The sequence below is a fragment of the Panthera leo genome, chromosome A3 (assembly GCF_018350215.1).
Source record: "Panthera leo isolate Ple1 chromosome A3, P.leo_Ple1_pat1.1, whole genome shotgun sequence".
In the NCBI taxonomy this organism is placed as follows: Eukaryota; Metazoa; Chordata; class Mammalia; order Carnivora; family Felidae; genus Panthera; species Panthera leo.
In genome coordinates, this window is record NC_056681.1 from 124,981,365 (window position 1) to 125,125,543 (window position 144,179).

The window sequence follows — 144,179 nt, forward strand, 5'->3', positions numbered from 1 at the left end:
GAGCCCCAATTGTCCACAAAGTAGTTACGGAAAAGATTGCATTGGAAGCAAAAACTCCGAAAGTGCTAAGTAAATTCCATGTTTAAAAAATGAGGTCATTTTTGTGTGGCTGGGGAGTAGGGAGAAGTGGGGTTGATTTTTTTTTTTTTATCAAAAACACCTCAAAGCGATAGAGGCCATGTTCTAGTTAATTTTCTGGAAGCTGTTCAGTTTTCACTCGGAAGACAGGCTGGGGCTCTTTCCTTCCCAGTAAGCAGATGTTCCCAGAGGAGCTGGGGTTGGGGCAGGGAGACCAGCAGGGGCTGTCACAACCCCTCAATGTGCCCACAGAACGTGGCGGCGAGGGCTCGCTGGGGGACTGGGAGCAAGGCGGTGGGATGTCTCGGCAGGCAGCCGGGTGTATTGATCCCTGCCGGACCCCACCTGCGGGGTGGGGTGTAACCGGGACCTGGAAGCCCGGGAGCTAGTTTGGGGACCTTTTCCCAAGGGTGCTCCGTTCCAGACAACACAGGGACTCCTTGGGCGCGGGCGGTTCCGCCCTGCAGGCGGTGGGTGAGAAAGAGAGCCAGAAGGAGCGGTGGCAAGAGTTTGCGCGGGTCTAGTCTCCGGCGGGAGCCGACAGTGAGCAGAGGCTGCAGCCGCGGGTGGCGGGGTGCTCTGGACGCCCTGGAACGGGATGCGAGGCCACACAAAAGTTTCTGTCACCTGCGATGTGCTTTTGGGCCATAGGACGGTTGGGTTCTGGCTACTGAGGAAGTTTACTAAATTCGAAAAGTGATGTCCTTGCGAGTCCTAAATGAATCTGACTTCGCTAAAAAGTCACCTGGAAGCCCTTAGACGTCCTGGGTCCTTCCTTCCGCAATTCATTCAAGCTGGAATCCAGGCGCAGCACTGCGACTATGCTTTGGGCTGATCAGTTTCTCTTAAGTAGGTGGGGGAGGGGATGCGCCCCTGTTCCCCCTGGAAGGAGGGCAGTGGGGTTCCTAGCTTCCTGGGCTGCTTCTGCCTGCGGTGCTGAAAGGGAACCTGAACTTGGTTGGCTTGCAGTGCAGACCGAGGCCATAGCTTGTGGGTCACCCCCTTGGGAGCTCAGATTGGGGTGGAGGACTCTTGAGCCATTAACAAATCGTTAATTTCATTCCTGGGGTTTCTGGGGTTGTTCCTTGTCAAGTGAGACCTAGCAGGATCATCTTCCAAGGCGGGAATTTGAAACAGGCCCATCTTTGCCCCAGCTGTGCCAGGGTCCCACATCTCTCACCTTGTCTCATTCTGCCTTGCAGACTAGCTCCAGGAGACCCAGCCAGAGTTTGGGAGGCAAAGCCTGGGATGCTGGGCCATGAGGGGCTAGCTCCAACCTTACATCCTCATCTTGCCCTACACCCGCTAGATTCCAGGATTTGGCCTGAGTCCAAATCAGTTTTCCAGATAACCTGGAAAAAGTGGCGTTAAACAACCCAGTTTCATGGTCCTTTCTTTGGCATTCCTAAAGACTCTCCATGAGCTCTTTAGGGATCCTACTATCTAGAGATTTCTACAAGTCCTTGAAGCATGTTAGCCAAGGGCCCTGATTCATAAGAAATAGGGAAGTGGAAAGAGGGAGGAAACATAGTCATGCTGTGTGGAGTTCTAAGCAGGAGATGGGGTTGCACACCCCAGGAGGCTCCATCCCACCTGAATGTCCTTTTCTGAGAGGACATTTCCTAAGCAATCTGGACAGCCAGAGGGCCAAGTGTGGAGACCTCTCTTGGATTCTTTCATTGCTGCTAATGGAGGTTCTTGAGTTTTGTCTCCTAGGAGAGCCCGAGACTAGCACAAGGAAATTCCTTGACCCAGGTAGGAGCAAGCACAATCCAGGAATACCCTGCTGGACTCTCCTTCCAGGCCTTCCCCTGCTCTTGGTATTGCTGCCTTGGAATCTCAGGGAAGGGAGTGATCTCAGCTCCTTTCTTCTCCCAAGGATCCTCTCCCTGGCCAGAATATCACCCCATGCTGGCAGCTGCTAAGATTCCAACTGCAAACTTACGTGGGTCCCTTACTCCAGCACTAATCTGTGGCAGGGGATGAGTGCAATCCCTTGGGGCAAAAACTGCACCTCCCCCCCCCTTCTTCTTCCCCACCCAAGTCAAAGTTACCTAGGGGCTGGAGGCCAGGTTCTGTCCTAAAGCCCTGTGGATAAGACAAGGGTCTTCTTCAACTATGTCTTTTGGGGGGACATTTCCACTATCATTTCCCTGGGTCAGGGATTGACACCCTAAAAAGCAATAAGATCTTCAGAGGAAAGCTGGACTTGGCAGCATTCCCTTCCCAGAGACACAGTACCGATATGCTAGAGACCCACTGAGTCCAGGATCCAGCTCCCAGGGCTGGGTGAGTCACTCAGCAGCGACCTTGGTGCAAACACTGGGAGTGCAGTGGTGTCAGTCTGGACCCACCCAGGTCCTGGGAAACCATTGCCTCCTCCTGAACCCAGGGCCCAGTGTTCCAGAGAGGTGGCAGGGAGAGGTCAGGGCTGGGGTCAGCTGGAGGGCAGCTCCCGGAGCCCATTAGTCAGTAAGGTAGGGATGCTGCCTTAAGGCGGAAGGAGTGAAGGCAGAATTTTTCGAAGCCAGAATCCTGACCCCTTGTAGGTCCCAAATGCCACCTGAACCAGTTCCTTTAGCTTAGAGGTCCTGGAGCTGACGATCTTTGCAGCTTGCTCTCCAAACTCCCCAAACCAATGAGTACCTGATTGGAGGGGTAGACTGTAAGTAAGAGTGGAATCCCAGAGGGTTTGGGACTCCAATAACTTTCTTGCCCTCCACCTCTGATCTCTCCACCGAACTCCACAAGCCAGAGTCTGGGGTCAGCCATAGGCATTCAGGTCTGGTTTACTGCCCTGGCGATGAGCGCTCTTGGACGTCCAGAAGCTGTTGGATACCCAGGGCCAGCCGCCTCTGGGAAAGGATTCTGGAAGAAAGGGCGGCTCTGCCAGGGTCCGAAGGGCACTGGAGTCCAAGCCTCGGCGCAGGTATCCCGGGCGACCTCCCACCACCCCTGCACAGGCTTGTGTCCCAGGTGAGCAGGAATAGGACCGCGAAGAGTGCAGTTTCAGCCTGCTCTCCTCTGCTTGAGGTTGTTTCCTTTAGCACTCCAGGGATGCCACCGTGAGCCTAACAATGCAAAAGGGGTCGCACAGGACCGAAAAGCAGGGGACGCAGGTCCGGGGAGGCCGTGGCAAAGCGACGCAGCTGCCAAAGCCGGCTGCCCGGGTCAGCAAAACTTTGTCTCTCAGTGCGCAGGCGCAGGGCAGGGTTGGGGGACAGGCAAGGGAGGGGAGGAATCCTGAAGCAAGGGGAGGCGGGAGGGAGAAGGAGGGAGGGAGGGAGGAGGGTGGTGGATTAAAATAAGTAGGCGGCTCGGTGCTAAGGGATGAGTGAGTCGGAGCTCGGTCTCTCCCCAGCAAGTTCTCAGCCGCTCCCGGTTCAGACCCAACCAGGGAGCTGCGAGCGGGGCTCACTGTCCTCCGGGGGGCAGGGCTCCGGGCCAGTGGAGCGCTCCCGCGCGTCGGGCGCTCGGAGTCCCCGCAGCCGGAGAGGGGCCAGGACTCAAGAGCTCCGGGGGTGCCTGTGGAATCCAGCGCCTCTGGCTTCCCGGGTCCCCCGCAGCGGAGCCCCAGAGACTCCCTCAGCCCGGGACCGCCGCGGAACAAGGTAACTGCAGCCCTGGGCGCCCCTGCTCGGCGAGGGGAATGCGGGCAGCGCTCCCGGGTCCCCTGTCACAGCGCGGCGGGTGTCTTCTCTCTCTGTGTCCCAGAAGGAAGCTCCTCCTGCCAAACGGAGGCTGCAGGACCTTAGTGAAAGTGAGAGCAGCTGCAGCCCAGGGTGGTTGGGGGTGCTGGCTCAGGGACTTCCCGAGCGGGGTCTTTCGGCCTCTGACCTCCGGGGAAGGAGGGGGCGGGCCTCCAGCACTGGCCCTCGCGCTGCCAGGCTCCTAGGAATCCGCGGCGAGATGCCCGCGGACTTCGGGAGTCAGCCTGTGGGCCCCCCTCTAAGAAACCGAAGAAACTTCAGCGGGCAGAAACTTTCCCGAAACGCGCGCCTAGCGCAGTTTGACCTACTTTAGCTGACGAAGAAGGAAGAGAGAATGGATGGATGGCCACGGCCGCAGCCGACGGCGCCAGGGACAGGTGCATGCCCCAGCCGGGTCGCGCTTTTCGTGCAAGTTTGTTATTTTGCGTAGTTGCGCTCGGGTATCGGGCCGGCTGGACCCGGAGCGCAGGGCCGCGTGCCTGACCCCGCCTCGCACTTCTGCTCTGACTTCGGGGTGTTCTCAATAGGATGATTGCTCTGTGTAGTCAGGGCCTGGGGAGTTAACCTGCGACTGTCTCGGTTCAGGGAAGAGTGCAGGGGGTCGCGAGCACTCTTTCCCAATTGGAGACTCGCACGCCCAAGTAGCAGAAACGCTGTGGGTGCCGTGAATGTCTCCGGCTTGGGACTTATAAGGCGAGGATTCGTTTCCTCCCCCTGACTGTCCCCTAACTCAGCCTTCAGGAGAGAAGGGGGAAGCCCGAGGAGAGAGGGAAAGAGGTGAGGGGCTGCCTGCGGAACTACTTTCTTTCCGGACATGTCTAGGTTCAGAAGAACGAAAACCCACATCCAGTCCTTTTTCAACAGCTCGAGCAGTAGCGGGATGGGCTCTCAGAGGGTAAAGTAGCTGCGAGGGTTTCTTTGTTGCCACAATTTGGTAAATTTCAACCGGGCTGGCTTTTGGGAACAGAAACCACGTGCAAAGCAAGTTGGTCTCCCAGGCTCATGGCCTCCTAGAGAAGACAAGGGCTGACAGGGACAGGGGGGGACCAGTGGGTGGATGTTTTATCCGAGGCTCCTCGAAGTAATTGCGGTTTCATTAAGACTGGGGAACAGACCGCTAAGGACTCAGCGGGCGTTTAAATGCCGCGGGACGGCCGCCTAGCCGAAGGGTTCGTTCGCTCTCGTTCGTTGGGAGAATTCAACAGAAGTATCCGGTGGTGGTTAGTCCTCCCACCAGGGGCCTGGACGCCTGTCACCACGCGTGTTGGGGATTCGATGTCAAGGATGATTTTCTGGGGCTGCTGCTGGGCTCCTTCAGGCGAAAGCTCGTGGAGCTCGCTCCGTCCTCATTAATGCAAGCAGTTAACTCGCTCACGCTCAATTAGCCCCGAATAAACCACTTTAATAGACTCTGCACACTTCATTAATGCCCGGCATAGGGCTGGCTGCAGACCTGGAATTGGCGCTCGACCGCGCGAGGGAAGGAGCGCCTGCACTGCGCGGGGGACCCAGGATTGGAAGCGCGAATTGCTTTTGCTGCCTGTAGTCGGGATCTTTACCCGCACCTCCCAGATCTCGAGGCTCAAGCTCCTTGCCAAGCGGATGCCTGGCCCGGGGAGAGGTGTTTGCCCTCGCGTTTAAAAATCTAAAACGTTCACACAAGGGCCCCCCGGGTCAGGGCAACGGGACTCCGAGGGGCTGGGAGTTCGTTCATCCTCTCCGGCTGGAGAGGCGAGTGTGAGACTGTGTTTTTCTCTTAGTTGACCGCCTGAAACCGGATCGTGCATTTGGCCCATTCTTGGTACTAGTGTAAGGAGCCACGTTTCGAACGAATTTCGTCCCCGGGAAAGTCGTTGGCGAGAGCTTGGGGAGCCCTGGCCTCGGATTGCGGCAGAAAATAAGAAACTGGCCGTGATGCTGAAGAAAATAAATTGAGTGTTGGGGGACACAAGATCGGGCAGATAGCCCGGAAAGGTTGGCTCCCAAGAGCAGTGATGGCTGCAAAAGCCCCCTCCCCCTATGGAGCCCCAGGTCTTCTCGGCTCCTGAGGGTAGGCAGGGTAGGCGAGGAGAGGCCAGGTTAGTACCCGACGTTGGTGGGTTCCCCACCGGGGCACAGGCAGGGCTCGGGTCCTTTTGCAGTCCAGAGTCTCACCGTCACCGCCGCTCTCTTGGCCGGCGATAGGCCGAGCACCTAGAGAAGCAAGTGGGGGTGCTGGTGGCCCCGGCGGCCCCAGGGAGCCGGAAATAAGGATCTGATTTCCAGCGCCAGGAGGGGAAAAAGAAGTGACAGCAAATCAAAGAGCGCTCACCTCACCTAATCACCTAAGTCTGGGCCAACATTTTAAGTTGGCGAGAGCCCTCTTTCTCCCTCCTCTCTCCTTCCCAACCCTAATCCGCCCCTGCTTTCTCTCTGCCCCAATTCGTATTTTGCTTCGCGGGGTGTTAGCGCTCTAGGATGATCTCGGTGCTCTGGGATCACCGGACCACCAGTGATCAAGCCGCAGGGAAAACTGGTAGGGAGGCCCTCTGCTACTGAGGCGCGGGTCCTCAGGCGCCGGGCTGAATTAATTGCTGCCTTAACACTGCGTTTTTGCTGGGTTGCTAATGTAACCTGCAGTGGGAACATCTCTGCAGGCTTTCAGTGTTTTGCACCTTCCACCCCCTGCAGAACCTCTTTCTCCGCGGGCCTACTATTCAGCCAGTGACTTCTCTGACAGCTTCCAAGGGAAAGGGTTTCTGCATCGAGATTGTCCATACTCCTTCCTGAAAGGGCAGGGCTATCTCCCGTGAGAAGCTTTGCTGCAGTGAAATGCTGCCGAGTCCGACTGGGCCTTGTGGCCTTGGGCTGAGGGTAAGCCAGCCTAGGGGAACTGTCTGGGTGGTGTCCGCGTCCAGCAGTGGGAAGGAGCGGTACCGTGGCCTGCACAACCCAGGAAGGGGGGCTTACTGAAGGTTAGAGGAGCAATCTGAGGAAGAGAAGAGGGGAAATGGGGGTAAGGGAAAAGTGGGCAGCAGGGGATTGAGACAGGCAAAGAACCAAGCACCCTGTTCCCTCAGTGACTTCTCGAGTAGCCCTCAGCTCAGAGCTGAGAGAGTTCAGCACTTGAGCCTCACAAGCCACCCCCCCCCCCACCATGTACTTTCTACTTTTCCTTCTCCATGTTTTTGCCTCCACTGGACAGACTGACTTAAGAGTGTCTGGGAGGCTTGGAGATGAAAGGTCTCTCTGCAGAACCCAGACTTGTCCACGGAGGCTGGAGATCCTGACCAAGGAGGCCAGGAGATGCTAGACTGCTGGTCACTTCAGCTTCCTGGCCTTGCAGTTGGAGGGCACAGAAAGCATAGAAGCTGATTGTATTGGCCTCAATACTGTAGCCCATAGGCATACCCACCTGCCCAGGTGTCACTGCGCACAGAAATATCGGAGACCCAGAGACACTGCACCCTGTTTGATGGAGTAGGGAGGGAACCGAAGCCCCCTTGTATGTACCTGCAGATATTTGACTGAATTCGTAAATGAAGGCGGGTATCATCACCTTCAAAGGCAATTAATTCCCAGGGGCTCAGGTAAGAAGTCAGCCCAAAAGCAGCCGCAGAGGGTGGTGTCAAGAGGGCTCATTAATAGTGAGGCAGAGAAGCAAATTTGAGGTCAAAGTTGAGAGCTTTGAGGAGAAAGATGACATGGTTTCTAGAAGCCAGACTGAAGATCAGCTAAGTAGAGCTAAATGCAGAGGAGCTGGGAGATGTACAGATCTGTGTGTGTTTGTATGTGTGCTGTTTCCCTGGAGGCCCTGCGTGGGTTCCATGCAATCCCACGTGTGCGTGTGTGTGCGCGCGCACGCACATGTGAACATGTTCACGCCAGCATTTTGTTTAGCAGCACAACACTGATCATCTCAGTTTATCTTGCCACCTTGTTGTCATCTCTGCTTCAGAACATGTGAATCTGTGTTTATCTGTCATTGTGCATTTCTGTTTATCTGCACATGAACATGTAAATGTGCTTCCAAGTTCCTGTTCTCTTCACCGGAGAGTGAAATTCTGTGTTGACTCAGGCTTGCGTGGATGTAAATTTCCACACATCAGTCTCCCCCAGCTTCTGCCTCCACCGTAGGCCCTCATTTAAGTTGGTTGCATTGCATAGGATTTGTTTCCTGCTGGTTTCTGTAGCAAGTTGTGTGTCTCTGCCATGGCCATTTGGAGGGAGCCCTTGCATCAGAGAAGTTTCCATTTTCTCTCTGAGGGCAGTGGGTTCCCTCAGTGGGGTCTCAGACTCCCAGCGTCTGCCCTGGGGCACAGAGAGGGTGTGGCTGAGCTGGAATTCCTCTGAACTTCTCTTTTTCTCTCCCTTCTTTTCTCTTCTTTTTTTTTGCAGATTGCGATTGAGAACCCACTGCAGCTACCGCAATGGGCAGCAAAACCTTGCCAGCGCCAGTGCCCATTCATCCATCCCTGCAGCTCACCAACTACTCCTTCCTTCAGGCGGTGAATGGCCTGCCCACGGTGCCCTCGGACCACCTGCCTAATCTGTATGGTTTCAGCGCACTGCACGCTGTGCACCTGCACCAGTGGACGCTGGGCTACCCTGCCATGCACTTGCCACGCTCCTCGTTCTCCAAAGTCCCGGGCGCCGTGTCCAGCCTCGTGGACACACGCTTCCAACTGCCCGCCTTTCCCTGGTTTCCTCATGTAATCCAGCCTAAGCCTGAGATCACCGTTGGAGGCAGTGGCCCCTCTGTGCTCAAGACCAAGCCACGCTTTGATTTTGCCAACCTGGCCTTAGCTGCCACACAAGAAGATCCATCCAAGCTTGGCCGGGGGGAAGGTCCTGGCTCCCCCACTGGTGGGCTGGGTGCCCTCCTGGATGTAACCAAGCTGTCCCCCGAAAAGAAGCCCACGAGGGGACGCCTGCCTTCCAAGACCAAGAAGGAGTTCGTCTGCAAGTTCTGTGGCCGCCACTTCACTAAGTCCTACAACCTCCTTATCCATGAGCGGACGCACACCGATGAGCGGCCCTACACGTGTGACATCTGCCACAAAGCCTTCCGGAGGCAAGACCACCTACGGGACCACAGGTACGGCGTGTGACCCCCCTCCCCCAAAGCTGTCTGTCACTGTCCTCACCATCCTCCTCCCTAATGAGGTGGTTCTTGAGCCCCACTTCGGCTCTCCAGGCCTCCCAGTTTCTGGGAATTCTCTAACATCGCAAAGGAAGCCATACAAGGCTTAGGCATAGGTTCTTGGAGGATGGGTGGAGAGAGCTTGGGGAGAATAAGTCAGGTCTCCATGAGCATCAGACAGGCATGCCAGCCTTCTCATCCCTTCCTTCACCTGTGCATCTGCAAGTGCTGTTCAGTCCAAGTTTCTGCGGTGACGGGCAGGGGGACCCGTGACGCATGTGACCGCCCAGCACTTGAAATGTGCAACTAGTGTGACTGCGAAATTAACTTTTTAGTTTTACTTACTTTTCATGTTAATAACCACATGTGGCTAGTGGCTGCCCACTTGGACAGCACAGCTCCAGCAAATTGTCCTCCCTGCCCCTGGGTCCCCTCATTCACCTTTATTGTTAACCCAGACCTTATAAGGAGACAGTGCTTGCCCCTCCTGGGGAAGGCAGGGGTGGGCCTAGCTGGACCCATTGACGTATCAGATGGGTCAGATATTGCCTGCCAGTTTCCTTCACCTCCCTACTCTATTCACAAACTTAGAATTTTGCCCACTCCACGTTAGGTCCCCCCCCCCCCCACTCTCTTTTGAGGGCAAGAGCCTGGTTGCAGTGGGAGGGGATCTTAGATAACTGTTTATAACATTACATCATTTTGCAAAGATTAATTCTGTTTTTGCTTCCAGATACATTCACTCCAAAGAGAAGCCTTTCAAGTGTCAAGAGTGTGGGAAAGGATTCTGCCAGTCCAGGACTCTCGCTGTCCACAAGACGCTACACTCACAGGTGAAGGAGCTCAAAACCTCCAAGATCAAATGCTAAAAGAGCCTCCAGGTCACCAGGACCCTGGGTTACGATACCCCCTCCTCCAGAGGGACCAGAAGCCGAAGGCGACTCTGGCGGGCAGCGGGAGGGGCTCCCGGGACCTTCCCCTATCCCAGACTTGTCCCTTGGGTCCCGGGCGCACGCGGAACTCGAGAGCCCCGCCCGGAGCCGTGACCCCAGCCGCCAGGGCGGCTCCCCCAGGACGCGGCTAAAGTCTTGGCCAAAAGGCGGTACTCACGTGGCGGAAGGGAAACTGCATTTAAAAAAAGAACGAAAGCTCCGCGGAGCCGCAGCGGCGCCTCTCCCAGAAGTATTACTTTTTCTATTGTTATTTTATACGTTTACTTTATTATTTTTTTCTTTGACCATATAAGCTTGTAACTCTGCCTGCGGAGAGAGAGGGGAGAGGGAAGGAAGTTCTGTGCGTTTGCAGAGTCCACCCCCTCCTCCCGTCCCCATCCCCACCCCGGGAGCCTGCAAAAGTGTAATCCGTGTATCTGCTTCTGCCGCCGGGCCCTGGGACCGCGGGGCCAAGGAGCGCCCCCTCCCTGCTCCGCAGCCGGTCGGCCGTGGGCCCTCGGACTCGGATGGCGGGGCGGGGGCCTTGAGCCCTGCGGCTGCAGCGGGCCCGGCCTCCGGCTCCCCTGTTCCGCCGTCCCGTCACCACGAGAGAGCAGCCGGCTAGGAGCAGGGCATTGTATTGCGATTGGCACTTTATGCTGACCATCGGTAACGGACATTTATCACTGGAGTTTTTTAAAATATGAAATAAACGGTTATTTTACAGGCATTGCAGGATGGGTATTCTCCCTCCCAAACAGGACACTGGGAGGCTTCTTTCCTTCAGAGGAGCAGGATTCCCTGCCCGCTCCAACCTGTCCCGCTTCCGGAAACCCGGCCTTCTTGGAGTGATAGGGTTGAGATGGGTGGAGAAGCCTCCTCTCTCCCTGTGTTGGTCTACCCCGGCCCCATGTTTATTTTCGTACTTTACTCCTCCACTTCGGTCTTTAGGGTCTCATTGTCCCCACCCCTCACCTCCACGGGGCTGGTAGTTTACAAGGAAACCCAGCCTGCAGCCACTACTTCGGCCTTAAAAAAAATCACAACGTCTCCGGGTGCCAGGGTCGCTTAAGATCCACTAAGGGAACAGAATGTCACCCACCTCTCCAACCAAAGGCTTTCCTACTGGCCTCCAGCATCTGCTTTGGTGGTGGTGGTGGTGGTGGTGGTGGTGGTGGTGGTGGTGGTGGTGGGGTGCCTTCACGTATAGCCTCAGGACCAGTACTGTCCCCAGGGCCCCAATACCCCGTTGCAAATGCACAATCATCGCTGCTTCCCCAAAGCCCCAAACCTACAACCCTCCCTCCGTTAGGATCCCCCCGACACAATTCTCTGGCTGGGTCTCATCCCCTGCCCGGAGTACGGCTCCACGCCCAAAGATTCCCTACAGTTTTTAAAGCCTCGTCAGGAATGGCGGGGGCGGGCGCCCTGGGAGGCCCGGGAAGTTTAGGAGGGGAAATCTGAGTCCTCCCTCCACAAGTTGAACCTTCCCCGGGGCGTCTAGTTTTCCCACAATTAGAGGCCAGGCCGCCGGGGGTTCTCCTTCTTGGGGCGGGGCGGGGCTCCCCCTGCTCCAGTGTCCTGACCGCAGGGCGGCGCAGGCGGTAGCGCCCGAGGCCTTTCCCAAGCCGAGCGCTCGGCCTCTCGGGCTTCTGAGCCTGGAGCTCAGCGGCCGCGAAGAACGATGGGCCGAGCTTCCCTGCAACGGGGACCCAAAGTCCCAGCCTCCGGCAGAGCCCTGCGGCCTGAAAAAGGAAGCCCAGGCCATAAGAGTTAAAACGCTCTAGACTTTCACTGAACCATCGTCACCTCCTCTGGGCATACCCGCCCCCGCCCCCGCCCCCCTTGCGGGCTTGAACTCCGCGGTTCCGGGGCCCAACGTGTCCCGGTGGCCTTGGCTGGGCCTGCGCTGAGAGCTCTGCCCTCCGCGTTCGGAGCCACGCTGCCCCCTGCTGGACAGGCCTGGAGGGGCGGATCAGGACTGGGGCACCTCAGTGCGTCCTGCTGAGGACTCGGCAGAACTTTCTGCCGCAGCCCCTGTCCACCACCCCTGTGGATATCTGGTCTTGCGGTCAAAAACTTCTTGATCGGTTCCACGGCCCACTGCGAATGAGGACCGTGGGCTGCCTGGTCTTGACCGGACTGAGGGATCTCCACTAGTCCGGCAAGATCACAGCCCTTCTTCTGCAGCTTCATAAGGATGCGACCCAGGACAGGCCAGAATCTGGATCCCAGAGAACTGTGATCTCTGGGCGCAGAGAGGGAGAGAGAGTTAATCAGTGGGTTTTGGACTTGGCTTTAGCCCAGCCAGTGCAGTCGGTAGTATGGTCTGCACTTGGCCATGGCTTACGTGAGGGTCCATGGCAGGCCCACATCGTTTCTGTCATTAGCCCCAGGAGGTCGGGAGACGTGGTTGTTCCAAGACGACAGTGCCTGAGTACATACACCTGTCACAGAGAGCTTTGAGCACCCCTGAGGATCTGACGGAGCGCCTCGTTCAGTTCCTCTGCTCTTTCTGGGGTCCCATCTTTCCGGAGGATTTACTACTGCTGCGCCCCGCTCCGCCCCGCCCAACGCACTCCACCCCAATTTAGCCACCTCCCACTCCTCCAGAACAACAAGAGCTTCTGCAGTTAGCCCCTCCCCAAAGACCTCCTGAAAGCTGTGAAATGGGGGAGGTTCGCAGGCGAGTTTTTCCATTCTGGCCCGTGCCACCTCTGGTAACCTGAATCCCCGTCCTTCCATCCTAGACCCTGCAACTGACTTTCGATAATATCAAGTGTAGAAGAATGGATTCCCAGCACAGGGTTTATAGAGGGGGGCTGGGAGTGGGGCAGGGTACTGCCCAAAGACCTTCACCACTCACAATGCCATTGCCTTGCCTTGCTCTACCATGGTTCTATCATCCTGATGGACCCAGAAGCCACTTCTCAGCATAGCTCGCTGTCTATACTGTGACAGTGATTGTTCATACGCTATGTAGTAACAGCACAGCAAATGGAAGGGCAAGTGGGAGGGCAATCTGGGGATTCTGGCCACAAGACATCACACAGGCCACCTTTCCTAGCAACGTGGTTGGGGGACAGTTTCCAGCTCCTACTCTGTGGGACGCAAGAAAAGGCAATGAGAATGCCGGAAATGCTTGGGTGGGTTTTATTGCCTACCCACTCTGCAAAGGGGACACTCCCCCATTCCCGCTACACGCCTAGAAGATCCCATCCTTATCCGACCCCAGTCTTCAGACATTAAGCTTTTGTGGTCTCAGGTGCCCAGCTTTCGGGAGTGAAGGAGGCGAGAGGAGAGTTCAGCGGGAGTCCTTCCCTAAGCTGCTAGGCCATCTGTTTCTCTGAGGGGCAAGGGAGCGGGGCTACTCGGCTGGATCTCTTTGCTGAACAGGTAGAAGGCGCGAGAAACCCTTAAGGCAGCCTGGAGCTTCCAGGTGCTCTGGGAGGAGATCGGCACACCGTGGAGAAAGAAAAGCTCGCAGGGGTTTCTTCCCAAGAAGAGGTTCAGGTTCCACCCCCTTCTTCTGAAATGTAGCCAGGGGTCTGGGGCGTACAATGGGCCGTTTTTTCCTCAGACCTCTTGGCCGCGGGAGTCAGAGCTAGCATAGGGTTGTGGGGGAAAGAGATGCGGTGGGCTGGTCTAGGGCTCCTAGATACAACCTCAGTTCCAAGAATGTGGGACCTGTGATAACATACCCCACCCCTGGAATCTTGGTGTCTCGAGAGCTGGCTCAAAGGAATCCCATCCCACCTTCCAAGGCACTAAGGCGCTGTAACGTCACATTTGCCTCTGGCAAGATACGCCCGGGCTCCGCCAGGTCTACCTATCTCATTTATGCAGTGTTATGACGTCACATGTGGGCTGTGATACTACGGCTCCCACATTTTTCGGCCCCGCCCTGCAAACCCTTCCAGAAACGCGCCGAGAATTCGTTCATCTCCATCAACAGGATCCACAGACCCCAAGAGTTGGTCTGGGGTCCAACGCCCCGCAGCGTCCCCCTCTGGAATCTGGTGGCTTCGGATAAACCTCTCCGCTGGTAGCTTTCCAGTGCACCAGCTGCTGCGAGATATCCGCCCCGCCCACGTTACCCGGTCCTACCCCCCGCCTCCATCACTGCGCACGCTCTGCGCGCAGGCGCAGAGTGAACTCATCCCGCGGAACATTAGGCGCTGGAGCTCACGGTCCCGCGGCTGTGGCGGGCGGTGGCGGGCGGTGGCGGGCGGTGGCGGGCGGTGGCGGGCGGTGGCGGGCGGTGGCGGGCGGTCGCTGCCGACTTCCGTGTCCCGCTTTCAGGCTTAACGAACGTGGGGTACTACTGGCATAGCGGGCGCTTCCCGCTATGGGCGTTTGTGAGCACTAGAGATGCTGAAGCCGAAGAGGGCAGCTCTGGGTTCATGCGAGCTGGAGGCCCTTGGAGTCCCTGTGGCACCCCGAATCCAGCACTGCCATGGTCCGACGGAGGTCCCTGGGATTGGAGCCGGCAGGGGTGGTGCGGCCAGGCCCTGCACTAGATCCGGTGTGGCCTTAGTCCTTTCAAGCTGGGTCTTTGAGACAGAGGTCTTGGCTTCCAGACCAGCGGAGCTCTTGGAGGCACAGACTTGGCCACCCACCCTACCCATTCCGCCTGGCTTTCTAGAGGGCCACTTCAAGAGCCAGACTGATGGCTGGGTCCAGTTTGCTCATGTTTCAGATGAAAAAATTCACTATGGACTGAGATAGGAGGAAGGGGGCAAACCTCATGTCAGTGGCAGAGGAAGAATTAGAAGCTGTGTTTCCTTTGAGGCAAGGGGCCTGAAGACCCAGTCGTTAACTTTTCCTGCCACTTACAAGCTTTGGCCAAGTCCCTGAATTTCTCTGAGCCTGGCCTTTCTTCCTTTAATGGGGATAATACTCTTCCCACCTACCTCATTCAGTTGGTGTAGAGGTCAAAGTCATACATCTTTTCTCAATCATTTATTCACTACTCAAACCAAAACCGGGCCCTAATGTGTTGCAGAACAACTTTGGCATTTATGAAGCACCATGCAAAGCATTCGAAATGATTCCCTCAGCATCCTGAAGCTCCCAAGCTGCCTTATTCCTAAGAGAATCTTCCCATCCTCACTTTCTCATCACCCAAAGATTCTGAAAAGGGATGGAGGAAGGATATCACCTGGACTGGTGGTCATGAAACTTCTAGAAAACTTGGATGAAGCCTTCTTTAAACTGCATGGAGATGGATAAATCAGTTCACAGATTATTGTTGTATTTGGTTGAGAGAGGAAGGTGGGTGACAAAATGTAAGTGCCCTACCTACCATTCCTTTGTGGCATATACGTAGGAAGAAAGAGACAACTTGAGGCAGACTGAGGTGTGGGGCAGGGCAGGGGGCTGTATATATGGTAGGTGTGACTGAATAGGTGGGAGGGGGTCTCTGACTTTACAAACACACCCAACTACAATATTCTTTGGATTTTTGCTTTCTCTGATAGTTATACAATGCTATTACATGGACATATCTTCAAGAATGTTCCTTTTACCCAGTCATCTGAGCCCTGGCCCTCTGCTACCAACCACTCTTGGCCATTTTTCTTAGCCAGTGCTAGTTCTAGCCCCAGCTATCAGAAAACAGAAGGGCTCAGAAAACTGGGATGGATGGGTGAATGGACTAGGTTTTGTTTCTTATTTCTAAACATGGAGATGGCTCTTAGCAGTTCAGCCATCTCTGGGGAGGTATAGGCATAATTTATTTTCAATGTTTGGTTTGATTGGACTCTTGCTCGTGGGATAAGATAAGGAGTTTTGTCATAACAAGGCAGGGATGGGTTGCTTTTTGTCACTGGTAGGAGTGGGTAACACTGGAGACTGTAGGTAGATGGAACTTTACAGGGGCCATGGAAGAAAGCTACAGGAGATGGGGCAGGAATGTCTAGATTCTTCACTTCTCAAAGAACCAGAGAGGGAAAACAAGCCTCCAGAGAATTTAGGCCTTGCTTTAAATAATGAGATTTACTTGGGGGGTTGGTTCACTTCTTATTAACCCGTGTCAAGAGCTGAACATTTTGTGCAGAATTCAGAATATTCTTAATATCTCAAAGCTTATATAACTAAGAACCAGAGCAGGTGTGGTGCTACGGCTGTCCAGAACAGTCTCTATTATGGTGTTGTTATCAGGAAGACCAGCCAAGGCTGAACTATTTGAGCAGACCCATTCTAAGGTGGGTGGCATGGCTCAAAGAGTTCTTGTTAACTGTTACATAGATCTGGGCACCATAGATGTAGCTTCTAAATCTTTTATCTTCTATATTCCTTTTTATTTTCCAGTTTCTTTGTCTATTAATTCCTAACTTGGGTACTTTAGTGTGTTAAAAACTCCCACCACAATGGTAGAATGTTGTTGTTTTTTTTTTTTAGTGTATGTATATATATATATATATATATATATATATATATATATATATATATATATACCATATTCAGATTTGTCTCTCCTTGACAATTAGCAGGACCCATGGGAGCCGCCTCAGTGTGGCTGTGGGGACCGTGGCATTGGCTGGGACCACTACGGGAAAAGTGGGAGGCATTGCTAGGGCTTCTCCAGGCAGGAAGCCAGGCAAGGTTTTGTCCCTGGCAAATGATGTTTTATTTTAATTATCATAAGTATGTATTTAACTGGGCTGGGGAGTATAGGGAGTGCTTGAGGAGGGTGCTGGGCTTTGATATGTTTCCTCAGCTTTCTCTCCCCCCATATATTAATTTAAACACTTCAGGCCTATGGCACAATAGAAATTTATAGGGAACACTCAATTATCCACCACCTAAATTCCACAGTTAACATTTTACTATGCTTTATCACATATCCTTCCACTCCGCCCCTCCAACTTTTTTAAAATGAAAATTTTATAAACATACAGAATAATTGTAAGAATGGACAGAGAACACTTTCATACTTTCTTTATAGAGTCAACAGCTGATAATGTTTTATTATATTTCTCTCTTGCTGTCTTTCTCCCTGAACCATTTGCAAGTTAGTTTCAGACTTCATTATATGTTAACCTTAAATAATTCAGCACACATATTTTAGGAATAAGGGCGTTAACTCTTTTACCATAACATTATTATCAATAATAATTTTGCCTGGTGTCATCAAATGTCCCATCTACATTATAGTTTCCCCAAATTTTCCCACCTTTTGATTTTTTTAAGGTTATTTAATTATTTTGAAAGAGAGTGAGAGCAGGGGAGGGGCAGAGAAAGAGGGGGACTGAGAGAATCCCAAGCAGGCTCTGTGCTGTCAGCACAGATACTGACTCGGGACTTGATCCCATGAACTGTGAGATCAAATCCTGAGCCAAAATTAAGAGTCAGTCTCTTAACCTCCTTAGCGACCCAGGCACCCCCCATTTTTTGAATTTTTAAAAATCAAAATCCAAAGTTTTTCACATTGCGTTTATGTCTTGTCCTCTTTTAACCTAGAACAGTTCTGGGTTTTTGTGTTTTTTTTCAATTTTTTAAAAAAAAATTTTATTTTTAGGTTTATTTATTTTTAGAGAGAGAGAGAGAGCGCACATGAGAGAGGAGAGGCAGAGAGAGAGAGGGAGAGAGAGAATCCCAAGCAGGCTCTGCACTGTCAGCACAGAGCCCAATGTGGGCCTTGAACCCACAAACTGTGAGATCATGACCTGAGCTGAAATCAAGACTTGGATGCTTAACTGACTGATCCACCCAGGCACTCTGAGTTCTGTTTTTTTTTTTTATTTAACTTCTTAATTTGAATTACTTATAGATTTATAGGAAATTGCAATGATAGTACAGAGAAGGTCCATGTGTCCTTCACCATTTTCTTCCACAGTTACACCTTGCATGATGGTAATACAATATCATAACCAGAAAATTGATATTGGTACAATGTTTGCATTTAGTTTGATGCTATTTTCCCACAAAAATAGGAATAGGTAGATTCTTGTAACTACCACCATAATGAAGATACAGAACTGTATAATTACCACATTGATACCTACTGATATCAATGTTTTAGCAGTTTGAGTGAAACCTTAACTCCTCTTGTGGACTGAATGTAACCCCCCAAAATCCCTGTGGTGAAATCCTAATCCCCAATGTGATGGTATTAGGAAATGGGGCTTTGGGGAGGTAATTAATTAGGTCTTGAAGGTGGAGCTATCATGAATGGTATTAGTGTCCTTATAAGAAGCGTCTTGAGGAAACTTGCTTCCTCTCTCTCTGCTTCACACCATGTGGGGACACAGCAAGAAGCTGGCCATCTATAAACCAGAAAGATGACCTTCACCAGACACTAGATCTGTTGGCACCTTGGTCTTGGACTCACAGAGAAAGAAATGCCTGTCCTTTAAGTCAGTGAGTCTGTGGTGTTCTGTTATAGCAGCTTGAACTAAGATACCAGCTTGTAAGCCCCTTTGTCCTCCTCCCTGTGTATGACATGATAGTCATAAATATTGCCTTTACATGCATTGAGATCCAAGTTAGACAATGCATTACTTTTTGCTTTGACCATCAAACAATTTAGACAACTCAAGAGGGAAAGTCTGTTGTATTTAGCTGTGTCTGTGCTTTTTCAATTTTTTTTTCTTCTTATATTTTTGGTTTCCATCTTTTACCATTTCTTTTCTTTTTGGAGAACTTTTTTAGCCATTATTTTAAGGTAGGTCTGGTGGTGAAAAATTCTATTAATTTTCCTTCATCTGAGAATGTCTTTATTTCTCCTTCATTTCTGAAGGATAATTTCACCAGGTACAGAATTCTGGGTTAACAGTCCTTTCTTTTCAGCACTTGAAAAATGTGCTGCTTCCTTCTGGCTTTCATGGTTTCTGATGAGAAATCTGTTGTCATTTGAATTGTTTTTCCTTTGCATGTAAGGTGTCATTTCTCTCTTGCTGCTTCCAAGGTACTTTCTATGTCTTAAAGTTTTTTAGTTTTTTTAAAGTTTTTAATTTTCAGAAATTGATTATGATGGTTCTTGGCATGGATTTCTTTGGGTTTATCCATTTTGGGGTTTTCTCAGATTTTTAATTCTATAGGTTTGTATCTTTTTCCATGTTTGAAAAGGTTTTCAGCCATTATTTCTTTTCCATATTTGAAAAATGTTGAGCTGTAACTTCTCCAAATACTTTTTTCATCTCTACTCTTTTTCTCTATTTCGTAGACTGCAATGACAGATGTTATAGTTCCCCAGGTTTTTGAGGTTCTCTTCACATTTTTCACTCTGTTTTCTGTCTGTTGGTGAATTTGGGTCAATTCTACTGTTCTGTCTTCCAGTTCAGTGATTCTTTCCTGGGTCCCCTCCATTCTGATATTGAGGGTTTAAAAAATTCCAATGATTTTTTTTTTTAATTCTAAAATTTACATATGGGTTTTTTAAAGTTTATTTTTGAGAGAGAGAGAGAGTGAGAGAGAAAGAGAGAGGGAAATGAGAATGAACCAGTGGGGTGGGGGGCAGAGAGAGGGAGAGAGAGAATCCTAAGCAGGCTCCTTGCTGTCAGTGCAAAGCCCCACAAGGGCTCAGTCTCATAAACCGTGATATCATGACCTGAGCCAAAATCAAGAGTTGGATTCTTAACCCACTGAGCCACCCATAAAATTTACAAATGGTTTTTAAAAATATATATTCTGTTTCTTTCCTGAGACTTTTTAAGTTGTTGCAAGGGTTCGTAACTGCTCATTGAAGTATTTTTATGATGGCTGCTTTAAAATTCTCGTTGATAATTTCAACATCTGTGTGATCTTGATGTTGATGTGTGTTGATTATCTTTTCTCTTTCAGGTTGAGATTTTCCTGGTTCTTGGTCTGACATGTAATTTCTGATCATACCCTTGAAATTTTTGGTATTATGTTGTGAAACTCTTATTGAAATCTGTTTTGGTAAGTTTCCTCTGACTTGCCATACTGGTAGGGAAGGGGTGTCACTTTGTTACTACCATGTGGGGATGAATGTCCAGGACACCCACTTGGCCTCTCTTACCACCTTAGGAGGAGGGGGTGCCGTATTGCAACTTGGTAGAGGTGAGATTTCAGGCTCCCCACTGGCATTTACGCCAGGAGGGGAGAGGTCCTTTTTGTTGTTCCCACATAGCTTCTTCTGGGGGTACACAGAAAGCTTTTTACATCTGGGTGGTGGTGCAAGTTTGGCTGCCCACTCAGTCTTCTCAGACACACCTGGATGGGATGTGGAGGAGCTTCCCTTTGCACGCAGGCAGACAGAAGTCCAGACTTCTCACCCAGTCTTTCCTGACTGGTAATCTGTGGCCTTCTGAATATCTTGTTGCAAAAGTGAACTGGTATTAGCCTTATGGAACTGTCCACCACGTGACAAATTTCTGCACAAATTCCCATTTCCTGGGATCATTTCATGTATTGTTCCAAGGTGATCCGATCCAGGGTTGCCACTCTAATATATTGTGGTGTTTTTAATTTTGTAATACAAAACTCTCACTTTAGGTTTTGACATAACATGCTCTGGGGTGGTATTTTGTTGTAAAGTTACAAAACTTTTGTCTACTCTCAAATGTTGGTATGTAGGGTCCCTGTGGATACAAAAAAAAAAAAAGAACAATCAATATTTTTAGATTAGCTATAACCTCTTGAATTTTGGCTCAGTAAAATTGAGTCTGTTGTTATTTTGTTTATGAAAACAAAAAAAAATCTAATGTATCTAGTGGCTGGGAGCATGGATTTCTTTTTTGCCCTACTCTCATGTCTGGTTTTCACGTTGTAATTTTTAATATAAATATGTCCATAGAATTGTAAGCTTTGTTAAATTTTTGACAATGGAATTTCAAGAATCTGTCCAAATTTTCTAAAATATTAGATTAGTTTCCTTCATTGTCAGAATATTTCCTAACAGGATAGGATTTTTTCCCTTCTCTTCTATAATTGTGCCTTACAGACTTCTTAGTGTTGAGTTGGTCAGGGAGAGGAATAATAATTATTATTATTTTTAAATGTTTATTTATTTTGAGAGAGAGAGAGAGAGAGGAAGAACAAGCAGGGGAGGGGCAGAGAGAGAGAGAGAGAGAGAGAGAGAGAGAGAGAGAGAGAATCCCAAGAATTTGTGCTGACAGAGCAGAACCTGATTCAGGGCTTGATCTCACAAACCTTGAGATTATGACCTGAGCCAAAATCCAGAGTCGGATGCTTAATGGACTGAGCCACCCAGGTACCCCAGGGAGAGAAATAATTATTTTCTTTATTTTTTTTTAACTTTTACTTATTATCGAGAGACAGAGAGACACAGCATGAGCATGGGAGGGGCAGAGAGAGGTGGAGACACAAAATCTGAAGCAGGCTCCAGGCTCTGAGCTGTCAGCACAGAGCCCGACATGGGGCTCGAACTCAAAAACTGCAAGATAATGACCTGAGCCAAGGTTGGATGCTTAACTGACTGAGCCACCCAAGCACCCTGAGAAATAATTATTAAAGCAAAACCTTCTCTTCAGTTAATATTACTTATTAAGACCTGTAACTAGTTCCTGAGCACAGGCTAAGTGTGGACATCATGCAAACTGAGGGAAATATGTGTTGTTACAGCATAATGTTTACTTCAGTAAGTCAGGGCAACTTAAATAGATAACCCAGATGAAAGGAACTGGGAAGCAGGAAATGTGTGTCTCAGCACACATTTTATTGCTGAACTTTGTTGGGTCGCCTTAGTCAAATCCTGTAACCTCTGAGGGCCTCAATTTCCTTACCTGTCAATGAGGATAAAAGTACTTATCTTTTCTGACTTGTACAGTTTTGGTTAGAGAAAATTTACATTTGTGCCATAAATATAGATAACATTGCTAAAGACTATCTACTTCTTTCTACTGAGCCTTAAAAAAAGTACCTGTACCTCCCAGCTTTTCAGTTTCTTTTGGTGTTTCAAAAATGTCTTTGAGCAAAGAGAATTTAAACAGTGCTTGGGGGGAAAAGTGCTTGGGATAACTATAAAAATGTTTACAGACTTCATTGACAGGGTTGACTATGTCCCATGTTTGCTATGAGTGAGAAATCAAATTTATTTTTCTCTCCTGGATACTCTGATTCTTCTTTAGTTGCCAGACAGCTAGTTATGTCGCCCATGCAGATTCAGGTAGAAGCTTTGCATATGGGTTACAGAACTGTGTAGCAGACATATACAGATCAAAATAGCTGTAATTAGAAAATCAGCTTCACGTTTATGAAATATGAAGAAGCATGTGGATATTCTGACTTGCCCCAGAAGCACAATAAAAGTAAACCAACTGCCCTCGAAAGCAAGAACAATTACAAAAACACACATTTTGAAAAAAATGAACACAAAGATTTGAATAATAAATAGTTATCTCTAGAGAAACAAGGAAAACTCACTTCAAATTTCAGAGTGAAGTGTTCATAGTAGTTAGACCACACCAAGCATACTGCTGTGTTAAAATGGGAATCTCTGCATAAGGCCCATCTGTAGGAGACCAGCAGCCCACAGGATCTCTCCTATCTTTGGACAGGTTTTCAGATGTGGCAAGAAACTAAAAAAGAATCCCTGTAAATTTTATCTACTCTTTGTAATCTTCAGAATCTGAAATTAGGGAGTGAGCCAAAGCTAGGTATTACATGAACTTTATCTGTGGATATTAAGGTCACTTTACAACTGGCTGCAAAGCACATTTTTGGCAGAAAAAAGGTAAAGCAATGTTTAGAGTTTTCTTTGTGTGTGTTTACTATTGGCTTATTTCCCTGTCATATAAATCACTCTGAGCTGTACAGTAGGCATGGGCCAGAAGGGCATGGAGCATGAGTAGGGATCTGTTAGTGCAGCCTGACGAGGCCAGGTGAAATCCATTCTGACTTTTCCAGCTTGTTGGTTTCATTGTTTTTACAATGGGTGATTGTCTTCAGCCTGCTTGGCTGGCTCCAGGTCCTTTGAGGTTCCCAGAAAATCCCCATGTATATGCAGCCAGAAAGTTGGGGGCACAGTGGGCTTAATGTTTGGAGTGATCCTTGGTGCACACTTCCCCTGTCTGGCCTGGGGGGCATGCCTCTAAGTGATGAACAGAAATTGCCTTAATTGAACGTACTTTTGTTGGCAGGATGATTTCAGAGACATCTATGAGAGTCTACCTCCCTTTGAAAACAAACCTTGGACTGCTCCCCAGGGGTCTGGAATCCCTCATTTTCTCATGAGATCCCTTCCTTCCTCCTTCGTTAGTGAGAGCTGATATTTAGATGCAGACCTAGGAGATATTCTAGGAGAAAATATTTTATAGAGCTACCATTTATTGAGCCCTTACCATATGCAAAACACTGTTCTGAGAGATTGACATCCACAGATACTATTCTCATATTTTCAGATGAGGAGATGGAGGCCAAAAGAATACATTTGCACAAGGTAACAGAGTATGTCATAGAACATAATCAATTCCAGGTTCTTCAGACTCCAAAATTCATGCACTCACAAGACCCTTTACTGCTTCCCTGTATACAGCTGAGATTCACTGAGATCTCCAAAATTCTGATTGCCCTGCCCAGAAGGACAAAGAGTGCTAGGCTTTAACCTCTCTGGGAATGGAGAGAGTAGGGAAGAGGGGTGGGCTGAGAAAGCTCTGGGCCTCCCAGGGGGGTGCTGCGCACAGGCCAAGGAATGAGGAAGGCCTGGGTCCCAGCCTCCACCTCCAGGTACAAGGAAGAAGCCTGGCTCCTGCTCCATAGAGCGACCTGCCAAGGGTCTCATTTAGGATGGAGCCCCTTCTGGGAGAAAGAGGAGCAGGAGCGGTGGCTGAACTTTGCCTGCATGAGAGCTATTGTGCTTATTTTCCATCAGGAGAGGGTGTGGCTTGTTGGAGACGGTAGGGCGGTGTGTGTGGTGTTCCTCTGCATTTCTGTTCATTTCACTGCAAGTTTGTGAGCCTGAATAATGTTGGAACATCTATGCTGGGCGTGTCAAGGACTGATGGCAGAGTGGAGGGTGAGGCCTCAGTGGGGGATTTCTGGTCACTGTCCTGATGGGACTTGGTGAAGACTTTCAGCTAACCTTCAGAGGTCTATCTCACAGTAGAAGCACCAATGATCAGTGTGGCTTAAATACAGCTGGAGAAGAGGCACCTGGGTGGCTCAGTTGGTTAAGCGTCCAACTTCAACTCAGGTCACGATCTCACGGTTTGTGAGTTGCAGCCCCGCATCCAGGTCTGTGCTAACAGCTCAGAGCCTGGAGCCCGCTTCGGATTCTGTGTCTCCCTCTCCCTTTTCCCCTCTCCAGATCACTCTCAGTCTTTCTCTCTTAAAAGTAAACATTAAAGAAAATTAAAAAAAAAATACAGCTGGAGAAGGTGGTGAGCGTACCTTGCCTCCACAGTCTGGTCTGGCAGTCTCTCCCAGGTGCTTGTATGGAACCTCACTCTTGTACAGAAACCTCACTCATAGCACTTCTAACACTGGGTCACTATTGGTCATCTCTTCTAGATGGTAGGCTCCTTGAGGCCCCCAGCCGGTTCTGCTTGTCTCAGTACTCTCTATGCCTTTTGCGGCTCCTGAGCCCGAGGACATATTCCCAGATGAGCGGGAAGCTGAAGAGCCTTGGCCTGATTACAGGAGTGAGGAACACTTCATGACAAAAGGAGGTAACTAAGTTAACTGTTTCTGGGAAAAGTCTCCTTCTCATCATTTGAGAACCAAGTGTGTAAACTGAGGTAGAAAGAACTGTCCACTTCCAGAGTGATGGGGGCTGGCTGGAAGGGACTTTTGCAGAAGAAGGAATAGGAACTTTGCTCTGGACAAATCCTATGTTACTTTTTCAAAGAATAATCTGCTAGTGTGAAGACTGTGCCTTTTATTTCTATTTTGCCTTGTATTTAAATGAAACATTTAAAATGGAATCCCTGAAAATTTAGAAGGCAAATAAAATGATCCTGCTAATTTAATGAAGCCCAAGCTGTAAATGTAGGTTTTATGGAGTGTCAACCACTCACTGAGGAACCTGGTAACCAGAGGGGAAGGAGGGGGCAGAGCTGTGTTCCGACTCATCCCGAGAGGCTGGAACTTTTACTAGTTTTCTAGAGCACACAGGGTCTCTGCAGAGGAGGGGGCTCTGCTATTAAGGAATGATCCAGAAACCTGTGAATTTTTCCTTCCAATTGCCTTGTTTCTTTCTCCATGATGAGGCTGGAGGATGGCGTGACTGTCAGAAAACACTCATTCCCTTGGGTTGGTGAACGTCTCCCTCTGGTACTCTGTGCCAAGAGGTCTGTATTGAAGATGAGTCTGATTGCCTTTGTGGTATGCGGCCTATCTACAAAGCTAGTCAGAGTGCAGCGGAGGGAGGGCCAGTCTGTCCTCCTGGGCGTCCTTTCTGTAATCCGCTTGTCACAGCCACCTCCAAAGGCTGCTCGCCCTGACAGAGGGGATGTGATGGGCAGCCTGTCAAATAGATTGTGAGTGCATTAGCAGGATTAGCAGAGAAGGCTAATGTTGCAGCATTCCCCAAGTTCATTCACAGCATCTGCGACTGCGGAGGCACAGGCTTCAGAATTAATGTCACATTGGGGACTGTCCCTGAAGCGGTCAGAGACAACAGTCTCATTGTGTTTGCCTGTGTTCGTGTATTACTATTTCACAACAGAGCTTAATTTCAAATATTAGTATAAAGATACTATAAAGATTCTTTCTTCCATCTTATTGATAAACTAGCTGAAATACTTTAGTAGCCTCTCAAAACCAGAAGCTTTGTTCTTGGCAGTTGTTGAAGTATTGCTGATTTTATTTCTGCTTGTTAAAATAATATACCCTCATTTAGGAAAAATTGGATCAGAAAAATAGAAGGGAAAAATTTAAAATACTTAGTTCTTTCACCAGATATAACCTCTCATGCCATTTTGATGCATTTTTATGCAGTGTTTTTTGGTTTGTTTGCTTTTTAAGTTTATTAATTTTAAGAGAGAGAGAGAGAGAGATCACAGGAGGGGCAGAGAGAGAGGGAGAGAGAATCCCAAGTAGGCTCTGTACTGTCAGCACAGAGCCCAACATGGGGCTCAATCTCACTAACCAGGAGATCATGACCTGAATCGATATCAAGAGTTGGACACTTAACCGACTGAGCCACCCAGGCATCCCCCTTCTATACCTATCAATTAAAATTGTGCTTATATTGTATATTTAGTTTTGATTCCTTTATTTTATATTAAAAATTTTTTTAACTGTTTATTTAATTTTGAGAGAGAGAGATAGAGCACAAGTTGGGGAGGGGCAGAGAGAGAGGGAGACGCAGAATCCGAAGCAGGCTCCAGGCTCTGAGCTGTCAGCATAGAGCCAATGCAGGGCTCGAACCCACAAATCATGAGATCATGACCTGAACTTAAGTCAGATGCTTACCAACTAAGCCACCCAGGTGCCCCTTGATTCCTTTAGAAAAAAATCCAAATACTATATCATAAACATTTGCCAGTTTTCTTGTACTTTTAGTGAAAATACCAATCAGATACTTGAAATACTTTGTGTGAATATATTTGCACTAGTTTTCTATTGATGTGTAACAAATTACCACAAACTCAGCAATTTAAAATAATACCCATGGGCATGTAGGTCAAGCATAAGACTCTTGATTTTGGCTCAGGTCATGATCCCACAGTTCGTGAGATCAAGTCCCAAGTCAGGCTCTGCGCTGATGGCCTGGAGCCTGCTTGGGATTCTCTCTCTCCCTCTCTTCTCTGCCCCTTTCCCACTCTGTGCACGTGTGCTCTCTCTCTCAAAATAAATAAATAAACATTTAAAAAGTAAATAAATAAAATAATACCCATGTATTAGCTCACAGTTCCATAGGTCAGAAGTCTGGCATGGCATGGTTAAGGTCTCTGGTCACATGTCAAAAGGCCAAAATCAAAGTATCAGCTGGGCTAAGTTCTCTGAAGACTCTCGGAAGACTTGTTCCAAGCTCATTTTTGTTGGCAGAATTCAGTTCCTCAAGGTCATAGGGCTGAAGTCCTCTTGTATTTGCTGGTTGTTAGCTGAGGACTGCTCTTAGCAGCTGGAGGCCACCTGTTTTCCTTGACATGCAAGCAAGGCCCCCTTGATCTGCAGGCAAGTAGTGGTGCATTGAATCCTTACTGTATTTGTACTTTTTGGCTTCTGTGACCAGAGAAAACTCTTCCCTTTTAAAGGGCTCATAAGATTAGGCCATGCCTACCAGAAAAATCTCCTCATTTTAAGGATAACTATGTCATATAACATGATCTAATCAGGGTAGTAAACCATCATATTGATAGTCAGCAGGATTCTACAAGGCATGTGTACCAGGGTGGAGAAATCCTGGGGCCATCTTAGACTTCTACTTACCATAATATTGTAATTTATTTAACAGTTTCTTTGTTTTAAAAAGGGCTGGGTTTATGTCTAATTTTTTATTATTAGAAGAGATGCTTTTGGATGAGCATCTAACCTCTGTTAATTTGATAGGTGAAGAATGATATTTTGTAATTTGCATCTTTATTTCTAATGAAATTCAACACCCAGCTTCTTGTGTTTATTAGTTAATTGTCTTCCTTTGTGACTTGTTTCTTTTCTTTTTGGGGTTTACTTTCTAATTGATATATAATGTTCTTTAATAGTAAGGACATTATAGGGGCACCTGGGTGGCTCAGTTGGTTAAGCGTCTGACTTTGGCTCAGGTCCTGTTCTTGCGGTTTGTGAGTTCTAGCCCTGGGATGAGCTCTGTGCTGACAGCTCAGAGCCTGGAGTCTCCTTTTCTCTCTGCCCCTCCCCTGTTCATGCTCTCTCTCTGTCTCAAAAATAAATAAACGTTAAAAAAAAAATTAATAGTAAGGACATTATAACTCTTTCCTGATTTTGTTACAACCGTTTTATCTTTCTTTGTGTACTTTTTGATGTACAAAGGTTTTAACTTCATATGTACATAATTCCATTTTTATCTTCTGTTCCTGCCTTTGATGTCATATTTAGAAAATTTTTGCACCTCAAGATTTTAGAAATGTGTTGATTACATTTCTCTATTACTTTTATAGATGCATTATGTGTATTTAAACTTTAATGTACATGGGATTTATTTTGATATATAGTATGAGGCATGTTACGTATTTAAAAATTTCCCCCCAAATTTATTAACCAGTAGCCTAATATTTGATAAGTAACTCATCCTAACTGATTTCAAATGCCATTAACTTGACCTTTTTTGATGCCTTTTCATTCTGTTCAATTATTCAAGTATTTTGCAGGCTGGTGCCATAGTGTGCCATTTTGATTACTGCATTTTGAAGTAAATTTAAATATATTGAAATGTAAATTACTCCTTGTTTTCTTTAGTTTCCAATATTTTATTGGCTCTTTTACCCTAATACTTTCACAAATTTCTGATGGAATTTTAATTTGAAGTGTATTGATTTCATAAAATTTACGTGGAAGAAATGATGGTTTTGAAATATATAACCTTCCCATTCTAGAAATACAGAATGTCTCTTCACTTATTAGAATTTTCCTTCCTGTTCCTCAGTAAAGTTTTATTTTTATATTTTAATAAAATTTCATATTTACAGAAAATTTGCCGGAATATTACAAATAACAGTTTTCCTGAGCCATTGGAAAGTAAGTTGCTGGAAGACTTCAGTATGTAATTCTTCCACAGAAGGACTTTCTGTGCTACCATCAAAATAAAAATCAGGCCATTAACATCTGTCTATTACTGTCATGTCATCCAGAGATCTCACTCATGTTCCCCCAGGGTGCCCAGCTGTGGTTTTTAAAGAAAAAGGGTCCGATCCAGAGTTGCTGGTTGTATTTGGTTGTCTTGCATCTTTTGTCTCTTTCACACTCAGTTTCTCAGTCTTTCCAGGACTTTCATGACTTTGCCACTTTTTAAGGTCATAGGCCAGTTACGTGGTAAAACTTCCCCCATTTTGGGTTTGCCTAACGTATCCCCATGATTTGATTTGGAGAATGCATTCTTGGCAGGAGCATTACAAAAGGAATGCCGTTAATGCATCCTATGAGGAGGCACATTGACTTGTCCATTACTGGTGACTCAACTTTTGATCATTTGATGGGCTTGTGTCTGCCTAGCTTCACCACCGTAAACTTGCCCTTTATCAGTTTGTAATTAATAAGTATTTTGTGGGGAGATACTTTGAGACCATACTGTTGTTAAAGTATTTTAAATCTTGTTAGGTGCTACTGGAATTAGTGTTTATATCAGAGCCAATTTTGTCCCATGGCTGAGGGAAAAAAACCTTTCTTAGTGCTCTGCCTGACGCTCCATGAATTATGAGGTTTTCTGCTCTGCTGTGGCAACAGGAATTGTTTCCAGGTGTGTGTGAACTCTGGGGCTTGTGCTTGCTGATCCTTTCTGGTGGTTCTTTCCCCAGTCTTGGGTAGTTTCCGGACACCATGAGGATGTGAGGGAGACTCCCTAGATCTCTGGAGGAGTGCTCCTTCTGCAGCTCTTTCCTCGCTGGCACAGTTCCCTGGAAGCTCACTGGAGTTTCCCTCCGTTCCCCCACTCAGGAGAGCCTGGGCCCTGCTGGACCCTCCCCCCCAGTTCCAAAGCCTGCACGCGCTCTTGGGCAATAGTAGGGCTCACCTCATTTGCTTCCCATCTCTGAGGAATCACTGTCCCTCGTTGCCTGGTATCCTATGTCCCTGAACACCATTGTTTCATATATTTTGTCTGGCTTTTTAGTCTTTTCGGGCAGGGGCGTAAAAATGGTCCGTGTTACTCCAACTGACTGGAGAAAAACCACTTATACATTTTGGATGAATCAAACTCATCATTTTTTCCCAAGCATTTATTAAAATGTAGACATGTTTCCCTCTGCTCTAAATGGCCCCAGGATGCCGAGAGTTTTTTAAATGTCACCTGTAAGTTTGTCTTCTCCATCCTCAGCTACTGCTCGCCTCTGCTATCAGCTCTATACCTACTCTCCAGTAGTTTATGCGTCAATTCTGCTGTAGGGCAGTTTCTCAGATAAGGGTCAGTAGGTTCTAAATGAGTCTTCAAAAATCTCTTCTAGGAATTAACAATGTGAACTATGTCATAGGTATTTGACTGGGGCACTTTATTGCCTCCTTTCTGGTCCTTGGCCACAGTTACATAGTTGAGTCTCCTAAAGCATTGCTTTCTGGATAAATGAGACATAACGCTACTTTGAACCTTTGTTTGGGAGTTCTTCTTGTTGATGAGTCCGGTGGGGGTAGCGCTATTGCACTTTCGCTGGATTGTAGACTAAGCTGTATTAGTTTTTTAGGGTTGCTATGACAAAGTACCATGAACCGAGTGGCTTAAAATAATAGAAATGCATTGTTTCCCAGTTCTGGAGGCTACAAGTCTGCGGTGAAGGTGTCAGCAGAGCCATGCTCCCTCTGAAACCTGTAGGAGAATTCTTGGCTGCCTCTTCTTAGCCTCTGGAGTTTGCCATCAATCCTTGGGGTTCCTTGGTTATAGCTGCATAACTTCATTGTCTGCCTTTGTCATCACGTGGCCTTGTGCCTGTGTGTCTCTGTGTCTTCACATGGACATCTACTTCTGCGGACACCAGTCATATTGGATTAGGGACCAACCTTACTCGAATATAATCTCATTTGAATTCAACTAATTACATATCTAATAGCCCTATTTTCAAATAAGGACAAATTCTGAGGCATCTTGGGGATTAGGACTCTCGTATTTTTTTTTAGGGGATGCAATTTAACATTTAACAATTGCTATAGAATATTAGGTGACTTTCTTAGTGGAAACTGAATGAGCAGCCAGAGTGGTAGGCCTTGAACCAAAAGCAGATGACACAGGTGTAATGATTTCAGCGAAGATGAGGAAAGCTGGCTGGGCTACGGGTAGCATGCTAGCAGGAAGTCCTGTGCCAGGTTTGACTCCTAACTCCTGCAGATAGGAATGCAGCGACATCAGGATCCTGGTGTTAAGCCCATGTCTGGAATTTCCTGAGGTAAAATCCTTCACCCAAGCTTTGGCTAGTGGCCCCAAGTGTCAATGAGTGCTATAGACAAAGGGCAGATCTTATAACTGAAGCTTCTCTGACAGGTGGTCGTGGTAGCAATGACCATGTATAATGATGGGAAATGTGCTTCCCTGTTTCTCAGTCTTTCTTAATTGTGAAGATAATTGCTTCTTCTGTGGATTTACATTTGCACAGATCTTTTTAGTTTGAAGAGTGATTTCACAGTTTACAGTCTCCCTTAATTTTCATATTAACTCTGTGCAGTTAAAGTTACTACTTCCTTTTAGGTATGGTGAAGTTAATATTATTATGCAATAACTGCCAACACAATGAAAAGTCGATATTATTTTTATTTTACAGATGAGGAAATTGAAGCTAAGGAAAGCTAAGTGACTTGTCTAATGGCCTATGGTAAACTGTGGGACCGGGACCAGGACCCAGCTCTGTCCTTCCTAGTCTCATGCATTGTCCTCGACACTATGCTACCGAGCTGACCTCTAATTTGGATGTGCCTAGAGAATGTCAGCATTGGCATAGCACAGGAATGTGGGAAGTCCTACTTTACACAGTATTCTCTAGACTCGATGCTTACTAGCTGTGTGATCTTGGAACAACTCTGTTAACCTTCATTCATTTATATACTCAAATATTCCTTTTTTTTCCTTATAATTTCTTCCCCCTCCTCCCCAGGCTTAATGAGCTATGATTGACATCTTAGCCCCACCTAAGTTAAGGTGTACAAAGTGATTATTAGATACATGTGTATGTTGTAAAATGATTATCAGAAAAAGGTTAGTTAACACCTCCATCACCTCACATAATTACCATTTTTCCCCCCGTGGTGAGAACATTTAAGGTTTACTCACTTAGCAATATTCAAGTGTACAATACAGTATTGTTAACTATAGTCACCATGCTGTTATTAGCTCCCCAGAACTTACTCATCTTACAGCTAAAAGTTTGTACATTTAACCAACATCTCCCCATTTCTCCCACCCCCAGCTCCCAGGAGCTACCATTGTATTCTCTGTTTCTGTGAGTTTAGTTTTGGATTACATATGAAGTGATATCATACAGTATTTCTTTCTTATGCTTTATTTATTTATTTCACTTAGCATAATACTCTCAAATTTCACCTATGTTGTTGCAAGTGGCAAGATTTCCTTTTTTTAATGGCTAAATTATATATAATTCACATTTTCTTTGTCTATTTATCATCTGCTGATTATCATGTGGGTTGTTTCCATGTCTTGGCTATTGTGAACGATGCTGCAGCAAACATTAGAATGCAGCTATCTCTTCAAGATAATTTCATTTCTTTCAGATATGAGTCCAGAGTGGGATTGCAGGATCATATGGCATTTCTATTTTTTAATTTTTTGAGGAAACTTCAATCTGTTTTCCATAATGGTTGTACCAATTTACATTCCCACCAACAGTGTCCATATCTCTCCCCAGTTTTAGGATTTTCTCAGCCATTCTTTCCTTCAAAAAGCTTTTGCCCTTTTCTCCCTATTTTCTCCTTCTGGGACTCCAGTAATCCATGGTCATTTCTTTTAATGGTATCCCATAGTCCATATGGCTTTCTTTTATCCTTTTCCTTCTTTTTGACTTGTTCTCCTCTTATTGGACAAGTTAAAAAGATCTGTCTTCTACTTCACAGATTCTTTCTTCTATTTGATCCAGTTTGATACTGACACTTTCTCCTGAAATTTTTAAAAGTTTTTTTAAATGTTTATTTTTGAGAGAGAGAGAGAGAGAGAGAGAGACAGACAGACAGACAGACTGTGAGTGGAGAAGGGGCAGAGAGAGAGGGAGACACAGAATCTGAAGCAGGCTCCAGGCTCTGAGCTGTCAGCACAGAGCCTGATGCGGGGCATGAACTCATGAACTGGGAGATCATGACTTGAGCCAAAGCCAAATGCTTAACCAGCTGAGCCACCCAGGTGCCCCTTTCTCCTGAATTTTTAATTCCATTCATTGCATTCTTCAGTTCCAGAACTTGTTTTTAAAAATGATTTATATATCTGTAATAGACTCTTCATTTTATTATTGTTTTGCTGATTTTGGCGAACTGCCTTTCTGTGTTTTCTTGAAGTTCAATGAGTTTCTTTAAAATGACTATTTGTATTTTTCATTAGAGAAATCTCATTTTTTAAGGTTGGTTATTAGAAAATATTATTTCTTTGATGGTTTTGTGATTAATAATTTTTAAATTTTCCTTGAAGTTTGTGTTGCTGCATTCGCATTTAAAGAGACACTCACCTCCTCTAGTCTTTACTGACTGGCTTCAGGAAACACCTTCCATCATCCATGTTAGGGATTCTGAGCCTTTTTCAGATATTTTCTATTGTATTTCTTCTCCACAGTTCTTGTCCCCTCTTACAAGGTGAATTCTTAAGATTGCATGCCTTCTTTTGATCCTGCAAAACCAGACTTGGGGCTGTCAGACTCCCATTTGCTTTCTCGAGGGCAGTGTTGAATGCTCAGACTGTGTGCTTTTTCACAGTGCTGCAGAGTTGGGCTGGCTTTCCACATGTGCTCACTAACTTTCTGCAAAGACTCAGTTTTGTTGTCATAGGGATTGTGCTCAGGGAGCTGGCCACAGAGTGGTAGGGTAGAGTATGGGAGAGGTTGTGATGCATTTGGGGTGCCTGTGGACCAGTGGGAGGATGTGTAGGTGAGATAGTCCCACTGGCTCATTGGTGGACTTCCTGATGGGGTGTGCAACACGTTTAGTAGGATGTATGTCTTTTCAGTGCCCTCCAAGAGCCCTGACTGCTGTTCTCCCAGACATTTCCTGCTCTGCATTCAGGCAGCACATCTCAGGATTCTAGGTGAAGTGGGAAGGAATTGGGTCTCTTTGATGGTGTTCCACACAGCTGGGGAAGCTGGGCACTCACTCAGATACTCTCACTTTCCCTTGTTGGAGAAATCACAGGCACTCAGATGTGCCACTTTGAGAGAAGGATGATGTGAGTATAATGAAACTGTTGCTTTTATCCTCTTCAATGCATCTGATTTCACTTTTTTTTTTTTTTTTGCTCCATCTGTATGCTAGAACTTTCCACTGGACTCCCAGACTTCCACAAAGGCATTCTACTTCATGGGTAATTAAATGAGTATTTTTGGACAGAAAGATGGTAGAAAACTATTAATTCCACCATGTTGATGATATCACTCTTCTCAGCCATTATTTCTTGAGTACTTATATGCTAGGCCCTATTCTAGGCCATGGAATTGTTGCAACATACGATAAAGTCCTCATAGAATTTGTCTTTTGGAATTGCATCAATTTCATTATTTGTAAAGTGGAGGTAAAAAGTGAATATCCTCAATTAAGTTGTGAAGAGTAAATGCAGTCATTTGTATAATGAGCTTAGCTCAGTGCCAGGCATAACAGAATTTTCAATAAGTATCAGTTGATTATATGGAGATCAGACACAGTGGAAAGTGGGCTTAACTCTTGTCTGTTTTGGAACTGCAGTGCTCTGACATGGGGAGGGCATGCTGAATAATCTGGGTGGCAGGGGAAGATAGAAGTTTGGAGTCTTGGATGTCTTTTCAAGATACAGGATGGAAAAAAAAAGATTTAGGATGGAAACACAAAGCTGGACTAGAGTGGTGTCGTGAGGACAGTGGTAGGGCCCCCCAAAGGGCAAGGCCTGGAGGACATGTACTAAGTTCATCTACTTGGCCAACATATGCTTCTCTGCTCTTCCCACAACTGCAGTCAGAGGTAAAGAATTTCATACTGCAAAGCAAAGGATCAGTGAGGACCAAAAGCAATGTAACACAAGTTACATTGTGCAGAGCATATTGTTGTTTGAAATTTGGGTTTGCCTAAAATGGCTCACTGTATTAGAAGCCTGTCTTAAGTTCCTATACCTCAATATGTGGTATTAACTCTGGTAGAAAATATGCAACTGACCCAAAGACAACATAGTTTAAGAAATGTAATATTTTATTTGCATCACATTTTAGAAAGCTGTTTTTGTTGAGGAATGTGGTAATCGCTACTGGGCATTTTACTTTGCCTTGGGGACACAACTCCGAGAGCTGGAGTTTATACCGTAATTTGGCTAATCAGCTCAGAGTCAGCATCTGTACTCCTGTAAGTGGCATTTCATATTATGACAGGAAATCTTTACTGTTTTTCTATCATAAAGAAACATTACTAAACTGTATTGTATTATGTGCTCAAATTGGCTCACCATCTCTGATGAGCTGTAGAAGAAGTGGAAACGGATAGTGAGTGAGTGGAGCAGGGATGCCTACATGATCAATCTTGCCTCCCACAAGGGTTACAGGTCTGAAGCATGCATTCCAGGACTGCAGATCAGGGCTCAGATATTTCTAGAGCTCCCTGAGATGGATAAAATGATTTCCCTGTTTCGGGTTGGTTGTGATACTTAAATGAGGTAATATGTGCAATAAACCTGACACACGAGAGGTATTCAGTAAAAACAGTTTACTCTCCTTTTTTATATCCTGTTTTATGAATTCGGTTTTCTTCCATATTTTTAAAAAGCAATTAAAAATAGACCAGTTAGTTTCTTATTCCTAGCTGGAGGGTCTGGCACATAAAAGGTGATCAGTGGGAGTGTGTGGAGTGAGTTGTTTGTGGTGCTCAGTATAAAGGTGTTTCCTGTCCAAGTCCCTTGGTGGGTTGGAGATTCAGCACTATCTCCCAGCTCTTGAGTAGCACATACAGACAGGTTAGACTTAGCTGGCTAGGCTCTTTCTGAGTATGGCTTATGCCAGAGTTATTCACATTTCAATATTTGAGCCATTTCAATCCACCTTTTGAATACCTGGCCACATTCTATGTGGAACAGTATCAGAGTTTAGAAATTCAGAGAAGAATTAGACATATCCCCTAATCTTAGGAAGTCAGTAATTCAGTAGCAGAGAAAGTACTACACACACACACACACACACACACACACACACACACGTATGCACTCAGTCATGCATACATATACATATATGCTTGTGTCTCTGTGTGTGCACCTGTGTGTATTTTGGGAGGTAGTGTCCTAAGGTAAAGGGCAACACTCAATGTGGGAGATACAAAGTTGTGAAAGTGTTGACCCTGTTTTATGTGTAAAACTTAGGATCCATGGATAAGAACATGATAAGAGCTTAACTCTATGGAGTTATGATAAGAACATAACTCCATAGAAAGTCAAAGGAATGACACTTAAAATTGGGGTAGTTCCAGGATCAAGTCTGCCTCCTTAAGAGGTAATTCTTGAATAAGTTTACAGTCTAGTTAGAGAGTCATGGGCATATCCACAAGACAGGAGATGGTTCATAGAGGCAAGAGGAGGACCCAAAGAGAGATATGTCTGCTCAGAGCTATGGAAGATGAAGAAGGGGAGGGAGGGAGTTTGATGTCAGTGAGTAGCAAAGGATCTGGGAGAAGGGGGAATGCTGAGTCTGGAAAGATGCTGGAAAAAGGCCTGGCCGCAATCTTGTCTAAGTAGGGAGATCAAAGAGCCTTTCCTAGATTTAAGACAATGAGGCACACATCATTGGGGAGCCAGGTGCTTCTGTGGCCAAGGACTTTGCAGCTTGTCTGGCTGGCCCTCAGAAACATGGTTGAGAACAGACATGCGGGATTGATTAGAAAACTGCTATGCTTGGGAAAAAACTGTAGATTTCAGAAACATGAAAATGAAAGCATGCAAGCATTTGTAAATGGAATGTGCCTATCGTTGTGGTTTATGTGCCCAGAGACCTTTGTGAGTAACCTGTAGATATGGCTGGGGAAAACATGTCTTCAGAGCCCCTTTCCTTCTCCCTTGCACAATGGTGACTTTCCTTGGGTGACACCTGATGGTTGCTATATTTTCCTTTCTGATATAGGACCTTCTTCTCACTGATTATTATCAGGAAGTGACCTGGTGGCCCACTAAACTGGGGCTTCATTGGGCTGTTGAGAGGAAACATTATTATGTGTGTATTTGGGGGTGGCGATGGTATTGCAAGTAGATCAAGGGCCCACTCTGAAGACTTATTAGTTGTTGACATTTGCAGTTACTCGATCTCTCTGGACCTGAGATTCTTCATCCATGAGTGGAGATAATCTTGTAGGGTTCTTGAGAGGAATAAACATAATAACAAATAAAATAGATTAGCACAGTGCTTGGCACACATTAGGTATTCAATTAATCTCACCTGTTATTGCTATTTTTTCGAGGAGGTGGTGTGATATGGGTACACATTCTGAGTATAGTTAGAACATAAAATCTCTTGGGGGGGGTGGTGCACATAAGCATACACATTGCTGTCCATAGTGCTGAACTATCATTGCATGAGGCATGGCTGTAGCTCCTAATGCTAGACCACACTTGATGGCTACTCAGTCTCTCCCAGAAATTCTGAGCCAGAAGTGTAGAATGAAGAGGTCAAGATGGTAGAGAGGCAGACTAATAGTGGCATTTGGATAAGTCACTGAGAAATTCTTATGGAGAGAAAGAAACATTTTTGTTTCTCTTAGATATTTATATTACCAAAGGAAAAACTCCAAACTGACAGGGCTGAAAATGCGGCTACAGGATGTGTTATGTGATCGAGGGCTGTGCATGTGTTAATGTAAATAATGAGTTTGGATAGTCAGCAGAACTCTGGGGTGGGGGGCGGGTAGAGCTTGTTTAAGAGTGGTATCATTGTCAGTTGGGTTAAGATAACATTTTAATAGATACTTAAACATTTTGGGTCAATAAAATATTTGTAATTTGTACAATGTCACAGAAAAAATGAAAGTATTACTTATAATGTGTGTGGTCAATTTCATATACTATTGAAAATCAAAACACACTTCTCAGTGTAGTAAGTATTTCTTGAGAATTGGAAGTTTTAAGGACAGATGTCTCTCACACATTCCTTTCATTGGGTATTCTGGTGATGATTCTGGGTATATTGTTGTCTGTGAGCCCTCATTCAGGCTCACAAAAGCACTATCTTACAAAGGCCCAAGCTGTTGGAGCAGCTTGGCTAGCCTACCTCCTAATGTCTACCCATCAGTGAATTCATCCTTCCTTCCTTCCATCATCTATCCATTCATCCACCAGCTAACCAACTGTCAAACATGTAATTATTGAGCATCTACTGCACTTTATATACTCTGGTGCTCTGTTGTGCATTTTGCACCAGTAGATTAGGTTGCCTGATCTACCTGTTATCATGACAAACCCTGACCTTGGACTCAGCCCCTCCAGGATCTGCTGGTGCTATATTTATTTCTTGTTCAACAACACTCATTAGGCACTTTCTGTAAGCCAGATACTGCTCAAGTTAGTGGGGATACAGCAATGAATAGTGCTATCTAGTGTCTGGATTGCTAAGGTAGGCTTCTGATTGGTTCTTTATGTGCCAAAGATCTCCTGCGGTTCATTGTCAATACAGCCAGAAGTCCTTTTAAACCTAGGTCATATCATGTTATTTCTCTGCTCATAGTCTCCCGACAGCTTCCAGTCTCACTTAGTGGAGGGTAGTAGTGAAGACAATCACAGTTTGTATTCTCTTTTTATATTTTGAAGGCATTGGCCACAGGACTCACTGACAGATCAGACATTTGAGTATGACCAAAAGAAAGGAATCAGTAATATCTCCAAGGAATTTTTCCTTGGCAATTGGAAAGATAGAGTTACCAATTACTAAGTTGGAGGAGACTGACAGGAGCAGATTTGGATATGAAAAATTCTAAATCTTGTTTTGGATGTGACAATATTGATGTGCTTATTTGGCATTTAAATGAAGATACTGAACATGTAGTTGGATATAGAGTTCTGGAGTTCAGGATGGAGATATAAAGGACATTTAAAGCCACAAGTTTATATGAGATCGCCAGTGTAGAGAAAAGGGAAGTTCTTGGGACTGAGTTCTGGAGCACTCATCATTTAGAATGTGGGAAGATGAGGAGAGCCTTGGGAAGAAGACTGAATAGGAAAGGATGAAGAATTTGGAAGTGAGCCAAGTGAGCTGTGTCAAGGGGAAAATATATTTCAGTAAGGAAGGTGGGATGAGGGCTGAAAATTGATTTCTGGAAATCATAGGAGGTCTTGGTAAGAGCTATTTTGGTGGAATAATAGAATCAAAAGCCTGACTAAATCGTGTTCAAAAGAGAATAAGAAGAGAGGAAATGAGACAGAATAATGACAACTCTTTCAAGGTAACTTGAAATATTTCAAGGAATCTCATGATTTTCAAAGGGCTACACATGAATAAACCATGAATGGCTTTGTTACTGCTGTGCTGTTTTAACATTTCCAAATACTGCATTGGCCTAAAAGAGAAATCAACATCCAGTTGTGAGTATCCGGCAAAACTAGTTGGGAAGGTGTTGAGTCAGCCAAAGGCTACATCACCTATAGCTTCCCTAGAAGTAACTCAAGGCTTGTCATGCAGAGTCTCTTAATAACAGAACAGCCACAATAGTAGCAACAACTAATAATAGTATATTAGAGTTCTTACTGTGAAGCATTATACTGAATGTGTGTCATGGATTATCTTATTTAATGCTCACAACTCAGTGAAGTTGGTATCTCTGTTATTCCTATCTTACAGACTTAGTGGTTTATAGGCAGAGGTGTAGTCCTTTGAAATATTAGTGAGACTCTGATTTTTACTACTTTTTTGCATATAGGCATTATTTCAGGACCCTGCCAAAGAACAATGACGTGACACAACTTTTCAGAAGTGATGTAGGGAATAAGTAAAGGCTGTTTTCCCCAAGGGCTACTATGTGGATTGAGACCTCACTCTTCCTTCCTCCTTCACTTCTTACTCAGAGCTCTTGGGAATACAGATGTCATTTGTAATGGATGGTGCTAGGCAATTAATAGACAAAGCGTGCTATCATCAGGGGCTTTGTGTGGTTGTGGAAGAAGTCCACCCTTCTTACTGTGGTTCATCTTCTCTTTGACTCCCCTCCCTGACGGCCATGGCTCTCCTTGCCCCTTGTGGAGTGGAGGGCTTGCTTCATTCAGAAGGAAGAAAAGTGCAAAGTGAGGTCACTGGTTCCTGCTAACTCTTAAGACCTTAACTTTCAGAAACATTTCAGAAATGTTTCCTAAACATTTACAAGAAACAAGAGGTATTTTGATAGGCTTATAAACTTTATTTAGTTTTAACAAATACTGAAGTTACTGGTTTACTATACCAATAGGAATTACATGTTGTGCTATAAAGTCAAAGGCAAAAATAGTTCAGATAGCTACGGCTCTAATTAAGACTCCAGTGCATGGTGGAGTGTGGGGAAAGTAACACTGCACAGTCTATGGTCTATTGTTTTCAAAACAGTTTAGCTACTCAAGTTCCATTTATTTAAAAGAACCGTTTATGGAAAAACTTAGAGAACATTGGATTCATTAACAACAATTGTAGGTTTCCGTGAGTAGCAGATTGATCCATTGAAAGGGCCGGATGAACAAATATGAATTGAGCATGACCTCCAGCAATTAGGGGTCTGTTTGAAACCTGTTAGTGTTTTGTACAGTAGCTTTAATCTTTTTCTTCTTGGGTGGAATTAAGTGCTCATTTTTTCCTTTCTCTTCCTTACTACCCTTTTCTCTTTAGTTTATATGTACAAACACATACACACTCGTGCCATTTCATGTTGTATTACCACGGTATAATTTTCCCTTTGCTTGTATTTCCATGCATGTTTTAGTTTGCTTGTTTTTTCCAGAATTGATGATGATGATGGAGAATGGAAATATGTCTATAAGGTATTGTGTGTTTTTTCAACTTTGCTGAAGTATCATTGACAAATAAAAGTGAATATATCTAAGGTGTACAATGTGATGATTTGATATACATACATACACACACACACATTGTGAAATGATTACCCTCAAGCTCATTAACACACCCATGACCTCACTTAGTTATCTTTTTTGTTGTTGTAAGGACACTTACAATTTACTCTCCTAGCAAATTTCAAGTATGCAGTAGCTATAGCTTCTATGCTATATCCCCAGAACTTATTTAACTTCTTTGTTTAAAATTTTTTGTTTATTTATTTTTGAGTGAGAGAGAAAGACAGAGTACAAGCAGGGGAGGGCAGGGAGAGAGGGAGATACAGAATCTGAAGCAGGCTTCAGGCTCTGAGCTGTCAGCACAGAGCGCTATGTGGGGCTCAAACTCCTGAACCATGAGATCATGGCCTGAGCTGAAGTCAGATGCTTAACCAACTGAGCCTCCCAGGTGCCCCGAACTTACTCAACTTCTAACCGAGGTTTGTATGCTTTGACCAACACGTCTCTATTTTCCCTATCCCCCAGCCCTGGCAACAACTATTCTCTGGTTCTGAGTTTGACTTTTTAAAAATGTCACATATAAATGAGATCATACAGTATTTTCTTTCTGTGTTTGGTTTCTTTCACTTAGCACATTATCCTCTAGATTCAAACATGTTGTCACAAGTGGCAAGATTTCCTTATTTTTTATGCCTGAATAATATTCTATGTATGTATAATATATATGTATATGTATTGTGTTTCTTTTAAACATATTTCCAAATGACTCAGACTTTACATCCCCTGCTAATCAGTAGGAACAATACCAGAATATAGCTAATATATTTAAGGAGAGTTTTCTATACTTACTTTCACTCTGAAAAGTGATTTTTGGAGATCAAAACAATTAAAAGTATCAAGGAAATAAATAAGCTCTGTGTGATGCTGGTTTTCCATTATGTAATTCTTGAGGAATTTTTCAGGAATTGTTAGGTGATTATGAAAATTATGAAATAAATATTATTTTAGTACCATGTTTCCTCTTTCTTTCTCATCTTTTTCCTTCTCCTCCCCCTCCTTATTATTATTATTATTATTATTATTATTATTATTACAACTTATTGTAGACACAGCTATCCCATCCTTTTAGGTTATTTAGTGACCCCTGACTGTAAAGGGTCTAAGATGAAAGCCTCTTCAGACTTGTAAACATCTTTGCTCTTTGAGCACAGAGTGTCACAAGTCTTTTTTGGCCCTTCATATTGGTCAAGCACATTTTGCAGTGCACTTCACAATGCTCTGAAGCTCCTTCAAGTAAGGCTTGACATTTTTTTGCGTGTATATCTACTCCCCCCAACTCCCATCGAGAACCTGGATTTGAATCTCATCTCTGCCTCTTATTAGGTATCTGACCTTGGGCAAATCACTTAATCTTTCTGAGAATCTGTTTCCTTATCTATAAAAACAGACATCATGACTAGCTCATACATTCGTGCTGATTAAATTGAATAAGTTTGATGTAAGAAATGCTCACTATAAATTGTAAAGTTCTACTAAATATATGCATTATTATAGTATCAGTAATAATAACTTAATTGGAAAAATATCCTCCTGTTGGGGACCAGAGTGTTCATGTGTCATAGCCTATTTTAAGTGATATGGTATAATTAGACCACAATTTATGTAACCATCTTCTAAATTGGGCAATTAAATTGTTTCAGACTACTTGGGCCTATAAATAACACTGCAGTTATTATACTTATGCATAAATTCTTTGTCTGCATTTCTGAATATCTCTTTGGAGTTTGGCTTCAGGAGGCCACTTTCTCATAGGGCTGTCATTGCTCTGGGCTTCTGTCTTGTCAGCACTGCTGCTCTGCTCTTTGGAGAGCTCTTTCCCCTTGCATTCTCTTTGGACCACAGAAGGACCTCCAGAAAGGCCCGAGTTTGAGTGGGGTTGCAAGAGGATAGGCTTTGGGGTTGTTGGGTGGATGGTGAAGCTAGACTGATAATGCCCCACTGCTCTGGGGCATCTTGGTGTAGGGAAAGGGTAGTCTCTGTTTGGGGACGGATGGGCAGAGAACAAGGAGAGGGAGGGCGCATCAGGTCTCTGAGTGCATGTTCCTGCTTAGAGTCCCCATTGGGTCTCCAGGGCTCTCCCAACTGGGCTTTATAAGATTACAATCAAATTCATGGCTCAGTCTTTGCCAGAGAGAGCAATTCTGTCTGCACTGTCCCGCTCAGTGTTGTATCCAAAGTGAAGAGTGGGGGCAGCAACCCTCCAGGCTGTTAGCAGCTCTCCCTTTGAGTGAATGGCCTGTGAAATGTTAGAGAAGACCTGAAACCCTCCTCCCTGGGCGGATATCACCTTCTTCTTTTGGATTTTATAAAGAACCTGATCCTCTTTGCCTGAATGGAGCCAAATAAATGGGAGTCTCAGAGGAGGTTGATGGCTCCGCCATAGAAGTCCCACAGCGACGTCTGGTTTTGATGTATTACTGATGGATACGATCATGCTTAGAGAGCGAGATCACTTTTGCCAGTTTGAAAGAAAGGTCATGTTTTTAATTTAACTTAATTTCCTACACCAAAGAGAATTTTCAATAGGATATTCGACTTTTGCACCTTTAATGAGACCAGATGCTCTGGGGCCTGCAGCAATGAAGAGAAAACAGATTTTCTAGTTTACACTTCTACTTTGTACATTTTCTAAATTGGGCATGTGCAGTTTCTTTAAGGATGCCATTCCTCATTGGTATTTCTCTCTTTCCTTCTCAGTTTTTCCTTTCTCCCTTTCTTTTACCCTTCCTTCCTTCCTTCCTTCCTTCCTTCCCTCATTCTTAGGATTATCTTTGAGCACATAACATGGGCTAAGCACTGTGCTTAGAGCTTTACAAACTTATATTTAATTTCCATTTTACAGATTAACAGAGACTCAGCAAGGTTAAGTAAGGAGTGTAGTATATATCCTGTAGTGGGATGGTAGGCTGAATAACATAGTCATTACAAGCTTGGATGCTGAAACTATATCATCTGGGTACAAGTCCAGATTTAGTGATTTGTTTGTGGAGTGACCTGGGAAAATTACTTAACCTTTGACTACTGGTCTGTATTGATTGTATTAAAGTTACAAGTTTAATTTTGTTTCTAATGATGACAATTACATATATAAAAGAGCATATGTATTGTTTATAGACTAATAAAACAAATGCCTGGGTACCTTTCAGGCAGATTAGGAAGTAGAACATTTCCCATACTTTTGAAGCCTTCCATATGTCCCTCCCCTATTGACAATGCCATCCTCACTAAACCCCAGAGCTAACCATCATTTTGGATTTTGATTTTTTTTAATTTTCTTATTTTTCTATACATGCACTATATATGTATACACACACAAATACCACATTCCTAAACAACATGTTGATTAGTGTTGATTGTTTTTGTACTTTATTAAACTGAGAAACACTGTGTGGTATTTTTCTTTGACTGGCTTTGTATACTTTTAACTTGTATTTGTGAAATTCAGCTATATAGTTATAGTTCACCTCTTTTCAGTGCTAAATGGAATGCTACTTATTTTATTAGTTTTTAAATGATTGTTTATCTTTGAGAGAGCGGGAGCAGGGGTGGGGGAGAGAGAGAGGGAGACAGAGGATCTGAAGTGGGTTTGCACTGACAGCAGAGAGCCCTACATGGGGCTCAAACTCACAAACCATGAGATCATGAGCTGAGCCAAAGTCAGACGCTTAACTGACTGAGCCACCCAGGTGCCCCTGGAATGCTACTTTAACTCAGTTTATTTAGTCATTCTTTTCTCAGTGGACATTTGGGTCATTGAAGCTTTTGTTTTTTTTTTTAATTTTTTTTTTAAGTTTATTTATTTTTGAGACAGAGAGAAACAGAGCATGAACGGGGGAGGGTCAGAGAGAGAGGGAGACACAGAATCGGAAGCAGGCTCCAGGCTCTGAGCCATCAGCCCAGAGCCCGACGCGGGGCTCGAACTCACGGACCGCGAGATTGTGACCCGGGCTAAAGTCGGACGCTTAACCGACTGAGCCACCCAGGTGCCCCTGGGTCATTGAAGCTTTTGATATTACAGATAAGTCTTTCATGCACGTTATTAGTCTTTCTCCTGGGGCCCATCTGCTGAATTTTCTCTAGGGTGTATACACCCAAGAATGGGAGGGTCATAGTTATGTGTGTTCAACTTTATGCCCAACTGCTTTCTAAATTTGTTGTAACCTATTTACTGCCTGATTCATAGAGTAGAGAGTTTCCATATTTTTACATCTTCACCAATACTTGGTATTGTCAAATTTTAAGTGTTTTGCCAGTATGGTGAATGTTAAATATATCTTATTATTGTTTTAACTGGCAACTTTGATTTCTAGTGAAATTGAACAACTTTATATATATTTATAGTTATTTGAGTCCCCTCTTAGGTAAAGTTCCTGTTTGGTCCTCCCTGCCATCCCCCCCCCCCCCCCCCCCCCCCCCGCCTTTTAGGTCCATTTCTCCTCTTATAGTTTCATCTTCCCCCATGTATTAAATGGGAGCCTATTCTGGAAGCCCTCTAATGGGCTTTATAGTTGTATGCTCTGTGACTCAAAGTCTGATATTTTTATGTTGCTCTCTGCTTTCACATGTTGGATTTCTTTCTTTAAAACATGCTTGGATGTCTTACGGATTGATGTCAGTTCATGGCCTTCTTAGGTCAAGGACCATACAGAAAAAGTCTTCCATAGAATAGTACAAGAGAATTTTGACTTTCATTGATTATTTTTAAATTCCTGTTGACAGTTAAAAGTAAGATCTCCTTTCTCCTCACTTCTATTCCTCAAATATTTGTAATTCAGACACATATTTTTGACTGGCCAGAATCTGTAGTTTTCTGTCAAAGATACAATAGGAGTGCCTCTCTCTTCTCTTTTTCTGCTATTCCATCCTGGTGGTAGAATCAAGAAAAAAATTTAAAGCCTAGGAGATATAAATTCTTCCTGTTTTTACAAAGATCATAGTTTATTTTTAGGATAATTTCTTACATGCTGCTTCATTACTCTGTTTCTAACTCATGTTTTCCTTCAGGTCGATGGTTTCAAAAGCAACAACAAATCAAAACAAAATAAAATTCCCCCAAACCAATGAACCAACTAACCAATGGAAACCTAAACCTAAACCACCACAAAAGAACGCCAACACATATTATCAAATCTAATATTACCCTTTGATTTAGAGCAGGAACTACACAGGGGCAATTAAAATTTCTTGCACAGTTGTCAACAGTTCCTACCTCACCTTATCTTTTATCAGATTAGGGATCTCTGAACCAAACAGAAAAATGGGATGCCAGTAAGGTGGTGTAACAGGAGAGTACCCACTCATATTCTCCAAAAGCAACAATAATTTGGCAGCCATCAATGGGCAAAAGTGCCTTCGTGGGAACTTTGGGGTGTAGGTAGTATGTTGTGAAACCCCAGTAGAGCCTAAGACCAAAGAAGGCCATTCAGAGAGGGCAGATACACACTCATGATGAAGGCTTGCCAACCCTGGTCCTAGTTATAGTCATAGAAACAGCTCCATCCTTCTGTGGACTTAGTGACAGCCCTGTTTGTCCTTCATCCTGCTAAGGCCATCTGCTAGCACTATCTGCCAAGGGACCTGGGAAGATCCATACACCTGTATACCTTGGTAGCGGACCAGATGACCTGTCTTGGCTGTGGAACTTGAAGCAGCCCATGATCTGGCTCCAGACCCTCTCAGCCATGGTCTCAGATTGGTCTTGCCTACCCAGAGACCCAGCAAGAGATGTATTCCTGTATCCCTAGAGGCAGATCTGCAGACCTTGATTCTGACTATAGACCCTGAAGCAGCTCTGTGACTTGGTTTGAGCCACACCCTCCTGTGGTCTGGGGCCAGTCCTACCCCAGAGGATCTGTCCAGTGATGCAGCAGGAACCCTCTCAGGGACGTGGTAGGAACCATACCTTTCTTCATACCTGGCAACAGCCCCTGTCTGTGGACCCAACTGTAGATCCTGAAGTAGACCCTTGTCCCAGTGCCAACCCTACTGACAAAGGTCCTGGAGGCAGTCCTGTCTTCTTAGGGACCAGGCAGGATCCACACCCCCCTGAGCTCCTGGTAACAGGTCTTTTAGCTGTAGACTCAGCAGCAGCCATGTGATCTGGCTTCATACCCATTCAGCTGCAAACCAGAGATAATCCCATCATCAAGAGATCTAACAGGAGATATTTACCTGCCAAAACCAGTCTGTAAAGACTGGAAGAGGTGTTCCCTTCTTCAAATGCCAAAGACACAATACAAGGCTATATAGATAATGAAAAATCAGGTAAACATGACACCATAAAAGGAAATGAATAAAGCTTCAGTAACCTATCACAATGAAATAGAAATTTACAAATTGCCTGACAATTCAAAGTAATCATCTTTTAAAAAATGTTTTATTTTACATTTGAGAGATAGAGAAAGCAGGGGAGGAGCAGAGAGACAGAGACAGAATCTGAAGCAGGCTCAAGCCTCTGAAGCTGTCAGGTGCGGGGCTCGAACTCATGGAGCAGTGAGATTATGACCTGAGCCGAAGTTGGACGCAAATGCAAGAGAACACAGATGACCAAACACAATCAAGAAAAAAATATATGAGTAACATAAGAAATTTGATAAATATAAACCATAAAAAAGAACCATACAGAAATCCTGAAACTGAAGAATATATGATTGAACTGAAAAATTCAATATAGAACTTCAATAACAGACTTGATCATACAGAAGAATTAGCTAACTTGAAGATAGGTCATTTAAAATTAGCATGATGACTATAGTCAATATGATACTGCTATTTGAGATTTCCTGAGAGTAGATCTTAAGTGTTCTCACCACCAAAAAAAAACATGGCTAACTATGTGAAGTGAGGGATGTGTTAATTAGCCTATTTGTGGTAATCATTTCACAGTGTATACATATGTAAAACATCACATTGGGGGCACCTGGGTGGCTCAGTCAGTTAAGCATCCGAGTTCGGCTCAGGTCACAATCTCACATTTCGTGGGTTCGAGCCCTGTGTTGGGCTCTGCGCTGACAGCTTGGAGCCTGGAGCCTGCATCACATTCAGTGTCTCCCTCTCTCTGCTCCTTTCCTGCTTGTGCTCTCTCTCTCTCTCTCAAAAATAAATAGACATTAAAAAAAACCAACATCACTTTGTACATCTTAAATATATACATTTTTTATTTGTCAGTTGTACCTTAATAAAGCAGGGGTAGGGGAGGAAAAATGTGTTGTAATGGGAAATCAGAAGGTCTAAGTTTTGGCCACTTATTTAAGCATCCAACTTTGTCCTAATGTCAGAGGTTCAACTCAATATAAAATTGCCATGTGGCTATGATAAGAACTTTTGCATCATAGGTGGTGAGTAATGCCTGAGTAAGAGTGGCAGCGGTGGTTGTAGAAGACTCTTGAAAGCACATTGCCTTTGTGTAGTTTCTTCCCTGCATCACAGAGGTGTCTTGACTCTGCCTTCTACAGGCTTCAGAAAGAGCTCAGGATCAGGTAAGAAAATTGAGCCCAGTCTTCACAAGATTGGATTATTGAACTCTACCAAGGAGGCACATGAATATACTGAAAGTAGCAGCACTTGGCTTTAATAGGGAGGTTATAAGAGATGGTTTAAATGGTTTTGGAACTGGTAGCCTTCATTTACACAGGATTGACCAGGATAGACCTGGGATGGGTAGGGAGTATGTGTCAGCTTGTGGAAGACCATAAACTAGAATGAAGAGCACACACGTTTCTTTAACTTAATGGTTTAAAATCCCTGGGAATTCTGTAGAATCCTCTCAAGGCCCAATACACTTCTCAACTAGAAAAGCTGGCTTACCTGTCTCCTGTGCATTTTGATCTCAGGTAAAATATTATTTTAACAAAGGTTATTAGTCTCCAGAGAAACAGACACAATAGAAAAACATATATATATATATATATATATATATATATATATATATATACATATATATATATATATGTGTATATATATATATATATACACATAAACATATGTATATATATATATAGATAGATAGATACATACACAGATAAGTATGTACATATGTATATGTATGTATATATGCATATGTGTTTATATGTATATATATTTGTACATAAATAGATTTATTATAAGGAATTGGCTCAAGTGATTATGGAGACTAAGAAGTCCCAAGGTCTTCAGTCAGTAAGTTGAATACCCAGGAGTCTGAGTCTGAAAGCATCAGAAGACACTGATATCTCAGCTCAAGGACAGGCAGAGAGAGAATTCTCTTACGCTGACATATTGTTCTGTTCAGGCCCTCAACTGATTGGATTAGACCCATCCATGTCAGTGAGGTCAATCTGCTTTACTATGTCTACCAATTCACATGTTCATCTCCTCCAGAAATATCCTTGTGGATATGCCGTGAATGATGTTTAACCAAATACCTGGGCACCCTGTGGCCTAGTCAAGTAGACATATAAAGTTAACCGTCATATGGGTTACAATATTTAAAACTCGGAAAAAGTGAAGATCCTTGGTTCATAGTATAGAAAGTGGTAGTGATGGTTGTGGGGGTGTTGTATAAATTGTGACAGAGGCCTTGGCCAATTTTCCCAACTGTGCACAGTCCTACCCTCTAGTTGTTTATCCTCTAATTGTTGAGAGGTCTTTGCATGACATCGTATATTAGCAATGTCTAAGTGTTTTAAGAAAATATCCTCATGCAATCTCTGTAATTTTCCAAGACTTTGTTGATTCCTCCCTTGGCTAGCTGTTGCTACTAGTCCCATGAATCCTTATCCATTTTCACCATTGAGTGCTGTGACCCTTTGCTACACTGCACTAGGCAGTCTGTCCTTCTTGCCTGTTTCCCCTGGTCCCCTGGAAAAGCCAAGTTGGATTGTTTTGGGTAATTTATTTGCTTAGAATTTGTTTTTGGTTTTGTCTGTATTCTAGATCATTGCTTCTGAAGGCTAATCCAGGATCACCTGCAGAACTTTTTAATACAGATTCCTGGGCCCTGTTCCCAGATAGTGGGTCTGGGGAGGGGATCATAGACTTTACATTTCTAACAAGATACCAAGTGATGCTATTGTTGCTTATTTGAGGACTTTAGTGCTGTTCTATATGGTACTCTCAAATATGTTCACATTTAGTATAGCTTTTTTATTTTCATCTTGTTTCAGCATAAATATTATTTGAATTATTTTTAACCATTGGTTATTTCTCACTAAGTTATTGGTTCTTTGAGGACCATCTCTTACGCAGATTTGGATCCATCATAAGGTCAGTTCACCTCATGCTCAGGAAGTATATGTTGATTGAATAGAAAGGAAGAAAGAAATGCTCAGTTGGTGGAGGTCCACAGCCCTCAGGGCCCCGGGATCACCCCTCACACCCTTATGCCACATTTCATCCAAACACTGGAAATTGTGATCTTTCTCACTTCCTGCAGCAACTCACTGGCAGCCTTGAGACCACCCTGCCTCAGGCTGAGAAGTGAGAAATTCTGAAAGCAATCGAACACTGTAAATTTTCACAGCAGTTCAGCTGAAAGCTGTTGGGCACAGATGTTTCTGTAATTGTGATATGCTGGGAACATTCTCTGGGCTCCAAGCACAAGGGCCTCAGCCTCATTCTTCCACCTGGGTGCCTCAGTGGGCAAGTCTCCCTGTCTCGAGGCAGTAATGGGAACCAGGTGGCAGCATGTGTCTGTCTTAAAAGAGCTGAGCAAGATTCATGTCCCAGTTCCAGTTGCTCCTTCCCTCTTGCCCCAGCTCATGCCTCAGGGAGTTGGCTTTGGTGATGGTGGACCCAGTTCATTCCAAAGTGGGGTGATCCTCAGCCGCTCATTCAGGATGGGAATGGGATCTCATGTTTGCTGTTGGGTGGAGCCCTGGAGGCTTTCCAGCTGCTCCTAGATAGGCTGTAAGTAAAGAATCAGGAAAAGGTTTGGGTGGTGTGAAATAATGTGACTATTCCAAATGACCACCATGTGATCAAGATTACTACCATCATTTCAAAGTCCACAGAAGGATTTTGGAACTTTTGACGTATTCCTTCCAAACTGAATTTGCTTTCAGTGCATAGTATTCCTGCCTTTAGCGAGAGATAGCTCTCATTTGCTTGAGGGTTCTTCCTGCTTGTGGAAACATGAAGAAGGCTATGAATAGCACAGGGGAAACATCTGTTGCTGTTTGAAAACTGACAAAAGTTCAATGAACTGGGAACATTTTTCATAAATGTTTCCAGTCAGGATAAATTTAACCTGTATGTACCGTAGCCAAAGGGGTAAGGAGGACAGAGGATGAAAGATATGGAACTATGGACATAGGAAGAAGAAAGAGTGTGTCATCAGACATTTTCTGGGAGTAGTTAGCACCCTTCCCTGGTGACTTAGTCTGAGTGACTGTCCTTGTGCGTACAACTGTCAGTGTTACTGCATAAGGAGTGTAACTGCATCATTTTTCCACAGGACATTTTCCTGACACGAGCTGTTGAAAGACCTATGCTTATAAACCCTGGTATAAACTTTATGTCTTAATTTTGTCACTGAATTGTAACATCATCTCTACAACTGTTAAACAAAAGTTTACCCTAAACAGTATTCACAGGTTTTCCAAGAGCCAGGAGAGTATCTACTTCCAGTTTTAGCTTCTATGAAGGACATGTTCCCTGTTAAAATACAGTTGTATCTTTCTTCTTGGTTCCAGTTATTCACCATGTAGTTATTTTTTAAAACATGATTTATTCAGCTTTTTGAATGTATAATCTTCATATGGGAAGTAGGAAAAAAAAAAGATTCCAAGAAAGAATATTTGCTGTAACTCAGTGAGGTAGTTGTTAAGATAACAACAAAAACAACAAAATTAAAAGAAGCTTTCATTTAAAGAAAGTAGGAAAAAAAACCCCACAAAACAAATGCTTATAAGTACTAAGAAAAGTTTCCTGGATCCCAAATCAGCCTAAGTATATTTAACATGGTTTTTCATCAGCAATAATCAACTATCACTTAAAAACATAAGAAGGTAACATTCATAAATCAATAAAAACTAAAGTATGCAGGCATTAGCTTACTCAAGAGTATACAAGATTTCTATAGAAAAACGTAAAGTTCTATTAGAGTACATAGAAGATGATTTATTTAAATGGAGACACAATCCTTATTCTTGTATGGAATGAGTTAATATTATCAAGCTGTTTTCTGCCCCAATTAAATTACAGATCCAATGCAATTTCATTGAAAATTCCAATGGGATATTTTGAAGAACTTGATAAACATGTTTTTAAAAATAGAAGAAATAATGGAAGAAATATGGAAGAAATAAGGTCCATGAATAGCTAAGTGAACTTTAAAAAAATAGAGAAAAGTGTATACTTATTTTACCAGATATTAAGACATGTTACAAAGACTGATATTTGTGTAAAAGAAACAAATAATCCAATGAAATAGATTAGAGAACTCAGAGACAGACATATATCTATATATTTATGTATCTATATTTATCTGAAACATCTGTATTTGAACATCTATATCATCTCTCTCTATATATGCATATCTATATCATGTATATTTATATGTATTGTATATGTATTCACCTATACATGTATTTATTACATCTAGAAACTTAATATTCCATAAAACAGTCACAACACGTGAAGGACAGGGGTGGGGACAGGAAGATAAATAGTTTAATAGTTGGATTTGGGAAAAAGGCCTCACAATTTTAAGAGAAATAAACGTGATAACATATAAAGGTGAAGTTCAGATGAATTAAAGACTTCAGCATGGAAGGAAATACTGTATGTTAATTGAAGAAAATATAAGATAATACTTTTAAGGCCTAGGAGGGAGGAAGAACTTCTTAAATGAAACCATTAAAACATAGTGCACAAGGCAGAAAAGTTGATGGATTTGATCATGTAAAATTTAAGGACAACATGAATAAAGTTGATAACAGCTTAATAACCAAGATAGCATTCTTATTATATAGACAAGATATTAATATCCAGGACATAAAAAGGACTCTTAAAAATCAATATGTAAAAGAGGGAATCTCAGTGGAAAAATGGGCCAAGGATATGAATCACCAATTTAACAGAGAAAAGACCTCAAAGGCTAACAAGTAAATGAAGAAATTCAAATTAAATGAAAATGAAACAGTAATGAGATATAAATTTATACTTGTTATTTTGGCTAAAATTATAAAATGTGATAATGCCAAGTGTTGGGGAGTGTAGGAATATGAAGTAACACTCATGTTCTGCGAGAGACATTGAGAAGAGCAGTCTGGCAGTGGTTGGCTAAGTTATATACACACATACTCTAATCTGGCACAGAAATGTGCATACAGGTCTCTAGGTGACTACATGAGGAATAGGCATTGCAGTGTTGCTTATGGGGGAAGATGTTGAAGGCAACCTAGTGTCTGTCACTGGGGGAATGGAGAGTTAAAATGTGGGGTTGCGTATGATGCAGTAGTATGCTGTAAGTTAGAAACGATGGACTAAATATTGGTGGACCTTAAAATGTAGTAGAGAGTTAAAATGTAGAAAACAGAGCAAGATCCATAGCATGATACCGTGTGTATATAAAACAATGCATATTTTACAAGAAAATATAAACAAGGGGATGTGCATTAAACACATGAGAATGATCCTCATGTGGGGGAAGGGTTAGGGTGAAGGTTAGCATTAGGGGTTAGGAGGTCAATGAGTCAGAAATGGGCATTAGGGGGGAAAATAATTAAAGGAGAACATGTGCACGCTAACGATGATAATGTGCCCTAGACTGGGAGGCATGGTTAATTTAAAACTTCAGATCTTAAAAAATGAAGGAAAAAGTAAAGTAGTCTCCATTGAAAAGTCACCAACTCCTCTGCTTTTCTTTCTCAGTGGAATCAGGAAAACATTTTGGAGCAAATTTTGTTCCTTTCAGAAATAGGAAATAAATATTCCTTGTCACTTGAGTGACAACTCTAACATCTAACAACTCTTACATGTAAATGTAAGGTCAACTCTTGTGGCTTCACCTAGTCAGTCCCTCCTAGCATCGGTAGATAGGGTTGCTATGGGGTAATTTGTATAGGGGCAAAAATCCTCCTTCGGGAGGAAAGGATTGAAACTCTTAAGTTTTCTTTTTGGGGACAAGATTGGATTGAGGGTGTTTTGACTAAGCTTCCTCAAAACCATGTGATCCCAGGGAGAACTCAGTAGAGTCTGGTCTGTTGACCCAGGCTCAATGCCAGGGCGAGGAGACTGCCAGGTGCTACAGGGAGGAGAGGGGCAGGGCTGGATCTGGCATAGAGCTAGGCTAAGGCTAGGAGCTCCTCCCTTTATCTAGCCCCTTCTGTCACAGGGAACAATAGTTGAGCATGTGAGGGTCAAGCAAAGACCTCGGGAAGCCAAGCTCGGGACATCTTTGGCCAAGCCCAACTCTGGAGTAGGTGGGATGGTGCCTTTTGAAGAAACTACTGTTTGCATAGGGACCAGACAGGGTGTTATCACTGCTGTGCAGCAGGATGTATCTATTTTTTTGAAAGAAATCAGTGTGGCAAAGACAAAAGCCATGGCAGTCAAAGTCTGGGCTTTTAGTTGTGGTCAAGTCTGATTCTCTGGTTCTCCATTTAGTTTGAAAGTTGAAGTAGCCCCTTTGGTCTGAATAAACATTGGACTCATTGACAATTCTAGGCAAAGGAAATCCAAAGAAAAAGAAACTGGATATGCTGATAGTTTGGATAGGATAGAGACTCAAATGGTCAATTTGAATGTTAAGAAGAAAAATGACAGTGTCTTAGTGAAATTGGTAATAATACCAGTTGCACAAGAAAATTCTGGTATCCATTATATACTAGGCATAATGCTAGAAAATGGGATGGATTCAAGATGACTAAGACATAACTTCTAGAAATCACAGCGAGATGATTTCATATAATCAATGGAGATTTCTTTGCTTTTTCCTTCTTCAGTTTTTAATATCTAAAGTTTTAAATTAACCATGCTTCCACAGTTTAGAGCAGATTATCTTTGTCAGTGTATACACATTCTCCTTTAATTATTTCCCACACTAATGCCCATTTCTGACTCATTGATCTCCTAACCCCTAAAGCTAACCTTATAATAATGAACTGCTTGGAGGTTCATTCTGATCTTATTTATAAAGTGAGGATAAAGAATGGAGTGCACCAGTTGTTGACCTGGAGTGCACCCTCTATAAAGGTTAGCATGACCTTGAAGTCCTCTGTAAGATATCCTCTAGGCAAATCAAGTACGCTTCAGATAGAGTGCAACCGTAATACCACAGTCAGTCATTTAATCGTATCTGTTGTGGAGCTCTGTGGTTGGTGTTCAGAGATGTCTGGGAAGGAGGTGTGACCTTGCATCGTTTAGGTGTTGGTGTAGCACTGGGCCAAGGCACCTGTTGGAAGAGCATCTCTGACAGAATTATCTTAAACTTCTGGGAAAGAAAGGCTTCACCTTACAGGGACCTCTGTGGTTCTCTTTCTTTCTGGTCTGTTTGTTCTTCCTTGCTTGTCATAACCATGTTTACATACCACCCAACCCTTCCCATTAAAAATGACAGAGATGATGGGTCCCTAATGAATCACTCGGTAGGCATCCAACTCACAATAATCAATTATAGCTCTGTGTCACTAGAACAATGATCTCTGAGATCTTTACATAAGCTTGTTAAGAGATCCATTAGGAGGGAGAATGGACTCTATCCTTCAGTATATTGTTCCAACAAGAAGCCACATGTCTACGAGGCCTTCACTCACAGGACTTGAAGCTTTGAGTCACAGATTGGCAGTATGGGAGTAAAGATGGATTCAACAAATCCTGCCTGAGTTGAAGGGTGCTTCCTTCTGGCACATTGTGGGGAAGACTACAGTGTTTGGGGCTTTGCTTTCTTCCTCTCCTTGAAGAATCTACCTTTCATCTCATCTTGGTCCATCTCTAGTCAGGGATTGGACAGACCTGGCCCAGGTGGAGATAGACTAAGTGAGTCAGCTGGCTGTTGTGGTGGTAAATATCATAGGGCAAAGGAAAAATGAGGATCCCATTTAAAGAAGAAATCCCAATGGAGTTGAATACAGGAGGAATTTCTCTGGGATTCATATATGTGAATGGGGACAAGCAGCTATTTCAATTTGGGAAGACAGAGGAGAATATAGAACTTTGATTTTGAACAGGAAGAGGTACCCAGAACTTTAACTGATGAAGTGGCAACCTCATGGTGTGTAAGTTCAGGGAGCAGGGTTAAGGTTGACACCTTCAAGTGGCATTGCCCTCACATGGCCCCTTTCTGTCTGGTCTGCTGTAGAGTCTGGCATGGGTGCCGAAATTTCTCCTTCTCTGCAGACTTTGGGTGGAGGGTAAATAGGGTGTGTCTATCTGCAAAAATCTACATTCACAGGAAATCACAGACGAGTGATCGCTGGGACAAAAGTATCCTCCCTTGGACTTGCCTGTGTTTATTGCTAATATCGTCTTTGTGGCCCTCAGCCTCTACATCCTCCAGTCTTCATTTGGAGTGGATTCCGTCCCCTGTATCAATCCCCATGGTGGCAGGAAGAACCAAGTGAGTTCCACCATCTCCTCCCCCTCCTCTCCACCTGATGAGGATCTTCTCCTGAGACCCTTCCACATCTGGATCAGGTTCTCCAGAGCTAACCACTGGGCTTCTGTGTCCCCTTGCTCAGATCAGGGTTACTACATCCTTGTTCCTAGTTATTGGGCTAACTGGCCAGGCCAGTACATGTACATATTGCATCTCATTTGATATTTATAACAATTCAGTTAAAGAACATTAGTATCCCAGTTTTATGGATAAGAATACTCAGGCTCAGAAGTTGTAAATAATTTGCCCAAGGTCAAATAAATAACATATCTGGGGTTAAGTCTTAAACCTGTCAGATTCTACTTTTTTTTTTTTTTTGCTTCTCTCTACTTCCCTTTTAAGCTATTTGGTGGTATGGATTTAGGTAGTTTCTTTCTTTGTAACTTGGATTCTGGGGTTGTTCATCAGTTCCCCACCAGAGGCCTCTTTGGCTCTTATGTCCACTCCACACAGAAAGAAAATTTTAAGACGGGCCAACTGGCCCATGCTTCCAGCCCATGCCAATCTGTGAAATCAAGTGGCAAATGTTAGTAGATGTTCTTGGCTGGGGATTTTTAAACTAAAGGATTCATTCTTTTAGTGATTATGCAATTGTTATTCAACACATTTACTCTTTCTTTTTCTTTTTTTTTTTTTTTCAGATTTCAGAATAAACCTTTTATTACCATTGCTGGCTAACTAAAGATTATCTTCATTATAAAACAATTGGTTAAAGATAGCTATTGTCACTTGCAACAATTTGTTGCTGTGACCAGAATTTCTTTTTTCTTTTGAAATTATAGAACCAGGACAAAATACTGAAATAAATTGGATGGAGAGGATGATAGAAAATTGCAGCTGTCATCCTCTGCTTTAGATTTTTATCTTAATAAAATGAATTTCCTGTTCTTATCAGTTGTCTTTGTAATTAGTAAATGTACTAATTTCCTAATTACTGATTAAAAAATCTGTGTGTTAGGATTGCATATATTTAAAGAGATCACCTACTCAAAATGTTTGCAAAACACTGCATTGTCCATTCCTCTGAAAGCCTTCACTTCTGCCCGCTTCCACTGTCCCTGCCCTTGTAGACCCTCTGCCTTCTTGCTTGCACTCCAGTCTTCATCGCTAGTTACTGACCCCAGCAAGGGGGATCTCTTAATTCCCTTCATGCTATTTTGAACCTTGCAGGTTCAAAACCTTGGAGGTTTTGAAAAACCTTTGAGGTTTTCAGCTTTGTAGGTCCAAGCATCTGCCATTTTCTGGGGACAGGACTTACTTTTCCAGCCTAGCCCTGAAGAAGCAGCTTCTTCTGAGGCTGATCCTGCAAATGATCCTGAGCTGGATCCCCTCTTGAGAGGTGTGGACTAGTGTAACTCTGTTGATTGCTGAGAGGGCCAACTGGAAGCCTCAAAGATGGGTGCCTGAAGTTTATATTGTTCCTGTTCACACGTAGCAAGTCTGCACAAGTGCTGAGAAGCAGGCTTCCTGGCAATGGTACCTACCATTTATTGCCTAACCATTTTTTGGTCCATTTAAAACACGAAAGTTTGCACTCTTCAAATAAGGCAGTATTGGAGGAAACACGGAGTTCCTGACTCTATGCCATGCACTGTGCTAGGTGGTTCCTTGTGCATTTTCTCTTGTTTGCTTCTGGCTTGAACTAAGTGGCATAAACAAAACAAAGAACCCATTAGCGAGCACTTGTGAGATTGGGTTGGAGAAGTTTGCTTTTATAGGGGAAGAAGTAAAGGGAAGTATTTGCCACCAGGGCAGGGATTTATTTATTCTGCTAGTGATTCTCAGATTACACCTAAGGACTCTGATGCCTTTGGAGAGCCCCGAAGGATTCTGTGTACATGGGTGGAATCATTGGCACTTTGAACAGAGCCAGGGGGATGATTTCTGAAAGTGTTCAGGGCACCCTCATTTGCCAAAGGACAAACAACATGAGAAGGCATGATCTCTGTTTTCAAGGAGCTCACCAGCTCGCTTGGAAGAAAAGGCACAATAGTACTAGATAGCGTATAGTCATGCCTGGCACAGACCATTGAGGCCCAGGAGAATGAATGGTTCCTGCAAGCTGGGGGCTGGGAAGTCACTCTGGATAGTACGGCTGGTCTGGGCTGAGTTTGTTGGGGTACTTCTTTGTTTCCTCTGCTTTTTGCACATTTTTCATGTCTTGTGTATAGACCTTCTTTCCATAGAACTTTCTGTTCCTGTTACTTACAAGGAGAAGAGATTTACTCAGGTTACTTTAAGTAATGGGCATTGGGCATGGGGGATAGCATGAGGGTTTATTGTAAGGAATTGAGAGACAATAAAGGTAATGGATATCCATTCTGTGACTTGATTTCTTCTTCTTATGGGACTAATATTAATGCCCACACATTGGGTTTTTTTTTTTTTTTTTTGTAAAAGGAATAAATAAGATAATCCATGAAGATAATCCATGAATTACCTAGCTTAGTGGGTGGCACACAGAAGATCTTCAATACATGTAATTTCTATTATTATTGATAATTTCTGGTTTCTCGTAATTTTTACTTGCTGTTGGCTCCTGTGGTTCAAACTCTGAATTCCCCTCAATGACTCTGTCTTGACATCAGGACTTTCAAACTCCTTTCAATTTTACACTTTCTTGTCCATGCCTGAATATCTTCTCATTTCCAACATTGTTCTTAACAGAGACTCTGGTTGTCTCAGCTCACAGTTTTGGTTGGGTCATGTCACAGTGATTGGCCATTTTGTTAGCAGGCTTCCATTGAGTCTGTGCCCTCTTCTGGTACATTATCAGAGACTGTTGGCAGGAAAAAAAAACATACATACAAGGGAGTGTGGACACGGCATGTTGGGTGGGGTGGGGGTGGATTGTTAACAGTGTTGTGCTGTTAATCCTTCATAGCCTAACATATAGATATCTGTCCAGTTCAGATTTGTGCACTATCTCTTACACTTAGTGTTGAGAGGACACATAGATGAGAAATACATGGCCCTTGTGAGACCTCTCCATCAGTGAGTGTTTGGGAGTGGAGAAAACAAAGTGCCCAGAAACTGTAACGTGCGTTAGCTTCTGAGAGCAGAGCAAGGGGACAGACTAATAGAGGTCAGTGGTGGGGCCTGAAGACTCGTGGATCAGGAACTGGCTCCTAGAAAAAGAGATTCTGGGCAAGGGCTTTGGGAGTCTTGCAGGCAAGCAGCAGCAACTATGCCAGATTTTGTGCTAAATGGACTCATTATTTTTTACAATATGCAATTGAGGTAAGTACTCTCGCTGTCTAAATTACACCTATGAAAGAATGGATGCTCAGAAAAGTTAAGTGATCTGCCTTAGGCCACACAGTGCTAGTAAGTAGGAAAGGAGTGTTTTAAACCCAGGCACGAAGGTTTCCACAAGGGTGTGAAGGTTCCCACAAAAAGGGCACGAAGGGAAGGCACAGTTTAAGCTCATTCCACTGGGAAAGGCCCTTCAGTCCATTTTTCTGGAGCCTGCTGAGGAATGCTTGGGGAGAGACTGGAAAGGTGAGTTGGAAAAGATTGTGGAGGGTCCTGAATACCAAGTAGATTGGGGTTGGGACCAGAGTCTCAGTGCCAGCCCTTGGCAGTGGGCCTTGCATGTTGTGGAAGTTCAGCAGACACCTTTTGAAGGGATGGGGAATTAACTGCCAGGACATTTTCTTGGCTGCCACCTTGGGCACCCTAGCCTTGTTCCTTAGTTTTGCACTCCCTCCTCCTCAGCCCCTGCTTCACATGGACATCCGAGTGGTCTTCCTAAACTCTAGTCCTCTTCATGTCACTCTTTGCTTCAAGTCTCCCAATGGCTGCCTAGAACTCTCAAAGAAAGTTCAAACTCTTAGTGCCTCATTAAATAACTTTCCAGTCTGTACTGATCCCACATCCTCGTTCCTTTGTTGGTGTCCCTGAAGCTGCCACATTGAACTGCGTACCCTTCCTTCAACAGGATATCTGTTTTCAAGACTCCATGTGATTGACAGGCTGTCCCCCATGTTCTGCCTAGAACGCCATATTTTATTCACTAGTGTTGTTGGCTCAGTCCCTTTATGGGAATTAATTTGTTAGCCTCCACAACAACCTGTCAAACAGACTCTTTAATTTACATTTTACAAATGAGTAAACTGAGGTTCAGAGAGATTAAAATTCTTGTCCAGGGTCACAGAAACTAGTAGGATCAGAGGCAGGATTACAGCCCAGACAGCTTGATCCCAAGGCTTGTACTCCTTACACATAGGATGGTGATCCTGTGTGATCTCCCTGCTTTATTTTTTCAAGGGATGGGCTCTTTCTTATTCTACATGGCCCAGATCAGATGTCTCTTCTATGGTACCTTCCTTGATTTCTCTCTCAGCCCCAAGTCCCTCCGTCAGAGGAGTCACTCCACAGGATTCTGCTCAATTCTCTAACAGCATGTCTCGCCTCTTCTATCAGGCTTTGTTTTCTAGAGCTCTGTTTTGTGCTGAATGTTCGTGTCCCTCCCAAATTCATATGTTGAAGCCCCAACCCTCAACATGACTATATTTGGGGATAGGGCTTTTATGGAAAAAAAGTTAAATAAGATCTTAAAGTTGGGGCCCTGATCCAGTAGGACTAGTGTCCTTATCAGAAGAGACCAGAGAGGTCACTCCCTTTCTCGCCGCCACGTGAGGGCACAGTAAGTAGGCAGGCATCTACAAGACGGCGTGAGCTGTTATGACTGTGTTAAATTAACATCTGTTGAGTGGAGCACAGGGTGATAGATAGTGGCCCTCAGTTCAACAACAGACCACAAGAGAAATTGAAAAAGAGGAGTTTATTACTCTCAGGTCCTGAAGGAAGAAACTGGCATGCCTTGAGGGGTCACATGGGGATGTCAAGGCAGAGTGCAGAGATGGGAGGCCTGGGGCTCCTATCTTTATTAGGGTCTGTGAGTGGAGCACACTGGTTTCCAGGCTAGGGCTGGATTCGTCAATTCAAACCAGAAGAACAGGGTATTGGTAAGCCCCATGGGATTCCTAGTTAAGGGGCACACGAGGCAAACAGACGCTGGGAGGCAGGGGGACTGTTGCTCACAAGGCTGTTAGGAAGTCCAATCAGGAACTCATGTTTGCTAATGACTCTGCTGCTGCAGCCTAGGACGTGAGGGGCTAGTGTCAGTGTAAGGTCCCCGCAGGCCACTTGGCCACACAAGATGGATGCTGAGGCAGTAACTCCATGGAGTGGCTTAGTTCATTTCTCGACAAGAGCCTTATCAGAAGCTGGTCCTGTGGGATCTTGATCTGAGATTTCCTGCCTTCAAACTTGTGAGAAAATGCATTTCTGTTGTTCAATCCACCCAGTCTATGGTATTTTGTTAGGGCAGCTCAAGCAGACAAATGGAAGCTCTTTTCTTCCAGCTGGTTCTCCCATCTGGAATGTGAGCTACTGATTGGTGGGGATCCTTTCTGTCACTGGCCCTGGATTCCCAACCTCCAACTTGGAGCTTAATGCCTGGAAGCAGGGCATGTGAGAGGCTCAGGGGTTGTGGAATCATGCTCCAGGGTGCCCTCACCACCGCTATAAGCTGACCAGAGCACTCTCCCTGCTCCTGCCCATGTCACCTGTGCTCTGGGCCCCTGGCACTCTGAGGTGGGGCTGCCTCTTCTTCACAGAACTTCCACTGACTGCTGATTTACTAGCTTCTCACAGAGGGCTTGGCGGCCTGCTGTCTCCTCTGGCCCTCGTAAAGCAGCCCCTCCCCTTAGCCCAGTGCCAGCAGCCTCCCGGCCGACTGCCTGGGCAGAATTTATGACAAGGATTCATCAGATTAGGAGGCACGGACAGGGAAGTTCTTCCCCTACGTGCAGAATGCAGTCGGACGGCATTGCAGGCCCTTCTGCTTGCTGAGCAAACCCACGTGGTAAGCTTGGCATTATCTGACCTGAGTTGTTTGGAAATGTTTTGATTTGACAAGAAATAATTTTTAAAATGTTCTGGAGCCAAATAGAAATTTAACTCTCCCAGGTCTGTTTGTGCTACCTCCTGCCCAGCTTTGAGAGTTTCCAGTGGTCTGCTCACGACCCAAAGGCAGCCTCGGGCTTTAGCCCAACTTCCACTTCCTCCTCTAAGAATGGAATATTCACCCCAAATCCTGAAGGCCACTCATCTCCTCTCTATTTGTTAAGTGTCCATGAGAGGGAGCTCAGAGCTGCCCCCAGTCATTTTCATGGTTAGACTACTCTGCTTCATAGAAAATTATTCAAAGTTTAAAAAACGTTGTGCCTTCCTCTTGCTTTTGCATCCCCTAGCCTTGTTCTGCCATCTTAGGCAGCAACTAAAACAATACAAATCAGCTCCATCTTTCGCACAGCGGTTTTCACCTATTTGTAGATAGCACTGTGTCTTATTCACCAAACATTTATCCAGAGGCTGCTCTTCTGGGCACAGTAGATGGAGAGATGAGTGCAAGGCAACACACTTGTGTTCACAGTTGTGTTCCGTACAACTCCAGGGGGGTCCACTCCCATAGATGACAGCCTGTGCAGGCATATTCTCGCTCTGGAGGCCCTCCCAGATTGCTCGGGGGGCTTCTGAGTCTTCTTAGCCTAGCTGAACCTCCTGGGCTCTCTTCGAACAATGTCCTCTTAGTGATGGCCCTGAGGTTGCTCACCATTCTGTTCTTCCTCCCCTGAATGTGTGCTTATCTGTCAGGGTCCCTCTGCAAGTGTGATCCTTTAGAGTGATTTAGGGCCTATCATCTTCAATCTGGACTTCAAACTTCTGTTAATGCAGCCGTCAGGAAGAGCCATTTGCTAAGATTTTGCGTTAGTGAGTTATTTTCTAGAGACCAACAAGACTTGGAGATCATTTGACTCAGATTAAGGGAAAGAGATACACACCCTTTGGCTACATGTGAAGTGGGTTCCTCTGCATCTAGCCTAACGTGCTATTCGGGATTATAATTATTCACTTTTATATTTGTCTCCTGTATTAGCTTCTTTATAGGAGGAGCTGAGTTTTATTTTTGTGCATCTTCTGAAACAGCAGAGTGTCGGGCCCTGGCGGTTACTTGGTAAATGTGAAATAAATGACATCTGCTATGCTCGTGTCTCACCTAGGTATTGTAATGAAGAACACATGGCACTTACTCTTACAAGGACTTTGACAGGGTTTCTTATGATATAATCAGTGAGTGACTGGCAGATTTTGAGAGGTTGATTTTGGGGGAGACAGTGCTTCTGAGTGGTGCTCACCATCCCGTGGACTTTGCTGTACCCCAGTGAAAGGCTGTGGCTTTACCAGCAGTACAAGGACCTTTTTTGATCTCAATAATGGCACACAACCAGGGAAGATGAACCTGCAGCCATTTCTGGAAACTCTCAATTTTTAGGGATCATTGGAGGCACTAAGAGGAAAAAGTTTTGTGGGGCTTGGCTTTCAGTTGAGCCCCAGTATTCCCAGGGACACGATCATCAAGTTTTTGATTTTGTAAAGGTCTATGGGGCAAGATAAAAGTGTCACTGGACTCTCTTGGAGGTCACAAAGCCTTCAGCAGGTCACCTGCTCAAAGATATGTTCAAAGATAGGTGTTGGCACCTATTTAAAAAAATCAAACACATTCAAAATACCAGAGTTAAATAACCAGATAGAAAAGAACAAGGAGGGGGAGACTTTCCAGGGAAGGGAGGAAGGAGGGAGGGAGATAAGCTCTTGAGGGAAGGCAGGTGTCGGTTCTGCCTGTACACCCCCTTTAGGGAAGGCTGACCAGGTCACTGGGTTCACAAGTTCCTTCGTGATCTCTCAGTGTCAGCCATAAGCTGTGATAGCTCTCCCTCCTTCACTCCAGCTAATTCCTTTCCAGTGCCCCAGACAGTGGCAAATTTAGGCCTTGAATTTGGCACTCCTGACCCCTCCTATAGTTTTCCATGGCAACACACATGGCTGCATTTTTCATTCACTCTCTGGTGCTTATATCATGATTTTATCCAGCTCTGGTCAAATATTCCTAATCATTAGGCTGAAGGAAGGCTCCTGACTCCGCCCCACTTTAGATTAAGACAACAAGATGAAGCTACCTCAGTTTTTGGTATCCCTCCACACCTCTCACCTCCTGCATCTCTGTTTTGTTCCAGAATGTCTATAACTCATCTTTGTGGTATTTTGTAAATTTAGCTTAGGGTCGAATTCATAATAATATTTGGAAGCTACCTTAATTTCATAATTAAAAATGAAGTGACTCATTCAACCTTCTCTTTCTCTCCCCACAAATAATCTGGCCGTAAAACAAATCTCTGCTATTAAGTGGTATTTATTTAATTGTGATTTGCTGTAGAGCTGTTTAAGAGGGGGTCATTAGGTTAAAATCATTGCGCTTGTCCTCTGAGCAGAGGATGTCTTGTGCTGACTTACGTTTGGGTGTGTTTTCTCTGACGCTGAGCTAACACAGCCGTGTTTACATTATGCACATTCTCTAGTTGCTGACATTTTTTTGTTCCTCCAGAAAGAAAAAAGACACAGCACAGACTAATGACCCTATCTGATGTGATATATCAGGTCAAGCTGGACCAATGGGTGATATTTTCCACTTGCATTAACTACATTTTCTTCCCATCTTTCCAATCTTCCTCACCCAAATCAAGGTTGAAGAAGAAACTAGTAATTTTAGGTGGTCTAAATACTTTAGTTTATCCCGAGAGTCTCTGAGGTTGGATAGATCTTGAGGGACTAATAAATCAATGGGCTCCTTAGGCACAGACTCCAAAATACCACCTGAGCTCTTGGTTGTCACCAAATGGAGAGGAGTTTGGAGACCCATGTAGAGCTTTCTTTTTGAAATTTTGAAATGAGGCAGTTTACATACAATACAAAAAGATGCTCAGGGTAGGGCAGGGCTCACCATAAAACCCCCTTTGGAAACTTTCCTCAAAAAGTTTTTCCAAAGTCCTTCATCTTCTTCCCATTCAGGGCCCTCTTGGCTTTGCATTTTCTAGGCAGATGTGAGAAATGTCACCACATTTCCAAAGAGGAACTGAACAAGACAGATGGGCTCTACCCCAGCAGGACACCTGGATGGCAGCCTTATCTAGAGCCAAAATGGGACCGCATGTGCCTGCCTGTTTATTTGTTCTCCTGTTTGGAGACTTTCCCTGATTAATTACTTTCTAGTAATTGAGGCTGCTAACTAATGTCTCATCTGATTAACCTGTAGTTTGGCTCTTAGTCCCAGAGGGTGGGCTGGCCATCCAACTGGGGAATGAAGGAGGTCATTGGCCAGGGGCCCCTGGGATGCCAGTTTTGGGTTCGTTTATTTGCTTTAAGTCTTGTTTGCTATTCCTGCTGCAGTGACTGGCGACAGCTCCCCCCCAAGTCCCATCCAATCTAATTGGCCTGCTGAAACAGCAGTGAGCACAAGATTTAAGAAATGTTTTCTTTGAAAACTTCTGGTCCGACAGACACTTTGAGATCATGTTTCACCCTGTTTCAATTGCAAACCATTCCCTGGGACTTTCAGGAGAAATATTGAAAGGGAGTCTTACAGGGGAGCTGCAGCTCTGTGGTTTGGGGGGGGGGGCTGATGAGCTGGAGGGTGGGGGGGAGGCTGTGCTGAGGCAGCCCGGCATCTTCAGAATCTAGAGACCCTGCCAACGTTAACACATCCGAGGAGGTATTCAGTATCAAAGTCTCCAATATTTGGCTCCATAAACACGATACTGGTTGCAAAAACAAAGCTAAGGAGCTCATGCTGATTACTTCAATAAAAGCTGTTTAATTATGAACGTTTGGGAAATGAAGTTACCAACAGGACCAGGAGAGCTTTGGCGTCTAGCGTGCCTGCTCCCAGCATCCCACTGTTAAACTAGATTGTCCACTCAGCTGAAAAGTCTGACACTGAGCAGGGTACACCCTCAGCCCCACAGGACACTACTCACTTGCCAGTAACACACCCTCTTGTTGCAGTGGCAAATTTTGGGAACCGAGTAGTGCCAGAACTATCTAATGTTAGCAGTGCATTTTCAGAGCATCCAAGGGTTACTTGGGGAGGTGGTCAAAACTCCTGGAAGACCTGCATTTGTTTCTAGGTAGCTTGGCTGACTTTTCTTTTTTCCCCCAGAAGTCCAGGTTCTGGGATTAGGCAAAGTAGATATGAATTCTGAGTAGGGAACCCGTGGATCTCGTTGTGACAGCATGTTTTGGAATTCTCAAATGAGTTTTTCTTGATAATAGTTTAGGAAATATGATCTTATTAATGCTTCTGTATAATTCTCCTCTTTTTGTGTGGTTATAGCCAGTTATTTTATGTGTGATGGAATAGGTAGAATCATCCATGTAAAAGTTTAATGAACAGAAATCAGAGTTGAATCTGTGTATGTAAGGAAAGAAATATAAGGACATACACATTGTCAAGGAGTGAACTTTTTCCCATAAGTAACTTTCCCCCATAAATTGGTGATGACTTCTCAAAGAACCAAAAGTTTTTATATTTTAGTAATTTTTAAGGAAAATCTTTAAAACTTATTCATCAGCAGATGTTGAATACAAATTAACGTTCTTATATTCCAAATAACCATTGAGTAATTTATGTTTATTGCTGTGTGTGTGTGTGTGTGTGTGTGTGTGTGTGTGTGTGTGTACTTTGGGTCATGAGGATATTCTATGCTCTTATAATGACAGTATATTTTTGATTTTGATTTCCCTTTAACAATGCATAATAATTCTCTTCTTTTAGTGAATAAGATAAGGAATAAGTCGGGAGGAAATTCTGAGTGTTTGGGGCAAAGTCCTTCCTTTAAGTTCATACTTGCCTGGAAGGTCTGGAACCAGGTGGCTGGTGAGATATGGTGAAGGGGAGGGGCCTGGGGTGTGTGGACAGAGGGAGGGGATTGAATAGGGATAACTCTAGAGTTTGGTTGGGGGTCCTGGAGTTAAACTTCAGGCTCTGGGGCATTCACCTGGAGAACATGTGCCAAAAACTTTTCTTTTTCCCAGCTTACATTCAAAAATTCAAGTTAAAGGGTAACTTTTTATGTGTGATATACAAAGTTAAAATAACACCTCAAATTCCTCTGTGTATGGATTTGTTTTGTCTCCAAATGGTCAGAGTTACTGAAAGAAACTTAGAAAGGTTATTTGAGGTTCATAAGACCCTCTGGGAAGAGCCCACTTAGTCAGACTAGCCACTGGGACTTTGAGAAAGACCAGTGTAGTGTTGTTACCTGACATTAGTGAGAAGGGGTTCTGACTGGTTCCCAGGAGCTTCCTGTGTTGTCATTAGCTGCAAATACCAGAATTTGTGGAGCAAGGAAAGGGGACCAGGCTGGGAATCAAGATGCCTAGCTCTCGGTCCAAGCTCTCTTGCTATTTGTGTGACCCTGGATAATTTATTTACGTTTTCTGAGTCTGGTTCTTTATTTATTTAATAAGCTAATAATACCAATGCCTTATCATCAAAACTGGAGATACAAACCAATGAGGTAATGGGTGTGAGCGAATTTTACAAAGATGACCAAATGCTATGCAAATTCAAGGGCTACTTAATTCTACATATTTTAGTAACATTTAAGTCCTTTCAGACTCCATTCATGCTACAATGCCTTAGAGCAATGACAGTCTTAGAGGTCATCTCATTCAGTGCTCTGATTTTACATATAGGAAACTTAAGGAGAGAGGCAGGGAGAGAGGGATTTGCCCACAAAGTGATGTGGCATGGTAGTGCCAGGGCTGAAGCTGGAGCTAGGAGATCAGACTCCCTTTGGAGGCTTTTTTTGTCTGTTTGTTTTAAACAGTGTCTGTTATAGAGAAGGCTCATAGTCAATGATGGTTGAGTTCAAATGAAACAGCTTCAGATGTTATGAAACAATGAAATCCAAGGGGAATCAGGTAAAGGTGTCAAATTAAGGCAATTGTGGGCTATCATGACTTTCTTGACTTGGTTTGAAATCTACTGACTTTCCAGGTCCTTATCAGTTTGATCCCACAAAGGGAGCACACTCGTCCAGTTTCCTGTGTCTATCTTCTCAACTCACACATGACTGTGAGGTTTGGGAGCTCTCAGCACATAGGGCTTTGAGTGAGTAACTGCTCACCTGGTCACCTCAGGCAGATCCATGCCTTGCCTCCCCAATGGGGAGAAGGGAGTGTGACCAAGAGCTGGCCAGCCTTTGAGGAAGGACCAGCTTTTAGGCAAGGGTGCTAGCTCAGTAGTATTCCAAGTACTTGGTATGTTTTTTTTCATAGTTGGGGTGGAGATCTTGACTGCTCTCCCTTTCATCCCAGATTTAACTCTCCATAATGGACTTGTGGGGTAGCCCAGTCCCAGTCCAAGAGTCCCAGATTCAGGTATCACAGAGGCTATGCCATGAAATGTAATCACCAGTTGTTGCGCAGTTGAGCTTTATGGGGGAGCTACTAGATATTTTGAATTTTTGATTCTTTGAATTTTATTTTATATTGAAACTTCTCCCCTGTCCCAAGTCAGTAGTACCTCAGGCAGGGAAGTCTGCTTAGGAAGTGGGAGGCTATGGCAGTCTTCTCTGTTTCCCATCTGTGCTATTCTTCCTTCCCCAATACCTGCCCTAGTCTGCTGGGATCATCTAGGGGTTTGTGGGGGTGAGTTAGGGAGTGAGAAAGGTACTACTTGATAGGCACTGTCATGATCCAGTAGTGTTGCCCTCTGGGTTTGGTGGAAGCTTGTTACTCACATTGAGTATCAACTACTGTTCCCTTAACACAGTTGCTGCCCTTTCAAATTGGCCACTTACTACTCCAGATATCAATATCCAGCCTTTTTTGGGGGATTATCTTGCTCCCCAGTTCCCATGAGGATTTCCTGGGCAGAACTTTTTCACAACATGGTATATTCTGGTTATCTTTCTACAAGGTCCATATGGAATCCAAGGGAAACCTGAAACCCAGGCATTTCCCACAGAACCATCTCTCCTCCTTCTACGTTCAGGGCAGATGGCCCTTCACTGCTTCTCTCTTGTGGGTTTCTCCAAGTTTGGAACCAACACCAGATTCTGGGCTTTAGACCCCAGATCAAACTCTTCAACCTATAATTCGAAAGCCCTCCCACCCCCCACCGCCGGCCCCCAACAGGTAAAAGGGATGCATTCCCTTTCCTTCTCTCACAGAGTGTGTGTAAGGGTGGTAGTAATGCTTAGTATTCTTGCCAAAAACATCCTTTCTTCAAGGTCTCTTCAACCTCAGAGTTTTCCAGAGTGGATGTTGGACTAAGGATTATACATATGGTTTCTGAAACATTTCCTTTGCAAATTCTGCATTGGTGGGCTATCATCTCATTTTATAATGTGTTATTTCAGAAGAATCCCATTTTAACTCCTGTTACCCTTCCATTTGAGGTGCAGGCAAATCACATTGGAACCTGCCTTGTCTGCCTTGCAGGACAGAGGTAGATTTTAAAAGGCGTCATGGAAGGAAAGAGACTTTGCAAACTCTAACATCCTATAGAATTGTTTGGGCATTATTCTTAACATTATCCCTTTTAATGTAAATATTGGAAAATAGGCATGTACAAATAAATCATATTTCTGTCTTTTAGAATAAATTTTCTGAATCTTTAGTGGATACTGACTGGCATTTTTGGCCATTGAGGCAATTCATTAGCAAACAGTCATTTCCAAGATTAACTAGGTTCAAACCACGTATTTCTTTCTCTTTAAAATTTTCTCCTACTTTTATTAATGCCTGATTGTCTTCATGTCAATGGAATGGTGGTCTTTGGTTACCCATAGGAACAGATTAAGAGTAGCTCATCAAAGTCTTTGCTGTAAACTATTGGTACCCTACAAAGAGGCAGTCTGTTTTTGCTGTTTGCAAAGGAATTCAAGACCTTTATGGTCACTAAGAACTAATAAAACCAATGAGCCATGTATATGAAAATGATCCCTGAGTCTAGTCTTCAACAAGCCAGTGTTTGCTAATCAGTTTGGGAAATAAATATGAGCAACCAGGGCTTTGGACTTGAGAGTGTGTAGTGTGTTGGTGAGTGGGATTTCTCCTGAAGTCATCTTGACATTCTGTATGGAAAATCATGAGAGTTTAAACAGGTTTGTCTTATATTTTCATATGCTAAACAACAACAATAAATAAACAAAAATAGGTAGAGCAAAATCAGAAAATTTAGTGTATGTTTCCAACCCCCAATTTTTAAAGTTTATGGAAGTGTTAATTTGTAACCAAAGGATGCCTCATAGCACTGTGTGCTTTTTGCTTTTACCTTCCCCAGATGTGTAATCTCTTAGGATGTGTTCCTACCAGAATGAGAATGATGGTTTTTCCTGACCTTTTAAAATTGTAATTTCCAGATATAATGCCATATCTTTTATTTTGTTTTCTTGGCATGTAATAGCCCAAATTAGCTGGTCTTGTGTGTAAGTGTATGTATATGTGTGTATGTATTGAGAGGAGGAGAGAGTAGGGGGACATGGGGGTTATGTTCAAAGGCTGGCACACAGGATTTATTATGTGTCCCCCAATATGGTTAAGTCTGACATTTAGTCTTTCAACAAATATTTATAGTCTTCCATGTTCCAGGAACCTTGGTCGTTTCTGGGGCTACACAGTTAATTAAACCCTGGTCCCTCAAGGTGCTTACATTGGAGTTGGATCTCTTTCACTGCTGGAAATGGAGCACAGGGCTTGAAAATTATTCACTATGATACACATTTATTCTTTATTTGGTACCCAAACAATGAGACAATCCTTGCTTAAGTAGTTTTTTTGAGAACTTTCATTTGAAAGTGCTTTTTCCATAAAGCATTCCTGTGTGTAGAGATCGTAGTTTTATGAGGAGTGGGAATTTTTCTTATGCAGATTTTCTTTATAAATGTGGAGTCACTGATGAAGTGGCAAGGGTGGGAGATTTAGAGGGTGGCAGGAAGATATACACATCTTTGGAAGTTGCCAAAATCAACACTAATAAGATATTCACTATCATAGTTTTCAGAGTGTGGATCTATAAAAGTATTGTGGTTATGTCTAGGACCAAGAGGCACTGATTTTTATTTTACTATGATATTGCAGATTGTGCCATTGGCAACAGAACTTATCATACCATTCTTTTGGCAAGATAAACTAAGTCTGGTTCTACTTCATTCTGCGTTGGGTTGTCTATGGATCTGGGGTAGATTAACTCCGTTCATGGGTGTCTAGGGCCAATGAGACTTAGTTGCAGTTCTGATTCCCAATTTGACATCAATCACTTTCATACAAAAGAAAAGGAGATTCTTCTTTGGTTATGGTTGTCACATAATGCCTGCTGCCATAGCTAAATCATACGGTCATCAGAAGACATGGACAAAGAGGGTGTGAGGACTTGGTTTCTGTAGTCATCGCTCCCAACGGTATATTCAGCATACTTACACGATGACTTAATCAGTCGAGTTGCCAACATTTTTGTGAAGTGAACCTTGGAAGCATCGCAGAATAATACCTACCCAAATGGAGCCCAGGTCCACTGGCAACTTCCATTGGCAAAGGTGAGCAAATCTGGCCCCGGGGCCTAACTCCGCCTTGACTATTCCAGAGATAAGGAACCCCAGGTCTCACACTGTCAGAGCTAGCTCACTCTTCAGTAGGATATGGTGCTAGTTCTTGATTCTCTCATCCTAGGTATCCTGTGTGAATTAGACCCCTTTATACGGAGGACAGAATGGGATCTGCCTAAGAAGCAGGCATCCAGTGTCTGCTTTTCCAAATGTTGCTCAGGGTTGTGGACATGCCCTCAAGCATCATTCTTCTCAAGACCTCACAGCTTTTGCAGTTGTCTTGGGTTAAGAAAACGACATTACTCAGCCACAACCAGTTTCTTGCCAGGATCTCCCATAAAATGCATAATAAAGCTGGATTTTAAAGATGAAACATGTTTATATGGTCTCTCATATTGATGGAGTAGTCACTGAAGTTTCAATTTTTCCAGGAAGATAGGAGACAAGAGGGTGGTGGTCTAATGGTTGCTCTGAATTGAAATAGGCAGAAAGAGCTAACAGATCTAGATATAGTAGAGATTTGCAAAAGGATGCAGGTGGTTGGCACTGGAAACAAGAATAGGAGACAGATGAGAAGTTGGTGTGGCATATATTTCCAGTCAGTGCAGTTCTACAGTCCATGGCTGGCTGCCCTGGAGAAAAAGGCCGGAGAGTGGCTCATGGTAATGGAATACACATTGACTTAGCATGGGCTAAGTTTTCTAGGGTTATAGTAGATGATGGACTCTTTTCAACCATGCCTCACTGATGACTTTCCTCATTTTCCCAAACTAAATCATATTCTTTGGACTAAAGACAGAGTAAAGGTCCCTAGCTCAGACCTTTCTATTATGAATTACTTTGCAGTTGTTCCTCTGTGACTATCAATTTTTATCATCTTCCAAAAAAGTAGCAGTCATGCCCACATCCTTCTCTGACCAGGCTGCATCCAAGGGTATCCTTTACTATCCTCCATCCTGGGCTTAATCCAAGACTATAGGCCACCTCCATAGTGACATTACCTAAGAAGTCCATTTGCCACCTGGAAACCTCCTTACTAATTGGTGGTCCCATTGCCTAGAATCTCTGCACAGAAGGCAGAAAAGAACTGTAAGTGTTATCTCTGATTCTTGAGTAGGGTTTCTCAGAAGAAGGAAAAGCTCACAGTGACCCATTAATTCCCTTGTTCCCTGAGGCTTTGGGCCCATTCTTTCTGATCAGACCTCATAGTATCACTGCTATGAATTCACTGCCTTCTCTTCCCCATCTATCTTAACTGAGAGACCCATAAATCACAAAATTTCATGATGGAGGGTTGTGGCCTCACAGACAAGCCCAATTTGTCTCCCAAGCATCTATGCACATACTTATGCATGATGTCATCAGTCTGTACTCTTGGGGCATCCATGTCTAGGTGCTCCAACAAGAAACTCTGAAAGTGTCTTGTCATCCTGTATTTTGTCTTGAACCACTAAGTGCCCATGAATTTGTCTCTCTAGTACTGTTATGTTCACATGAGGTCCAATGGGCCACTTAGGTCCTCAGGTGAGACTCAGAAGGCAGTCCTAGGTGGCCAGGAAATCTCTGAAAAAGCATAGCTGAACCAGGGTGATTCATCCTTGCCCAGGAGATATGGCTCTGAGTGCATACTCCAAGGACGATGGGAAGGGTGCGGTTATCTTACTATCAGGAGGCCTGGGTTTGTTGACTTTTATGTCCATGATACTTTGTAATCTACCTGGGAGAATGAGAAGGGACCAGTGGATACTAGTCCACTCTTTTCCCCCTTCTGTCCTGACCTGCCCGTGATCTTCTTGGGCACATTATTTGGGAAGACTCGGGAAGGTGAAGTAGAAAGTCTGGCCTTACCGTTCAACTACAGCCCAGGGACCTCTTCATTCTGGTTTTGCCATCACTGTTGGCATGATTAAGACCCACGGGAGACTGCAAGAGGCCCAGTGTATAGTTTACACTTCATTTTTGGAAAGAATCTTTATTCATATATCAGGGAATGGCTCTCAGAGTGTGGTTGACTCATTAATTGTTCAATTGTTCCTTCCTTTTTGAACAGACACTACCTGAAATACAGGCCAAGCTTCAGGAAAGAGATTGCCAAATTATAGGACAGTTTCTTTTTTGAACCAAGTTGTGCTTAGGAAAAGTACCATTCTTCCCTGTCTTCTACCCAGGCAGCTATGGGAGAGAAAGGAGACCCAGTTCTTTTGGGGCCTAGCCCAGCCTTACACATCCCAAAGCTAAGTTTATAGTGTACCCTGGATGGATGGGTAGTCAAGAGAGCAGGCTGTGGCTTGTGTTGGTGCTATCTCTCTCTCTTTCTCTCTCTGTCTCTCTCTGTCTCTCTCTCTCTCACACACACACGTGCGCACACACACACACACGGATACTTTGGGGACTCCTGTTCCAATAACTGGACCTTCCTCACTCTTGACTCAGGAGTTTTGGGAAAGTGCTTCCCCACTTCCAGGTGCTGCCCCCTTAGAATAGTACATTAGGAAGCAGAGAGTTTTCTATCGGACATTTGATCTCAGGATTGGAGCTGCTTGTGTTCTGTGGAGACCACTCATAGCTCTATATGTGTAGATGTGGAGGACCAATCCACTGACCTCACTTATTAAGCACCTGCCTGTGCACAGAGCAGTGTGTGAAACACTGCAGGAAGTGCATAGGTGGACTGGAGTCCAGTGGATCAGTCTGGAAGAGAGACAAGTGAAACCACAACGCACGTGGAAAAGACAGGATGGATCAATGGGGACCACGGATTTCAGGGTAAAATTGAGGCTGGGGGTGGTAAAGTTACAGAATAAGAGAGGAGGGTACTGACTTCCTATGTGGACAAGTGGTGATGGGACATGGGGGTGCTGGCATTCTCACCTGAGATCCTCACAGGCACCTGGATTTTCCAGGGAGTGTGTTCACCTGAAGGCTGCCTTTCCTGCCGTGGCAGAAGAATGGATTTTTTTTTTAAATTTTTGTTGTAATGTTTATTTATTTAAGGGGGAGGAGAGGGGTAGAGAAAGAGGGAGACACAGAATCTGAAGCAGGCTCCAGGCTCTGAGCTGTCAGCACAGAGCCTGACATGGGGCTTGAACTCAGGAACCCTGAGGTCGTGACCTGAGCCAAAGTCCGATGCTTAACTCACTGAGCCACCCAGGCACCCCAAGAATGGCTTTTAAAATAAAGGTCCGCTGCTTCAGCCGGTGCTCTGCCACCATGGGCTTACAGAATCTCGGATGCCTGAGACAAGCCACTCTGGTCTGCTTTCCCTGCATCACCCTTTCGGGTCTCTTCAGGGTTTTCTTTGACCATTTAAATGACAGAGGGGAATTTTTGCAGGGATGGTCACGGGGAGAATATTTTTAGAATGAAGGATATTAAAAAAAAATAAGACAATTACTGCAAGATTTTGAAATTTGACAAGCCGACATTTTCCATCCCCATCATGAGACTTTGCCCAATTTCTTGGACCTTTAAATACCACAGATAAGCTTCGGTTTCTGGCTAGCACCGAAGGGGGCTCAAGCAGAGATCTGTGGAGGCTCAAAATGACACCTGTGCGGGGGCTGCCAGTAATTCTGGCATTTCAGGCCCAGCTTCCCCTCTTTTACCCTAATTAACTGGATGCTAATCCTCTGCTAGTAGGATTTGGCTTCAGAACACCCAGTTGTAAATTCCAGCTTCAACCAGTTACTAGCTGTGTGACCTTAGGTAAGTGAGTTCATCCCTCTGAGCCTTTGTTTCCTCATTTGTAAAATCAGGATAAATACCATTCTAAGCCCACCTGGTTTGGGCAGGATCATCTGTTTCGTTGCAGGGTGTTTCGGGCGCAGCGCAGTGAGTGATGTTGGGTACGGGAAGTGGGGCTTGCAGCTTCATCAGAAGGCAGGTGACCAAAGCAATCATTCTAATACAATGTGAGAAATGCGATCACGTGTCAGAAGTGATTTCACAAGTGTATACGTGGGCAGGGTTCAGTGAAGACAGAGAGGAGGGCAGAGGAGATGGACCAGGAGGAGCCTAAACCAAGAGATGTTTGACCTGAGAATGGAAGGCCAGGGAGTCGTGGGTGGGCTTGCGAAGGGAAGTCTAGAGAGGTGACCCTGAACACAGGTATCGAAGTGTGGAGGCAACCCATGGGCTCATACTGCTGCATGACTTGGTGTGACCTGTGTGTGGTGTGTCCGAGGCAGGGGCTGGGTGACAGGGCAGGGTGCCGACCAGATTCTCATTGAGGGCAGAGGCACCACACTGTGGAGGTGACAGGTTTCTTCTCGGTGGCATCTCTCATGACTGGCTTTCTGAGGTAGGGCTGTTCTTAACCTCAGGCCCATTCCTCTGATTGCTTTTCTTCAGAGCAGTTCTCACCAGCTGAAATTATTTATGTACCTTAAAATTTAACTTTTGGTGTAAATTAAATGTCTTCTTAATGACTGTATCCTTAGGGTTTATGCATATAGTTGCTATAAAGTAGGAGCAATAAATATCTGTTCAGTGGATGAATAAACAGCAAGTGGTTTACTCGTATGAAGACCAAATTATTCACAGCCTATAGCACAGATTCTAAGAGATGTCCTAAGAGATGTGGTCAACACCCCTGAGTCTACTGAGGAAGAGAAAGGAAGAGTTCACCTTCTTTGCTGTAAAGTCTTCTCAGGTTGGGAAAGTGAACATGCTTCCCATGCATCTGAGAATGAGGAAATGAATTTCTATGCCTCTTCTTGTTTCTGCAAAGAAGGGGGGCAGAAAGAGACAGTGGTCGACTCAGAGACCCTCAAGAGTAAAAAGAAGGGATACATCGGCTCCATGTTCCTGTCACAGGCCCAGAAGTCTTCATGATCTTGGTGGTAGGAGAGATGTCTGCTTTGAGCCCCTTGTAGACTCCAAGGTTTGACACCCCATTTGGTTACTCTGTCACACTGTAAAATACCATGATGTGTCAAGTTAATTTGGCTTCCCAATCACATTTCTGCAATCATTCCCCGTAGCTGCTACTGTCTCTAAATGTTTCCTTTGAGAAGAGATTTACTAAAGAACGTACAAGTTCATTTATGTTCTCTGGCTCCTCCTAAATTGCCTAGTAGTAATAGGTTATGAGAGGAAGCATTTGGCATCCTTACAACTCTTAGAGTTGGTTGCACATCCTCTTGTTGGGAGCACCAGAATCACACTGTACCTGCCTTTTGTAACAACCATATCTTAGTTTTTCCACTGAGTTTTACTCAAATGCTAGAGAAGCATTTTCTGTGGCTCTAATGACTCTTAAAGGCAGCTAGCAGAGCCTAGTATTGACTCTACCTCAGCCTGACCAAATAGCTGATGGCTTGTGGATCAGTCCCAGTAGAGGTTTAACAAAGAGAGTTTATGTTCAGAGCAGGGACAAGGTGAAGGAAAAGGACAGGGACCAGCCACCCAGTGGCCAGCAACCGTGGGAAGCCATGAGTCCTGAGGGGCAAGATGAGGGACCATGAATGGTTACCTGGGCTGTCCTCACAGGCTTTGAGGCTTTCCTCTGCCTGTGCCCTGCTCTGTGAATACTCAAGAAGAACAGAAAGTGTCTGTCCTATAGTTTAGGAAATGGTGCTGGAAAACCGACCACTTTTAAGTTCTGAAACTGTGTGAAGAGGTTGGGACAGGAGAGCCTGAGAGTCATGTCTAGTGAGTTAGGCTGGGGCAGGATTTATAAACTCTGCTGCCATGCCAGCATTTTTTGCCTGCAGTAACAGAATAAGAGCTAATAATTAGTGGGTATTTACCATGCACCAGTCCTTGTTTTAAGCAATTTGCATTATTAACTAATTTGCTTTTTGGGAACATCCAATGAGGGACATACTACTTTTTCTCTGAGTTTAGAGATGAGGTCATGATCACAGAGTTAGGAAGTGGCCATGTTAAAGTTCACATCTCAGTGTTCTGTCTGCTCTGCCCAAGTTCTTGATCAGGGAGCCACAGTGCCTCTCTTTTGTAGTATTTCCACTGTTACATCTCTGAGGTCTAGTTTGTTTACTGAGGACCCTCCTATTCATGGCTGCCAATATTTCTGCCCACTTCAGAAACCCTCAGAGAGAGGGTTTGAGTTATCTGTGGCAGAGATTCTCTGTGTCACAGTAGTCTGCACCTAAAAGGGTGTAGCTTCAAAGCCAGTCTGCAGCTGGTCTATACAGGCTTTCACCGGCCCCTAAACTGGCCAGCTTAATGCAGTGTACAAATTGCGTGTCTGAACAGCCCAGTTCAAAGTGTTCTGGTGAGTGGCACAAGTGAAGCTTACTCAGTGTTCTTAGGTTTCCAAGAATCTTTCCATGAGTTTTTAGGAAGAACATTATTTAGTTATTAAAGTTTTGAAAACCGTATGTAATAATTATAGAAAGTTTTTTCTTACACAATGTTTATACAAGGAAGAACATTAGTTATTATTAAAGTTTTGAAAACCATATGTGTAATAATTATACAAGTTTTTTCTTGTACAGTGTTGCAAGGCCACAATATTATTATTTCCATTTTATTGCTGGAGAAACTGAGACTCAGGCCCATATTATAAAATGATATGGACATCAGTGGACTGCGAACCCTGAGGTCATTTTCTGGCTCTTCCTCCAACTAGATGTGTGACTTTGGGCATGCCTTCTCCCTCCCTCTCTCAATCACTCTCTTTCTCTCTCTCTGGGTCTCTGTCTTACCATTTATAACATTTGAGGCTGAATTTGATTTCTGAGTTCTTTTCCAGCTCTGAAATTCTATGACTTACTAAGATCAAAGCAAGTTGCATGTTAATTGATGTGTTTTATAGATGACTTGGTTCAAAAAAGGATTCGAGGTGGCTTATAGGATTAAAAGGCTCTTAAGTCAAGATGGTTAAAAATAACAACAGAATTGAAAATAATAAAACACGATGCAAAAGAGATGCTTCAAACACCAAGACTGAATGAGTCAGTCAGTATTATGTCTGGAGTCCCAGAATTCCAGGATGCTGCAGCTGAAATTAGCTGGAGAAATCATGGCTTTTCCACATACATCCCAGACTCTTAAGCTTCTCCTCTGGAGCATTCTGCCAGTAAGAATATGTTATTTCTGAATGAAACCCTCTCGGAAATCTGTCTTTCTGACCCACAGGATCTGTGAGTCCAGAGCATCTTGGCTGCTAATACATGAAGAGATTTGGCAGCTCAGCCAGGAGTGGATCCCAGGTCTCCTGATTTTTTCCCAGTGCTTTGTCCGTGGCTGCATGCCACCTCCTCTAATGACAGTGACTCTACCATATAGTAGACAGATGGAGATTTGTGGTTATACAGTCTTTCCATAAATAGCATCTCTCTGATTCTCTTAACCTCCTGAAGGTAGGCAGGAGAAGTGCTATCATTCCCATAGTATATCTGAGTGAACAGGCTCAGAAATGTTGCGAATTTTCCCAAAAGCACACTGCTAGTTAATGGAGAACTGCACCTGGAACCCGGTTCGTTGACTCTGGAGTATTCAGTGCTTGCCTTATGCTATCTCCAGGGACCGGTGTTCTACGTTGATGTGCCAACAGTCCACTTCTCAGGAGGTAAAATCAAAGCAGCTGGTCTGAGACAGCCTGACCCACACATGGCCCAGTGACTACCAGAGACAACCTTGGGAAGCGGAGTGTTGGTAGACTCCCTGGCATTGAACCTGTGACCCAGACACCCGGCCTTGAGTTTAAACTCTGTCATCTCAGACTAGTTTTTAGCACTGTGAGTATATAAAACTTCATGCTATGTATTGCACAGGTCTTGAGATTGAGACTGGTGATATTGAGGGAGAGCCAGAGTTTGAAGCAGGTTAAATCTCTCTGAGCACAGCAGGGGCTTTTCATCAGATTCAGCTGTGGGAAACCCTTGAACCGGACCACATTGCTACTGAACATGTCATCAATCAATCAACAATTATTTCTTGAGACAGCAATGTGAGAATTCAGTGAGATCACCTAAGTGACAAGTTAGGAAGGCAGCATGGCACAGAGAAAAGATGTGGGCTTTAGAGGCATTCAGAAATAAGTTTGAGGGCTGGTCCTATTATTTTTTGAGCTGTATAAGTCTGACCAAATTACCTAATCTCACTAAGCCTCAGTTTATCCATCTACAGAATGGGGGAAAATACCTATTTCATCAGGCTTTGAAAAAGCACTTATTTTGGGGTACCCGGGTGGCTTAGTCAGTTAAGCGTCTGACTTCGGCTCAGGTTATGATCTCAAGGTTCATGGGTTCAAGCGCTGTGTCAGGTTCTGAGCTCTCAGCACTGGAGACTGGAGCCTGCTTCAGATTCTGTGTTTCCTTCTCTCTCTGTTCCTCCCCACTCATGCTCTCTCTCTCTCTCCATCTCTCAAAAATAAGTAATTTTTTTAAACAGAAAAAGCACTATTTCCTATTCATTTTCTCTCCTTTGTCTGATATTTAAACAATTATAAAATAATATGTCACTGATAGTTGTATATATCACTGATATATTGATATATCGATATTATATGTTGATAGTATATACCATTGATGTTTGTCAGTTAATTATTCCTATGTACTTGACATTGTACAAGATGATGGGAGGGATAAGGGATAACCCCCTTTCTCCTTACAGAGACAAGACTCATGCAACAAACAAGGCAGGATGTGGGGCAGGGGAGGTGATTGAGGGTTTCTGGACTAAGCAAGAATTTCCTGGAAAAGACAGAGATGGGTCTTGTTGGGTGGATGAAAGCATACAATAATGTGGGAGACAGGAGTTCCTGGTGAGAGAGATAGTAACAAGCAAAGTCTGGACATTTATAGCACATTTATAAAGGTCTGACCAGAGTGGACAGGACATAGAGGAAAATAATGATAATGCTCGTTGAGTGAGGCAGAAAGAGGAGTCTTTAAAAGTGGATTAACAAATTTAGACTCATTCCATGACCTGGTATAAAATGTGTTAAGCTTTTTCAGTAGAAGAGTGATAAGGTTGGGAGCTGGAACTATGTCTTATTTTTTGTATCAAATTTCCATAAAATTTTTAGCTGGATATTTAAAGATGCTCAGTAGTTATGTATAAAGTAATAAATAGGTAAGTTTATATAGAGGCAGTCTGGCAATGGTGTGTGTGATGTTGATACCCCTTCTGAGTGTGGAATCTCACACTAGATACCAAATGACTAAACTCAGCCAATGGAAGCAATTAATGAGGTCACACTGGAGTTGGCTTTCCATGTTGATTCAGACTCACTGCAAATGACTCCATTTATTTCATTTAGATTCTTGACTTACACATTTTAAAATACAAGAGGTGTCCATGCTGTTTGGAAAAATACTAATACTGTAGAAAGTTCCCATTCACATTCTTCTCTCCTAGGCTTCTGCCACTTTTAAAGGCTTGTTGTATTTCCTTACCGACCATTTATAGGCCCAAAAATACATAGGTAACATCCACTAACATATATACATGTATACATGTTTTCCTTTTGATAACATTTACTGAAGTATAATTTCCATAAAATAGAATGCACCAATTTTGTTTAGTGTTTTGTGAATTTTAACAAATATATACACCTCTGTCCTATCTAGTTTTCAAATATAAGAATGAGATCATGTTGCACATACTATTCTGCAGCTGGTTTAGGTATTCAGTAATGTCATGGAATCTTTTTTTTTTTTTTTCATGACACTGACCTCTTTTTAAATTATTGTATACCTTATTGAATATAAGCTTGGATACCAGTAACTTATTGAACTATTTCCTTCTAGATGGACATTTAGAATCCCTACACATTTCTCAATTTAAATGGAGTAATGAAGATCCTTTTCTGCTTATCTTTGACATTTTGAAAGGTATTTTTTATAGATTATAGATTCCTAGAAATAGAATTGTTTGATCAAAATTTTTGAAATTAAAAAAAGATTATAACAATTTAAGCTCCCACTTAGAAGAAAATGCCCTCTTTCTAAAGTATTTTCTATTTGGAATGTTCAGACTTTATAAGATTTGCCAGTCTGATAGGTGAAAAGAGGTAAGATGTTGTTGCTTTAGTTTGCATTTCCCAAATTGCTGGAGAGGATGAACATTTTATGTTTATATTTATTTTCTATTTACATTTCTTCTGTGAATAAACTGTTCTTAAATTTGTTGATTTCTATCTGTTTTTTTCTTATTGATTTGTAGGCACTCTTTTTATATTATGTCTTTTTTTCCCTCTTACTAACCATTCAAGTTAACCTGTTAAGCAGTATCCTAGATACTGACATGCTTTACTATCACTTGGGTATCTTGTTTAAACAGAGAATCTGATTCAGTGGGTCAGGGGATGGGCCTGATAATCCACATTTCTAGCAAACTCCCAGGGGCTTCCAGTGCTACTGGTCCACAAATCATTCCCTGGGTAACAAAGTGTTAAGGTTTATGACTTTTATCTGGCAGAATTCCATCATGATCAAGAGACAATGTGTGTTAGATTTTTCTTTTGCTAAGTAAAAGTACTAGGAATGATCTGGAGAAAGTAATCTGTGTGGAAAGAAGAAGCCAACTGTAGTTGTTGAAATTACTTCAGTCATAGTCTTTCTGGGGAGCTAGGGGGTGCTGGTGTGAGTTTTGAGTTAAGTGTCACCTCTACTTACCTTGAGCTTGCTAGGCTTTCAGTTTCCACCTTGAGAATTTTTTTTAAGTTTATTTATTTATTTTTGAGAGGGAGAGAGAGAGAGAGAGGGAAAGAGAGCATGTGCAGGGGAGGGATAGAGAGAGGGAGAGAGAGAATCCCAAGCAGCCTTCCGGATGATGTCAACACAGAGCCTGATGCTGGTTGGGCTTGATCTCATGAACCATGAGATCATGACCTGAGCTGAAATCAATAGTTGGTTGCTTAACCCACTGAGCCACCTAGGTGCACCTCCACCTTGAGAATTTTTAAAAATAAGACAGTAATCTCTGCTCTATTTCACAAAATTTTGTTGAAGATCAAAGGAGAATTATGAATATGCTTTGTGGCCTGTAAAAAGCTGGAACACAGCGGGTGTTGTCCCTGTCCACACAAAGCCTCCGGGAGTCTGAACAGCAGGCCTGGAGCACATGAGCATCCAGTCTGGCCAATGTCTACAGTGAAGGCAGAGTGCTTGTCAAGTTTTTGTATCAGCCCTGAAATTCTTCCTCAAAGTTTGGACTGTCCTAAGTATATCTGAATCAATTTGGACTTCAATTTTATAGTAGGGAACCACTTAGGATTCCTTGGTATTTATCTGTGGCAAGTAGCAGGTGTTGGACTCTGTTCATGGTTCTGGAACTAGGTCATCATAGTCCAGTTATGTGGATGACACACAGACACAGACATAGCCACACCATGAACCAAAATGTGATTTCTAAATTACCATGGTAATAACAAAATTGGTTCTCTAAACTATGGATTATTAGAGTATGGTCTATGGAAGACAGTGGCTAGCTTTTTATCAAATATGTTTCCTTTTCTGGAACACACAGGCAGGTGATCTCGCTCAACTTTCTTTGCAGTTAGGTGATTAATGAATTGTGAGTGGGAGTCATATTGTCATTCTGGGGTGCAGTTTTTAAGAAGTGTATTAGCTATTCCAGTCTCTGATCTCCTGTCTGCTGGCTGAACACAGAGGACTCTACTGTCCCAGCAGAGCACTGAGAATATGATGGAAAGATAGAGATCATGGGTCCCCAAATCTCATGTGGGACCAACCTGCCACCAATCTGTTTTGGACTTCAGGGGAACAGGTTATTTATGCTTATTGTGTTGAACACATTATATATTTTGGGGTTTGTTCATTATAGTAGTTAGAGTTACCTTTATTAGTCACTCTAATTTGCATAAATCACTGAGATACTTTGGGATACTTTTTAATTGGTATCGGCATAAACATTGCAGTCCCTCCGAGTAATCTATTAAATGATTACATAGGGCAGATGAGTAAAAGAGAAAAGGTAAATGTGATAACCTGATGAATGTGGTTGGAGAGTCTTTGAGAGGTGGAGCATTTAACCTGTTGGGAAACTTCTAATTGTCCTTCATTTCAAAATATCAACTTTTTGTGAATAACTGACTTGAAGCTCAGAAATCAGACAGTGAGAAACAGTTAAATGCTCCATGTGGCTACCCTGTGCCCCATCTCCCTTTAATTCCTTTCTTGCTGCTCAGGCCTGGAACAAGATGGCTATTCTTTGGAGAGTGAAAAGCAAGTGAAAGTCCTGTAATGTTTCTGTTTGATGTTTTTGGCAGTGATGATGAAAATTCTAGACTGAAATGATATTGTATGAAGTCTGGACCAATTGCCTTGTTAAAGTCGAATGGATTTCCTCTCTTTTAGCTGTCTGGATCAATTCTTGGAGGAGTTGGTCAGAGAATTTGCTTTCTCAGTTGAAGCAACATATTGTACTGATAACACGTGAAAGTACAGTCTGATTGGACTCCCCAGGCCTTTCCAACTCACTGCTCATGTGAGCATTAGGAGGGCTTTTGCAAAATAAATAGAGCTTGCTGGGGTCTGTTAAGAAGGGTTCCAGATTCCATTGACCAAAAGTGGAATGTTTAATACTCCACAGTTAAAAAAGAAAAAAAAAAAAAAAAGAACCATGGAATTCTGAGTCCCACCTGTTAAATTATTTGTCCTTCTAATAGAAGCAGGAATGAAAGGCGTATGTTCAACATCATTTTGGACCCATTTTCTGTGGCGGGAAACCAAGGTAAACACATTTTTCCTGATGTAATTGTTGATATTAGTTCAGCTCATATGATGCAGGCTGTGTGAACCATTTCACTTGGACCTATCCTCGGCTGGAGTTGGACAATGCTAGTGGGAAAGCTTGGAGCCCACAGAGCCAGCAGTCTGGGGGCCCCAGAACTTTTAGGGAGCACCCGGGCTCTAACATTGCTGCTGTAAAGGTATCCTTTGGGTTCCTGGCCTCTGGTCTCATTTCTTTGCATGTATGCTTGGGAACATTCACCTCATCTCCTCATTTGGGTTTGTTCTCATTTCTTAATTTCTTATTTGATTTGTACCAGAGAATTATCATTCCCCTTTTCTAATTTTTCATATATGTGTACATACATATGTATATATGTATTTTCATACATATACATATGTATGTATTTATACATATATACATATATATGTACATATACACATATATGTATTTTCATATATGTGTATATATGTGTATGTATATACACATATATGAAAATACTATTATACATATTATAAATACTGGAGTTTCTTTTTCTTTAAATTCTCTCTTTTTATGTGTGGTTCTCTCTCTTCTCTCTGCCCCTCACCCTTGGCCAATCCCTGCCCTCATCTATGTTAACAACCCAGCACACTCCTGTTTCTGCACACTCCTGTATTTATGTGCAAACACAAATGTTCATATATATTTTCATTTTTTTGTGTCATTTTAAACAGTAGTTCCCAGGGGAGCATAGGTGTTTTGTTCTTAGGCTAACCTCCCCAAACACATTTAGCCCACAATACAGTTGTTTCTTCATTTGTTTTTCCCACTAATATCTGCTTTGGGTAACTTCGTGTCAGGCCCTGTGCTCGGGATTATGGGCACCAAGATGAACTGAATACAGACTCAGATCTCAGGAAGTTACAAGAGTGTATGCTTAGTGCAATGAGAGACAAGGGGCATCTAGACCAGGCTGCAAGGTGTAGACCCAGTTAATACCACCGGGCTCATTGCTTCTCTGGAAAAACATGTTCCAAGTCCCATTTTGGGATTATTTAAAACCCACATGTCTACCCCAGGCTCAGGATCGGCAGGGGCTTTGGCATGGAGGCAGGAGGAGTGGGACCACTGCAGGGATGGGGGGCCCTGCCCAAGGGGTCCTGGACAACTGTGTGGTAAAGAGGTCAGATGGGTGACACTTCTGGATATGCATTGTTCACAAGTCTGTCTTTGTAAATGAGGCACCAGGAATGAGGATGCCTGTCTTGTATTGCTTACATAGTTATTTCCCATGTGAGACCTGGCCTTCAAGACTGTACATGCAGGGAGGGCAGACTGGTCTCTCGGGTGCCTTGTGCTCTTCCTGTGGCACAGAACACAATGCTGATCATTAATTTAAATGCAGTGCTGGTGACCGAAAGAATAAAAATAATATAGTGACTGAACATTTGTACATGAAGCTACATCTCCAATGAACTTTTTAATATGTTTTAACATCCTGGTTTCTGATAACAGAAATGCCTATATTTGTGCAGGACTTACAGTTCACAAAACATTGTCCCATACTTCATTGGGTCTTTACAATGAACTTCGGGGGCAGACATCTTTGTTAGTATCACAGTTTTGCATTAGTGCAGACATACCTGAAATTTAATTTTTTTAAGTTTACTTATTTTTGAGAGAGAGCTAGTGGGAGAGGGGCAGAGAAAGAGAGGGAGAAAGAATCCCAAGCAGGCTCTGCACCATCAGCATGGAACCTGATGCGAGGCTTGAACTTACGAACCATGAGATCATGACCTGAGCCAAAATCAAGAATCAGATGCTCAACCAACTGAGCCATCCAGGTGCGGCTCCCCACCCCCTTTTTTCATTTTGAAATTTAGGTTTTTAATTCTCCAGGAGAGCAGAGCTGTCATTGGGAAGACCCAGGAGTCAAGCTGTGACTTGCAAACTTACACAGGAGAGACCCAGAGAATAAGGTGGCTCTCACAGCCCTGAATTGGTGCAGGGCTCTTTAAACTTGTAGCAAGTAAGCCTGCGTTCTTAGGGGAGCTAGCCTTCACTGCAGTTTGAGTCGACAGTCACAACTGTGGGTGATGAAGAGCACCCACTGGGGCTCCGGAAGGGCTGAGAAGCAACTACCAAAAATACCACTGTTAGCAAAGCCATCTGTTGGGTTAAATATTGCCTGCTTTGGTCTTCTGTTTAAACCAGACATGCCTGTAGGAGAGGAAGACGTAAGTTTGAAGCCACCAATTAATATCACTGCAGTGTCAGTTGGGTTATCAATTGCTCAGGTTATGAATTATTTGAGTTACCAATTATTGGGAAAGAACTCTAAGGTGAAGTAAATTTGCCTTGTTTGTTCATTTTAGGAAAACTTTGGAGCTTATATGTGATTCAAGGGAGTAGACCAGTGGGCCACACTGGGGTGGGGGGGTAGGACAGGGGGTGCTGGGGAGAACACAGAGATCCTCAGGTTGCTTCTAGATCCTTGTGCTCCTGGCCAGAAGACTTTGACTTCTATCTAGTCATGGACAACTGCTCCTCCAGGCATCTCTTAGACATTACAATTCCGAGGCTGTGCTGGGAGCAAATGAGGCAGAATAAGGGCTTCCTTCCTGATGACCTTCCTAAGTCAGAGGGGTGTATCAGGCAGGCAGGAGAGAGCAGGCAGCCAAGGCATGTTTTGGGAGAGAAGGAAGCTGGTCTGTGTGATGCGTGATTACTTTGGTGGAAGCAGTCACAGGGCTCTTGATTTTAGAAATAGGACAGCCTCCTGTGCTGAAATGATGGACTCTGGGCATGGCAGGGTCAGCCCAGAGCCAGCGTGGGGGGCATATGTACCAGGTCAGGGGGTTAGCAGTGATCCTCAGCCCACTATGGACCCTACAGATACTCACAGCCTTTTTTTTTATGACTTGCATGAGAAACAGTCATCAGTGCAGAAGTTCAAAGCCATGATTCCCGTGCGTTCCTTAACATGATACAGGTGGGCTTTCATTGGAAACACCTTCTGCTCCCCCAGCTCAGTTCTCTTGAAAACAAACATCGGTGCCCTTTGCCCAAGTCGGAAGAGATGGCTGTGAAATCCCCGTGAACTTCCCGTGCATGCCACCTCTTCAATCAGGTCCTTCTGTAGGGGTGAGGACCTGCACATCCATCCATCCTAGAGCTCACCACGGGCAGCGTGGCAGAGTCCCGCGAACAGCATGCTTGCACATGGCTCCAGACGTAGCCACGCTGGTGTGGGGTAAGGGGTCAGGGTCCCTCAGCTCAGGCCAAAGTGCAGCTACAACTGGGAGGTCTCCTGTCTTTGCTCAGAAAACACTCTTTGCAATCCAGGCTTTGAATTATTCCCTCCTTCCCTTTCATATTAAAACTGCTGTTCAGATGTGAGGGCTCAGCATAGAGCCTTGAAGCAATGAAAGAAACAAATCTGGAGCCTGACTCCTCACATATGAAAGCTAGGTCATTTGACTTTGTGCAAGTCGCTAAGCTGTTCTGCATTTTGGCTTCATCCTCAGTGAAATGCAGGTCATAGTAGTGCTTACCTTCCAGGGCTCTTTTGAGGACTAAATAAATTGATGCGTATAAAGGACTAAGAATGATCTCTGGCACTGATTAAACACTCAATGTTAGCTATTATTGTTAATAATAAAAATATAATCAAACTGGATTTTTAATAGGCTTTATTTTTTTAAGTTTATTTATTTTGAGGAGAGAGAGAGAGGAGAGAGAGGAGAGAGAGGAGAGAGAGGAGAGAGAGAGAGAGAGAGAGGCAGAGAGAAAGAGAATCCCAACCAGGCCCTGTGAGATGATGACCTGAGCCAAAATCAAGAGTCCTCCGCTTAACTGACTGACTTAAATAAAAGCCCCTAGGCTTTATTTTTTTTAGAGAAGTTTTAAGTTCACAGAAAAATTGAGGGGCAGGTACAGAGAGTTCCCATTCATGCATGCTCCCATCGTGCACAGTCTCCATTATTGACATCCTGAACACAGGGGTACTTCTGCTATAATTAATGAGCCCACATTGACAGGCCATTATTACCTGAAGTGAAGATTTTACATTAAGGTTCACTCTTGGCATTGTGCATTCTATGGATTTGGACAAATGTATAATGACATATATTTATCATTATAGAATCATACAGAGTAGTTTTACTGCCCTATAAATCCTCTATGCTCCACCTATTCATCCATCCTTTCCCCAACCCCTAGGAACCATCTATCCTTCTGTTTATCCATAGTTTTCTGCCTTTTCCAGAATGCCATGCAGTTAGAATCATACAGTATGTAGCCTTTTCATATTGGCTTTTTTTTCACTTAGTAAATCCATTTAAGTTTCCTTCACGTCTTTTCATGGCTTGATAGCTCATTTCTTTTTATTGCTGACTGTTATCCCATTGTCTGGTTGTACCATAGAATATTTATCTACTCCCCTACTGAAGGACATCTTGGTTTCCTCCAAGTTTTGGCAATTATGAATAAAGCTGCTATACATATCTGTGTGCAGGTTTTTGTATAAAAGCCTTCCTTTTTATTACATTAAACATATATGGAATTAACCTGTGCCATCTCAGAGTGTATACTATATATACTTGGTATTCAACTCCTGACTCTTCCACAAATGTCTCATGTAGATTTCTGTGCTCAGGCTGGCGGTGATGTGATCTCTAGGATTCCCAGCTGTTGGCATGCCCTTCACTCAGAGGACACCTTGCCAATCATATCTCTCTCCTCTGCATTTGTGCCCTTAATGCCAACAGCTGGTTTGTTTGCTTGTTTGTTTGTTTGAGAGGGCACAAGTGAGCGAGGGACAGAGAGAGAGAGAAGTGGGGCTCATTTGGGGCTTGTGTTTTATCTAAAGCGGGGCTCGTGCTCCTGAAGTGGGGCTTGAGTTCACCTGATGTGGGACTCAAGCTTATGAACTGTGAGATCATGACCTGAGCCAAAGTTAGATGCTTAACGACTGAGCCACCCAGGTGCACCAACAGCTGGTTTAAAAGCTAGACATAACTTGTCCCTAAGTCTTTACTGAGGTTTCTCATACTTTTCCCCTAGCCTCAAGTTTTAGAAAAGACCAGCAAAACAAAACATCAGTTTTGTTTGCAATATAATGTTGCAGAGGAGTCACACAAGAGTTTCTGAAGCATAAAAGGAACATGCAATTGAAAAGGTGGTAGAATAGCTAAAGATATAAAGTAGGCAATGTTGATAGAAATTAAAAGGCCAAATTACTGAGTGAATAGAATTGCTAGAAATTTATGACAAAACCGGCATTTTAATCTTGACTATACACAGGTTTAAAGAATGTGGAGTGGTGATTACAAACACTCATTTTTGACAAATTTGCTTCAGATGACTCATTTCAAGAGGGAAGCTAAGCAAGAAGAACAGAAAAAAGTAGGACAAACTTGGAAAATACTTGGAAAGCAAAAGAAATAAAGGACAAACCTTATCACCCTAACCAAGCCTTTCGTAAGTTATATAATGCTGAATTAAAAAGCTGAAATTTTGGGGCGCCTGGGTGGCTCAGTCGGTTAGGCGGCCGACTTCGGCTCAGGTCACGATCTCGCGGTCCGTGAGTTCGAGCCCCGCGTCGGGCTCTGTGCTGACAACTCAGAGCCTGGAGCCTGTCTCAGATTCTGTGTCTCCCTCTCTCTCTGCCCCTCCCCTGTTCATGCTCTGTCTCTCTCTGTCTCAAAAATGAATAAATGTTAAAAAAAAATAAAATAAAATAAAAAATAAAAAGCTGAAATTTTGAGAAATTGCCCACGATTCACCAAAATTTCCAAGAAGAGAAAAATGAGTGATAATATTTTCATTTTCTACCAATTTTCCTAATGAAATATTTGTTTTAAATTAAATTATAGTTACTCGATGGAGTAACAATGACATTAGGCCTTCTGAGTGTCAGTCCTTGTGAAAATGGCAGTGATTCCTTGTGCTCATGTGTGATGTGAGGCCAGCCTTACTCATTAGACTCCTACCAGCTGTCTCCTTTCCTTGATTTGAACTTGGGCAAGTCTCTTCCCCTTTCTGAGGGGAAGGATTTGAGCCACATGTTGTGTGAAAACCCTTGTAATTCTTACCTTTTCTGACTTCAAACAATACCATGCATTATTAATCCACAAAACTCTCACCCAAGACATAACTTTGTTGGTCATGTTGTCTTTGCTCATTTCTTCAGTGAAGGATCATTTTAGTCATGAAACCACTAATGCCCAAGCCACCAAAAGTGACTGGATTCAGTCACTCACTGGATTCAGTCAGCTCACTTTTGTGAGCAAAAGAGGCGACCCTATAATTAAGGTACTAGAAATAACAGAAACTCTATCTCTGCACGAATCCTATAAACTCTAACTCCCATTACACACCATCAAGTTTGAGCTGCTTCATTCTCTTCCATGCCCAGCCTCCAGATTGCCATTTTCTGATTACCTACCTTCCAAGGCTGTCCTTAATATGTACTATAACCAATTTTTACCTACTAATGACAATTTACCAGTGTGTGTGTGTGTGTGTGTGTGTGTGTCCTACCATCTCTACATATCTTTTTTTATGCAGTGCTGAATTGTGTTTGTTCAGCTAGATCATCATTTCCATCTTGATGGTTTGACTTAGAAAAGCACAATATGCTTACTATCCATGGACTGACCCAATTTTTCCCTCTCTCACAATATGGGTACATGGATAACGATCGCTTAATTTTTTTTTCTTCTCTTAATGGTAGTATCTAGTGACATTTGCCTGTCATTTTATGTCACATGCCTGTGCCTGAGGAGAGGTGATGGGGAGCTGAGGACTGGCCATAGATGTGATCAGTGGGGCGCTCATTTTTGCAAAGAAGGCATTGCACTTGCTTCTCTTGTACTGCATATTGAGTTGCTGTTTACTATTTATTTTACAAAAATTACTAGACTAGAGATTATTATCCCTATTGAACAGATGAGAGAACAGAGGCCAAGAGGGTTAAATTAACACGTCAAGGTCTCGTCTGAGTATCTGTGTATGTAGGCATGAGCCCACACAGAATAATTTGTCCTGAAGCACCCCTTTCTCAAGGAAGCCCTTCCTAATGTGATATATCCTGAAGGGCAGACTCCAGGCTAAAGTAACTTGATAGTAGATGGCAGTCTTCCAAGCTGTTGCTGGTTTCCCCAGGTCTCAAATTCCTTACTTGTGTGAATATTAAGGCAAATTGAGTGGGATATTGCAACACTGGGTTATCACTCACATGGTAACTTGCATGGGAAAATGTCTCCCCTGCACAGATTAATTAAGAGCCAATCCTCTGGAATTCTGTGCTTCGGAGTGAATTACGGGTGGTTTCTGTGAAGTTAAAGGGACGGAGACTGTTTTTTTCGTTGCTAACTGGAAAGTGTAGAGGAGTGTAAGTGGGCAGTACAGCTGCATTTGTAAAAATACAGGTTGTTTTTAATTAATGCCACATGACGCATCCAACCACAGCATTTTCCCCCGGTTCGATGATGTCTGTAGGCATTGTAGCCTAGAATTCTCCAAATTACTCCCATGTTGTGCTAGACTCAGCAATGATTGAGTATCATTTGCTAGGGGCAATTGGGATAATAGGAACCTCATCAGTCAGCTGAGGAGGTGTGGACAGCAGATTGGGGTAAAAAGGTGAAATCTGATCTGAGGCTGGTTCCGGAGCCAGTTATGTCCACCTGGCAATAACCAGGGAGTAAGAACTTACTCTTTGGAACTCAGCTAACTAGTTGTTATTGCTTGGTCAAAGGGAATTGCTTCTAAGTTCATAGGTCCAGGCAGTGCTGGAGCCTAGACACAAGAGCGCCCTTTACACAGGCAAGGAGCCCACAGGCACCATGAGGTTGCATCAGTTCTCCAAGGCATTATGACTCAAGATCTTGAACTTGTTGCCCTTGTTTCTAGGAGGACATCTCAGTCTCATGGTGATAGTTTGACATGAATTTAAAGTAGAAAATCATAGTTGATTTTGATGTCATTCAGAGGAAGCCCACTTTGCATTGATCACTGAAAAGTAGGAGGTCAAAGGAAGAGGAAGAGTTGAGTAATCATTATACACAGTATAGCCTTACTGATTTGAGTCAGTGGGTAGGATTGGTCTGATTATAAAATATTTAATGAGAAGTGTATTTTAATAAAGTTAAGATGCATTCGGGGTTAGGTATGTATAATAAAAGTATATATATATATATGTATATTTATATATATATATATAAAGGATACTAGGTGAGTATAAAAAAGTCATTCTCAATGCTTTAAAAAAATTTTTAAGTAGGTAAAACATATGCCATGCTAGTTGCTTTACATTATTAATTTACTTTTCAAGTAGCTATGGCAAAGATAAAATCTAGCCTGGCTTCTGTGCAAATTATCAGAGATTCCGATTAGGGGAATTTGGATCAGGTACAAAATGGTACATCAAGAAAGGAGGGTTTCGTTTGAGTGGGTCCAGACCTAGGGCTCTGGAATCAAGATAGGCTTATGAGATTTAATTTATAAATATTTAATGATATCTACTGTATGCTAAGCACAGAGTAAGGCTATGAGGGGGATATGAATGAAGCAACAGAAACTCTGCCTCATAGAGAACATATGTAAGACATCTATGGTTAGTGTGCATAGTAACAATGGGAAATGAGGATGATTTGGTCAGCTTTGGATGATATACTGAGGGGGTAGTGAGGAGCCATAGAATGTTTTTGAGCAGGGGAATAACATGACCAGAGCTATGTTTTAAGAGCAGCCACATGTGGTAATTGAGGAGTTCAAGCACTGCTGCATAGTGTGAGTGAGGAGTGTGGTCCAAGAATTACAAACTATGACAGTTAATCAGATGAGAAGAAGAATCAAGATCTCAAAAGTATTCTCTGAGACTTCCAGCCTGGAAGATGTGGCATGATGTTAATAGGGTCGGTCTGGTGTGGGAGGACTAGAGTTTTGGACAATGGTTTTAGACATTCGATTGTGAATTCTTGTGGATTATGCACCTGGAGATGTTGAATTGATATCTGGTCTTGAGGTTAATGAAGCTGGATTTAAATTACAAAATTGAGAGTCACCTGCACAGAGGTAAGATCTGAATGTGGGGACTGGATAGAGGAAGAGATTATATAGAAGTAAAGAAATTAGGTCTAGATCTTGGGTAATGAATCCTGTGGTTAGGAAGCGGCACATGTGGTCTGTATATCCTCTGTGCCTCCAGCTCCAGGGAGGTGCCCTTGCTGAGGTGAGTGGGGATAAAGACGGGACAACTGTGTTTTCTTGTAAAGAATTACATCATTACACGATGCAGCCAATGAATAGATTTCTGCTATGCTGCGGATTATCTTTAAATTACAGTAGCAATGATCCTATTGGTCATTCTCTGTCTTAGCTTTCCTTTTCTTTGACTCTGTCATAAATGCACGTTTGGCTCCTGATTTACTGTTAGAAATTTCCTGTGTAGTTTGGGGTTGAGAGTTAGGGGGTCAGGTTTTGGGATTTAAAACCCAAACAAATGTTTCCCTGCCTTCCTACAGTACACTTAAATTAATTTAGGGGTCAGAGGATATCCTGTGAAAATATCAATAGCAACCTAGTCTTTTACTATGTGGACCCAAAGGGAAACACATTTGAACAGCATGAAGCTCATTCCAGAGGAGCCAAATAGCACTATTAAGAACATTAATGTACTCATCCCACAATTAATTTCTGAAGTAAATATTTGAAAAGATAAGCATGTCTAACTTTGCAGAAGAAGTTACAGAATATGAGATGCAGTCCAGTAAAATGAAGAACCCAGATCAAGTATTGAAAAAAAAAAGTTACAGAGAGGGAGGGAGGCAAACCATAAGGGACTCTTAAGGACTGAGAACAAACTGAGGGTACATGGGGGGTGGGGGAGAGGGGAAAGTGGGTGATGGGCAGGGAGAAGGGCACTTGTTGGGATGAGCATTGGGTGTTGTATGGAAACCAACTTGGCAATAAATTCTATTAAAAAATAAAAAAAATAAAATAAAATTCATTATCCAGCAAAAAAAAAAAAAAAAAAAAGAAACATCAACAAAATAAAGAAACTTTTACCGACAGCCAATCCAATTCAACTAATGTTTACCAAGTACCTATTAAGGGAAAGCATAAAGCATGATCAGGATGTGTATCAGTATTCTAAAAAGTCAGACATGATTTCTATTTTCAAGGAAAGTAGACACCAGTGTGTGAGCTTATATATAAAAATAACAACAGCAATGATAACAATAAACTGACTATAATGCAAAGTAACATGAAATCTGTGATGAGCTGAGATTAATAAGCATTGAATATGAGGAGGTGGTTCAATTAATTCTGACTAGAGGATCAGGAAATTTTCTCAGAAAATGTTGCATTTGAACTACAACTTTGAGGATAATTGTGAGCGTGGTAGTGGGTGGTTGTGGTGGTGATGATGATGGTGATGAAGCAAAAGGGGAAAGGGGAAGGAGAAGGAAGAGGAGGAGGAGGAGGAGGGAGGGGGGTGGAGGGGAAGGGGAGGAGGAGGGGGAGGGGGACAGGAATGGGAAAGAGAGGGAGAAGGAGAAGAAGAAGAAGAAGAGGTAGAGGAGGAAGGAGAAGAAGGAGGGGGGAGGAAAAAGAGTGGGAGGAGAAGGAGGGTGAGGGGGAGGAGGAGGAGAGGGAGAAGAGGAGAAAGAGGAGGAGGAAGAGAGAGAAGGTGCCAATCATTGAATACCTATGATTTGCCCGGCTCTGTATTATTTGCTAAACAGATTGTATGTTAGTGTCTTGATAGGTAAAGCAGAAGGGGAGGATTTCAGATGATACAGGAGCACGAGAAGAAACATTTTGTGTGTTGGCGTGTGTAGAATAGAAAAGCATTGTTGTGTTCAAGGTCCAGGGTACATGGAGTGTTGTAATATGAGATAGGACTGGGGAGGAATAGGGACCAGACTATTAAAGAGATCCAAATACCCTATGAATTACATGAGTAATACCTAGAGCTCTCTGGATACTTTTGTGGGAAGCTGATCCCATTAGGCGTTCCAGGACTGGCTTCTGGTGTATGCATCTGTCTTCCAAATCCCTGGAAGATGCTCTCTGGAATTTTACGTGAGGTTTATGAAGGAGAAACCTTGAACCTGGTCATTTGATGGCTCCAGGAAAGATGGACTTGGTGAGGGCCTAGCAGCCATCGTTAACAAAGGATGGCCAGTACATCATGGACATTGCAAGAAGTGGGTGATGTTTTCTCAGAAGATGTGGTATTCTTTTCCACTTTAGTCCACAGGCTTCCTAAAGCATTTGGGATTTCTCTATTTTTAAATAAGAATTCCACATATGCCTGAAGTAACTTACAGGCACTTCAATGTTATGTTAACAAAGAATACCTTTTATTATTAAAAAAATGACTAACTTGCAGTCTATAACAGTGAAAAAGCAAGGTGTCTTTATGGGGAAAAATTCAGAGAATTCTGATAGCTCTGAAAGAGGCAGAGAAACAGAAAAATAATGACCTCAGGGAAGCATATTATATTTTTTAAACAAGTTGAAATATCTTAGAGATATCAGTTGTGGCCTTTTTTCTTTAAAGTATGTGGTCATTTGGGGAATGAGGAGGGAACGCATGTGTGTGGCGGGAGGGTGTAATCAGCTTGATAAAGCTCACGACTTTAGTCCAGTTGGGCTGAGTCCAATTGAGATTAGGAAGGAACAGAAAGGTTTTCTGTAGAACAATTAGTGGGCTGTGAGGAATATTCAGTTCTGGTTTTTAGTTTTGGTAAATTTTCAACAAAATAATGAAATAATAATGACAAGCACAACAAAACCTTAGAAGACGCATATCTGTGTTTTTACTAGCTTTTAGAGCCAGCAGATACTTGGGACTCACTTGTTTGGATCGTGATGCAAAGACCACTTGCTTTCAAATGTTTAATTCAGAATTCTTCTTGGTGGCCCTGAGCATTCTGGGAGTAGAGGTACATTCAGCTGCAGGGACCAGACCAGTTTCCTGAGTTTCCAGGCATCCTTGAGCTTTGGTTTTTAGTGAAAAACGTTATCTTAAAAATTCCAGAGATTTCTAGGCAAGCTGTTAACATGAGAACCGATGTTGAACTATTCCCTGTCAAATTCACCATGAAGCAATCAACAGAATATGCCAAAAAGGGAAAAGAAATCTTTATCGACATGAGTGAACAGAGAAGGGTGTCATTCACATGTCTAGACACTTGGGGGATTTGTTAGAGGCAATGTCCATGGAACCAAATGTAGCCAGTATATGGTGGAGTGACCAAATAGTTGTGAAAATGTTGAAGTACATTTATATTGATTGGTAGATGGCCACTTCCTGGAGCATTTTGAGTGCTCTCATGCCGTTCTTGAGATCAGATGGTTCCCTTCTCTGCCAACACTTCAGTCTCCCCACAATCCAGCAAATAACAGGAGAGTGCTTGGCACCATAGGGACATCTCCAGAATTTGGCTTCATGGGCCGTCATGATTGCCCAATCTGTATTACTTGTTGGATGGTTTGAATGTCAGCACTGTTGATTTGCCAACTGAGATGTTATTTGAGGGAGGTATTGTTGTCATTTAGTGTTTATATTCTCAAAACAGCATCTTCTTCTTTGTGGGAACAGCTTCTTCCTTATATTAAACGTAGTTCTGATGAGGATGACAAATAGCTCCCCATTACCCCGGCTATAGTGATTGGTTCAGGGATGAATAGGTAACTCAAGCCAGGTAACTCAGATAATTTGTTTTTAACAGGAGCTGCCTCTCTTAGGTTACAAAATAGAGAATCTTGGAACTCTCCACAACTATGACCCTGGCACATGGGGGAGCTTGTGTAAGAGAAAAAATGTCCACAAGGGGACGTGAAGGTAGAGATTCTGAAGAAGTTCTCAGGATGTTGAGCCCCCAGGTCTAGTTGTTGATGGAGCTCCCAGTCTAGCCCATCCTCTCTGCTGTTTACTATCCCCTTGATAGAGTGTGATTTTGATTATTGTTACTTCCAACTGAAGAGTCTTGATTAAGACAGGAAATACTCCAGGTAAATGAGGACATTGGCAGTGAGGCCCTCCTTGGAGAGGGAGTGTTGGTTTCCCATAAACAAGAGAAAGAGGCACTGAGCTGGCTTAGTTACTGGGGGAAGTGGTCATACCTATAAGACACCTGGCCAGGGGATCCTGGCTTTCCCCTCTGTGCTGAGATGAAGTTCCCAGTTGCCACTCAAGGATGACTCTTTCTGTTTCCTAACTCCATATGCTCAGGAGCTCAGGATGCTAGTTCTATGAATTGGTAATCCATTGTTGAGTTGGTTTTTTTCCTCCCCTGTTTTGGTTTCTTTAATCTGTATGGAGTTTTTTCTATTAAAGTTTCCACCAGGAAAGTACAGACCAGGTTCGCACAAATCCCAACTTCAATCCTACCTGACTGTGAGACAATGTTAGGTGACATTATCACACTAATTATATGCTAGTTACTGTAATATGCTTACATAGTTTCATTTAATCCAGGCAGTAATTTTATGAGGGAGGTACTGGTTTTCTGGTTATTTTATACATGGAGAAACAGAGGAGAGAGAAGGTCACAGCACTAACATGTGGGAAAACATAATCCGAACCCAAGAAATCTGACTTTTGACTGTCTTACTACACTGTGAATAAGGGACTAGACTGTGGTCCTGAGAGAGCCCTAAGATTCTAGAGCTTCGTTACCGCTGAAGCCTCCATTGTAGCCTCATTACCCACGACCCTCCTCATTCCAGTGTGACTCATATTTTTGGCCACTTCCCGCTTTCAACCATGAAGTCTTGACTAAGGAGGAGGTAGGAGGAGACCCTGCGTGGGCTTTGTGGAGAAGTGGAGAAGTGAGCACCAGCTGCAAAGAAAAGAGGGGAGATTTCCTTCTGTGGGGTGACCAGACAGGGCAACACTGCAGACATTTGAGAGCTTTCTGCACGTCAGGATGTGGCTGCCAGAGACCCTGACAAAGCACAACTGCTTGCTCTGGAATAACTTCACCATAAGAAGACAAGAACATTTGAGAAAGTACTTGATGAGAGTTCTTAAACTCAAAGCAGAGCAGGGGACATGCACTACCTCATTTAAGAAAGGTGAAAATCAAGGAGGGTGCTACTTAACCTCATCTGGATGAAGTACTTTATTAAAAAATTTTAAAATTATTTTTGCAACAGTGAATGGCTGACTTGATACCCTAGAAAATAATTAATGAAGAGACAAGAGCTTGAAAAAGTCTTGTGGAGCGCTAAGGAAAAATTAAGAAGAAAATGAGAGATTGCTGAAGAAATATCAGAAATAGACCTTGGAAACCAAACTATGCACAGTAAGAAATCCTGAAAGAGAAAATGGTAAAGATGTAGCAAGGATGAAAATAAATAAATAATAGAAGAAGCTCCCTGGCTGACAGAGATGGCAAGAAAATGGGGAATAAAAGTATAAAATAAGATGACAGAAACAAGAACAAATATAACCCATTTATATGACAAGGGGAAAAGCCCCAATTAGATTGGTTTAAGTTAAATTGAATGTTGATAAGAGACCAGTCAAGGAAAATAACACGAAAGGATTAAAAATAAAATTATGAGCAATAATGTGTGAGGGAAATCAGAAATCAGGTGGCTGCACTGATGTAAAGGAGAAATTAAGACCAAAAGCATTTGGGGGCCCCCACAACGTCATTCTATGTTGGTCTAAGAGTCAATTCATGATGAAAATTTGTGTTATGAATACATAGCATTCACAAAGGTACTGCTGAAACTTAGAAATCGGAGGAAAAATCAACAGTACAATTATGCTAGATGTCAACAGAGCACTATCAATATGTAATAGTTGAGGTAAGTAATAATAAAATCCTGAGAGGAGAGCATGATAAGAACCAAGAGGTCTGGGGCAAATAACAAGGTTGAATTTCTTCATTATCGATCTCCTTTCTGTCCTTACAGATAAAGTTCCTTCTTTTCAAGTGTTCTTAGGACACTTAAAACATTGAATTATTCCTCTTTTCTGCCACAAAGAGCATCTCAATAAGAAATACCTCCCAGGCCCCAAACAGAAAGTGTTCTGACCACAATGTCTGACCAAAAGCTTTAACAAAAAATGACTAATAAAGCATCCAGTCATCAGACGAAGCCCTCTGTGAACTCCTAGCTTCTCTGTTCAGACCACCACAGCCCTGCCTTTGAGGACAGGCATTTTGTACTCTTGTGCTGTTAGAATTTTCACAATAAGGGGAACAGCATGAAATGATATACCCCAGCGGGGAGTGAATAGAAAGTTACTGCAGGCAACTTTGAGTTAGTTTTTAGAAACAGAAATGTATGAAGTGATTTTTAAAAAATAGAACTAAGGAGTTAAAAAGGTTCTTAAGACATCATTCTGCCCAACGATCTCATCTTACAGAGGAGGGAATAGAGACCAAGAGAGGGGAAAGGATTTGTCCCAGGTCTTACAGCAAACAAAATCTGGCTGGTGCCTGAGTCTTCTGGTGGGTTCTCAGTTCTATGCCTTTGTCCTGCTCTACAAGTTTATCTGGAAGCAAGAATGGGGGCCCACATCACACATGGAGATCAAGGGCTCAGTTTCGGGTCAGAGTGACTACGGTGTGCTCATTTGCCTCTCAGAGAAGAGGCTGCTCCCAGGGGACTCCTTGGCGGCTAGGCTCTGTCTGTCTCGTGAGAAGAACCTGAGCAATGTGGTTGTTATTACCCAAATCATAGGCTCTCCACCTCTGCCAGGTAACCTGTGAAACACCTCTGACATCATTAAATGCTGGAATCACTAAACGTAAACGTGTGCTGGGGTTGTTTTCTGGAATGCCCTTATGACCTCTTTTTGTCAAGGTTCATTTTGTTTTTTATTTTTCCCCGGGATCTGTCTCTTCCTTTTCTCTCCTCTATTCCAGGCACCCGGGATGGCTTGCCCTCTTCCTCTTTGGAAGGCATTTCTCTCTTTTTTTTTTTCTTTTTTTTTTAATGTTTATTTATTTAAAAAAATTTTTTTCACATTTATTTATTTTTGAGAAACAGAGTGAGACAAAGCGTGAGCGGGGGAGGGGCAGAGAGAGAAGGAGACACAGAATCTGAAGCAGGCTCCAGGCTCTGAGCAAGTGGTCAGCACAGAGCCTGATGTGGGGCTCGAACCCACAAACTGTGAGATCATGACCTGAGCTGAAGTCGGACACTCAACCGACTGAGCCACCCAGGTGCCCCTAATGTTTGTTTATTTTTGAGAGAGAGAGAGAGAGAGAGAGAGAGAGAGAGAGAGAGTCAGAGAGGAAGACACAGAATCTGAAGCAAGTTCCAGCTCTGAGCTGTAAGCACAGAGCCTGATGTGGGGCTCAAACCCATGAAAGGCGAGATCATGACTTAGCCAAAGTCAGACTTTCAACTGACTGAGCTACCCAGGCGCCCCTGAAAGGGATTTCTAAGGCACACCCTGTGGCTAGCTGCTTTTCCATATCACCGGGTCACATTGTTTTTTCACTTGACCACCTGGGCTGTGGTTGCAAACCAGGTGGTGCAAACCAGGTTCCTAACAGAGGGGAGAAAGCAGAGATGTAAACGTTTTGCTAGCTTTTTCAAGACTGTTGAGCTCAGTGCTCCAGAGGAGACCTTGTTTCCAGCCATGAACTTATGAACTGAGGATTTTATGAAATCCAATCCTCATTGTTATTATAGCATAATCCTTGTTCAGTTATCCACCCAATTTTTCTGTAACAGTTTTATTTCTCCCTTCCTTTCCCTGTCAGGGGCTCTGGGCATTGAGGCTTGGGATGCCCATCTCTTGATCTCCTTTTCCTGCTAATACGCGAGGGGCCAAAGCTGGGTGGTAACTGGCTCAGCCTTTGAATTCCATCATGGCTAGGGGTGAGAACCACAGAGCCCCTCTGCAGTGAAGGTAAGGGGATGTGTTTTGAAATAATGTCCTCTCAACTAATCACGTCTTAGTTTTGGTGCTTTCAGATGAGTATTTTGTTTTGAAAGGAGAAGCAAAGGATTTGAGGACAAGAAGAAATTTTATTCATCTCTCACTCCAGACTTCCTGTTTCAATTTTCTATGACTACATAACAAATCACTCCAAAATGCAATGGCTAACCAACCACTGTCAGTTGTTTGCTCATGATTCTTCAGTGTGGGTGGGGCTTGCTGAAGAGGTCTCTTTCTATACCAGGTGGTTTGGGCTGGGAACCTTGGTTGCTTACAGGTGACCATTCTTCCTTCATGTGGTGTCTCACCATTCACTCATCAGCCTGAGCATCTTTACATGGAGGCTGGCCTCCAAGAGACACAAGATGAAGGTGCCTGGCCTCCTAAGGTCTGGCCCAGAACTGGCTTCCACCTCATTGTATGGGCCAAAGCAAGTCATAGGGCAGCCTGTCATTTAGAGGAGAGGAAGTGGACTCCACTTGGTGGGATGAATGGCATGAGCTGGGAGTGGGAGGGATATTTGGCATTGTCTTTGCAGACATCTTTGCACCACATTCCATGTTTTTCAAAGAGCTGCACTTGCACCCCTGGAACACTGTGTGACCTAGTGAATTGGTGGCATGTCTGGGAGCTCCTGAGTCCCAGGAGAAAGAACTCACTCTTCCTACTTTCGAGGAATGAATTGAAGTTCCCTCTTAGACTAATCTGAAAATAGTAGGAAGTGAGGGGGGAGCAATGATGGCAAGAAATTGGGGTGTGATGGGAATAGGACATGTATTTTGAGCTCTACCAACGACAGTGCAAATCTATCAAATCAGCCAAAATCATGTTTCTATTTGGACTTTGCATAAAACCCCCAAGGCTGTATGTTTGTTGAATGATTATTGATTACATAACCTCATGAACTCCGATTTTGATTTGAAAATGTGTGGGATTGGCAGAGGAAAAGTGAAGCACTGAGGCTTTTTCTGTCCCATACTGAAAGGCAATAATAGGAACATGGTGCTTTAATGGAAAGAGTGGTAGTGACAGCACAGGGAATTCCTTGAGGAGACACTCCTGGGGGCAGCACCCTCTGTGAATGCTCTGCCTTGGGAGGCCAGTCAGAATCCCTTGAGAAGGTGTTAAAGGCCTCTGGCCACTTCTCTTTTCTCTCTGTCCATTAAAATGAAGTGTAATAGGAAGTTGGTGAGGTTGGTTTGACAATGACATTTTGTGACATGTGTTGCATTTTATGTACTTTTTCAAGCTGCTTGCTTCTAGTCCTAGAAAGAAAGCACTTAGCTTGGATTAATGAAGTGAGATTGGGACCCTGACCCTGCTTATGGCTGAAGGCCTGGGGTCTCCCTGATTAGCCAGTCTGGGGATGAGCCTCTAGCCTGTGCAGTCTTCTTGGGCAGGAGCAATGCACTTTTGCAGGGATAAGAAGTAATTCTTTTTGATTGGATAAAACGGAGTTCAGGCCTCATTCCACCTATTACAGACACAATTGATTCCAAGACCTTGAAGACAATAGCTGGATGAGTTCCTTTGTCAAAATATTATTCAGTGCTATACCTTGAAGAATCATTTAACATCGGGGCTTCATAAAATAAATACAAGTATAAATACAATTTATTCAGTTTATGTTAAAATTTTTTAATGTTTGTTTATTTTTGAGACAGAGAGAGACAGAGCGTGAACTAGGGAGGGGCAGAAAGAGAGGGAGGCACAGAATCTCAAGCAGGCTCCAGGCTCTGAGCTGTGAGCACAGAGCCTGACAAGGGGCTCAAACTCATGAACTGTGAGATCATGACCTGAGCTGAAGTCGGACGCTCAACCGACTGAGCCACCCAGGTGCCGTCTGTTTATGTAAAATATTTAACAAAGGCCGTTTTGATTATTATTCATCATTTTATTGTCTCAATCTTTGGGTACCTGAATATCTGCTAGGAAACAATATTGGCAAAACTCGTGAACTGGTATGCCACAGCAAAAATGTTTTATAATGGCTTCCCTGTTGAAAAACTGTGGAGGTAGTCATGGTAAAGGAGGCAGAAGAAATGATAATGACACATGTTGATGTTACTGTGCTGGTTTTATCATTTGTACTAGGTTCTTATTGCTGTTGTAACAGATTACCATTACCATCGTGGCTTAAAACAGCATAAATTTATTCTCTTCTGCTTCTGGAGGTCAGAAGTCTAAAATGGGTCAGTGGGGCTGTGTTCCTTTGGAGGCCTAGAGAGGAATCCATTTCTTGGATTTTTCCAGCAGGTGGAGGCTACCTGCATCCCCTGGTTTGCAGCCCCACGTCACTCCGGCAGCTGCTGCCATCATCGCCTCTGACTCTGACACTCGCACTCTGCCTGTCTCCCTCTTGGAAGGACTCTTAGGCTTCTGTTAAACCCAGCTAGATAATCCAAGACAGTCTTCCCATCTAAATGTTCCTAATCATGTCTGCAAAGTCAGGTTCCTTTTGCTGTGTAAGGGACATAAATCTGTCTACCACATGACTGATTCTTGAAACATTCATATAATATTAGTTGCAAATGTCTACACAGTTTTGCTAAAACATGGTTCTTTAAGTAGGAAAAATGGCATCGGTATAATGGTGATTTTTAACAAAATGTTTTAATGTTTGAACAAAGGAGAGCAAGCTTGTTCTCAAGTAAAGAGAAAGCCTTTGTGATATATAAAGACCTTAAAAAAGAGGCTGAAAATCCTGCACAATAATGCTTTACTTTAGAGCAAGAAGTCACTGATATGATGACTTTAAATACCAGTACTCTTTCTTCTGTTTTAAACTCTGTGGGGAAGCTATCTGTGCAAGTGGGGGAAGCTGCAAATACATCCTCCCTAGTGTTAAAAAAAAATCAACCGATGAAAAGGATTTACACGTTGGATCATATATTGCATTTTGGTGAAACTGATCTCTAATAGATGTAAATACCCTCCAGGATCTATGTCTCAAAGGCAGAAATTAAAGCAATTAAATTAAAAATTAAATTAAAGGAATTAAAGATGTGAAGGATAGAGAGGCTTTGATGCTGAGAGCAAATGCCAGTGGTGATTTAACTATTCTATTATTTGTATTACTAATTGTTACTATTTTTGTGAGTGTTCTGGTTAAAATTTCAGATGTTTTGAGTGGTCTGCCCTTAACCTGTTTTCCCCTAAGTCCTGCTGCTTTTAATGTGTGGTTTTATAAAATGTGAGGTTTATCAGGGACATATATATGACATTATAACAGAAATTACTTCATTTGAATTTCAAAGTCACGGTGAATTCCTCCCAAAGTAATAGACGGATACCTTCTGAGCAAAAATTGCTAATTTTGTTTTTCCCGAAAAGCCCCATCAAAGGAGGACACTTGCCCCGAGCAGAATGGGAGAGCATTTGGGAAATGTGGGGAGATTTGGAAAAATTTAGGTATAGATAACATTTGAGCTAATTGTAAAGCACTGTGAACAGGCATTACTTGGGTAAGAAAAGATGGGAAGACGATCCAGAAGGAGGGTCAAACACTCAACAAATACTTGCTGTATTAGTTCAGAAATTTCTTAGGAAGCACAAGGTTGACTGTTTACACATAACCAAACGGCTTTGATGCCAGCCTCCTTGTCATATTCTGCTCAGCATCTTGTTGAAAGGAGGCATCAGAGATCACTAGGATGACAGCAGTTTTTTTTCCTTGGGGGAAATTATGCACCAGGATTCTGACTCTGCTTGTGTTTCTCCAACCCCACCTGGCTGTCTGGCACTCACCTGCTAGGTGATCAGAATTGATTTAGAAAAAGCCACCTTCAACACAAATGAGGTTAAATCACTGGGGCCGTCTGCATAGACAAGCCCTGGCAAGGAATTTAGGCTCTTTCCATTTGTGTTAGAGCTGTTTCCTTTTAAGTTCAGAATGCTTTATGGATAAACAGAGAGACAGAGAGACAGAGAGAGAGAAAGGGAGAGAGAAGGAGAGAGGAGAGTGGGAGAGAAACTTGGATTCTGCTCACAATCCTTGGGATTGATTTGGGGCAAAGTTAGCATGAAGCCCTCTTTTTTTCACCCTCTGGGGGATCAGCAGAGCAGGGCAGGAGAAGTGATGCGGGGCACACAGACCCCTGCACCTCCAGGTGAGAGCAGGCATTGCCGCAGCTCCTCCAGTCTGCCTTAGTTTTGAAAAGAGGAGGTAAGAGGGCAAGAGGAGGTGAACTTTTGCTATGCAGAGAGACAAGTCAGACAATGTGAGTTTTAATTGAAATCATATCCCGAGCATTTTACTTTTCAGAAGTTGTTAGCATGATCGAGGTTGCATTTTCTTGTGACTACTATTATTACTGTCACGCTGACTGCTCTGGGCAGGGGCTGAAGGTTACATGTGGGCTGGGAACGCTGGGCTGCGAGGGAGGGGCTGGCAGATGGAGCCCCAGCCCCGGAATGCTGCTCTGGAGCCAGCTTCTGGCCGCCTCGCCTCTGGCTGCGTGCTTGCTCTCTCTGGACACTGAGAGTTGTCTTCTAAGGCACATGGTGATGCTGTTGTTTGCCTTCTCTTCTCTCCTGCTCCGACCTCTTGGATCATCAGTATGTTTCTCCCTTATGAGGAGCTAGACTGAGCCGGGCGGCCTGTGCATCACATACACGACTCACTCCACAACTTACTCTGCTGGGAGACCTTCTCTGCCAGAGATAGTGAATTCTCAAGGCTCTGCAGGGCTGCATTCCAAGAAGAGGGGGTCATACCTTAACTAGACTCCCCAGTTTTATATGCATTTGAATCGCCTAGAGATCTTGCTAAAATGCAGGTGCTTTCTCAGTGGGTTTAGTAATCAGGCTTCAGATGCTGTATTTTTAACAAGCTCCCAGGTGATGCCAAGGCTGCTGGTCCCTGGACCACACTTTGGTTAGGAGAAACTTGGATTACAGCTGGAAACCAGGTTAGCTGTGGCCTGCCTCTAAGCTGTGTACTTTTTTAAGAAAGAAAATCTAAGAAGAGTAAATGCTAAGGAACTCTATTTGCTGAGTGCCTGGACCTGGGGTACTGTGTGGGATAAAACCTGACAGAGTTGAGAAACATGGTGCCACTTCCTGCCCATGTGCAGTGGGCATGTGGAAGGACAAGACTCACACATGTGCAGAGATCAGTCCTATGTCATACTTTCTCACTGCTGAAGTGCCAGACGAGGGGGTCTGGACTCTGAGTGCTCTGCTCTGGAGAGTGGCAGGCTGTCCAAGGGGCTTTGGAAATCTTGGTTCAAGGTGAGGTTTGTTCCAAGGTGAGGGTGGGTGACTCAAAAGGAAACTGTGAAACTGATACACATGTTTTGCCTCTTTCCCCAGGACTTACTACTCTCTTATGTCCTTGTCACTCTTGTTTTCCAGTGGTTGTTTGTTTGCTTGCTTGTTTATGTAGACTAAGTAGCCAAGGGGAGGGAAAGGACCTCCTCATGGTCATTTGGATGCTTGCTCAGCATCCAATGGCAGTGCATTGTGGGAAATGGCCTTTGGTCCAGAAATTCGTTTAGCCGCTGTCTCCCGAGGGCCCACTGTAGTTCAGGCCCAGTCGCTACGAGGTCCTGGGGACACCGACTTGGGGAGATACTGTCTTTATCCTTTGAGAGCTCAGGTTGGTGACAATTAGATAACATGGCAGCTCTGCTTGTAGACAAATTTGTTTCTTGTGAAAAACATCTGAGCCAACATGGATCAGATAAATCATTTATCTGATTTATCTGGAGAATCAGATAAATTCTCTGATTTATCTAACTCTTGCCATAGGCAGCGATAGAGTTTCTTCAAAACCAGTTCCAAAGGAAAACTGAACAACTACTTCTCAATCAAGGCTGGTTTTGAGTTGTTCTGACAGACTCTCAAAAAGAAAAGAGTTCTCCAAAGTCTTCTTTCATTTCCTTGGGAGGTGGCTGTGGCCATGTCAGTGTCACCTTCCAAGTGTCCCTGGTTTTGGGCTCAAGCTCAGGACCTTTGGGAACACCAGGTCTCTTTGGTTTCTGAGCATCCAAATTATTTAGAAGCTTTGCAGTGAGTATGAGGGAGTGGGAGTATGAGTACGTGGGAGGGGATTATTTTCTCATTTCAGGCATCCTTGTGGCCATGGGCATCCTGGAGATTATCCGGAAGAAGCCACCTCTGGCATTCTCTGAAGCACACGGGATCAGCACGAGTCATTCTGCTCACTGAATTATATTTGGTGGGGAAAGATTTTGCCGTAACTGTCCCTGGAAGAAAAATCCTGTTTTGTCATACATTTCTCATAAATATTTTAGTGCTAAAATGACTTTGAATATAATTACTAAGAAGTTCAAGATGTTTAATGGGCTCTGTGGCAGTCAGGTTAAAATGCCTGTCACTTTGTCTCTCTAATGTGCACTGAACATTCCTGCCTGGAGTAAGAACTGTGAGTGTTATTTTTTTGGCTTGGATCTTGGCAGGTGTGTAACGTGACTCCTGATAGCAGGACAGCAGATTACATTCGGCTATAAAACCATTTCTAAGGCTCTTGGCACCCAAACTGTTATTGCATGTCTGCAGGTGTTTAGTAATTGGATTAATGCAGAGCCCAAGGAATGTCTGCTCCCCAGCTCGGAGAAACATTGAGGAAAGACAAATTCATTTCGGAGAGTGACCTGGAATGCACGATGACAGGCCTGCGCTCACACATGAAGCCAGATCTAAGCCTGCACGTTTAAAATGAACTGCTGTGAGCAATCACCTTCCATAGGAAAGTTTATCCAAAGCTAAATATAATAACAATGGCCTTGTGAGTCAGGCGGGAAGGAGCTTCAGCTTGGATTTTGATCTTCTTCCAAAAGCAACTTAGACAACTTGAGCTTAAGCCTTCCTATCATGCAGCTCATGAACCCCACAATCGTAGGTGTTTAATAATAATAATAATTTTTAAAAGACCTTGGTAAACAGAAGAGGATGATAAGCCTCCCAGTGGAAGTGCCGAGACCACAATGGTATCCTGGATCATCATACTCCTGCCAATTAATCCCCGCCTTGATTGTAGAGACAGTCTCGCTGTGTCACAGACCTCCTCAAATATGTTCAGAACGTGATGAGCTGTGTTCACACCTCACTGCAGCCGTGGCCAGTGCATACAAGAAGTGGCTGCTTTTGGGGTAATTTTGTCATTCTGGCTAATTGAAACTTATTATACCCTCTGAGGGCTAGAAACCAAACTCTCCAAGGCTCCCATCTGAGTAGATAAAACCTAATGGTTTGGCCTTATAAACCTAACCTCTTTCTCAGCTTTACAACTCAGAAGGGAGGCGGACCATTTGGAGAGAGTCCAAATAGAAGGAAGATAATGGTCAAAAGACGAGTTTTGTGAAGAAAGGCAAAAGACTTGATATTGCTTAGTTTAAATCCTAGAGGGGTAACTTGTAGTTCACAAATATTATTATGGTAGGCAATGACAAGAGGATGGGGAGGAGGAGGAAGACAAGAAGCCAGTCATGGCATGGAGAGCAGAAGTTCAAAGGGCTTGTAATGTAGAGGAAACATGACATCTGAGAAATCTGTGTGTGGAGGAAGGGGCATGACGCAATGAATGGCTATTCATTCATTCATTCATTCATTCATTCATTCATCCAAAAAAATTTGCTGCTCACAGCCACGTGCTGGGCCCCAGTGTATGGGGATTACCTTGTGATAACCATCTATTTTTGGCTTTCTGAGAGCTATAGTCTAGGAAGCACAGCATGTACTCATAACACGGGATCTGGTAGCAAAGACAGCTGTGAGCACTCACGGGAACGTTTCAGTCACCCGGGGTAGGAGCAGGGCAGGTGTGTCTGAGCAGGTCTTGTGTCCCTCTGGAGGCTACCAGGCCTCTTGGCTAGGTTGATGGGGCTCTCCCTGACACTCTAGCTGACTTTCTGGCTCTCAGTCAGAAAGATATTTTATTGGGGAGGGAGGATACAGGTACACTTCTCGTCTGGTTGGTTGGGTTGTAGGTTAGTGGAAAGCAAGAGGCCTGGAAAGTACCTGTGGTTATCGCCACATGAAGGTCATCCATGATCTGTGGGGCATGTGGGGGGAAGCAGAGCAGGGGCTGGGGAGTGAGTGCAGATGAAAGTGAAAGAGGTCTGTGAATAGGAAACAATCAGAAACGCATAGTAACAATAATAAAACTTTCAAATGAAAAGTGGCAGTGTTGAGGGGAGTGGGCAGCAGGGCCTGTTTGGGAGGCAGAGTGCTCAGAGCCTTCCTCACTTGGATGTCAGTGTGGTGGGCAGGGCAGGTGGGGCCTCCCAGGTGTGGAGGACTGAGGGACAGAGGGCTTGGGTGGGGGGAGGCAGTGCTACTGGACCAAGGAGGAGGGACTTCTGCGTGAATCCCTGCACGCAGGGGTCAGGGCAGGGGTGAATGGTCCTTAGTAGATCCCAGGATAACACTGAAGACAGTATTTTATATTTTTCCCTGGGCAGAAAGGAGCTTGGATAATCAAGATAAAGAGGGGTGCCTGCGTGGCTCAGTCAGTTAAGAGTCTAACTCTTGGTTTCTGCTCAGGTCATGATCTCATGATTTGTGAGTTCAGGCCCCCATCAGGCTCTCCACTGATGGTGTGGAGCCTGCTTGGGATTCTCTCTCTACCTCTCTCTCTGCCTTTCCCATCTCTCTCTCTCTCTCTCTCTCTCTCTCTCTCTCTCTCTCTCTCAAAATAAGTCAATAAATAAATTTTAAAAAAAGAGATAGAGACAAGCCACAAAGACTAATGAGACCAAAAAGCTTAATTTTAAAGGTTGAATGAAAATCTCCATTCAAAGGTTGAAAATGAAATTATGAAGCTGCTTCCTGAGTAACTAACTGAATGGCTTTTTGAAAAGTCATGTATCGCATAAACCTATAAGGTTAAACCTGAAAGGTTTCTTACAGACTCTAAGCTCAAGCCTGTTAGTTTTCACTGAGGGAACTGAGAGGGAATGGATCTAACCCCCAGCTACACAGCTGATCAGGCAGAGCAAGGATCACTGGCATCCAGGAGGTCTATGGGATGGGGATACACATGGAGATGTGTGGGAAGGAAAAATAGCTTCTGTGTGTGTATTTACTATACCGAAAGTATTCAATCAATCCAAAAGCCGTAACTAAGTGCCAGCTCAGTGGAAGGCATTGTGAAAGATGGTGAAGTGCTTGCTTAAGGGCTTTCAATTCTTTTGAGAAGACTCTGACAGAGAGAATAATGAGTTCCTCAGGAATTCAGCTGATGGAGAGACCACTGTGGTAGGCATGGTCCAGGAAGGTTTTGGAGAGGAGCTCTGACAACACAAATCTGTGTGTACGTATGTGTGCATGTGTGTACATGTGTGTGTGCATATATATGTGCGTGTGTGTGTGTGTGTGTGTGTGTGTGTGTGTGTGTGTGTGTAGGGGGTGAGGAGGAGAGGAGAGTGGAGTCCACAAGGGACTCAGAGGCTAGCTATTTGGGAAGCCATGGTATGACTTCTATCTGTGATGCATGAAGATTCATGACTGATTTTGATGTTCTATAGGATGTTTTCTCTATAAACACGTGGGGTCAGGCCCGAGAAAGCAGAGTGCAATAATACAAATTCCTTCAGCTAAAGTGGTGGGAAACCTGAGTTCTCACTCTCTGGTATGACTCACTTTTTGTTGGTCTCTTCAGTGAACTGGGGTGTCTTATCGGGTAGATATTTCTATTTCAGCCAGTTGTGATGGACTTGCCCAGGTAACATCTGGAGATCCTTTCAGCTCTGAGCCAGACTTGTTTTGTAAAGGGAGTCAGGGTGCCCACAAAGGGTTGGCAGTGCTCCCTGGTTCAGGAAGGGAAAGGGCCCTCATCAGATTCCCTCTGCTCTTTGTCAACTTCTTCCTTCAGCACCGTCTTGCCCTGGAAGCCCCTGAAAGCAACGTCACTCTGCACTCAGAATCTTTCTTTGTTTACAAGATATGTGGGCACAGATGGAATTATTGCATCACAGGCCAATTTCTTCACCTCTTTTAAAAAAATTTTATCACGGAAAGCAGCATGCTGAAAGATCTCAATGCTACCGAAGATTGCAAAACCAAAGTGGAGATTCATCTGCTTTTGGAATTCTGTCCAAAGACCTTTCCATATACATTCCACCCCCTTTCACAGCCCACAGTGTGCCTGACCCTGACACCCAGAACAGCTTCATCACCTTTCTTAGGTCAGGGTTGGTCCTGACAAATAACTCTCCAGCAGGCCCTTCCCAAGGGAACTTTCCTCAGGTAAAACCCTGATGAGACATTCTGGGAGCGAACAGTCTCTGGCAAGAGGGAAACTGAGCTCTGAATTGTCAACACTAACAAAACCCAAGAAAGCAGGTTATATACCCAAACTAGACTAATAAATGTTTCCTGATTAGTAGAGGGCCCCACAGGTTGTGTTTTAATAAGGAGACTGAATTGGATCACAATTAACATTACTTACGTATACAATCAATATAAATAGTTTTTTCATTAAATCAGACAGAAATTCTACTTTATCATCCTGTTTGCTTTGCTGATATTATTTAATCAAAACCCTTTTTATTCAAAGATGTGGAGTAGGTAAATTTTAATCCAGACATTCAATTATCCAAATCACTGACATTTTCCTGTTCTCAGAAAAATGCTCCAGGAACACAGGCTGCTTGTTCCCCTTCCTACCTTGGCTGGCAGAGAACTACAGGGTAAAACATAGAAAATTGGCAAAACTCCATTTTCAATCCATGTTAAAAACTGGGATCAGTCTTGCTTCTCTTTCTTCCTAAAATAGAAAGAAGAAATAAAAGAAGCCCTTCTTTATATAAAATTGGATCTTAGCATTCTCCAGAGGAGTGGTACCCCCTGTATTGCAGATGAAAAGGGCCAAGTTTTCCCAGCAAATAATCTGGGACAAGGGAGTGGAGGTGAATGGCCTTCTGTAACTGTAAGAAATCTCCCCAGCCACCTCCAAGGGAACAGAGGGAAGCATCTGGGGTCAGGGATCTGAGTCAGCAAGAAGCAGGGAGACAAGACAGAGAGAGGCTGGGCCATTGTGCTGCACATCCTCTCTTATATCCTGCCTGATCTGGGGCTCAGCAAAGCTCCCTAGATTTCTTTCTGTCTTCTCCAAATGCCAAGAACGAGTTGAAAGAGGAAACACTGGGTAAGAAGATTGTGAAGAACTCCAAACTCAGAAGTGTTTATTGACTGAGTCATTCATTTATCATTCAGAAATTGTTAAGTCTCCACTGTGCATCAAGCCCAAGGTTGGAGGTAAAGAGGTAAATGATTCACAGTTGTGGCCTCCAAGAAGCCTTCAGCCTCAGGGCCCAAGAAGCTGCATCTCACCAAGAGTCTTGGAATTTTGTCTGCGTTTGTGTCCAGGCTTCCTTACTCATTGTTAACTTAGTGTATCAACCTTTTCCAATGGATAGGGAACCCCAGTATCTTATAAGATGATGGAATGTGATATAACCTGCATAACCAAGATAATTAAAGTTAGGTAGAGACTAGGCCTTAGGGCAGGGCCTCGGGTGTGGCAGGTAAGATGCCTAGGGCACAAACTCTGTGGACAGGTCACTCACAGGGTCACTCTAGTGCTGCCTAACACTGATGGGTTGACAGATGTCATACAGTCGTTAAACTCTCTGAACTTCAGTTGCTTGTCTGTAAACCAGGGACATGCCTACCTCAGAGTTGCTGAAAAATTAATAATATAATATTTACAAAATTACATAAATACATGTTAGTTTTATCAAAAGCAATAACTGTTAATGACCTTTGTCATTAAGCACAATGACATTATTAACAAACACAACCAAAACGTTCTTTGTGGTAGATGCAACACATTATATTGGAAATGGACTACAGAAATCACAGGATCTGGTCCTCTGCTTTAAAAGAAACAATAGTTATGGGGCGCCTGGGTGGCTCAGTCGGTTAAGCATCTGACTTCAGCTCAGGTCATGATCTCGCAGCCATTGAGTTCAGGTCCTGCATGGGGCTCTGTGCTGACAGCTCAGAGTCTGGAGCCTACTTCAGATTCTGTGTCTCCCTCTCTCTCTGCTCCTCCCCCACTCACACTCTCTCTCCCTCTCTCTCTCTCTCTCTCTCTCTGTCTCTCAAAGATGAATGTTAAAAAAATTAAAAAAAAATAATCAATAGTTAAATATAGTTAAATATGATACAGTAGTTAAATATAGCAAGATTTTGAGCAATGGACTCAGAGAAACTTGGATTTTAATCCCAGCTCTGTCACCTATAAATATTTAAGCTAACCTCTAAAGTCTCCATTTCCTCATTTGTGAAAAGGGAATAATAATGGTGGACTCCTAGGGTTGTTACTGAGGATTCAGTGAGATAATGTGTGTAACACTCAGACTGCAGGTCCTTGGAGGGCTCTCCATAGATATAGATGTGAGCTGCTGTTGTGTGCAGGCTGAAATAAAACCAGTTCATGCTGGACCAGAATGTCCCCTGAGATACTTCACTTTTTCCAGTTCCCTTAGCTGAGCTCATCTTACACAATCCTACATCACAAGGATGTTCTTCCTATGGGCTTGCTTTTAGGAATAATTATACTAAATATGGTTCCTTTCTTTCCTAAGTTTCTTCAGAGTTCTAGCTGTGGTGTGAGTGCCCAAAATTAAAGATTTGGACTTTTTCCTTAAAAACAAGAGTTAGGAATGACATTAATGGAATCAGGTTTTTTATCTTATTAATTTAGTGAGTTCAGTATTCACCTTAAATATTGTTTTAAGTTGTTAATTTGAATATTTATTTTAAAACTCTATTGTGAAGCTAAAAGTAAAAAAGCTTTTTTTAACTTTCTCTGCTGCCTTTCTCTTGCTTCTAGTGCCAGAAGCTGGAGACATGAGCAGGGCTGGTGCACAGAGAAGACGTGGGGCTCTGAGAATCAGGCTTGGAAAAGAAGTGTTATCTAAGCCCAATGAGAAGGAGAAGGTTTGGACTAAGGGAAGGGCTATGTTCCAGGCTCCAGAAGGGGTCAGACCATACATCCATAGGTTTAGAAAAAAACCTAATGGCTCAGGAAAGGATGTGAGCCCATCTCTCAGCAAATATTTACTGAACACCCAGTGGCACCATCAAAACTGCAGGTAACATAGACACAATACATAGACCTTGACCTTAAGAAGACTCTGGCTGTTGTAAAGGCAACAGTATTTCACATAGGATAGAGGAACTCACTTCTACGACTCAGGCATATGGAGATTCATAGGTGAAAATGGTTATAGATCATCAGTTTGCCTTTTTCTGGCCATATTTCATTCTCTCATCCGTTATCTATCAGTTCCTGTTGGCTAGTGCCTAATCCAACTTCTGGCATAGAACAGCCCTTGGGAAAAAAGCTGTGAACGGATGAATAGGTGAGTACATGGGTCCTTGCAGCATGTCATAGGATGGATTTTTCATGACTCCCCCCCCGCCCCCATACATTTGCGATAATTTCTTTGCATTTAAATTGCTGGGAAATAGATTCAACATTTTCTCAGGAATTTGTGATTGTTTATAGAGTTGAGGAACCCCAGGTTTAACTAGCCTTCATTTTTGATGGCAATTTCCAGATACACAAACCTGTAGTGCTCAGCAAAGTTGGGGTAACAGATACCCAGGAGCAGGTCTCCTGCTCATGCCCACCATTTATTACTGGAACCCCAACTTCCTTTTCCATCCACCTCGTGGTTCAAAGATAGAGCCCATAAAAAAACAAAACAAACAAAACAAAAAGCAAACAACATTTCTAGCCAATGATGGCACACAGAGTGCATCCCTTTTGACCTGGGGATAGTTCACAATTTCCCACTATTTCCTGTAAGACCTTAGGCAGGTCAAATATCACAAATCCTTCCATGCTAAAAGTTCTTTGGGAAGTGCCATTTACTTTCCCTGTTTCCCTCTGCTGCTTTGGAGATCTATAGAACACTGGTGAAGGAGGCCATTAGAAAAAAGCTGGAGTATAAGGGCTCATTTTGGATATTCACAAATAGGACTGATCCTCACCTCTCCTCCACTTGTCTTCTCACATTGCAAAGCTGCACAGGAGAGTGTGGCTCCCCTTTGACTCTCAGTCTTGGTTCACTTACTGACACCCAGCAAATTCTGATACAATTTTTCTCATATCTTGATAGCATACAACCCAAAGTCTTCAGCTTTGGTCTCAATCATAAAATAAGGCAATCCTCACAAACTGCAAATCTGGGGCAGGGTTTGGGTTGGTTGGGGTTAGCAGGTAGCTACAGTACTAACAAGTCTAAGAGGAAATGGATAGAGATGAAGTCATTTGCCCAAGGTCACAAAAATAACAAGAGAAACAGAGAGTCAAACCCAGGCCCTCCTGACCCCCAAATCCATGCTCTGAGGCACTTTGCAATACTAGCAAGTGGAGAACATTCCTGAAGCCCAGTTATGAGAGAAGGGACCTCCCTGGGTGAGGTGACATCACACATTAGTTAAACATCACTTCTTCGTGATAGCAACTGGACTCCAAGAGTACCCTGAAATGCTCCCATTGGCACACAGGACGCAGAGTCACCTCCAGTCTCCATGAAGAAGGGTGTTAACGAAGCAATCCTACGTGGATTTGTCAGTCAATTTAGAATTAGAATACATAACAAAGATCTTGAAAATAAGAAATGCAAGTCCTTTGTTCCCACGGTTGTATTTTAAAATTTTATTCTAAGGATATAATCAGAAATGTACACAAAGTTGTACATACAACATGCTCATTTCAGTGTTATTTATAATATAAAAAATAATAGAACTAAACCAATGGTCAAGAAGAAGTCCAAGTAAATTATGGCAGTAACTCTTAGCATCTGTTGTGGAAGAATATATACTGATGGGGGAAAGGTTTCTTGCAATGTTGCTAAGGGAAAGAACAGGTTACAGAACAGTATTTATTTTTATTTCTGAAAAGCATATTGATAGTCTAAAAGAAAGATTTGAGTAAATAAAACAGTGCCCAGAGTAGTGGAATTTGTTTACCTTTTCCTGCCTCTCCATTTTCTCCAATTTTTCTGTAATGAGCACATGTTACTTTTGTAGTCAGGAAAAAAACGTCAAATAAATGTTATTTATTAAAGATACAAAGTCAGGGGTGCAGTTGAGTGTTCGGCTTTGGCTCACGGTTTGCAGGTTTGAGCCCCGTATTGGGCTCTCTGCTGTCAGTGCAGAGCCTGCTTCAGATCCTCTGTCCCCCTTTCTCTCTCACCTCCCCTGCTTGTGCTCTCTCTCTCTCTCAAAAATAAACAAACATTAAGGAGAAAAGATACAAAGCCAAATCCTGCCTTCTAGCATTTGGCTCAGGACACCCATGAATTATGCTGCTTGACGCCCTCACTCTCATATGAGAGCTCTGGCCACATAGCTGTTGAAGAGACCCACTCCCTCAGTCCTTCTCCTGAGGACTCAGGCAATCTGAGTGCCACTTCCCCTACAAGACCATGCACCTGGCCTGAGTTCATGCACCAGACCCATTCTTCCTGAAGAAAGTCCTTCCCCCACCCAGTGCACTGCCTCGTGGAGAGGGATCTCTTGCCTGATGGGTTCTCATACCTGATGGGATGTGGTGATGGTCAGCACTGGCCTTTCCAGGGGAGTCCTGGGGACCTCATGCAGGAAGCTCCTGGCAGGCCAAAGCTTGCTTGAATTTGCACTGGGTAACACCCAGGCTATGCTTTGCTGCATTTTCATGAATCAATAACAGGTGACCCTTCTGGAAGTAGGTAGGACTTAAATCACATGTTAATGACCACATACCTGGAGTGAGCTATTGGCCATATTCACTCCTCTACATCCTGCCTTGCTCAGGATATTAAAGGTAATTGGTTAGACAGGCTCAGTGTTGTAACCAGCAGGCTATGGGCTGAATGATTCTGAAAGGCACCTGAGTTTTGGCCTTTAGAAGTGCTGTCATTTGCCTCTTAAATGACAAGTGCCACTCCTCCAGTCGAGCTCACTCTTGCCTGCTGGCGTCACCCAGCAGTTGCCCGGCCCCAGGAGCACTGGCTCAAGTGTGGGCTGGGTTTGTGGTCCAAATAGGAGCTGAGGAGAAGGGTGGGCACCCCAAGCAGGGGGAAGCTGGACAATGGCTGCTTTCACCATGCTGTGACTGGGGAAGGAAAAGTCTGGGATGGACCGAAGCCCAACTGCTTTTGCTCTTCTGAATGTGTGACCTGAACTTTACGAAGTGCCTCTGTGAGCGCTCAGAGGGCAACACTCAAAGCTCCACTGTGCACGTGTTCCCTTGGTTTCCTTGCCTTTCTTTTTCCTCTTTGAAATGAAAAATAAAGCCACCTGTCAAAGCTGGTGGGTGATATGTTCAGACCTGTAACCCACACAGATTCAGGAAGACTTCAAAGTGGAAACTCCTCGGATCAGATTTCATTTCACTGCAGATGGTAAATTTATGCCCCGAGCTCCCACCTTTGCTCTCACTTCTGTTCTTTAAGCTGCTGAAGAGAATACACAGTGGTGTTAGGTGCAGACTAATGAGTTAAATGCCACTTAGTCCTCAAACTTTACAGACTATCTGGATTTCAACAGAGATGAGCTGAGACTTAGCTTTTTTTATAGACTCTGGGCCCTGAAAAGCATCTGCCGGCTAGAAGATAAAACACCCTTTGAGACTCCACCTTCTGGAGTGTCTGTCCACCTTCCTAGCACTTGGACTTATAACAATGGGGATAAAAATAGTGTGAACTCATAAGGTGGTTGTGAGCTAATTGAGCATTCAGAAGAATATTGCCAGAGACAAGCTGTCATATATGTGTGTGACCTGTTGTTACCTTGAGGAACCAGATATGGAGGGGGCTGGTAAAAGGAAGGTGAGTCTATATCCTGATAATTCATTCAGAACTATCTTTACCCATTATCTAGCATAAACTCTTCTGAGAGCTAAGAGGAGGAGCTGAGGCCCAGCTTAGCAAAAGGAGACAGTCATATGTACAGTGGATTTCTTCCTTGGCCATTTCTTCTGGAAAAGATCGACATGCCACCTCCTCAGAGAAGATCCACCCAATCTTTGCTCTGCTTGTTATCTCTGAAATTCTATAATGCAGGTATTCTGGGCCGTGGAATCTGGGCCGGTTATTGCACTGACTACAGAGCTGGTGTAGTTTTCACTCATCCTGTGAGGTTCTCTTTACTGTTACCTACATGGCTTCTTTGGTGTTGTGCACATCTGTCAACCTCTGGTTTGTGTTCATTGTCTCAGCTAAGAGGCATTTATAAAGAAAAGAAGAGCCATGGCTTGGAAGACATACTTAGTTCATTCTGACGCATCTCCCCCATACTTTGGATGCTGCCTTCCAGGTAAGTAGAAGAGACCTAGAGAGAGCTTGTAGGGAAGAGTGATGACATGTATACTGCTGAGGTGAAACTCAGATTGTCTTCCAGCCCAGCTCCCTCTGGCAAGGGAGGGCCTGTTGTCTCATGTGGACAGAGCACACATTTGCTTTCTAGATCAGTGACAGCTGACCCAGTAGGAGATCATACTCCCCCACGGTCCAAAGGTGCTGCTTTGTGGGCTGGAAGGTTCAGGCAGAGGTCAGGCCTGTGTTCACTCTCAGGGCACAGGGCTCTTGGGTAGGACACTCAAGACACTTTGCCTCTTGCTCATGATCTGGTCCCGTCTGATTCCTTCCTCTGGAGGACAAAGGATCCAGATGGAGTCTGGTTTGATACTGAGTAGGTCACCATGGTCAGTTGGCTACTGGTTAAGAAGTGTCCCCGGAGTGAGCATTTCCAGGTTGTACTCAGACTAATTCAGGAGGTGTGAGGGAACACTTTAATTCCACATCCCAAGTGGACTTTAGGACTTTCTGCCCACCTTCTTTTCTTCTTTCCATGTGGCACTTTCTACACAGATGAGAATCTTGTAAACCCCTTATTTTGACAATTGCCATTACCACTGGACTTTCAGCCAAGAACAAGACCGTTCAACAGACATTCACAGACTACAGCTCTGTCTGTGGTCTTGGTGAAACAGAGAGAAAATAGTTCCTGTCCTCAAGGAGCTCACAGCTCTGTGTTGCAGGCAGATGAGTGGAGAGAGAATTGCCAGGAGAATAGAGACCATGGCTGTGGAGGGATGCATGAGGCATGGCCGGAAGGCTGTGTTCCTGACGGGCTGCTTTGTGCACTCTCCCCCTGGGGTGGTTTCCCTTCTTGTGGGAGAGGAAGTTCCTGTAGGGACACTAATCTTCATCAGATGTAGAACATCTCCTCCTTTGAGGACTGATACTAATGTTGACCACAGTCTTCCTTCACACTTTCAGAGAGGCCTGGTGCCTCCACACAGAATCTGAGTGTGGTTCTAAGTTTCTCAGAGCCATTTTTCTGGCATCATCACCTAACTGCTAAAGCTGTTCAGTTGCACCTATTACCTGGTTCACTTAAATGTCAGATAGTCCTGATTTCCTTTCTCCTAGACTCCCTACATTCTTATACTCATTCAGGCCCAACTTGGGTGAAGTCTTCATAGCCTACCCATCCATTCTCAATCCTTTCTTGAATTTCAGGAGTCCCCGCCCGTACTCTGCATGTGGCAACTGCCGCTTACACCCCAGGTCTGTGTCTGGCATCAGGGTCTCATATTGCCATCACTTTAAAATGCCGCTGAGGGGCGTTTGGGTGCCTCATCAGGTAAGCGTCCGACTCTTGATTTTGGCTCAAGTCACGATCTTGCGGTTTGTGAGGTTGAGCTTTGCATCAGGTTTCATGCTGAGAGCGCATAACATGCTTGAGATTCTCTCTCTCCTTTCTCTTTCTTTCTCTCCCTCTGCTCTCTCTCTCTCTCTCTCTCTCTCTCTCAAAATAAATAAACATTTTTAAAAATGGTGCTGAAATTTTCAACACTTGTATCAGAGCTCTCTCGTAGATTGTTAACACTTCGGAACATAAATGCCCTCCCTCATGTATTTGGCTGTCCCTTACAAAGTCTAGAATACTGGGTCATTCATGGTAGTGGCTCAAGATGTTCCTGTTTCATAAGAATTTCATACCTTTGATTTTCAAGTCTGTCAATAAATACCACTTGACTGTATTGCTCTTCCAAAATGAAAACAAACTTCTCATACACTTAAACACATGGTAATTCGAATAGCTCCTGTTTGTTGAATATTGACTATGTGCCAGGCAAAAATGACTTGCACACATCATTTGACTTTAACCCTTATGATAACTTGTGAAGGAAGTGTTACGATACTTATATTAGAGGTGAGGAAAGTCTGGTGGAAGTTGTAAGAATCTGGATGGAAAAAGGAAGGTGAGTCTATATGCCGACCATTCAATAATGGACTATAGGCATTGCGTCAGCACTCCCTGCCAGGTGAGCAGTGGGTTAGAAAGCCAGGGATGGTGTGTGAGAGGAGAGTTATTTGAGGACTGATTAGTTCCCTTCAGCTTCAGAATTATCTTGTTTTCCTTTGGCAGCGTTAAGCTTTAGACAGAACTGACTTCAGATAAATTGATGACAAAAGGAGAGTCATTCAGACTTTTTTACTCATCATGTGACTTAGGTGCTCGGTATGGATTCAGCACAGCTGTGTTTTTAATAATCTAAGCCAGATTAAAGGGATCCATGTTTGAAACGTGTGTTTTATTTAACAATGTGTTACTTGTGGCACTTCAGACACACGTGGGTTTCTAAGTTTCTCTTGAGGAAGCTGCATGAATGTTCAGTGAGTTACAGCTTTCACAAGATCTGTCTCCTCCAAATCTTACAAAGAATAAGCTTTAGTAGCTCCCATGTCCCTCAAATAAACGAACACTAATCAACTCACTCAGTTCAGTTCATTTAATTTTTAAAATAGCTCCATGCTATTTTACTTTTAAAATCTCAAGAGATTTCCTGAATAGATCATTACCACCAAGTTGGTACTGACTTGTGGAGGCCATAAAACAAATAAAGTCATTAAAAATAATTTGAACAAAAGGAGTAACTTGATATTATGCCATCTACATTTGGTTAAAATGACATTTTAAGGTTCTCTTTCATCTTACTAAACAGATCTCTAAAAGAAAAAAATGTGATTAATAATTATCCTCCATAAATCTTATGATAACTATTATAGTCTTTGGAGAATTATGAATCCACATCTGGAAAAAGTATTTTATATGCTACTGCCTGTAAAACAGCATGCCATGCATTTTACAAGTGCACGTTAGTAAGTAAAAATACGGTATGTTTTTTGTGTTCATCATTTTCCCCCTCCAAAAGAAGTGTAAGCCTAGTTTATTTCATTATAAAGAGTGCTAATAAAGTTTATATGATGCTTGTTTTCCTCCCTTACTTTGGTGCTGATGCAGTTTCCTTAGGTTATTGGAAATGAGCTTTCTATCAGAACTTAGGGAAGCCTTCATTATAAGCCAGGTCATTGGTGCCCTCAGAATCACCACATGGGCAGAAGCCAGCTGGTCCAAGGGGGTGGCAGAAACATCACAGGAGTAAGCTAAAGCCATAGAAGCCACAGACTTCACTTTTTTCCCCCCACTTTGGCTCTTGAATTTGATTTTTTTATACTATTTTAAATGCGCAGGTCTCATGAGCTAGTGATTCAAAATGCAAGATCGGCTCATTTTTGGAATTAGAAATTTGATTAAACTTAAACATTTGTTAAATAAAATGAGCAAAGTACTTTGAGAGCCAACAATGTCCCTTGGAAATAGAAAATGTTTTTTCGTTTCCAAGCAGCTGTTTGCAATAAGAAGTGGCTGGTGAGTGAAAGGGAAGGACGCCATTAAGTGAAGGTAACCCCTCCAGAGTTTTATGGAGCTCTGCAGTCATGTGAGCGCCATCAGTGATAAATATCACAATAGAGGTTGCAATGTGCCTGGTTTTATTTTCCTGTGGATCCTTGCATACACTTTAATTCAAGTCACAGAATACATTTAATGACTGACCGTGGAAAACCACGATCTTAGTGTGCACAAAAGCAGCTTTAGTGAAGAAAGATGTAGAAGTCTTCTTTCTAGAATAACCTACAATAACCCATAACAATAACACCTGTGCACCAAATTTTCTTTTGTTTGGATTTTGGAAAAGCAGCAGGCTAAACCCTACTAAAGTAGATACCAGGTTTTCGGTCTCTAGAGAGTTCTAATGCATTTATCTTTGGGGCCTCGTTTCTAAGCCTTGACCAGATTAAGGGCTTGAGATGCTGTGGGAATGGTGAGGGCCATAAAGTTCACTGTCCAACCCCCTTACCTCACAGAAGAGGAATCTGAATGGCTGAGTGGGAAAGGAACTTGTCCCAGTGCCATAACAAGCACAGATAGGACTAAGACCCATGTTCACTAGATTGGGGTCTCCCTGCTCTTAACTCCTCCAGTAGACTGACAAGCATCAAAAGTATTTCTAACTTAAAATGGGGGCATCTTGGCACATGAGGATTGGGGTTTCTGTTCCTTTCATCATATCATCAAAACACATCTCCCAGAGCCTCATTTATTCCATGGAAGCAACTGATAGTGTCACACACAGTGTCATAAAAACACCACTTAATGACTGACAGACAAACAAAAGGTAATTTTAGTGCACTTAGGTCATGTAGAGAAATAGTTCTATTGTTTGAGGTTTCTAGACTTATTGCCACCAATAATTAGATGTGTGAGTTTGCATAATTCTCACAAGAATATACATTTAAATCTATTCAGCTTTAAAATCAGATCAGAAAAGGGGTGCCCGGGTGGCTCAGTTGGTTAAGCATCCAACTTCAACTCATGATCTCACAGTTCGTGGGTTCAAGCCCTGCTTGGAATTCTCACTCTCTCCTCTCTCTCTGCCTCTTCCCTGCTTGTGCTTTCTCTCCCCCCCCCCCGCCTCTCAAAAAAGAAAAAAAAACTTATAAAAAATAAAATAAAGATCAGAAAAGATGATTGCAAAATTACCTTTTATGTATACGTTAAGGAATCATTCCAAGATTGGTTTCAGAGTTACAATGAATGACAAGATTTTCTAATATCTGTTCCAATTTCTATCTAATGCCTACAAATGTGCCTGTATCAATTAGACCTTCCAGTATAACAAACCACCCCAAAACTTGGAGGCTTAAAACAATAGCCATCTATTTAACTGATGACCCTGTGAGTTGGTGATTTGGGCTGGGCTCATTCACATGCATCCAGGGTGATTCTGCTTCTGGGGGTTAGCTGGCCACTGGTTGTTGGGGTAATGGAGGCATCTGGGCACATAGTTTCTCTTCTTTCGGCTAGCCTGGGCTTGTTCATTTGGTGGTTGGAGGTTATAAAAGGCAAAGTAGAAGTAATCAAGGTCTCTTGAGGCCTAAACTGGGAACTGGAACACCATTATTTCCATATCATTCTGTGGCCAAGTCATAAGACCCAGAAGATTTATGGGAGAGGGGAAATAGTGTCTGTCCTTCATTGGGAGGAGTTCTAAAGTCAAGGTTACATGGATACAGAGATGAATGGAGGATTTTAGCTATTTTTGCAGCCTACCATAGTGCCTAACTCTTATTATTTAGAACACTATGGCCTCCTTGAATCAGCGGTACTAAGACTTTTAGATTTCATGAACCAGTACAAAAATGAAACAAAATAGTATAGAGAATACACATAAGTATTTTAAAAACTGGCAAATTTTGATTGTAATAAGTGAGAACATTTAAAACAAAATGCCAATCATCCTCTATCCCATGATAGATATAATATTAAAGACTACATGAATCTATAACTCTAGGGGCATAACACTGAGGTTTGGTGCCCTGGTTTAATCTTACCTGAACAGCTGGTAGGAGGAATTGGCCCTCAGAGAATTTGTTTCTTCCTTCAGCATTGCAGTCACCAGCTGGGAATCCTTAATTAAAACATTTACGCGCTGAACTTGAATTTTCTCATCTGTAAAATGAGATAGTAGCAACCCTTTTTTCATTGTATTTTTGTGAGTATTAAATGCAATAACATATATAAAATTGACACTATGCCAGGCTCATAGTAACTGCTCAGTATAAGACAGTTGACTATTGGATGGTTGATTTGGTTTTAAAACATGTTACTGAGTTTTTACATACCCTCCTTCCTACCACTGGGTTGCATAGGAAACACAGCAGATTTCTTTTCATTTTAACTCCGATGGATTGTATTAGAAAAAGCACAACAATAAAATAGATATGAAACTGTAGCCACATTTCATGCAAACAGCTGTAATAGCATACCTCCTCACAGACATTCAGCTAACATCAGTACCTCCATAATTTAATCCTCACTCTGTGGATAGCACTTCCCTATAATGCATGTCTTATCTCAGGGTAAATGGTTTCCCAGGGCTTGTCTTCCCTAGGAAGTTTTGCAGGAATTGATTTACTAGTTTTTCTTTTGCCACCAGCTTTTGTGACCACTTACTAACCCAATAACTAATGTGTAAAGAACCATTTCTTGAAGGAAAGACTCCTGTTTACTCCTTTGAGTATACTGATCTTTTTCTTAAAATTCTCTCAGCAAAATAGATGAAGAAACATAACAGAAGGGGTGCTTGGGTGGCTCACTCGTTTAAGCATACAACTCTTGGTTTCTGCTCAGGTCATGATCTCATGGTTCATGACTTCAAGCACCACATCAGGCTCTGCTTGGGATTCTCTCTCTCTCTCTCTCTCTGTTCCCCCCTGCTTGTGCTCTCTCTCTCTCTCTCTCTCAAAATAAATAAATAAAGTTAAAAAAAGAAACATAACAGAATGTGATGACCTTAGTTTGTGTGACACCACTGTTGAAGGGAAGGGGTAGGGAATGGTTTTGTTTAATCCCTCCTACCAGCTGTTTTTGAAGCTATACCTTTTTTATTCATAATTTTCATTGAACAGTCCCTTAGCAGCTATTATTAAGATGAGATTACACACAGAATTGCTTCTTGGTTGCACATTGGAGTTATAAAAATTTCAGTATGCTAGAATTAACCAGGCTTTCAGACTAAGACAAAATGATTTTTCAACAAGCCTATTTACATCATAGCCTGTCGCCAACTTTTTTCCCTCACTGATCTTCCTATCCAGTTGGCTTCCCCAGTCTATATCTGAGTTGTTTCCATTTTAAGTAAAGAGAGAAAACAATGAATGTCACTGCTTGTCACTGCTGCTCATGACCATAATGGGGCTTTCTTTACACTGGTGGCTTAACATAGTGCCTTTCTCCACACTGCTTGGTGGGACTGGTTTCCTCACCTCTGCAGCCCCCACACCCCTATCCCCGCCACCATTCTTAATCCTGTGACATGCCATATGAGTCCACAACTCAGAGAAGGCTTCTGAAGAAACAGAAGAGTTAATTCTTTCTGTACTATATTATTGTTTTCTTAGCATCCCTAAAGATGTAATTCTTGCCAAAAAAATAATCTCAAACTTGGCTGGAGCCAAAGAAACCACCTCAGCAGCTTTCTTAATTCTGTCAGTGTTCATGAATCCTTCTCACTCCTCCATACATACCTTTATACCTTCATGTTGAAAAACTCTGTGCCAGTGTCTGTGCACATGTGTGCCACTGCATTCTTACTTTCATTTGGGGTCTGGTGTCCAAGCTTATTATTCGAAGTGATCGCCAACACTATTTTTCTACCCGCTATTCATCTGGAAAAATGACATAAAAGTAGACCAATTGATAAACCTGAGAAAAGCAGAGGGAAGGAGGATGCTATGAATAAGGGTAATAAAATTAACTTCCCAATTTTAAACTATTAATTCCCTGAACTTAATTTTTAAAAGCCTTAGATTGGGCACTTGAAAATTTATCACTCAGTGTGTCTCTCTCTGTCTATGTCTCTTTCTATTGGATTGAAAGAAACCTGTGGATTATAGCAATCCTATGTGTCTGACCCTTCATTTGAATTTTTAAGCTCATTTTGGCAAGCATAATTTGGTAACATTTTATTTTATTTTATTTTTTACTTTACTCAGAAAGATAAATACCTTTATGATGAAGTGGCATGCAAACCCCTTGCCATATAGCAAGCCAACCCTAAATACTATTCTCTTTTAAATGGAACTGACCTCCATAGCATGGAAGGGAGGCAATAAGAAAACAAAAATGCCTCCCTGAAACAGAACCCGGAATCTAAAACCAGTCATTCTCTTGAGGGTTGAAAATGTTTTCCTTCAAATGAAATTAGACTTGTGTTTCTACCATTATGGTTTTAGCAGTGGAAATTTGATAAGGATGGCCATTTCTGTTTCCAGATGGTCCAGAAGATCTGGATGCTTCCCCAGCAAACTGCCCACATTCCTGAGCAACAATTCTCTAATAAAATTAGGTACATTTCTTCTGGTGACACTAAGGATGGCTTGTTCAGACTGAACCCACACATCTCCTGAGGTTAAATAGCACAGCTCTAGATAGGTGTAGGCATATGTGTTTAAGTCAAAGTGTTTACATGTATAACAGACAAGTTTTGCAGTACATATCCAGAGTTGTGGGTAACATTTGCTAGGAAGAAACAGTGAAGAGCCCTTTAAGTAGAACAACAGGTTGGCAAAGGTTCGGGTTATGTTGAGTGCTGGTTAAGAGTTCTCAAGGCTGCACTGAGCATTCATGTAGAAAAACCAAGAAAGAGGAAGTTGAATGGGTGCAGTAGACAGCTTCTGGCATGACTCCCAATGATCCCTGCCTTCTCGTATTAGTGCCCTTGAAGTTAGGCTGGACCTGGTGACTTGCTTTTAACAAATGAGAATATGGCAAAAGCGGTAGGATGTTATATTCGTGATTAGGTCATAATGACTATGACTTGCTTCTTGCTAGCCCTCTCTCTCTGGCTCCTCTTGTAATCTTGCTCTGATGAAACAAGATGCCCTGTCATGACCTGTCCTATGGAAGGGACCATATGACTAGGAAGTGAGGGATAGCTCTGGGCAACAGCCACCAAATAACTGAGTTCCCCATTACAGTAGCGACAAGCAACTGAATTCTACCAACAACCACATAAAGGAGCTGGAAGCAGATCCCTCCCCGAGCAGGCCTTTGGAAGAGACTGCAGTCTTGGCAGAGGCCTTGACTGCAGCCTGTGAGAGACTCTGAAGTAGAAAACCCTGTACATACCATGTCCAGATTTCTGGCTTATAGGAACTGTGTGAGAGTAAATGTATTTTAAACCTCTGAGTTTTGGTATAACTTGTTATGCAGCAATGGGTGTCATATTAGTCAGTGTTCTGCAGAGAAACCACACACACACACACACGTGCGCGCGCGCGCATGTATATACTTTCGTGGAGAAAGAGTGAAAGGAAAGGTGGGAGAGGGAGGGGGAGAGATGTCAAAGAATTGGCTTGTGAGATTATGGAGATTATGGAGACTGATAATCCATCCTCAATGTGGACCAGCAGGAGGAGACCCAAGGGAAACAATGGTGTGGAAGAAGTCCAAAGGCAGTTTGCTGGAGAGTTCCCTCCTGGTCTGGGAGGCTGATCTGTTTGTTCTGTTCATGCCTTCAAATGATTGGATGAGGCCCACCCATATGATGGAGGACAGTCTGCTAACTCAGAGTTTACTGATTGAAATGATAATTTCAAAAACAACTTCCAAGTTGACACATAAAATTAACTGTTACAGATGTGAATTCATACCTTAAAGGTGCCTTTTAGAGAAGCTTGGACTTAATCATATCCTGGGCAAGAGGGCACATCTCAGGTCTTCAGCTGAAAAGAAAAACAGCATTTTGGGAAGATAAATCTGAAAGTGTTGGGTGATACTTACAAAGTTGTATCTCAGCTCTTAGGCCATGGTAGATAATTTTGAGGACTTGGGAACAAGTAATTACATGTACATTTTAACCAACTGTTAGAGAGCAAATACCCATTTGGTACCTGTGTAGATTACAAAAGAGCACCATACTAGCATCCCTGAAATCCTGCTGTGGCCCTATCTGATCAGAACTCCCATGAGTTTTTATAATATATTCCACAATCAAAGATAACTGGGAAATGTAACTAAACTTATAATTATGAATATCAGTGGAAAGTAGAATATATACTGATTATTTTAAGTATATTAAGACTTCCCTTTTTAAGTAGATATATTCTCCTAAGAACAAGGGTTTTGTCTCCTGTCAATCTGGAGGATATGACCACATCATGGGTGCCATGTTGGTGATCATTTATTGGTTATTTGACAACTCTGAGCAGTCTCGGAGCTCAGATGGGATTTGTCAGGAGGTAAGATGTTTTGGTGAGAAAATACATGTGCTGCTGAGCCCAGACATCCCTCATAATCTTTAGTTTTTAGGGAAAAATTATCTGCCTGTAAAGATAGAGCTGAGCACAATTAGCCTAGGCTATGTTTATATAGACAGAGTTGAAATGATTGGAGCTCTGAGCCTTTTATAACTCTTTAAAGGTAACTGCTCATTTTCAGTGCTCAAAACTCAGCATCTAGGTTTCTGGTTATGTTATGAAGGTTAACAGGTATCTGTATCAAAGTTTACTTTAATTATTGTGTGTGTGTGTGTGTGTGTGTGTGTGTGTGTGTGTAGTAGGGGAAGGAGAGAGAGAGAGAGAGAGAGAGAGAGAGAGAGAGAGAGATTGATTCCAAGATCAGAGGCAGGTTTGAAGGTTACACAAGTGCAGTGGAAGCCCACTGTCCTGCCTGCAGTATTTTACCAGGTGACGAAACTTCTAGGCTCTGTGGAAAATATATTCTGAATTTCTTCTATAAATTTTAAGTGTTTGTTTCATTGTGGCCTGCTGGCACTAGGATTTGGTCTGTCAAGGGTATAATAAAAATGGACATAATGCTTTGAAATGCCAAGAAAAACAAATGCTAAACAGGAGCCTGTGCAGGCTAAAATATGCAAACAAGCCAAGAGCTCTTACCCAGCAGCCGGATGGGGAGCTTGCAGGAAAGGGGGAGCTCTGTGGCCTACAGTGAACTGTAGGATTGCAGCGTGCATGGCGAGAATGCTTGCACCTCGGGCAGTGGGGCACTTGATGCATGTGTCCAGCTGCAGGTTTAGTTGAGATTAATGTGCTTTGATGACCAGTCCTATCCTAAAGTTTCCAAGAGGAATCAGATTCTGATGCCAAGTTGCCTCAAAACAGATGGGCAAGACTATTCCATGGGGAAAGAGCACCAAGGTGAAATGCCACATGTCAGGAGAAGGTATTTCCAACTTAATTCACAACAGGCGAAATGATGTAGAAGAGTAAACTGACCTTCAGAAATTTCTGGTGTGAACATTCAGAAGGAACCCAAAACTCTGTTCTTAGAAAAATTGTCCTCTCCCACTGTCCTCTCAGATTTCCAAAGTTCACCTGTTGTGAAATGCTAGCATTTGTTGCTGGAAAAGGACACCAAATAATGTTTTCATCTTCTGCAGAAAAATCTCTGTTTTCATGAATTCAGTGTGAGACCAAATATGTCATCACTTTTGCTCAGTGTTACAAAGGGAGAATTCTTTCAGCTGTCTTTATTGGAACAGAGAATGTTTTCACACTACTTTATGTCAGTGTCTCCCATTTTAAGTTTTTGTTTTTGTTGGACACTTTGAATTTTTTCAGCCCAAACTGCACATATCCAAAACCCACTAGATTGTAGGCCAGATGATTGGGCCAGGGAATAGCCACTTATTCCCAGATTTATGTCAAGACTGATCGAAGTAGAGATGCAAATATTCCACCTGCATAATCTTGTCTTAACTCCCCGGAAACTCTGCTCTTTCCCAAGATGCCGTGTGTTAGTTATAACTGTAGGCTCTATTTTGACTAAGTCCCAAATTTGTGTTATTTAGAACTTAAAAAAAACCTTCATATCTTACTGAACCCCTAATATGTGTGGTTTGCCATTACTGAGGCCGTGCACTTGTCCTGTGGGCTGCAACAGGGAGGAGGGCACGGTAGTGTTCATACCTGTTGTGCGAGGCAAGGGGGTTGCAAAATAGATGGAAAGCATGAAAAGTACCTTTCTGTAGATGTCTGGAAAGAAACAATATCAGAAACATTGCTGGGAAAAATGAGTAACTCGCAAAATACAGCAGCAGAATTGTGTATTTACTCTAAACCCAAAAATAATTACGGATATATTAATGAATTAAATGTAATACATAAATCGTAGTCTTTCCTACTATGGGATTCATAATCCATAAATATTTATAATTAATAACTATTATTTTGAATTCAAAGTATTATATAATTGTTAAAGGCAGGTGTGGGGCACTGATCTCAGCTTCAGAAAATATGGATTTTAATCTAATTTTATTATTAGCTGTGTGCCCTTGGGCAAGTGACCTAACTTCTCTGTGTTTAAGTTTCCTCAGTAGTACAATGGAGATAACAATAGTCATCTTACGGTCACTGATATCATGGCTAAATGATACAAAATAAGAGAAGCATTTAGCACTATGCCACATACACAGAAGGCACTTAATAAATAATTGTTATTAGAAGGAACAAAAACATGAACTTGGCATTTGTATAGGAGGCCCACATGTGCTATGTACAGACAAATGGGAAAAGAACAGATTTGAAAGAGGCATATTAGGGCTTGGAATGTAGGCACGGTGATGCCTAAGGGTCAATAGAGCGCTGGACTTCTCAGAATGACTATAGATTTGAGGGTAGAAATTATCCACTGCCCTATGTGTCCTCTTGTCTTCATGAGCTGTTCCTCCATCACAATCCCCATTGTGGTGAAAAGATAAATCACCTACCTCTTTGGACAGGAGTCTTCCAATGCCAACACATAACTGAGTTCAAGCAAAACAACTTTTTAACTGGGTTAGAGTCAGTTGTTTTGAAAGCATTCCTAAGGGAATACCTGGACATAGGCACAAGGAGAGTGGAAAAGTGGTATGAAGTGAAGGTCAGCCACGATAACTTCTATCTGCCTCCTCTGGCAACCTTCCCAATCTGCTATGGACAGTGCAGTGCCAGGAGCAACTTGTCACGTAGGACTGACGTTCAGGGGGTCACAGGAGAGTGCCAGCCACTCTGCATTGCATTGCGAGCAGAGGCTGATATTTAAGAGCAGAGACTCTGCCCGATGAAATACTTTTTGATTGTCCACAAGTGCTTCTTAGTTCAACCCTACCCACTTTTCCTCTTGGGGGTTCAATACGTACTCATTTTGCCTTGGCTCTCCAGAGTTCATTCAGCGGACATTTACTGAGCACCTGCTATGTGCAAGACCCACTGTTTGTAACTAAAGGAGATCCGTTGATGGCTCATTTCTGGCACCAATTCTCACACGCTGATCCTTCCAGTGACCATCTTGCCACTTTCTTTAAAGACCAGTTAAACTTACCAATCTTTATTAAGTGACCAGCTTGTGGATGGCTCTGCTATGAATATGGTGGAAGATAAAGGAGAGGCACAGACTGGACCTCATGTTTTCATTCCAGATGTTTGGTTCCTTCCTGAGACAGCTTGGTTGAAAAGCTTTCCATAAGGCAGCATACGGGCAGAGGGACTGACAAGGAGAGGCGGGAGAAGAAGAGAGGAGGCAAAGGCATGGCCAGTCAAAGGATGCTGGCCATTATTTCAGGCGTCCAAGCAAGACTGAGAGTAGGGGGTCAGGAGCTCAGGCAGGAAAGGGATGAGCCAGAAATCTCTTTTACCTAACATTTGATGTATGCTCCAGGGGGATGTTAGGTGGCTGAATGGTGGAACATAATATATTCTACCTGTAAAATGTTAAATAACCTTATTTTAAGATAGAAATAGATACATTGTCCAGAAGTTATTTTTTTATAGTCATCATTACTAGATGATTTATACAGAACCAAATTCTTTTTTTCACTTTTTATTTTTTTAATTTTAAATTTGTTTATTTGAATTCAACTTAGTTAACATACGGTGTAGTATTTGTTTCAGGGGTAGAACCCAGTGATTCATCACTTACGTATGACACCTAGTGCTCATCCCAACAAGTGCCCTCACTAATGCCCATCACCCATGTAGCCCATCTCCCCACCCAACACCCCTTTAGCAACCCCCAGTTTGCTTTATTACTTAAGAGTCCCTTATGGTTTGCCTCCATCTCTGTTTTTATCTTCTTTTCCTTTCCTTCTCCTATGTTCATCTGTTAAGTTTCTTAAATTCCACACATGAATGAAATCATATGATATTTATGTTTTTCTTCCTGACTTTTTCACTTAGCATAATAAATACACTCTTGTTCTATCCATATTGTTGCAAATGGCAAGATTTCATTCTTTTTGATGGCTGAGTAATATTCCACTGTATGTGTGTGTGTGTGTGTGTGTGTGTGTGTGTGTGTGTATGTCTCTATATATATACATATATATACCACATAATTTTCATTCATTCATCAGTCTATACAGACCAAAATTCTTATAGAGATTTTAGGAAGGGGGTAGATTCCTCATTGTTCCAGACTTGGAGGAAGGCTTTCTAGGGAAGATTAAATTAGGGCTTGGTCTCGAAGAAGGAGTTAACCTTGGGGAATTAGAGCAAGGTGAAGAGGGCTGACCGCGAGGCAGCCCACCATCCCTCAGCACACCAGACCCCTCTTTACTCACCTCCGCCTAAAGCTCCTTTGACCAGCACCCCAGATACTACTACTAAGCACCTTCTGGAGCCCAGAGGTGTGCTCTTCCCATCGCTTCTGCCCTTCCAGTTCTGTCACAACAGGTAATGACTAAATCCTTGCCTACATTCCAGGTCCTTCTTCTGTAATGCAGACATACACCTTCTGCTTTCTATGGCTTTTATCCTCCCAGATAGCCTACCGAATTGTAAGCATTGTCTAATAAGCCTCTTCTCTTCTCAGCCCACAATTCCTAAACTTTCACTCAGAAAGCACAGGCACAATTTAGTCATTGGGCACAGAATGTTTGCCTGTGCCTGCACTGGCACTATACCATAGGTCCAGAGGTGCACAGATGTGCAAGTCACATGCTTGCACTTGATCTCTATGGAAGCATCCAGACGCTAACAGGCAGGGCAAGTGTTAAGAGGGATATTTTAGAAAAGGGAGGCATGAGTTGTAGGAAGCCTTGCACGAGTCACACAGCCCACAGGACAAAGCTAGGACAAAGCACAAGTCTTCTGACTCCTGCTCAGTATTTCTTCTCTGCCATGTGGTCCTGCCACCATTATAACCTCCTATAGGCAAGCCTGACTAAAGCCGGCATATCCTGCTATTGTGCTCATATTTCAGATGAAGTAAATATTGGAGAACTTATGTAACTTGCTCAAGTTAAGTAAGTGGCAGAGGTCAGGAGAGGACACAATGAATGCAAACCGCATGCTGGTAACCATCATGTAATCCAGCCATGGTTAGAGGAAGGGATTTGTTCCTTGTGATTTTAAGGCAGAATTTACACTCATTGATGGGAAACAGGGTCTTGTGCTTTATCTCAGTAGAAGGAGGCATTTGATCACAGAGGTGTGTTGAATAAGGAAATGGGCAACCTTGTGGACAGTGAGTGCCCTATTAATGGGGTGCCTATGTCATTGGAGATGCTGCAGTGTAGAGTCCTGCATTATGAAGAAAATTGGAGTAAGTGGTTTCTAAGGATTCTTCTAGTCTTGGTATTCTTAACTTCTGTGAAGTCAGTGCCTACCGTGGAATTTGTTGTTAGTGAAAAAGCCATGTTTAGAAGTTCCCTTCAAGTATCCTTGAGCTGGGAGATAGAAAAGTGGTCTTGGCTTTCAGGATACTTCCTTGAAGGTTACCAAGTCATAACAAGTCTTACAAATGCCATTTGTGCCACCGATGATACCCAGTGTGTCCTCTACTCTTGCTCTCTGTCCTCCCTTTCTTCTGCCTCCGAAGCCCCATCTAAGACTCATCCAAAACTGACACTTTCCTTCTGTTTCCCAACTAAATTTTGTAAAAACTCTTTTAGAAAAGAAGCAAATTGATTAATTGTTGTGTCTTTAAGATTGGGCTACCTGAGCTATGGCTCATTTTGTGTTTGGTTTAGGGTCTGATCCAAGGTGATTTTTTATCTCTGTGCTGTAAGAACGTAGTTTCTAATATGTCAGCTCCATCCTGCTGAGTGTTCCATCAACACCCTTAACCCAGTTATCTGCGAGGACTTTGACCCCAGACGGGGAGTCCCAGATGGAAGCCAGGACATTGCTTCAGGACGGACTATGAAAAATGCATATAAGATAGAAAAATGTGAATTATGTGTGAAACAAACAAAAGCACCAGGCAACATGGAATTTGTGTCAACAAAAGCTTGCTGCAAGCTGTTGCTTGCTTCTAAGGGGGAAGTAGACTCTGGTGCCCAGAGAACGGTAGCAGAGAAGGACTTTTGCAGGAGACTTGCAGAAACAAAAGAGGTGAACTGTTTTGACTGCAATTGCTTTCAAGTTCTTAAGCTCTCCTCTCTTGCAACCACCGCCCCCCCCCCCCCCAACATTTGTTATACAGCTGGGGAAGTTACTGATTATTGAGCCAGTCTGAGCCATGAGAATGGGAATAACTGACATTTATAACATTTTGACATATTCAAGAGAAGAGAAAAACAGTCCAAAGGGTGGGACCTCCAGTTGACTTTCTTGTTGACTATAAATGAACTCCTTGACTGGATTACTTGGGTGAATAAGAGGATGGCAAGGTTCTCGGGAAGATTCACGCACTGGAATGTCTAGCTCACGTTCCAATTAAAATATTAAATCTGGTGATACTACACTGCACAGACTTTTGGTGCCACCAACTGAAAATGTTATAAGTACTAGTTTTCAAGCTAGCTACAGAAATCCAAAATTATCATTCCCTCACTGAGAGATATTTCTAGGCAAGAGACAACCAATATGCACATTTTTTAAAGCAAATTATTTTCAGTTATTTAAAATGATTTCCCTGTTCCTCTCTGGATCACTGCTGGAGACTCAGGCATCCAAGTGCCATAGGCTGCTATGTCAAATATAATAAATAACATTCCAGTTATGTTCAGGGCGGGGGGCACACACAGTTCTAAATTGGCTCACAGCCACCCTTGCTACCACCAGAACTGCCTTCCTAAGGTGTTCTGGGAGAAAAGAGCTCTGTGCAGTCCAACTGGCAAGACTTTTGCATAAATACATCTCCCTTTACAAGGCTGATGAGATTTTGTGGCCTACAGGCCGTAGCCTCAACCCAAATCCATGACCACTGCACACTTTCATTAATGTGGGAGGTACCACTTCTTGCTCTCACTTCTCCCAATGGGCTCCTGGGGCTCATTGCAGCCTTTTAAAGAGAGATTGGGGGAGGTATTCTGCCAGGTCTGCTGAAATGAGGAGCCCTAAAATAGAATTTGACTTCATGCATAGAGAGTATTCAATTTAATTCCATTCCATTTAATTCAATACATATTTACTAAGTGCCAATTATATATCAGATTCTATGGATCTGTCTGTTGCCTGGGCTCGTTTCAACCTTTTCTCATCCCCTAGGTCTTGGTTTCTTCATTTATTAAATTGTTACAGATGATAATAGAGTTCCCTCAGGATTCCTGCAAGCTTAAATGAAAACGTGTGTAACACACCCAGCCCATTGCCTGGTATAAGGTGGGCATTTAGTGAATGCCAATGTCTCTTATCCCCTTCCCCTTTCTGCAAATGCTCAGAAACATAAATCCATCAAGCCCCCGGAATCACTCCAGGCAGGGGCAGGAGATCTGTCGAGAGTGTTTCTGATGAAGATTGTCTTCTCCAGACCATATTCCTACATTGAAGTGGTTGGCTTACGCTGTCGACTTCACAGGGTTATAGGGGAATTGAATGAGATAATGTCTGCAAAATGCTCAACACGTATTTAGTGACTCACTGTGCAATGTTGTTACTACTGTCTATCTTTGTATCAATTTTGTCATTACTATTTATTTTCTTGGTTTGAAACCTCTTGGATTCTGGAGGTCCAGTTGACCCTCTTTACCCCTGTTGTGGCTTCCTGACTCCCTAGAGTTTGGGTATTCCTTCATTCATTCCACAACTTACTGAATACTTGCTAATCACCAGACACTTTGCCAAGTCCATAGGTCACGAGGATAGACTGAGTCACCAAAACTGGTCATACAAGCAGGATCCCTGACTTCTAACAGCTTTTAGTTTGTTGAGGAAGCCAGAGAAACAAACACATCCTTTCAATATCATGTAATAAATGCAGAGGCAGAGGTCACCATGGGGTGATATGGGAGCACAGAGTAGGGACATGTACCCTCCTGTGGGGTTAGTGGAAGGGGTAGCCAAGAACAGTTCCTGGCAGGGACAGTTCAGGTAACTGCAAACATTTCTCAATTCTCAAGACCTAAGAAGTACTACTTATACTTGTGTCCTTGACACATGATGGGTCATAACTCGTGACCCATTTAAGTCTAAATTCTGCCACTAGACCATGCTTGAAAGGCAACACAGCAGGCTTGGAATTCTGGAGCAGTTTCATTTCATGGGAAGAAACAGAACCACCTTCTTCTCCTTGACCCCAGAGCAGCATTTTCTGAGCTCTTGTGCCTGTAACCCAGATTCTCCTCGGGTTTTTCCACAGGAGGCCTCCCCCATAGGACACCCCACACAGCTGTGTCCCCAAGGTGGCCTTGAAGAAAGCCTAGCCAGTACGGGAACTGGGAAGCACACCCATAAATATATAGACAATGCTCACAGGAAGAGTAACAAGGGAAAGGACCCCAGGACTGCCCACCTCCCTAATGTCCAGCTGTTGCTCTTGTTTTTACCCATGGAGGGACACAATGGCAAAGCTCATGTCATGGTGATGACCAGTGTCTAGTATAGAAAATAATGCTCTGCAATACCAAGGTTGGCTTCTTAGCTAATGCCTGTGACCACATAGCAGGAAAGATTCCTCATCATTCCGGAAAAAAAAAACATTTTTAAGAACCCTGACTTAGAAGCCTTATGCCTCCATCTATGCCTCCATGTCTGTGGCTGAGCTGGGATATGGGCATGCCCTGTGTTGTATTTCTCCTGCCTAATTCTTCCTACTGTGTTTTTCCCAATCCTTAACATCCCTGCTCATTTCGTGTCCCATCTTGCTCTCCCTCAGGAAGCCCTGAGAGTGGTCCCAAACTTCATAAAAAGTCTTACTGCTAGCTCGGCTTTCGGGGAAGCAGATATTAGTTTCTTTTATGAGAGACATGTTCACTTTTTAAAAAGACTTTATTTTTAAAGCAGTCTTAAGGGTACAGCAAAATTGAGGGAAATGTACAGAGATTTCCTACAGCAAGCTGGGCATTGTCTCCACACATGCACAGCCTCCCCCGTTGTCAAAATGTGCACCAGAGTGGTCCATTTTTACAACTGATGAACCTATACTGACACATCGTAAGCACCCAAAGTCCATAGTCTACAGTTCACTCTTCATGTTGTACAATGTATGGGTTTGGGCAAATGTATAATGACATGCACCCCCCATTATAGTATCATACAGAATGTTTTCACTGCCCTAAAAATCCTCTGGGCTCTGCCTATTCATCCCCTCCCCCACAACCCTTGGCAACCACTAATCTTTTTACTGTCTCCATAGTTTTGCCTCTTCCAGAATGTCATATGGTTGGAATCATACAGTATGTAGCCTTTTCAGATTGGCTTCTTCCACTGAGCAATATGCATTTAAGTTTCTTCTTCATGTTTTCTCATGGCACATTCAGTTTTTTAAACTTTCATGCATACAATATTAGATCCCAGGAAGCTGGTCTCTGTCCATTTTGAGACATCAGGGATTCTTGAAGTTATGAAAGCACCCAGATGAGATCAGTGGGTCAGTACATTGGGGTGGATGGGTAGGCAGTGGTTGGCTCAATCTCCATTTTACAGCTGAGGAATCTCCTCTCTGCGCTCTGCTCTGGGCTGAAATTGAGTGCAAGAAGAGAATAAATAAAATTGGAAGAGATTATTGGAAGAGATTATTGAGCAATTGAAGTGGACTACTCAGAAGGGTCCTCCTTCGGTTTCCATTATTCATAGTAATAAATGAAGGAGTAGTAATAATGGAAGTAGCAAAAGCACAGCAATGACAGTGCCAGTTTACTCGTGCACTGCATCGAACAAGTGAGGGAGCCTTTTAACATCCCGTTTCTTATTTGATTCTGCAGGAACGATGGTGTATGTGGGGGGAAAGAGACCAGTGTTTCCATTTTTCAGATGAGGAGTCCAAGTTTGTATGCAGCTGTGGGGCATAGTTGAGGGTATCACAGCCGACATGCACAGCAGAGCCAGTATTCCAATTAGGGTCTCTGACACCAAGCCCGTTAAGATTTCTAGCATGCCATTGATCCAGCTCATCTTTATTGAGCAACTACTGTGCTGTACATACACCTTGGGCTGGGGCATGAGAGAGGGGTTCCCTGAGGGATGGTAGAGACACACACAAGTCCCCTAGGCACAAAGTGCCTTGTGTGTTAGTCCAGCTGTGGGGCTCAGAGGCAGCAGTGACCACCTTAGACTGGGGATCAGGGTAGGCTTCAAAGAAAAGGGGTCCCTTGACCTAGGCCCTGAGGATGGTCAGGAGTTAGGCAGAGATTAGGAGAGTGGTTACTACCTAGCAGGTTTCAGGCACACCCGGTACTGCAGGGAAATCTTTCATGTGACATCACACAGTGTTAGCACATTCAGGTGGATGCAGACATGTTCAAGAGAGAGCTGTGGTCATCGGGATCTTACTTTGAGTCCCATCAGTGCCTCTCTCTAGCCTTCTGCTCAGGCCTTGGCCTGCTCTGTCTGCAGCTCAGGGTGCTCTGGGCCCCAGACATGGCACGTTTTCCACTTCATAGAAGGTGGCCATGAGCATGATGGGAAACTGCTTCTTCCCGGCTCCCGGCAGGAGCCTCTTTCTCTTCAGTCCCTTGGGAGGAGGTTGTGCACCAGCTCCTGGGCCTCAGTGCGGTTGCCAGGGGGAGCCCCAACTCCTCAGCAGCCTGCACAGGCTTGCTTTCATCCGGCTGCTCCCAGATGTGAAAGGACATAGAACAGAGATTGTTGGAAGGCCTGGTTAGTGGGGTGGGGTGGGGGGAGGAAGGGGGGCTTGAAATTCAAAGCCAAGGCCCCCCTATGCACTGCACTGTGGCAGCTCATCAGTCCTCCCTCTTCTCACCAGCGTGGGAGCCTGTGTGCTCCTGCTCTTGTCTGGCTGCAGCCTGGCAGCGGCATCTGTTAGCAATGAATAAAGACGGGGTGGCAGAGGCGGAGCTGGAGGTGGGGGCAGGAGGAAGGTCTACTTAAACAAAATGTGTTTGCTCACACACATAAAACCACAGGCCTCCTGGAAGCGAGCACCCCATGAAGACCCCCTCATTCTTGAATTGGTAATCAAGAGCATGTGATCGAAGACTTGAAGACTTCACTTCTACTCAGTGGGCCTCACCATCCTCATTTCTCACATAGGAGGGGCTCAGGTGAGCAGAATTTGCAGGACCTTTCCAGTGCTGCTATCCTGTGTGCAGCAGGGAGATGCTTGCCAGGCTACATCCGAGAACCCGCTGGTTGTCACACACGAGAGAGAGCACGCGGTACAATCCCCAGTGTCCCTGACCCATGGAGAAGGAGGCTGGGTCTTCTCTGGTCTCCCGAGGTGGGAGGCAGGCACTTTGGAAAGGCCCCATACTTCCAACCAGGTAACATCTGGTTCTTCACCTCTGTACCTAAGGCCTCCAGGATCTGATATCTGCTTTCCCGTTTTTCCCATCAAAATGTATCATGTTATTTCAGAGTCATGACCTCCCAGGAAACAAGGAGGTAAGAAAAGTGCCAAGGAAGACTCAAAGCCAGTACTCAGAGTCACTAGAGTATTTCTGGAAGGCTGGACAGATAAAAGTGGTCTTGTATAGAGAAAGAAAAACAGTCCTAATTTTTCTTTTTAGCAAGTAATCCTCTTAGCAAATTATTGGAGCTAGATGCTCCTTGCAAGACCCTTAAGAACAGGAAATAAAATTGTCATCCCCATTCCTTTTTCGTTCTGTGGGCCTGAGAGGTAAGGGTCTGCATGTGGACAGATGCAGCTTCTATGCTTGTCTCCTGTTGCAGGGCTGCGGCTAGTCCTGAGGCCCTACACGGGTCCCCACCAATGAGGAGAATCAAGAAACTACCGCACCTTGCAATGTTCTCAGGCTCTGGTGACTAAGTTCTGAGAGATTCTAACCAGTGTTTCTAAGGCCCTCCATTGCCTTAGAATGGTAGGTAGGTGGGAGGTAGGAGGGAAAGGAAGAGGAACAGTGTAAGATAAGAGGAGGGTTTCAATGGTCTGGAAGTCTTCCATACTCATTTCAGAATAAGGGCATACATCCACCGGATGATCTTAGATTACACTTAGGTAAGGGCTGAAATAGGACACAGGATAGGTGTCCCTATGTGGAGGAGGCCCCAGGAGGGTTGTAAAGGGCTGTGTCCACATCCTATTTGTGTCTGGAGCCAACCTTAACCGTGTGGTCTAGGTACAGCTAAGGGGTCGTCTTTGGTGAGCAAGTCAGATGTCTTGTACCCCTGTTATAAACTCTGTGAGCTGGGCCATCCCTGACCCACCGTGTGACCCAGAGAATTAGCATGTTAGTCCCCAAGTTTTTTACATATCTGTAAATTGGAAATTCCACTGCCCAGACCCCTCTGCAGCCTTGGGGATTAATGAAAGCCTTGTTCACAAATGTCTTGGAATCTGTAAAGGTTTAGATCGATAATTAACAAGAAAGAAAAGGCATAAACATTTCAAATATATATCAACTCCCAAATCTATAACAGCCAATAAGTCTAAAAACTGAGTGGCCACAATTTCCCTCAGTGACAGGCAGCCCATGCACTTTCAAAAGTAATTCTACAATAAGCATAAATTACCACTTGGGGAAACCTTCCATGTATGCCATGGCTATAGATTTATTAAGTGAAAATGAAACTTTTAAATAAATATCTGGAACAAAAATGTATTTCCCAATCTAATCGGGCCACAGAGGCAAGAGTTTTTAAAGTGCTACATAGCCTGTAGAGTATAAAGCTGAGAACATTTTCTTAGACGTCACTTTGCTGAGTCAGTTACTGCCATGCAGTGCCTCCCTAACTTTCCGAACACCTGGATCCTCCTGACATCAGACAAGACCAGGGACACAAAAGGCCCAGAGATCTTTCTCAACCCCTCAGGGAACCTAACATTCTGAGACATCTTGATGTCTCATCGGACTATCTTGATTTTGAATCCCATCGGATTTTGAACCAGCAGACTTCATTTATTCACCTTCCCAACACAATGTTCCTGCCACGTGGTCTTCCCCTGAAGGGCAGAATAGGCCAGTGTCACCTTGGGCCTTTGATTAGCTTTGTTGGCTAAATAATCCTTGCGAGAGACCAATGGGAGACAAAATATAAAATGGAAGGGATATATCAAAAAGCTAGCCAGCTCCACCAATGCTTCGTGGCACTTCCTGGTGCAAGCAGCAATACTCAGTGAATAGTACGGGTCCCTCCAGCTATCATTCAGATCCCGCCCTGTGGTGGAGCTTCCCAGCTCTGGGTTTGGGCCCTTGAATACATTCAGTCAATACTAGTCACTCCTACATCTCTTGACGAAGAAGGATGTGAGGACTCAGGCCTAAGCTAATCACCATCTGGAATTCCCCGTTAGCAAGAATTTATTCTAAGTGGGCAGGAAACAAATTTTTTTTGGTAAAATTTTCTTTGACCAAAGGTGGGGGGGAGGGAGAAAAAAAAACGGGAAGAGATGTTCTCTTACTCCTGTTGGCAAGAATGAGGAGATGTTGCTATTGGTAGGCATCCTGTGACAGCAAGGAGAACCAGCCATAGGATAAAAACCCGTGGAAGGGAGAACAGGGATGAAAAAGAAACAGGTTTTTGATGACCTCAGAAAGGCTACTTTCTTTTTCCTTTAGGAAGTTCACATTCTAACATGAGTCTTTCAAGTACTGTAAGAGTTGGGGTATCTCACACTGTTGATGCTTCCAGCCTATTCCTGGAGAGGGACATCAGGGTTGGAAACCATTTGCTGAAGTTAATGTACTTGTACAGTATTCTGTTAAGTATTTTTTTTTAATTTTTTAAAATATTTGTTTATTCTTGACAGAGAGAGAGAGAGACAGACAGAGAGAGAATGAGTTGGGGAGGGGCAGAGAGAGAGAGAGAGAGGGACACAGAATCTGAAGCAGACTCCAGCCAGGCTCTGCGCTGTCAGCTCAGAGCCCAACGGGGGGCTTGAACTCACGAGCTGTGAGATCATGACCTGAACTGAAGTCTGATGCTCAACTGACTGAGCCACCCAGGCACCCCTGTTGAGTATTTTTCATGAATGTTCTTGAGAGATATTGATTTATAATTTTATTTTTTTGTAATGTCTGTGTAGGTTTTGATGTTAGGATTATGCTGGCATTATAAAGTGATTTGGAAAGCATTTGGCTCCCTATATTTTCCTTTAAAATTTGTATAAAATTAGTGGCATTTCTTCCTTCAATGTTTGATATAATTCACCAGTAAAATCAATTATTTGATATTTTATCATGCAACAATTTTTGATTAAAATAACCCACAATTTCTTTATAAAGCACTATTCAGAATTTATATCATCTTGTGCCATTTTCATAAGTCATATTTTTAAAAAATGCATCCATTTAACCAAAAATGTTTAATTTGTTGGTATAAAGTTTTTCATATTTTTATTATGTATTTCATATCTGTAAGGCCCATAGATACAACATCTTTCACTCACACTTATTGTCAATTTGTGTTCTTCTTCATTCTTTTCTCAAGAATGTGTCTAAGTGTTTCTCAATTTTGTTGCTTGTTTTTCTTCAAAGAACTAAACCTGAGTTTCTTAGTTTGCTATTTTTTTGTTTTCAATTTAATTGATTTGTTGCTTTTATATATATTTGTTTCTCCCTTTTATCTGGATTTACTTTGCTTTTATGTTTCTAGCTTCTTAAAGTAGTACTGTAGGTCATTGATTTTAGATCTTTCTTTAGATCTATCTGTAAGCATTAAAGCTATATGTTTTCCTCTAAACCCTGGTGTAGTTGAATCCCAATTTTAACATGTTGCATTTTTATGATCATTGAGTTTAAAATATTTCATTTCCATTGTCCTATCTGTTTTTACTAACAGATTATTTAAATATGTGTTGTTTACTTTCCAAGTAGTTGGTTTTTTAAAGATGTTTTATTCATAAAGAATACTAATTTGATTTCATTATGGTCAGTAAATGTACTTGGTATGACTTCAATCTTTTTGAATATGTAGGGTCTTGTTTCATGGCCCAGTGTATGATCTATCTTGGTGAACATCTTACATACATTTGAAAAGGACATGTATTCTGCTATTGTTGGCAATAATGTTCTACAAATGATAATTACATCAATGATCTGAGCAATATATTACTTTTGTATAGTTATTTTCTCAAAGAGGACATTTTAAAACTGTGATTGTGAAATTGTCTATTTCTCTCTCTTTTTCAAATATATGTCTCCATTTATTTATATCTTCTTTGGTTTCTTTTGAACAATAATGTGTGGTTTCAGCATATACACTCTGTGCATATTTCGTTAGACTTATGTCTAAGTATTTAATATCTTTAGTGATTGAAAATGGTATTTTAAATTTAAGTTTCATGTGTTCATTACTTATACATAGAAATGCAACTGATTTTGAATGCTGGTATTATATCCTGTGACCTTGCCAAACTCATTGACTAGTTGTGGAGTTTTTTCTATGGATTCCTTGGATTTTCTTTTATTTCTCTTTTTAGTTATTGCCAGTTTTTGCTTTATGTGTTTTGAACTCTTTTATTAGGCACACAGATATTTGTAGTTGTCATAAATACCTGAGGAATTGACTCTATTATCATTATCTAATGTTTCCCTTTTTCTCCAGTATTACTTTCTGTTTTGAGATCTGTTTTATTTGATAATAGTACAGACATTTTGTCTTCTTATGCATACTGTATTCAAAGTATATATTTTTCCATTCTTCCACTTTCAAACTATCTATCTTTATATTTGATTTGAGTCTTAACATCTTGCTTTCCCGTGTAAAATTTTCTTCAGTTTTTGTTTTAAACCATTCTGACAGTTTTCTACCTTTTGCTTAGAGTGTTTTATTCATAGCCATTC

At 43.2% G+C, this 144,179-nt stretch overlaps 1 protein-coding gene and 1 long non-coding RNA gene across 3 annotated transcripts; both read left to right on the top strand.

Moving 5' to 3' along the window:
• Positions 1–3,406: 3,406 nt before the first annotated feature.
• On the top strand, positions 3,407–10,671 carry OSR1 (odd-skipped related transcription factor 1). Its single transcript, XM_042930286.1, has 3 exons — positions 3,407–3,689; positions 8,166–8,865; positions 9,644–10,671. The coding sequence occupies exons 2-3, from the start codon at positions 8,198–8,200 to the stop codon at positions 9,777–9,779; spliced, it is 804 nt and encodes a 267-aa protein (XP_042786220.1). The 5' UTR covers positions 3,407–3,689; positions 8,166–8,197; the 3' UTR covers positions 9,780–10,671.
• A 3,454-nt stretch (positions 10,672–14,125) lies between these two features.
• LOC122216589 lies at positions 14,126–114,582 on the top strand. 2 transcript variants are annotated; one of them, XR_006200981.1, is made up of 5 exons: positions 14,126–15,130; positions 24,279–24,436; positions 79,123–79,337; positions 81,354–81,437; positions 114,018–114,582. It is a non-coding gene; the product is annotated as an uncharacterized LOC122216589 (long non-coding RNA). The 2 variants fall into 2 exon arrangements; XR_006200980.1 differs by lacking the exon at positions 114,018–114,582 and adding an exon at positions 84,236–84,301.
• The last annotated feature ends 29,597 nt before the right edge of the window (positions 114,583–144,179 follow it).

What these genes read in the sequence shown, in the direction of transcription:
- OSR1 (XM_042930286.1), top strand. Translation starts at nt 8,198, where the DNA reads ATGGGCAGCAAAACCTTGCCAGCGCCAGTGCCCATTCATCCATCCCTG. An exon ending in GACCACCTACGGGACCACAG is followed by an intron (nt 8,866 to 9,643) that starts GTACGGCGTGTG and finishes TTTTGCTTCCAG; the next exon opens with ATACATTCACTCCAAAGAGA.